Here is a 144,179-nt window from a genome sequence, read left to right as displayed (position 1 = left end):
CCGATGGTGCTCACCCAGCCCCACGTCGAGTGAGCAGCTCTCTAAGGCCATGGGAGCCCTGGGCATGTCCTCTTCAGGCCCTGTGGGAACCCTGGCTCCCACCTTGTAAGGGGTTGTCAGGAAAGGGTAAAGCTGGCTGTTAGTGCTGGCTTCCTCAAGGGGACAGAGCTGGGTCTGAAAGGTGTGTATTTTCTACCTTAAGAGTTTTGTTTCACGGGCACCCCCGCAACCCACAACTTAAAGATGCCACAAGGTGCCTTTGGGAGATGTTTTTCAGTCCTGTTCAGCAGGGAGCCCCTTTCCCCAACCAAGCATTTCACACAAAGCCAGTCCCAAGTCTGGAGACATTAGTATTTCCCCAAAGCTAGATTCCTGCTGAGGTGCACACATCTGCTCCCTAGTTCTATTTGGGTGAAATCAAAAGTTAAACAGAGGGCCCTGGGCTTACATGTGATGTTTAAAACAAAAGGATGTAACCAGAGGGCCTCTACTTTGAATCCCTGACATTCCATGATTTGCTACTACTTCTAACAGTGACTGGAGGAAGCTGGCAAGATCTGAATGCCATGGTGTCCTGGGGGAAATGGCACCCAGCAGTAGGACTTCAGCTTAGCAGAAGGTAGACGAGGCTCTGAATATACCCTACCCCATGCAGTAGGCAGCCCACCAAATCCAGGTAACCTTTGCATCGTGGCTTTGCCTCCCACCTCCTTTTTGAGATCGGGTGTTGCTCTGTCACCCAGGCTGGAGTGCAGTGGCGTGATCACGGCTCAGTGCCGCCCGAACTGCCTGAGCTGAAGTGATTCTCCTACCTCAGCCTCCCGGGTAGCTGGGACCATAGGCGCATTGCCACACCCAGCTAATTTTTAGAAAATTATTTGTAGCGACGTCTTACTTTGTTGCCCAAACTGGTCTCCAACTCCTGGGCTCAAGCAATCCTCCCACCCTGGCCTCCCAAAGTACTGAGATTACAAGCGTGAGCCACCACACCCGGCCAGTTGTGCCACTTTTATAGGCTCACAGGCAAGTTACTTCTCCAAGCCTCAGTTTCCTCCCTGGTAGATTGTTTGGATGCAGGGCTTATTCTATTGTAAGAAGTCAGTATTTTTTTAAGGCTTGAGCAGATGGGAGTGACATGTAGAGCTGGTTTTGGTGAGCTCTGTGCTGCATTTGGACCAGGGGCAGGTGCGGGAAGGGATATATAGAATCCAAGTAGAAAAGCTTTGCGAAGAAAGACGATGATTTGGAGAGGACAGACCTGGGACTCCTTGTGGAGAAACTGGTTCAGATCACAAGCTGAGCCTTGAGAGCAGCCTCGGGGCAGGAGTCAGAAACAGGAGAAAGCCGAGAGGCCAACTCCACATGGGGAGTATAGCAGAGAAGAGAATAGGACAGGACCTGCACGGAGAAGTTTTGGCAGAATGGAAAAGGGGAGCTGAGGGGGCCCCAAACTGGGAATCAGTCCAAAGACACCAGTCTGCCAGGCTGAGAGGGGAACTTGGAGCAACAGCTTGTTAAGCACTTGATTAATGAATAAGCTGCTGGCTGGTTCAGGTAAGGGTGCACCTGTGATTTACCTAATCCCTACAAAGCTCACACAGTGAGATCTCCACACATGCAAGTTGTTTTGTACTCAAAGTGCTTGACTGAGCCTGGACTGTGCTGAGCAGCCTTGTGGGAGGGACTCCTAGGAGAAAGCTTTTTAAAAACAAAAATAGACTCCTCTGGGGTGGTTGTTCTTGCCCATTAACCAAAGTGGCAATAAAAACAAAAATCTGAGTTGCTTTTAAACTTGGGAGCTCCAGAAGCTATTATGGAACAAAATGTGAGCAAAAGTTAGTAGTCTAGCAATATCATTCTAGAATTTAGATTCTCATTCATCCTTGTGGCCTTTCTTGTATATAGGTAGGTATTTATTTTTGTTCCTATAAACCAAAAAACTTTTAATTAAACCATAGCATGCATTGAGAAAACTGGCAAAATTCTAAATATTTGGTTTGATAAAAGTTCAAAAACTCAAAAGGCTTACATAACTAGCACTCCCATTATAGAACACGACCAGCTCCCGGTTACCCACCTTGACCACTTCTCCAGGACCAGCCCTCATCCTTTCCACAGCTTAGTTTGCCTGTATTTCCTCCCTTTGGGTAAAAAAAAATTTGTGGTAAAATACAACATAAAATTTACCGTCTTTAACCATTTTTAGGTATACAGTTCAGTGACATTAAACATACTCACATTGTTGTGCCACCGTCAACACCATCTGTCTCCAGAACTTTGTTTTGCAAAACTGAAACTCTGTACACCTTAAACAATTCCCCATTTCCCCTGTCCCAGCCTTTGGCAACCATTGTTCTACCTTCTGTCCCTATGGATAGTACTCCTCTAGGTACTTCATGCAAGTGGAATCATGAAGCATTCGTCCTTGTGTGTCTGGCTTATTTCACTGAGCTTGATGTTCACAAGGTTCATCCATGCTGCAGCGTATATCAGAATCTCCTTCCTTTTTAAGGTTGAATATATTTCATTGTGTGGATACAACACATTGTTTACTCATTCATCTGTTGATGGACACTCGAGTTGCCTCTATCCTTCAGCTATTGAACATAATGCTGTTTTGCACAGGGGTGTATAAAGATGTCTTTGAGGCCCTGCTGTAAATTCTTTTGGGAATATACCCAGAAGTGGAATTGCTGGATTATGATAATTTCATTTTTAATTTTTTGAAGAACTGCCATACTGGTTATTCACAGTTGGTCTTGTTTGTTTTTAACGTTATATTCAAGAAATCATTGAGCGTGTACTCTTGTGTCCGGATTTTGTGGTTCAACTTTGTGTTTGTGAAACTCAACTTTTGTTTTCAACAAACATCTAGCGTTCTAAGGAGTTACAATTACTTGATTTTTTTTTTTGCGTGTGTGTTTTATGTTCTCTCATGTCTTATTAAGCCATGCTTTTTTTTATAGGTAGATCCTTCCAGTTCTATCATTAGCTGTGCAGCATGTGGTAAGCTTATTGAGTAGAGTAGAACATTTCTTTAAAGTTCAACAGAAACCTTTGCTAAACGCATTTTCTAAAAGTTACATTAGATCCTGTGATTCTTGTCTCCTGTGAGGACATCAAGCCCCAGCTCTTTGTTTCTGGTGCTCTAATGAACTTCACACTCTGTGATGATTCCTGCAGAATCCTCCAGTTGGGCCTACGAGTATGGCCAGGATGCTTTCTAATTTTAGGGCTCCTTTTATAATTTCATGATAGAGTACTTCCATCAGCCCTTTAGTTATCCTGGCTGAGAAGCACGCCATCTGTTAAGATAACCCTACATTTCACACCTCCTCTAAACTGGCTTTTCCAATGAACTTCTCCATCCAAAACCACCCAGTTGAGAACAGTGCAGTTGGAATTACCTCTTTGCAGAACCTCTGAGGCTCCTGTGGGTTTCTCTGAATACTTTGTTTTTTAAAAGAGAAAAAACATTTTTGTAGATTGTTGAGACAAACATTTCTTGTAAATCAAAATATCTAGTTGGGTGATGTGTTAACATCACCTCCTTAACAAGGTCTTGTTGAAATGTTCCAGCTACGCTCCAGGGAGTCGGAGAAGTGTGCCCTAACTTGGTTGTGGGGAACAGCATTTCCTCTGAGGAAGGAGCTTCTAGGACTAGAAATGAGGGCCTGGGGATCTCCCTAAGCCATCAGCTTACGGTGAAGCAGAGCGGACAGATTGCTTTCCATGCTCTTTGGTGATTTCAGGATGGAGCATGGAATAGGAGCTACTTATGTTTAAATGGAGTCAGGGGTCCTGGGTTTGAGTCCCTCCTCTGACTCTTAACAGAACTGTAATCTTGAGCAGGTCATTTGATCTTGCAGACCCCTGGTTTCTCCATTGGTTAAAAAAAAAAAAAAAATCATTTACAGAGATCTTAAGTTGTCTTTTGTCTGTTGTCTTTTCTTATGCCTCTATTCCCAGAAAGCTGCCCAGCCTTTGAGCTCCTCACCTTGCTAGGAGGTTTGTGGTGTTAGGACTGAAGCTGATTTTCCCTCATGGATTTTATTTTGAAAGCTTAAAGTCAGGAGATCACGCTAGCTCATGCTTAAGGATGGGGTGTGTGTGAGGACAAGACCATTGAGGCTGGTGCTTTTGGTTTGGTTTTCAAGGATAGCTAGCTGCCCAGCAGAGAGAAGACAGGTTGCTTTCCGTGGCTAGGGGAGAGTTGGTGGGTTGGGAATTCAGGGGGGTCACTAGGGACTTGAGTCCTGGATTGTCAGTCGCAGCTCCCAGAGGTGGCCAAACCTCGGAATGGGGTGGTGCATCCTGTGGGCAGCACACAGATCTCTTTAAGGTACCAGGTGGGCCAAGACAATGGTCTAGTAAGGATGATCAGGGAGGAAAACCAGGGAAGCCAGCATGCGTGTTCTCCTTTGCTCACAATCGTGGACCTTTGCCTCTGGAACAACTTCAGGAGATGGGATGGGGCGGGGATAGTGGAGAAAGTGCTGAGGTTGAATTTCTGACCACTCTAGTGGCATCTGGGCTTAGAATTAATTTGATCAAAATGAAGAAAGGGACCAGGCACGGGGGGGCCAGTGGCCCACTGGCAATAATCCTAGCACTTTGGGAGGCCAAGGCGGGCAGATAGCTGAGGTCAGGAGTTCGAGACCAGCCTGGCCAACATGGTGAAACCCCGTCTATGTTAAAAATACAAAAATTAGCCAGGCATGGTGGTGGGTGCTGCCTGTAATCCCAGCTACTGAGGAGGCTCAGGGAGGAGAATCGCTTGAACCTGGGAGGTGGAGGTTGCAGTGAGCCGAGATCATGGCATTGCACTCCAGCCAGGGCAACAAGAGCAAAACTGTCTCAAAAGAAAAAAGAAATGAATCATTTCTTATGATTGAGTTTCTGGAGCAACATTTCTACTGGCCACATATAAAATGGAGACATCTTAGTTCCCAGCTGCATGACAGTTGTAGGAATGAAGAAAAGTGATGTGTGTGGAAAGATAGTAAATCATGAAGCACTCCACCAGTTCCCATGAAGAGCTGGCTCTCCTGGCTACAGAGAAGTACAGGTCCCAGGCTCTCTCTTATGGGTAGCTAGGAGTGGAAAGTTTCCACGGTGAGACTGGCTTCCCCAGGCCTCTGCATGGGGTTTTCCAGGGCCTGTTGCATCCATGGGCTTGCGAGAACAGGATGTTGACAGTTGGGGCTGCTTCCTCTGTGGGATGGAGTAGGGTGTTGCCTCTAAATGCTGATGCTGCAGGTTTTGCTTAGTTTAGTATGGAAGAGAGAGTTTCAAACACACCTTGGAAATTTTCGGATGGGATTCTGTGTCCACACTGTTACGCCTCAGCTATCTGCAGATAGTGCTGGAAAATGATTTCTTATTCCTGCAGTAGTAACTCAGAATTGGGACTACCTGAGTGGGGAGGACCTTAGCCTGAGTCTAGTCCTACGCTGGCCAGTAGAAATCTAATGTGGCCACACTGGGACCACGTGTTATTTCAATTGTTTTTAAGTGGCCACATTATAAAAAGTAAAGAAAGTGATGAAATCATATATTTTAATCTACTTGATGTATGAAAAATAGTATTGTAACAAATGATATAAAATATAAAATGAAATGTAATATATTCATGGGTTACTTTACCTTCTTTTTTGTTCTTTATTTAATGTTTGAAATCCAGTGTACTTTTATACATAAAGCACATCTTAATTTGGACTAGTCACATGCTTAATGACTGCATGTGGCTTCTGGATTTACACAGCATAGGTCTATACCAGGAGTCTCAACTAGGGACTGGGTGCTCCATTTGGGGGACATGTAGCAATGTCTGTAGGCATTTTTGATTCTCACAACTGTAGGAGAGTAGAGGCCACAGATGTTGCTAAACATCCTACAATACACAGGACAATCCCTGCAACAAAGAATCTTCTGTCCCACGATATCATCAGTAGTTCTGAGTTTGAGAAATTCTGATCTAGACCAAGCTCTACCCCTACCCCTTGCCCTTTTGTATTTCCCCATGGTGATGGGAATGAGGCACAAAAGCCCATGGGTAGCAGGTCCGGTGTTGGCACTCAGGTGTCCGGAGTTGGGGCCCCGGGGCAGCTCTGCTTGCCCACTCCTCCTCCAGGCTTGTGACTGTAGCAGGGGTTCTCAATCCTTCCTCTAGCACAGCTCAGCAGAGGAACATAAGTGACAGGACCCAAGCCACAAGCAAGAAACCACCCCCCCCCCCCCCGGCAAAGTTCCTTAGCACAGAAGTTCCTTTTGTGTTACATGAAAATTTAGGGAAAATTCACCCACTTGTCAAAACCTGAAGACTGACCCAAGAGACAAAAGGAAACGCTGAACCCAGCAAGAATTGCAGAGCTGACACTCAACCAGCTCTGAAGGAGGGCCTTTGAAGCATGGGGTTCAGAGCGGGGAGCATCTTCTGATGAGACTGGGTTTCTTACGCAACAAGAGGACCAGGAACAGTTTTCTTAATTTTAATGTTTTTTGAGAGGGAGTCTCTATCTCCCAGGCTGGAGTGCAGTGGCGCAATCTCGGCTCACTGCAGCCTCCACCTCCTGGTTTCAAGTGATTCTCCTGCCTCAGCCTGCCAAGTAGCTGGGATTACAGATGCCTGCCGCCACCATGCCCAGCTAACGTATGTATTTTAATAGAGACGGGGTTTCATCATGTTGGTTAGGCTGGTCTCAAACTCCTGACCTCAAATGATCTCCCCTCCTTGGCCTCCCAAAGTGCTGGGATTACAGGTGTGAGCCACTGTACTCGGCAGGAACAGTTTTCTGAATGTCCATTCGAATGTTTATCCTCATCAGTCAGTGAAAAGTATGTTGCAGTGACTAGAAGCCACAGTTTAGAATACAGCGACCCACTGTGTTTCCTTTCCTTGGTCTCCCTAGGAGCCCTTTTCCTCTACAGTAGGTATGTAGATATGGAACTTTAAATTTTTGAACAAACTCGCAGAATGAGTGATTGAATGAATGAATTTTACATAACAGATATAAACTAGTCTGTTTCTTCACTTAAGTGTTAAATCACGAAGTTCTTTTTTAAAGTTATATTTTACAAATTTTATTGATATATAACAGTTGTACATATTTTGGAGGTATATATGGTATTTTGATGCCTCTATACAATCCGCAATGGTTAAATCAGGGTACTTGGGATATCCATCATCTCAAACATTTCTTTCCTTTGTGTTGGGAACATTGCAATTCTTCTAGCTACCTTGCAATAAATTGTATAAATCACCTCGTTATTTCACAGTTGCTCTTCCCTGGCACTTGGCCTGCCTCCTTTCTGTTCTCACCTCCAGCCCCCTTCTGCATTCCTGCATTTCTTTGTGAATGGCTTGACTCCAGGATAGAAGTGCTGTACTCTGATAGCTCCCTGGAAGCTTCCACCCCAGCCATGGGGTCTGGTCCTAGGAGTCCCTGTGATAAATTCATTTAGTGTCTTGTGCCCCAGGGGAACTTTAGACCTCACTTCTGGAATCTGTGGGCTTTGGGATCTCCTGGAGCCTGTCCATTCACTACGGAGAGAGGGGTCCTTTGCACATTTCTGAAGGATCAGGAAGCCTTCAGCTCATCCCAAACAGACTCCATACCCGTGGCATAAAGCGGTTATGCTTGCTGGTTGGCAAAGCATAGGCCACCGCATATTCACTCTGTTTTATCTGGGACTGTTGCTCATTTTTGTCCACCTTATGCGTTTCAGTGCTCATTCACTCCATAGAGGTTGAGTAAGCAGAATTCAAACTAGCTGCATTCATTTTGTCATCAGCGAATGTTAAGGACAAAGTTGCAGCTGTTGGAGAATGAGGTTCAGGAGCAGCCCTGTGGCTCTAATGCGTGGTTCCTATCCTAGCCCTGTCTATGTCATCACGGGCCGACTGCTGGAATCCTGGCCTCTAAAGATGAACAGATGTCAAAGGCCAAGTGATGCCTGGGAACTCCCAGTCCTCTGGCCCATGGGTGCAGCCTGGCCTGCCTTCCTCCATGGTCCCTATTTTTTTCAGACTATCAGCAAGAGACTGAGTGTTCTCTAACCCCACTGGGTGTGCTGGGTGCTGTCTCACTGAGATCCAGAACCACAGTCGTGATTTTCAGAAGTGGAAATAAGGTGCCTTAAAGCTGAAAATGAGAGCCTTGTTCTGCAAGAAGAGGAAGACTACCTCCCATGTCACTTGGAGCTGGCTTAATCCACTTAATGGCTTTCAGCTTGGTGACATAGAGGGACTAGCCACAAAGTCATGGCTACAGCACCAGCCCCGGGTCCCAGGCAGCTGCCCAGTGTGCTCATGCAGTTAGAATGTTCACAGAGTAGGACACTGGGCCAAGCACATGGACTATTCTGTCCACCGACCAGCACAGATGAAACCCTTTGTAGACTCCGAGAGCTGTGCTTCTCAGGGAATTAAAGGATAGCTTTTGAAAACTTTCTTTCCTCTCTTATTTTATTTTATTGAAACACCATACAGTGTCCTTTTTAAATGAAGTGAAGCCCAGAATCTAGGGATCTGTTTTAAAGTGCAGTGGGGTTTTCCAGATCACTCATGAGGACTCTGCTTAATCTTGCCAGTCTCCTGGCTCTCATTAGCTAGAACACAGGCCTGCATGTGGAAGGGACCCCCCAGCATCTCTGCAGCAGCTGGGGAGGGCCATGAAGTGAGATGCAGCTGGCGCTTCCCTGCTGCTGCGCAGCTGTTTGCCCACCACCTCCCCTTGCAGGCAGCTCCCCGCAGCTGGACTGGGGATGCGCTACTACACAACGTGGCCTTGTGCTGCGGACGGATGCTAGGAGCCACCAAGCCTGAATGCAAGTGCTACGATTAACAAGTGTTCACTTTGCATTCAGGCCCCGGGTTTGTTTTGTTTTTGAGATGCAGTGCAGTGGTGTGATCACGGCTCCCTGCAGCCCCGGCCTCCTGGATTCAAGTGACCCTCCCACCTTAGCCTCCTGAGTAACTGAGACTGCAGCCACGTACCACCATACTCAGCTAATTAATTCTAATTTTAATTTTTAGCAGAGACGGGGTCTTGCCGTGTTGGCCAGGCTGGCAGGCCCCGGTTTTGCAGTTGTATTTGCTGATCTGGCACATTGCTTCTGCTGAATCTTAATGAAAACATTCTTGGACAGGGATGAGTCACAGATGCTTTCATGAAACCCATTTGAGAGCAGTGTTGGCCCATGTTCTCCATGGACGCAGCACTCTTCCCATGGGCACACGATGGTCATTTACTCCTGGAAAAGGACCTGAGGAAGTAAATGTCCCATCTCACTTTTTCTGCTCCATCTCTGGCTCTACTGCTTTTGTTTTTATCTTAAGAGACAATACCACATTCTGCTGGGGTTCCTCGGGGACTCATTTTCAGGGGGAGCATATGAGGACACTGGCACGAGGAAAACCTGCTCTAACTGCATTAGTTTTTCTAGACTTTTTTTCTGTTGTGGATTAAGAAGTTGGAAACGCAGAAACTCTTGTGAAGACAGGCCACGTGCTTTCACGGTACCCAAATGGATCTTAAACCCTCCAGCTCATCTGTGTTGGAGAACCGTGAAGCCAAACAGCACTATAAAAAGTATCCTCTGCAACAACTCCACTTGATGCTGCAGCTGCCAGCGACCCCTCTCTGGAAGGGTGGCTGCTGAGCGCTGGCACTTGCTGAGGTCACTGAGAGCCATTACTGTTCGCTTTTGCACGCCTCGCAGCACCTCCCAAAAAGAAAGTACTCGGATGCTACGTTTGGTCTCTCCTTCCCTGGCCGTTTCCAGGCCTCTGCTGTGCGTGTTCTCTTACTTCCCTTTAGAACTGAGCTGGCGCTGGTTTGGGCAGCACAGGAAGTGTGTGGCACCCAGACGCCTAAGCACCAGACAGAAGGAGGAGGCTGGATGGAGGAGGTGTCCCCTTTGCCATCCTACCCTGCTGTGTTTGTCTCCCTGGTCTCTCTTCTAGGCACTTAGCACATTCTGCAACAGATGTCCACACACAGGGCTAAGTTCAGGTCTTCAGGGCACTGCTTGGGTAGGGTAGGTGCAGTAAGGCTGAGGTCCCTGGACACAGAAAGCCTCCCCGAGGCACTCTCCCCAGCTCCTGGCGGAGCCCATTCTCTGCTCTGTCCAGGGCTTGTCGAGGGCGTCTCCCGACTACTTTGGGAAAGCAGTTTGTTTGCCTTTCTCTTTCAACACTCGCCCATTTATCAGAAACCCACAAGAGTTTAGACAGCCACGCAGCTCCTGCTTGGTCCGGACATGTGGGGAATGGAAGAATTATGACTTCAGTGCCCCCAAGAGGTGGTGCAAGTTGAAACCATAATCGGACACCAAAAAGGTCTAGATTGATTCATACGTGACTAATGCCTGAACATTTTTAGAGGGACCCAGGAATCCCATCCAAGCCTCTGCTGTGTGCAGAGGGAACAGTAAGGTGGCAGCAGGTTGTTCCTGGCGATCAGGGAGCTCACAGTCCAGGAAGGAGGCGAGCTGCCTGCCCATGCATCTGGCAGGAGGGGGTACCCTGCTGGGCGCTGGGCACCCAGACTGAAGCAGGCCCTTCCATGCACCCTGCTCCCAGGCCTTTCTTAGGGGCTGAACACAAGTGCACAAATCAGATACCAGTCTTGAACAGTAATGTGTGTGCTCACCTAACAGCTCCTGTGGGGCTGAGCCTGCATGGATTAACAGGGCGAAGATTTGTGGGGAAATCTTCCCTCACTCACCTGTCTCTTTCATTCTGTGCCTCCTGGAGACCATTCAGAATCTCTCACAGCCCAGCCTCCTGCTGTGTGGCTCTCATTCCCCCTCCCCTTTGTCAACCTCAAACCACATTTCCCCTGTGTCCCTCAGCCCCGTAGACGTTGTCTTCTTCCTTTTTTGAATAGGTCTCGGTTCCCTTGTACTTTCCCACCCCTCCCCCATCACCTCGTGGAAGCTTGGAGTGGAGCACAGCAAACCGAGGGGCCTCCTTTGGGACGCTGCGACAGTGCAGGGCTGTACTTGAGCCCGGTGCCTCTGGAAAACAGCCAAGGGCAATTGCCCACACTTGTATGTCAGATGTCTCCCACCCTTTTGTGTTCCAGGAAATGACTTACTGCAAAGAACCACTCTTCCCCACAAGACTTTGGGAAGACCTGCTGTCATGGACTGAGTTGTGTCCTCCTAAAATTCAGATGTTGGAGTCCAAACCCCCAGTAACTCAAGAATGTGACCGTATTTGGAGAGGTCTTTAAAGGGATGATGAAGGTAAAATGAAGTCACTAGGGTGGGCCCTAATCCAACCTGCCAGGTGTCCTCATAAGTAGAGGAGATGAGGACACATACACACGGAGGAAAGACCATGTGGGGACACAGGGAGAAGACAGCTGAGGAGAGAGGCCAGAGGAGAAGCCAGCCCTGTCCATGCATTGACCTGGGACTTCCAGCCTCCAGCATGGTGAGACGACACATCTCTGGTCAATCCCCCCACTTTGCAGTAGTTTGTTATGGCAGCCCTACTAGCAGACCAGTAGGTCCATTCATAAATGCGTACACTTGTTCTTGTGATTTCCATAACAGTCATGGGTGACCCCCTTGTTTCCTGTGATAAGGACATACAGAGACCCTCCAAATTACCATTCGTTGTTTCTTAAATGATTAGCTGAACTATTTGTCCCTCCAAACAAGCTAGAAACAGAGCTAGATATTCCTTGTCCAGCTGATTGACAGATGCCTCCTGATGACATAAACATGCCAACTGTAAAAATCACCCGCACCTGGAACTGGTTCACTCCTCCCTGTGAAAGTCTAGACAAAACCAGCTGCCAGGACACTCAGGTTTTGGGATCTGGGTGCTCTCCCGACTATAATAGCCTGAATAAAGTCAGTTTGCTTACCGGCTCAGGTCTTTGACAATTTGCCGCTGTGATGTGGATGGGACTGGAAACCCATTTGGAGCCCTGTCTTCTCCACCTAGGGAGAGAGACCCCTCGAGCTCGTCAAGCTCCTTCTGTGACTGATCAGAGATCCCACCGTGAGTCCAGTTCCTGGTCCCGTGCGCCGGATATCAGTCCCTGGCAGCGTGGTAAGGATTTGATTTTGATTATTTGCTTGAGTGCTCTTCTGGCTTTGTTTTGTAGTTGGCTTCTGTTTAACCTTGGTGCTATGCGAAATTCTCAATCCACTTCTCACCCCGCCCTTTAAAAATCCCTTCCGATGATATGTATTCCGCTGTGATGAGAAGTCAGTTCATTATCCCAAAAAAATGGCAAGATTTCCCTGAGGACAACTTGGAACTGCAAGTTGACCCCTCCGAGGCACCTGGAAGCTCCCTAACCGTGTCCATCTACAAGCCCCCCTCAACATCTCTTCAAAGGTCAGCTTATTTTGCTTGGTACAAGGAGGCTGAAACACGAGAAAATGTCTCTAATCTACTTCAAACTGAGCAGTCCCTTAAGCACGTCTCTCTCACTACCAATCTCTCCTCCCACTCCTCCACCCTTAACAAAACCTCTGAACCCTTTCTCCCCCTGCCCCACCCCTCTATGGGCCCTACTCTGATGCTTCCCCTGCTACCCAATATTCCTCTTTAGTCTGAGGGACTTCTTTTTTCCCTCCCCAATCTTCCTGCTCCCCAATCTTCCCTGCTCCCACTTCCCTACCTCATCCTGATGTATTGATGCTTCCCCATCATGATGGAAGGCCCATGACCCGAGGGCCCAATTGAATAAGGACTCACTCAGGTCCATATGCAGTTGTTAAGGGCTTTTCGGACAGAACAGGGAAGAGTTTACTAATCCATTTGGTCTTGTCCTTGGGGCGTATTCTCCCGGGTTCCCTGAACTGTATCAATTTTTACAACTGTTAATGGGTACCAGAGATGCCACTTTATGGTTTGAAAAGCCACATGGGCCACTCTTCTTGAGGACTTTCAAAGAAATGAGAACACCCTGATGCAGGCCAAAACTATAGGGGAGAAACTTTAGAATCCATTCCCACTGGGGCTCCTCAAAAACTGATTGGTCAAAGATAAAAGCAGACAACACAGATGAATTTGCCTCTCATTATAGACAGATTAGAAAATGTTAGGAAGGATGACATTTTGAGAGAGTCAGTTGAGAGAGTTGCTAAAGCTCTACAAAGTATATGATCTGATCTTATATTTGATGACTGAGCCACTTTTGCTTTTATTATTATGTTAATGGCTTCTGATCAGAAATCAAAGATATTACCTCAAAGCACAATGTAAGTAGGCAGAACGCTTCTCTCTCTGAAAGTGTTACACTAGCCCAACACCCTGAAGACTCCATGAGAGAAAAGGTCAAATCAACGCAGTGCAAACTGATGGCTGCACAACTTAACTGACCAGAAGGAAGCAAACCAGGCCAGTCTGCTTATTCCAAACCCCAACTCGTTAGGCACACATGCAGATATAAATCCAAAGAATGCTGGCTTTGGGATTGGCTGGCTTTAAAACACAAAAGAGAGCAAAGGTTTTAAAATCCATCTTTTAATGACTTTCTTGGAGGGGTGTTCCCCTTTGTGTCCACACTAAGTCATAAGAGGAGAGAATCTTCCCCATCAATGGGCACTCCACTCCCTTCCTAATAGACCCTGAGCAACACATCTCACCATGAACACCTCTTGCCACACTCCCTAAGAGCACACAAGCCATGCCTGTTGGCGGGACTTCATAAGCATCCATGTGTTGGCTTTATCAGAACCTTCTTCTGTCTTACTAGGACCCTCCCCACCCAGCACAGCTTCGTAGTTCCACCACCCAGTAAACCTTCTGGAAAGAGAGTTACTTTCCAACTGGACTGTCAGTAGTTTTGCTCCCTTGAGGGCCTTGGGTTCCCGGCCTTGCATCTTCGCCCTTTCATGGCTCTCATTGACCATCACACTTTGCTTGCTTCTGTCAAAATCGCTGATCCCCCTTTAAAACCTCAAGTACAAACTATGCTAACTAAAATACCCGACTGCTTTTGAGCTAGTCACTCCACTGACACAGGCCAAATATCTCAAAGTAGAAATAGAACCTTCCATGCCACTCTCAACATTACTATATAATATCCTCTCAAGAATTCTCCAAGATCTTCAACTTATAATTCAAGGTGTCCTTCACAAAGCTCTCCGAGTCTCCATGTCTAGTTCCTGTGATACTGCCATCCTCTCAGTAAAGACGCTCAATGGGATACCAACTAGTTCAAGGCTCACAAGCAGTTATTCAAATAGACAATGCCAGGCTTTCTCTAAGGACTCCAACACCATTCTGGCTTCTCTCCACCCAACACTATTCATCTCATAGTCATCAACCTATGTTCTGCATTTTTTTTTTTTTTTTTTTCTGAGATGGAGTCTCTCTCTGTTGCCCAGGCTGGAATGCAGTGGCGTGATCTTGGCTCACTGCAACCTCCACCTCCCAGGTTCAAGGAATTTTCCTATCTCAGTCTCCTGAGTAGCTGGGATTACAGGCACACACCACCATGGCAGGCTAGTTTTTTTTGTTTTTTGTTTTGGTTTTAATGTATTTTTAGTAGAGGTGGGGTTTCACCATGTTGGCTGGGCTGGTCTCAAACTCCTGACTTCAGGTGATCTACCTGCCTCAGCCTCCCAAAGTGCTAGGATTATAGGCAGAAGCCACCATGCCCGGCCATGTTCTGCTTTTATCAGTATGCTTGTCAACCCTGACTCAAATATCCTTTTGCCTTCACCTGGAAAGGTCAATAATACACATGGACTGCCATGCCTCCGAGGTTTACTGAGGCCCCCACCTGTCTCTCCAGGACCCCTTTCAGGCTATTCTGGGTACTGGCTGTTGAGGAGGAATGCCCTGGATTCAGTTTTCCAATTTTTGTCTATAAAGCCCTAATGTGAACAATTTCTTTTTCTTGCTGAGTATTTTCAATGACAACCAAATAATTGAGTTTCCCCTAGATCAATGATTCTTAACCGGGGTGTCTTTCCCCTCAGGGGACAATTGGCAATGTCCAAAGAAGACATTTTTGATTGTCACAAGTGGAGGGGAGGAGATGCTACCAGTGCCTTGTGGGTGGAGGCCAGTGATGCTGCTACACATCCTGCAGTGCATAGGATGGTCCCCACATCAAAGAATGATCCCACCAAAAATGTCAGCAATGTCAAGGCTTAGAAATGCTAATCAAGACAATGACCCTTTCCAATCTTATTTAATAAACTCAACCAGTTTGCTTTAGTGAAGGAGGATGGTTCTTACAGCAGTGTCCTTCCTTTAAATTGTATGAGCTGTAGTGTAGAAATAGAAATGGAAGTTATCTTTTTGTCTAGTTTTTAGACAAAAAATTGGTCCAGAACACACCATGAAGGATGATTCTGGGAAATCAGATATTGCTGATGAAAGAGAACTTGGCTGGGTGGGGACAAGCTCTGGGTTCTAGCTCTGGTTCTAATGCCAACTTGGTGTCTGGAACTGTCAACTCTCCTCTAGGGGTGGAACTAAAGTGCCTTCAGACCTCTGCTGCCTCTAACAGTTTCTTCTAGAACAAGTCCACGCATCAGTCAGTTGAGAGAGTTGCTAAAGCTTAACAGAATATAAAGGAATAAGGAAGAAGGAACCACTCCACCTCTGCCCCTCCACTTCCGTTGGCAGGGTACGTCCACTCATAGCATGTGCTCCCCGTGTGACCCACTTCCCCTTTTCCGCATGGGCTTGAGGGAGGAGGAGGCCTGGCATGCCAGAAGGCTGGCCAGGGGTGAGGTCCGTGCTTGGGGACTGGTGATGTGAGAATGGGCTGAGCAGTGAAGAACTCTGTGGCATCTGTTTTTAAAATGGAGTCCAGGGGTGAGCAGTGGCTTATGAATGTTCTCAAGAAAGAAATGGTGACTAGCCTTGGACATTTTGATGTTGCTATTGGAAAAGATCCATATTCTCTCGGGATGAATTATAGTTCACTTGTGATATTTCTTTTAAATATTTTTTAATCTTTCAAATTATTTTTATTATTTTTTTAGAGATGATGCCTTGCTCTCTTGCCCAGATTGGAGTGCAGCGGCACCATTAGGGCTCACTGCAGTCTCGAACTCCTGGGCTAAAGTGATCCTCCCACCACAATTTTCCAAATAGCTCGGACTATGAGTGTGACTTACGATATTTCTTATTACACAGGAAGCTGAATTTTTTTTTCTTGTACTTGCAAGAGGAAGTCCGACATTTTTAAAATTTATCTTTGTCTTCACAAACAAGTAGAGTAAGTGATTTAAAAAGGTATACACGTGAAATCTTTTTCATAGGTTATCCATACTACATGGTAAGCAAGTTAAAACATATAAAAGGCTGTACAGAGAAAAAAGGAGTCCTCCTCCCAGCTCGGGGGTAGGTGATCTTTGTTTTCTCGTCACTATGGTCTTGGAGGGCAGAAGTTGGAGAGTTGATGCCATAGTGAAGCATCACAAACTAAGAAGGCTCAGGTCTTCGGACAGCTTAGGAAGAGAAACAGGGTCTCCGTGCAGAGGCTGAATGAGACGGCTGCCAGGAAGATGATATTCTGTTCTGGATGTCCATTTCCAGGGCAATAAATGACTGCACACACCTGAGGCAGTTGTCCTTCTGCTCTGTCAATGAAAGAAAAGGAGACAAAAATCAAGGGACAGGAACAAGGCAAGAAATTGAGGCTTTTGGAGTCATAGGCTGGAATTGTGCTGAATTTTCTTCTGAAATAGTTCACTAAGGTGTATTAGCCAACCACTTATGTCTTTCCTTCTATGTCATTTTCTTTTCTTTTTTTTTTTTGAGATGGGGTTTTGCTGTTGTCCAGACTGGAGTGTAGTGGTGCGATCTTGGCTCACTGTGACCTCCGCCTCCTGAGTTCAAGTGATTGTCTTGCCTCAGCTCCTGGGTAGCTGTGATTACAGGCGCGCACCACCATGCCTGGCTATCTTTTGTATTTTTTGATAGAGACGGGGTTTCACCACGTTGGCCAGGCTGGTCTCGAACTCCTGACGTTAGGTGATCTGCCCATCTTAGCTTTTCAAAGTGCTGAGATTACAAGCATGAGCCACCATACCCAACCTATGTCATCATTTTCAGTGTAAGTAGTTGTCTAATACGAGGAAGTAACGTGTTCAAAAGAATAGAGTAGGGTTGCTTCATCTTCTGTGTTTTCTTAGAGCTCTATTTTCTGTGTTCAGAGCAAGTTCTGATTTGGACAAAAACTGTAGCCTCTCGGGGCTGTCAGTGCTGCCACTTACTTGGTCCTGGGCTTACTGTGCTGGTTTTGAGTCTGTCTCACTGACTCCCATGCTTCGTGGGTCCCTGGAATTCTGTGCTCGTGGGGATCCCCAACATGACCTGCGCATGGGACCGCAGGGGAAGGAGGACAGGCACAATGCGTAGATCTCTGTTCGCATGCATCTCCACTGTCCCATAGGACTTCACTCATAAAACACAAGTTCACAGATAAGATTAAGAATGTTAAGACGGTGTTGGCAGAGCACTAAGCCAAGTGTGGGTCCTTCTAAGCACAAGGCCCTGTGCAGCGTGACAGGTTGGTCACCATGAAGTGGACTCTGCCCATCTGGATATGAAACCAGGAGGGCTTGAGGGGTGTTTCAAACATGAGATGCGCTGCCTGAGGCCAAAACCAATGCTCTGATGATGGTAGAGCCAAGAGCTGGAAGGAATTTGTTCTGGTAAACAATGCTGAACAACTGGTTTTAATCTCCTTGGAACTTGCTGGACTTCTTGTTATCTGAGATTAGAATATCCTTGCTTTTAAAGGTGGTTTGAGCTGAGTGTCTGTTACTTGCAGGTGAGAGCTTTGTGATGTACACAGAGGACATCTTGTCCATAATGAGTGAATGCCATACTACGTTACCTTTATTTTCCTTACCAGGCTCCATCTCCGTAGGCTGCTTTTGAGAAAAGTGGATACATAACTCTAGGGGCCACCTAGCTAGTTCCAGTAAGACTTTGGAAGTCAAAAGCTAAAGACCAGGGGACCAAGCTGGAAATCAAGATCTGCAATCAGATTCCAGAGGGAATGCCATTCCACCCAATCACCTAGCCACAACGGTTCCCTTCCTTCAAGATGCTGCGTTATGTGCACTGCCTCTTTAGGCAAATGGATTACCTCGTAAGAGTGACCTGTGACCGGAAAAAGCGTTAGTTAGCCCAGTCACACCCAGGCTTAACTGAGCCATTTGATTCTCACTGCCTGTGTTAGTTCCTCTTGCTTTCAACTATAAAGGGTCCTCCTGTTGAGGTGGTGGAAAAAATGATCGTTAAAAACAATTAATAAACCTGGGGACCTCTGATACCATGAGCCCAGCCAGAGATCGGCGTTAAGCAAATCCTTGCAGACAGTTCTGCCAGCCTGCAGATGTCTGTTTGCCTCTCGTGGATTTGATAAGTGCTCATTTATGCCAAGGTGGCTGTAATCATAGTACAGAGGCCTCTGGGAGATATTGCTCATGCTGACCTTACAAACTGAAAACCAGTATCTGCTCCTTACCTGAGACCCTGGGGAGCAGTCAGCTCACTCCCTGCCAATGGCCTAAGATGCTTACTGATATTACGGTTGAGGAATATCTACGAGTAAGAAACTTAAGTAGCTAGAAAATGACAATTTGACAACATCATTATCAACATTCTTAAGTACTTATAAGTCTTTTTTTGTTTGTTTGTTTTGGAGACAGAGTCTACTCTGTCGCACAGACTGAAGGGCAGTGGCATGATCTCGGCTCACTACAACCTTTGCCTTCTGGGTTCAAGCGATTTTCCTGCTTCCGCCTCCCGAGTAGCTGGGATTATAGGCACACACTAAGGTGCCCGGCTAATTTTTGTATTTTCAGTGGAGAGTGGGTTTCACCATGTTGGCCAGGCTGGTCTGGAACTCCTGACCTCAGGTGATCTGCCTGCCTCCCAAAGTGTTGGGATTACAGGCATGAGCCACCGTGCCTGGCTATGCAATACTTAGAGTCACAGAAGTTTATGGTTAGATAATTCTTACAGAGGTGACCTGCTTCAGCCCTACCATCAAGGTCATTGAGACACTGGCACCTTGCCCAAGGTCATGCCAACCTGGGATTAGGTGTTTCCTGCCCGATGCCCTTTCCCCACTTCCCACACCTATTGTTCATACTAATTTATTGCAGGTCTTATTTCTACAGCCTCCTTTAATTGCTTTATGTTCACGTGACACTCTCTTCGGGATAAGATTGCAGGTATTTTTTTATATTACTTCCTCTTGTCCCTGATGCTGTAGGGTTTCAAGCTGAAACCAGTCAAAAAGGACTTCCTGCTGAGTGACTTTTGCCCAGGCAGCAGGGCTGAGGAGCTGGGGACAAAGGAAAGCCCTTGGCTGTATTCTTTCTGATATGTGTTACACATCAGGCTTGAGTTAATTTGGTCAGGTTCAATAATGTGCTGCAGTTACTCTGTAAACACTTACAATTGTGGAGTGTCAGGTCTGGAAGGAGACTTAGACAACCTGCTCCAAGGAACCCTAGGGGCTCCTGTGTGTGGGGGTCGAGGAGTGCCTTCTGTTCAGCCTCTAAGAGCAGGTGGGCTAGAGAGCTGAGCTAACTTAGGCCTAGGCCTTGGCCCCTTTTCTTGAAATATTTAATGGGGTGGGGGGGGGCTGTATCAGATTCCTTGTAAACAAAGGACTTGGATGATAGAGCATGGTTGACAGCTATGAATCTACTCCAGCTCTTTCATTTTCGCTATGAGAAAATAAGGCTTGGAATGAGGGAAGAGGGACTAGATGACTGCATGCAGAGCTGCACACATAGCTAGTGCCAGGGGCCAGGATGAAAACTCTGAGATGCCCCCTCGATACCTTGCAGAGATGGCCTGGTCCCTCTAAGAAGCTGTGTTTTTAGCTTGATTGAGAGATTGAACTACAGAAACCAACTCTATGGTGGCTGCTCATCTGGGAAAAGAAAGGGACAAAATCTACACTTACTGAGTGACTGTGTCACAGGCATGGAAAATACATTCACTCATTCAGACCAGGTGTGTGGAGCACCTCCTGCACAGGCAGATGCTGCCCTGCCTGTCATGGGCACTCTTTCCTCTAAGCCTCACAACAAGCCTGCAGGGGAAGCTATCACATGCTCCAGAGCTGAAGGCTCTCAGGGTTACGCAGCTGGCTCATCAGTGGCAGAACCACATGTGAACTGACACCCTTTCAACTCCAAATCTGCTGTGCCACATCACATCCTAATATGCTTTTAATTTTTTTTAATGTCTCCATAAATCAGCGGGCGTCAACTGCATAGGAGCTTTCCAAAGACTTGAAACTCAGTTTTAAAAAAATGTGAGTTTCCCTTTATCCGTTTGGAAAATGGCGTTGTGGGGGCAGGTACGGCCCTCAGTGCCTGTTCTCCTGGGGAGATGGTCTTCGGTGAGTGGAGCTCCCTTAGAGTCCTAATCTGTCTCCTGATTTGGGCTTTCATGATTGACACACATGCAGCTTTAGCCTTGTCTCCTGCTCACAGGGAAAATTCTGCTCGTCTTGCCGCTCAGCTGCAGGGTGGGTCTGGGAGCAGCTGTCTCTCGGGGAGATGGGTGAGGCCGTATGAATGCCAGCGATGGAGAGATAGCAAACTGTGGTGGAGGGAGAAACTGTTAACGTGCATGAGGGCGCCAGCCTTCAGTGGTGCAAGAAGTTTTCAACTGTCCTTGTCTTTCAAAAGACACTGTGTCTCAACAGTGTCAGCAACTTCTGAAGCCATTTCAGGCTGTGTTTGTTAATCACATTTTAGAATTCTTCCTGGGTGGGCTCTGCCCAGCCTCTGGTGGTTTAAAGATTAGAAATCAGACTGATGTGGGTGCTGGGAGGGGAAGGAATTATGGAAAGACAACATGAAGGGAAGTTCAGGATTTGTGGCAAGTCTTGCCAGGGTTTTGAGGCAAGCTGTGTAGGATCTGGTTCAGTCGTTCTGTCTCATACTGGGAACATGATGGCTACCATTCCTTGGAATATATGCACTTTCGGCATTAGTACCCAGGATTTTTTTCCCTTGCTCTTAGTGTGTTCTTAAAAGTTAGTGGTAGTGATGGTTTTATTTATTTTGAAAATTTAAGGTTTTTTTGTTTGTTTTTGTTTTTCTGTAGAGATGAGGTCTCCTTATGATGCCTAGGCTGGTCTTGAACTCCTGGGCTCAAGCAGTCTTCCCACTTCAGCCTCCCAAAGTGCTGGAACTACAGGTGTGAGCCACTGCACCCAGCTTTATTTTTATGTTACTAATTGAACAGTATATTCTCCCCCACTAAAAAGTGGTAATTTTCCAGACTACCTTTAAAGAAGAATGAAACACCTTCCTCTTCCAGGCAGCTACATCTAAATATTATATTCTTTTTTAAAGCCACTCCTTAGCAAAGACGTGGCAACTGCAGGCGAAGTATCTCTGGGCAGGAGGTCAATGCAAAAATGCAACTGGGGAGGGGGCGCTCAGGGGCCAGTTCCAGTGAGATTAGAACTGCTGTGTTCTCATCAGCAGAACTGGCCCCTGCCCACGCCCATCCCAATCCCTTCTCATGTGGGAGGAGGTCTGTGAGCCCTCTCCCTACCAGGTTGGTTCTATAGCAGTGTGGGCACATACCCTGGGGGCAGCAGCCGAGGGACTTATTCACTTCATGAGCGCCAATGTAGGAGCGAAGGGAATGCCTGATGAAAACAACATTCTACCAGTATGCACTGTTTTCTAACCTACAGAGTGCTTCAGTGTTCACTGTCCCATTTGAGAAAGATTCTAAGTAGAATTCTGAACAGGCTGGAGCAGATTGCCCAGCCCAAGGGACAGATGTTGGCTGGTACTGTTGGTATTCATGGAAGATTCCTTCTGACACTCCCTCCTTTTTTGTAATTGCCATGAACTTGAGCACTGGGCCAACATAAATCATCCAAGGATGAACACGCTGCACACGGACGGCTCCTCTTTGTTTGTTTTTGAAGGGATTCCATCTCTATTCTCTTGCCATGTGCTCCTTCACCCCACACCCCACCCCCGTCTTTGATTTCTTTCTTTGGAAAAGATATTTCAACTCACAGGACTGGGATGTTGAAACAGACACCCAAGAGCATCACAGATGGGCCAGGCCTGGACCTCTGGGGACAACATCCCTCACAACTTTTAGAAGAGATGAGAGATTTGGGACTGGTGGCAACTGGTAACGTTTTCAGTGTTCGGTAAACAGCCAGGGTCCGGAGCTCTGGGAACTGCCTGATTTAGCTCTTTGTTTAAGTTCTGGGTTAGAGGCTCCCAAGAAGCTGGTGCAGGAGAAAGAAATTAACAACCATGGCTCATTCACAGCCAGGCAGCCAAATGGACAGCTCTATAAGACTCAAGCCGACAGCGGACAGTGCAACGAACAGCCTTGGCCCAGTTTTCAGAGGAGAACGTTATTCACCCCAACTGCTCTGCATCTGCCTGGATGTCTGCCAAGATCTGTGAGCACTACAGCGTTGGTATGCTTTGGGTGAGGCCTGTGGCTATGGCAACGAGTTGGGAGCAACCCGGTCCCTGGGAATGAGAACAGTGACTAAAATCAGGCAGGCGAGGGGTAGGGAGGAGAGGTAAAGGTTGGACTTGCCTGAAGTTGGAGCCGTTTTATTGTTGTGGGTAAAGCCGCTACCATCAGGAGCTGTTTACAGAGTGGGTGCAACTCAAGCTGGGAGCGTGTTAGACTCAACGACTACAATCAACCTATTGACTTGTTCCCATGAGACAGAGTAAATTAACTGTTGCAGTACTGGTCATATACCACCAACCTCCTGTGAACCAGCCCTCATTGAAACATTTCTGCAAAAGGCCATGGTGTTCCCGTAAGAGGGTGCATGTTCTCTCCCTTGACTAACTCTTCAGTATGCCTCATTCTCACGCACTGGTGTGCAGGAAAGAGTCCAACATGCCCCACTGACAGACATGCTCTGTATGTGGAAAGTCTTCAGGTAGAGCACTGGGCTCAGGTTTGAAGATGTGAGTTCTAATCCCAGCAAGGCCATTACCTCCCAGTGACCTCATGTCTCGATTTCCTCAACCACAAAACAAAGGTATTGGTGAGGTGACCTCCAAGGCCTCTCTGGGTTCTCACCTTCTGTGTCTCCACAGACTGGAGAGTAGAAGATTATGAGGCTCTTTTATTAGTTGAGTCTTCATTTTGTTTCTATTTCTTTGAAGTCATCAGCTGGAATTGACAAGTTTTAACAATAGATAGGTTTCTTTTTGTCTCTTTAAAAAAATTTATTTAAAAAAATAAAGGCCAAGTGTAGTGGCTCATACCTGTAATCCCAGCACTTTGGGAGGCCAAGATGGAAGGATTGCTTTTGAGTTTGAGACCAGCCTGGGCAATGTGGTGAGAACCTGTCTGTACAAAAAATTTTAAATTAGCCAGGCATGGTGGTGTGTGCCTATAGTCCTAGCTACTGTGGAGGCAAAGGTAGGAGGATCACTTGAACCTGGGAGGTTGAGGCCACAGTGAGCTATGATTGTGCTACTGAACCCTAGCCTGGGCAACAGAGCAAGACCCTGTCTCTTAAAGACTATTATTTAAGAACACTTTCAGGTTCACAGCGAAATTTGGAGGAAACTTGGCATATGTCATATGCCCCCTGCTCCCATGCATGCACAGCCTCTCCCATTAGCAATGTCCCCACTCAAATGGTACCTTTGTTATAATCAACCCTGTGCTGACACATCATCATCACCCAAAGTCCATAGTTCACATTAAGTTTCACTCTTGGTGGTGTACATTCCATGGGCTTGAACAACTGTATAATGACATTATCCACCACTGCGGGATCATACGGAGTAGTCTCACTGCCCTAAAAATCCTCTGTGCTCCACCTATTTGTCCCTTCACTCTAACTCCTGGCAACAACTGACCTTTTTACTGCCTTGATAGCTTTGCCTTCTTTGGAATGTCGTGTAGTTGAAATCATACATCATGAAGCCTTTTCAGATTGGCTTTATATAGGTTTATTTCCTTCTTTCCTTTCTGTGTTCCTAACTCTTGGATGTATTTTTCCAGCATCATGACTTGATGGGAGTTTTGCTAAGATAATCATAAAAAGTCACAAATCTTTTGTCAGCCTTACTGGCTCACCTCCGAAATGGTCCCAACACTCTTTAAGGCCCACTTTTCCAGTCCACAGATTCCCCAGCAGAAGTCCAAGCTGCTGAGCCTCACATCTTTTCAACTAGTAATCTTTATCACTACTTCACTGTAGCATTTGAAAATTTTCATATGAAGCCATAGTTCTGTGTGTGGTTTTTTTTTATTTTGTTTTTTGTTTTTTTTTCTTTTTTTGAGACTAGTCTTGCCCTGTTGCCCAGGCTGGAGTGCAGTGGTGCAATCTTAGCTCACTGCAAGCTCAGCCTCACGGGTTCAAGTGATTCTCTTGCCTCAGCCTCCCAAGTAGCCGGGATTACAGGCGCGCCACCACCATGCCCAGCTAAATTTGTTGGCATTTTTAGTAGAGATGGGGTTTCACCATGTTGGCCAGGCTGGTCTCAAACTGCTGACCTCAGGTGATCTGCCTGCCTCGGCCTCCCAAAGTGCTGGGATTAAAGGTGTGAGCCACCGCACCTGACCTGAAGCCATAGTTCTTAACCTCAGTTGTGCAACAGAATTATCTGGGGAATTTAAAAATTAGAAAAAACCCATGCCTGAAGATTGTGATCTAATTGGTCTTGTGTAGGGCCTGGGCATTGGTATTTTTTTAAATGTTTCCCAAGTGATGCTAATGTGGCCATTCTGCAAGCCACAGTTGAAAGGCTTCTTCAAGCATCCTGTTGCTGAATGCATGTTGTCCTTACCACATGCCTGGAGGTTTTCTTGCATTCTGATGTGGCTGCCCTGTTGAGGCCTGCCCCTTCGATTGGAGATGATTCCCTGCAGTAGGCTGCCTGGAATGTGATCCCCAGTGATCCCTGCTTCCTGGTATTCAGGCCCTGGTGTGATCCCTTTCCCTTGAGGCCTGGGCTGAATTAGTGACTTGTTTCTAACCAACAGCATATGGCAAAAATAATGTGTATTGTTTTAAACCTCTATGTTTTAGGGTCATATATTACACAGCAAAGATAACGAATACACTTTCTGAAAGAAGAGGAGGCTCTTCAGACAGGAACCTGTTCCTGTGGGAGGCAGACCTTATGTTGATTTTGAAGAATGGAGGATCTAATAGTGTCCCCAGGGGAAGTGATAGGGTCCAGATTGCTGGGGCTGGAAAGGCAGGTGACCAATAAGCGGACTCTTGCTGGCTAGACTGGTGCTTCTGCTATGTGTACATACATAGGAGAGGCTGGGCGGTCCTGCTAAGATGTGGATTCTGGTTCAGCAGATCTGGGTTAGTGTCCAGGAATTGTGCAAGCTCCCAGGGGGTGCTGATGCTGCTGGTCTGGGGACCATATTTTGGGGAACAAGGAACTGTTCTAATTGAATTCATGTTTCTCTCTATGCTTACTTCCTTTTTAAATACAGCAGTCTGTATTCCACCAATGACTTCCCTCCCGCTGCTTCCAGAAGCCAAGGAAGTGGGCTTTGTCCTTGGGGATTTAGGAGGTGGAGCGGCGCTCCCTTGAGGCCACATGGTGGAGGCAGCGACGAGGCCTGGAGTCTAAAATTTAGATTGAATCACAGGAAGAAGCTATTTACACAAGTCAAACATGGTCCAATGTGTTGGTAATTTCATAAGGTTCCAATCCTTAAGGGATCAAAGCCTGGCCACCTGCTTCCACCGAGAGGTGTGCCTTTCAATGCCAGGCTTGGAGCGTCCCTCTTTATTTAAAAAGGATTCTGCAGCAGAGCTTCTCAAACTCTTCCACCCAAATCCCCTCACCACAGGGGGACAGGAGTCCTGGGCATGTAGCCTAAAGCAGCCAGGAGAAAAACCTTGACCTTAATATTTTTAATGATTTCACATGAATCAATGGAATGTGTTTATGATAAAATTATCTCCTCCTGAAATATATGTGTAAAACTGCTGCCCCAGTTAAATGCACTTAGTCTAACCAAGCCCTAGGATTGGCTTCTCCAGCGTGAGAAGCATTACCAGCACTCCAGCTCCCCAGGTCCCACTCTGGGATCCCACCTCCTCGCACTCTCTGGCCTCTCGCTCTTGACCCTGCTCCCACCACTCTGCCTTTCCTCAGAGTCCACCAGTCCTGTCTTGTCTTCACCTTTGTCTCTGCCAAGTGTGGGTCCAAGTCACATACTGGGGCTGTGATCACAGGAACCCCAAGCCCCAGACCTCCCAAAGCATCCTGTGGAGAGACCTTACCCTCCTGGACAGACCTTCATTCCCCCAGCTAGACCTTACCCTCTGGGTAGACCCATCTCCCCAACCAGAACTCGCCCTTCTGAGTAGACCCCATCCCCCCAGCTAGACTTCATCCTCCTGGACAGATCCCATCCCCCCAGCTAGACCTCACCCTCTTGGGTAGACACATCTCCCCAACCAGAACTCTCTTGGGTAGACCCCTTCTTCCCAGCTAGACCTGATCCTCTGGATAGACCCCATTCTCCCAGCTGGACTTCTCCCTCCTGGACTCACCCCATCCCCCGCAGCCAGACCTCACCCCTCTGGGTAGACCCCATCCCCCCCACCCTGGATGGACTCTACCCTCCTGGAGATACCTTCCCCTCCTGGATAGATTCCACGTGGCTACACACTCCTCCCCCCGTCAGCTTTCTCCCCCAGGGTTCTGGGCAGCAGAGTCTGATAGAGGATACCAAGTCATTCCCCAATGCTTCCCATTTCCAGCCTCCAGTGGGCTCTCCCTGGGGCTAACGGTTCCTTCGCTCGCTATTTCTCCAGTCTTTGCCTGATGACAAATACATTCTGAGAGTGTCCTAATAATACAGATTTTGGACCCCATCCCAGTTCTACTGAATCCAAGTCTCTGGGGGAGGAGTTGGGGCTCTGCATCTGGACACTTCCTGCAGGGCCCCTCCTGGGAGGCAAGCCCGGGGAGCACCTCTGAGGCTTGCCTCACTGCCCATCCTAGACCTTCAGCAGCCAGCAGAGGATGTCCCCGCCATCCCTCAGCCCAGACTCCCACTGTCACCCCAGCCGGGCTTGGCACTGCCTCCTTAGAAGATTAAGGCCATCTGCTCTGCTTCCCAAGTTTCCCACCCTCCACCCTAAAAGTTTCTCCCTGTTTCCTAGTCTTTCCTCATCTCTTAGAAAATAAACATCTTCCCAGGCTGCCTCCCCGGTGGGTCTGGCCGCCTCGCTGTCTTTCCAGCACCCTGCCCTTCCAGCCCTCTGTGTGTCCAGTGTTTTCCTCACCAAAGGGTTTTTCAAATTGGAGGTTTTGTCTTCTCCCTGAAAACCAAAACGTCTCCCTGAGAAGTAACTCCCTCCAGCTACTGATACGGAAGGGGGGCTGGAAAGGGAAGGGTGTGGTCCCTGGCTAGGGCTGCACCCCCGGGCCTGTGCCCACAGACCTAGGTGAGGACAGGCATTTCTGTTTTCGTGCCTAAATGTTGCATTTTCCAAGACTGCCTTGGCCTACCACACCCTCATCCTGTGCCTATAAAAAACCTAAGAGCCTAGCAGGCACGCACACAAGCCTCTGGATGTCAAGGGGAACACACCGGTGTAAGCGCACTGATAACCATCCACGGCAGGCTGGCAGGCCATCGATATGCAGAACCACTCGGTGCAGTTGGAGGACAGCCTGGCCACTGAGCGGTCTGACTTCAGGGGAAAACCACCTCCCTCTCCATCTCCCTTCTGGCTCCCCCATCTTCTGAGAGCTACTTCCACTCAAAACCTCGCACTCATTCTCTAAGCCCATGTGTGATCTGATTCTTTTGGTACACGGAGGCAAAAAACCTCAGGATACAGAAAGCCTCTGTCCTTGGAATAAGGCAGGAGGTCTAACTGAGCTAAGGATGGCTCAACTGAAAGCACCCTGTAACACAGGCCCATTGGGACCTCAGGAGCTGTAAACATTCACCCTTGGACATTGCTGTGGGGTTGGAGCCCCACCGCCTGCCCATCTGCATGCTCCCCCTACAGGTCTGAGCAGCAGGGCACAGAAGAAGCCAGCCACACCTCCATCGCAACCCCTGCCAGGGGGATAAAGGAACTTTTCCCTTTTTGCCACCAGCTCAAGCCCCGTCTTGTCACTCCACACTCTTCATCTCTGTGTATGGGTCTGGTCTTCCTCAATTCCTTCTCTGGCCTCACACAGTGCCCTGAATAATGCTTTGTAAGGCCTTTGCCAGGAGCCTAGGTGAAAGGCAAAAGAGGTGCCCCTGCAGCATCGCAAGGTAGAGATCGTGGTTACAAGATGAGGACTCCCAGTTTGTCCTTGGACTGGGCAGCCCCCTTGGATTTTGTTTTCCCTGACGTTGCTGTTCTGATCCAAGGCCTTGTGGCCTCGCTACAGACACCCAAGGCCAGGCCTGTCTTTGCATGAATAACTAAAGAAAGCCTAGAGGATGAGTAAAACGACCACACTATATGGCTTTGGAGGACTGGAAGTTACTGAGGACTATGAGGGGTTTTTTTGCATGGACTGCAGTAAAGGTCCTCAGAAAAGACCCTCAAGAGCTGTGGGGGGGTCTGGTCAAATGCCATTTCTAGACGGCCCCCAAACTGGTGCTGATTATTTATACTCCTACCCCACCCACCAGCCTGATAGGCGATTCCTGAAGTAGCAGTGGGGCTCTCAGTGGAGCTCACAAGGCCCAGAGCTCAGTCCTTCCCCCATTCTGCCTGATGGGGCTTGTGTAACCAAGGATGACAGATGGGACAATCCCTGTTGGTAAAGACTCTGAGTTGATTCTGACCAGGACCAGAGATAAAACCCAGCGCCTTTATCTTTCCCCTTTGAACCTTCTTCAGAAAGACCACCTTCTGCAGCAGTTCTTGAACTGTGATCTGTGAGGTGTGGTTGCGAGAATTTTTTTTTTTTTCCCTCCAGACAAAGTCTCACTGTCCCCCAGGCTGGAGTGCAATGGTGCGATCTCGGCCCACTGCAACCTCTGCCTCCCGGGTTCAAACGATTCTCCTGCCTCAGCCTCCTGAGTAGCTGGGATTACAAGCACGTGCCTCCATGTCCAGCTAATTTATTTTTAGTAGAGACGGGGTTTCACCATGTTGGTCAGGTTAGTCTCAAACCCTTGACCTCATGATACACCTGCCTTGGCCTCCCAAAGTGCTGGGATTACAGACGTAAGCCACCACGCCTGGCCCGGCAAGAATTGTTTTATAAAGAATTCTGGGTTGTGTTTTTTTTTTTTTTTTTTTTTTTTTTTTTTTTTTTTGAGACGGAGTCTTGCTCGGTAGCCCAGGCTGGAGTGCAGTGGCGCAATCTCGGCTCACTGCAAGCTCTGCCTCCCGGGTTCACGCCATTCTCCTGCCTCAGCCTCTCTGAGTAGCTGGGACTACAGGCGCCCGCCACCACGCCTGGCTAATTTTTTGTATTTTTAGTAGAGACGGGGTTTCACTGTGGTCTCGATCTCCTGACCTCGTGATCCGCCCGCCTCGGCCTCCCAAAGTGCTGGGATTACAAGCGTGAGCCACTGCGCCCCGCCAAGAATTCTGGGTTTATTAAACCCAAATTCTTCAACTAGAACAGGCACACAGGAAAAAGGTTGACTAAAAACCCTTTTCTCTTGCCTCATTTTGGTGATTTCCGACTAGGCTGTTGGGATAGGCAGACGTAAGTGTCACTTCCATGTTTCCATAGGTATCTCACAGAATCTCTGACCAATAGAGAGCTAACAAAGACAAGTTTAATAGAAGAAGAAAATACTTGGATTAGGAGGATGGCTGAAAAGTCCCATTGAACAAGGCCCTCAGATGGAGTTCCTGTGGAGTGGTCACCTTTTGGATGACTTTAACTGGGAACATCAGTACGGAACCATTGCTGGGTGTTCATTCCATCACCCCTTCCTATGTCCCTGCTTAAGACACCCTGCATCTGTCTATATGCATGGCTACCAGTTTAGACAGTGAGTTACATTTAGTGCATTCGTGCATTGTTCTTTATTGTATCCATGGTATCTGGCACAATTCTTGTTCTTATTAGAGCTTGGTAAATCTCATTGATTAATCCAGGGCAGATTCTCTCTATTTTTGTGAATCCTCTGCATAAACAATTTGATTAAAAATTTATGACAATTCATGAGGCATGGTGATGTATAGATTGATCAATTGATTTAGAGTTATAGGTAGACAAGATGCATTTACATATTTTTTTATTGTCCTTTCGGTGTGAAGTTTCTTTTTAGTGGCAAAAGTTCTGGCTACTTGTATATCTCTCATGGAACATCATTATTACTGGCAGTGCCATGGCTGTTCTTCACTTTTTTTGTGTTAAAGCAACACAGATCATACCTCTGTAGTTCCCTGAAACCATGTGTTTAATGGTAGTTACATCGTCACTCAAGAGGCTGCCTTGTCCAGCATATGTCTTGCATACTGGCTTCCACTGACCCTCTGAAAGCTGTTACTGTGCTTCCATTGGCAATGATCACAATTGCAAATCTTATCCAGAGCATGCAGGAAAATGTGAACAGTAATTCATCCTCTGGTCATGAAATGCACTGTTCTGAAATTTATGATGTAAAGGTAGAAGAACACATCTTCCAACCACATTTTCTCTTCACTCTTTAGACTGGCATCCTGTGTTTTCAGAGGGTTAACTCCATGCCTGCCTCACACAGAAAGTTAACTCTGTGTTAACTCCATGCCTGCCTTCTACACTCCATCACCAATGGAAAGGACAGGCCAGAGGCCCTGGGTGGAGCAACTAGAGGGATCTCATTCAGCAAGGAATGTTCATCCCTCCTCTGGCACAGCCTAAGCCCTGAGAGAGCACAGTGTCATCACATCCACTGGAATCAAGAGCATACCTGGTTGGAAACTTGGAGTAATGTCTCACAAGCCCTGGGTACTACCTGACACATGGCACAGAGCCTCCAGAGGGGGTGACAGTGCCATTGATGGGGCACAGAGTAAAGGATGCTTGCCATTCCCTCTACCTCACAGTTTTTGGGTGCTGCAGGCCACAGCTGCCACTAAGTAGGAACACAGAGGAGGGAGAGCTGCTGTGAGGGCCACTGATGCTGCTAAAGATGAGGGTCTGGGATAGATTGTCTTTAGCCCAGGACACTGTACTCATCCAGTGCCTGCTGTGAGTCACCCCAGATCAGTATGTCAGCACTCCAATATGGCCATACATACAAGCTGAGGCAGGAGCCCTGGTATAGCCGAGGTGGGTGACATGGGGGTCTGGGCTACCAGCTTATGTGGATTACTCATGCGTATCCTCCAGTCCTGCCTAGGTTTGATCTTAGATATACAATTTCCACCCTATGATGCATCTTGTCCCACTGCTGACACCTACAACCTCATGAGGTCCATGAGATAACATGGCTCCAGTAGCAGGTGTGCTTGCACTACAGTTCGGACCTGTTGCAGAGCTCTTTCCTAGTTTAGGCTCCACTCAAAGTTAGCACCCTTCTGTGTCATCCAGTATAGGGGCTGAAGCAGCATTCCTAGGTATGAAATGTGTTGCCTTCAGAAGCAAATGAGGCAAATCATGCACTGTGCTTCCTTCCTTGTGGTAGGGAATGCAAGATGCAGTGATTTTATTTGAATTTAGAGGAGATATTCCGGAATGGCCCTGAGCATTGGATCCCTAAGGACTTTATTGACATGTATATCTCTCAATCTTCACAGGGTTTATTTCCCATCCTCTCTAGTGCATGTATCTTACCAAGACCTCTAGTGAGATAGCCATCTATTGTTGGTTCTGCTCCATCACCAAGGTGTCATGATGCTCTGTGGGACATTCAGGTGGTCCACGTATCCTCAAGCTATTTTAGGACAGAAGGCAGTAGAGTTCATTTAGCCCGGAGGCAAAACTTCAGTTTAATATTGTTTTCTATCCTACCTAAATACCATTTCTGATCCTCTTTCTTGATTGGAATGAAAAAGAATGCATCTCCCATCTCAATGGTTGTACCAAAGGCCTCACTAATTGGTCCTGCTGTAGACTACAGTCATTCTCCAGGGTTTATCCAGTTTCTGCAGGGGCTAAGCTGGTGAATTAAACAGAGATATGGTTAATAGCACTGCCTTGTACCCTTGAGGTTTTTAATGGTGATACAAATTTCTGTCATCCACTTCAGAATGCAATATTATTTTTGATTGACAACCTCAGCTGTCAATGGTATTTTCAGAGTTTCCATTTGGTGCCCTCCACTATGACAGGTCTTAGCCCATCGGCCAGAGACCCAATGTTAAGGCTAATCCAACTATCAAGTAGATCAGTTCCATCTGTGCACTCAGGAAACAGGGCAATGCCCACAGCATGTTGGTGAACTCAGCAGGACCATTAGGAGCTGGACATTAGCTAGGACTCCACTTAGTGTCTGTCCCTCGGGGGCCCCACTCTAACAGGGGACTGTGATGACACTGTGGGTACCCAAGTGTCCATGTCAACTCAGACCTGTTTCCAGTAGTCCTTGGACTGTCTGAGTCTTCCCCTTTCCCCAGTGATTAGCCACCTGAGTAAACATCCATAGGTCCCTTTAGGTAAGGACTACTTTTGTGGGTTGAATTGTGCCCCCTCCAAAAAGAACTCCAAAAGATCTGTTGAAGTCCTCACCCCCCAAACCTCAGAACGTGGCCTTATTTGGAAAAAGAGTTTTAACCACATGGAGATGAGGTCATTAGGGTGGATCCCACTCCAGTATGACTGGAGTCCTTATGAAAGGGTGAAATGTGGATTGATTCTTGCTGTATGGAAGCCATGAGGATTCCTGAGACAATGCATGAGTACACTCTACATTGAAGATGTCCAATCTGAGCCACTCCCCTTTCCACACCCAGGACACACATTCAGAGAGCATTTTTCCCCCAGAGAGACTGATTCAGCCCCTGAAACATTCTCAATACAGTGGAGCAAGTGGTCTCTGAAATGAAATCTTATTCTCAAGCAGGACTTAGATACTGGCCTAGCCCTCTGTCTCCAGAAACTCTTTGATGGGAGCCCTGAGGCATTTCAAGGGCTTATTAACCGGCAGCTAGGTTTAATGAGTATATTCTGTAACTTCCAGGTATTCTGTTAGGACGCTTATCCAAACAGTGCATAACAAAACTTTGGTTCACTGGAAAGACATTCATTTCCTTGGGTTCTTTGCCAATTTTTGCTTTAGGGAAGTAGAGGGTGGAGGCTCTGGTCACCATGGTGAAGACAGACAGGAGGACAGTTGGATGTGCCTGTGTAGAATGGAGTGGGTGTGGTCGTGGGAGTGGGTTCTGAAGGGCGTGTTGTTCTGTGGGGTGAGAGTGAAGGCACGTGCTTCTCCAAGAGTCACAAACATAAAGAGAAAAGGATAGATTTCTGTCTGCTCCTTTCCCTTTTACTATCCCAGCTAATCAGACTTGTTCTGAGCAACTCTGGATGGAATGAAAATGAATTCTTCTCAAAGCAGTCTGTGTTCGGAGCTACTGAGACATGCTCACAAACGCATGCAACACATACGTCCTCATGCATGCACACACATGCACATACAAGCACACAAGTACACATTTATATCCCACCAGTATTTTTAGCAGTGTTCATACAAGCAGTGTTGCAAAGAGGCTGGAAGCATTTCCATGTTCAGCAAAGCTCCAGACTGTGCTGTGTATTAATAGCCTACTGGCCAACACATACACAGTGTTTCATGATGACAGCATCTTATTGTTTTATTTAAGTTGTTTCTTTTCTTTTTGGCTAAGGGAGGAAATGGGCCACCTTCTCTTCCCTTTTTCCTTTCTCCTAATAACTGTCCACATGCACATTTCTCTGTTTAACTCTTTGGTGTCAAGGAGAGGGAAATCTTGTAATTTTCTGGCACGCTGTGTATGTCTTCTGTCTCTAATGCCTGTTGACCTTGAAAAAGAATCCTACTTGCCTTTGACAGCCTCAGGAAAATTTCTTTTTCTAGCCCTTTTATTCAGAAGCCTTGATCCTTCCTTCTGAGGAAGAATTTGTGTCATGGAGATTATAGTCATTCTCCAGGATTTATCCAGTTTCTGCAGGGGCAGAGGCTTGTTGTAGTCTGTCTTGTGTAGACTTTAAAGCCCACGCTGGTTACATGGTTAAAAATTAGGATTTGTACATTTTCCTTATGTTTACTTTCCCCTTTGCTCCTTGTATGACATATTCACATCCTCGATTTTTATTGATTATTTCAGATAAGAGCCCTTCTGTATATGGTGTGTGTGTGTGTGTGTGTGTGTGTGTGTGTGTGTGTGTGTGCTGAGAAAGGGAAAGGAAGGAAAAAGGGAGAGGAAGGCAAATACAGGGGAACAAAGACAGAGTTTGCACAACCCCTGCTGGGCCAGCAACCTCTGCCAGTGAATGAAAAAAAAAACCTGAAAAGGACTTTCACTTTCTAAAGCAGTGGTTTCAATAAAGTACTATTTCACACCAGTCAGAATGGCTATTATTAAAAAGTCAAAAAATAACAGATGCTGGAGAGGTTGAGGAGAAAGGGAATACTTATAAACTTTGGTGAGAATGCAAATTAATTCAGCCCCTGTGGAAAGCAGTTTACAGATTTCTTAAAGATCCAAAATAGAATGAATATTAGACCAAGCAATCCCATTACTAGGTATATACCCAAAGGAATATAAATAGTTCTACCAAAAAGGCACCTGCACATGTATGTGCATCACAGCACTATTCACAATAGTACAGACATGTAATCAACCCAGGTGCCCGTTGACTGTGGGTTGGATTAAAAAAATGTGGTACATATTTTTATACCACATTTTTTTTTGCCATGGAATACTATGCAGTCATAAAAAATAAGGAAATCATGTCCTTTGCAGCAACATGGATGCAGCTGGCAGTCGTTATTCTAAGCAAACTAATGCAGAAACAGAAAACCAAATGCCACATGCTGTCACTTATAAGTGGGATCTAAACACTGGGTATATAATGACATAAACTTGGGAACAACAGACACCAGGGACTCCAAAAGGAAGGAGGGAGAGGGGGACAATGAAGAAAACCTAACTATCTGGTACTATGTTGGGCGACTGGATCATCATCAGAAGCACAAACCTTATCATAACGCAATATACTTATGTAACAAACCTGCATACAAATACCCCTGAATCTAAAATAAATAAAACAATGGTTTGGTGGAATAGGCTGCTGAGGCTTTTGGCCAGATTGTAGTGCTCTGGGGAGGGTAGAGCAGTCAGGATAAGAGGACCAAATATAGAGAACTTGGAACCACACGATGAGAAATTTGCATTTAATTGGCAGTGAAGAGCAATGGAAAATATGTGTGCCAGGGAGCGCCAGGTGCAGGCTGACTAGCGTGGAGGGAGCCTGGGGCTGGGGAGGCGCACTGGGCTGCTGTTGGAACCCTCCGGAGGGCGGAACTGCGGCGGGAGCTGTAGGAATGCTGTGGAGCTAACAGTCGGGAAGGACATTTCAGAGGTCTGTGACACGCCACTGACCTGATCAGGAGTGCAGGAAGCGGGAGGAGGCAGAGATGGCTCCCAGCCAGGATCCGGAGGCCCAGGAGGGGCGGGTCTTCCAGCCTGGAGGGTGAGGCCTGGAGTGGGCGGGGCTTCCAGCCAAGAGATGAGGCCTGGAATGGGCGGGGCTCTCAGCCTGGAAAGGAGGACTGGAGGGGGGGCGCTCCCAGCCAGGAGCCCAAAGCCCTGGAGGGGGAGGCCCAGGAAGGGGCGTGGCTTCCAGCCTGTAATGGGAGGCCTGGAGGAGGATGGAGCTTAAAAAGGAAGCAGAAAGGCCAGGAGGAAGAGCTTCACTGGAGGAGGGTAAGTTTTGTTTCAGACCCGTAGGGCTGAAACTGTTGAAGAGCACCTCGGTGAAAATGTCCAGTCACCATCACTGCAAATGCGGGTCCAGTCACCATTACTGCAAATGCGGGTCCGACCTTCAGGAGAGGGATTTGTACTGAAGATGTGGGTAGGAGCACCCTCTCTTAGACAAGAAAAATTGAGACTAAGAGGAGATGAGATCGCTGGGGGATCATAATTTAGTAAAAATTTCTATCTCTAAAATCCGTCCTGACATTTTCATTTATAGGATATACATATACATGTACCTGTTATAATCTGAATTGCGTTCCTCAAAATTCATATGTTGAAGGCCTAACCTCCTCATACCTCAGACTGTGACTGTATTTGGAGATGGGGCCTTTAAAAAGATAATTAAGGTAAAACGAAGGCATTAGAATGGGCTCTAATCCAATATGTCAGGAGCCCTTATAGGAAGAGGAGATGAGGACACAGACACCCACAGAGGGAAGACGGTGTGAGGACACAGGGAGAAGACAGCATCTGCAAGCCCAGGAGGGAGGCCTCAGGAGAAACCAATCCCGCCCACACCTGGATGTGGGGCTTCCAGCCCCCAGCACTGTGAGGGAATAAAGCTCCGTTGTGTAAGCTGCCGCTTCTGTGGCATTTTATTATGGCAGCCCCAGCAACTAATACAGTATCCCTACCGATACATACATCTTTACTCACATGTAGCCACACACATGTGCATATATGTAATCTTTTTGCCTATAAAAAAGTAAGCAATGCCTAAAAGTGCAGGTGGAGAGAAGACTAAAAAGCACAGGCTCGAGAGACTGCCAAGGTACAACGATCCAACAAAGACACATCATATCAACAGTGATGATTTCCTAAAAGTGACGGTAATTTGGATGGCTGGTTTATAGTTTTCATGCCCAAGGAGTTTTCCAAGGCCCAATGTATACCCTTTGCAGCAGCTCACTCTCCTGAAACGTGCCTTCATGAAATTAGATAAGTAGGGAGAAGATATGAAGTACATCTGCCTAACACCACGTTAGAAGAATCCCCGGGCATTTGCATCTTATGCAGTGATAAGAAAGCAGTAGTTGCTGGCAAACCTTGGCCAACTTCCAGTCTTGTCCTTATGACTGGGGACTGCTTTGTTGAGTGCCCGTCTCAGGCCTCACATCCACCTTGGCCCTGCCTTGGGAGCCTGTAGGTGTGGACAGAAAAGAGGGACGCTGCCTTCCTGGCTGGGCCTTTCTTGACGCACAGGCACATGGACCCAAGCTCTAAAGGATGAAGTCCCCATGGTCTCCTAAGTTTTCATTATCATCCCCTCCTAAAGCTCCACCTTGCAGGCAATGCACTGTAACAAAAGGACCAGCACAGTGCCCAGCACACAGAAAGCTAGCAATCAATGTCAGCCTTAACCATCATGTTGGTTGACTTGCCATCCCTCTTCCTCAGCTGCAAGCTATGTGAGAGAAAGATTCATGTAACCTTGGTATTACACAACTCCATCGTGGTGGGTTCAGTTGCATTTGTCAAATGATTCAGAGTAGGACAACGGGAATTTTCTTTACAATATCACAGCATCGTAAAGTCTTTGCTTTGCACAAAAGAGTGGGACTGTAGAAATGATTGTGCAAGTTGAAACTGTGTGAAGCAATTTTAGGGAGCAACAAGGAAAATTATGATTGTTTCATAATCTTCAAAAAATTTTTAAAGTGTTAAGAACTGTTTTACTACTGGTTATAAATGTATAAGAACATTCAAAAATAGCAAACTGAATACTTAATTTAGCCTGTCGTAATTTAAAAAATTAGTAACATTAAGAAATAGTGTTTTATTTCTTTGTAAAAGACTTATGGAGAGTAAATTGAACAGGGCTTTGCCACCTTCTCATTGTGAAACTTACAGTATGGACCAGGCATCTTTTCTACGCCTTGGAAAATTGTCACATTCCTTTCTATATTTGGATAGGCTTCCTACATTTTGTCCTGCACACTTTCAGTGCTGTGAAATATCTCCAAGATTTTCTTTAATGTGAAGTTTTTGCCAGCATCTTCGTCCTGAGTCCCTCTGGCTGCACATCCAGAATCTCTCAAAAGGCAACAGCATCAACTTTCCCACCATCAGCTCTTTCTTCTCTAAACTCATTGACATCTGAGTCAACTTTCACCTCCTGCATTCTCACTTTTTGTTTCTTTGCTATACTTTCATCTTCGTTGGCTACCTTCCTCTCTTAATTATTCATTTCTGTAAAATGTCACGTGGGTTTGTCACTGGGAGCCAAGGAAGCAGCATGACCACACACTTTGCTGTCTGTGTGGGAACTGATAACACGGAAGGACTGAAGGACGTGATAAGGTTAATCACTGATCATGATGCACATCTGTTATTACGTGGTGGTCTGTGGACTGCAGAGCAAGCAGCAGAGGTTGTCCCCCATGCAATCACTCACAGTTAATGGTGACTGAAATTGGAACGATGTTGTTAGGGGGGCTGGTGTTATTTATCCTGAGTTGCCATGGGGCAATGAAAATTCATGTGTTTGGGAACTATGCAAGGTGAGGACTGCCTGAATGTTCCATAATGTAATGAGTGCCTCACAAACAGGGCATATATTATCACTGAGTATTTTCATTATTCTCGACCTTCAATATATAGACATTCTTGTTGATGGTATCAGGTTGTTTCTGCGTGAATGAGCTTTACTCCTCTGAGAAACGGCATTCCCAACCCTCCTCTTTGAATCAATTGCACAAAAGTATCTGAAGGAAATTTGCTTACCTGCTGCTTTCTATGGAAGCTTTCCTGCAGCATTACCCAGTGTCTGTTTCTGGTTGATGATTAACCATGGGGAACAAGCATTTGAGATAAAGAAGTTGCAGAACTTTTAAGAGAATGTAATATGTTAATGTGCACTGGGACTCTCCCTGAGCTATAGCAAGTTTCCTGGATTCTGAAATGCTATAATTTTAAAAGTGTCATAAGGTTAAAACAGCTTTCTAAGAAGTGCCTTTGTTGAAAGAATACCCAGGAATGGTGCACTGGACAGCTTTTGTACATGTCTTGCATTTTCTCAGAACTCTCTCTCATGTTAGCCATGGCTTCAGTCACATCCTGAGTGGCTCACCTTGACTTGGGCTGCCTCCTACTGCAGTTCTCCTAAACTCTGGTGGGGGACACGGGCATGACCCACCCAATACTCATATGTGCTTTACCTGGAAATAAGGAGCAGAGGGGTTAGGGGAAGGAGCCAGTGGCTAAATATTCCTGGCTTTTTTCCCTCAGGCAGACAGTTCTAAGGTGCATGCTGTAGGTTGCTTGGACAACCCTGGCAAGATCTTCCCCTAGACATCCACCTTGGCGGCCGACTTATTAACTCATTGGTCTGTTGACTTTTGCTCCTTGCCTCACCCCTGCTCCCTGTGCCCTCTTTCTAATAAGCTACCTGCTGGTAAGGCTCTGCTTGGGGGAAACCCAGGCTGAAGCAGATGGGATGTTATAAACAGGGAGGCCTGAGTCCTGGCTCTTTGCCTGGGGTCCCCAAATAGGAGAGGGATTGGAGGAGGTATTGTGGGGGAGAGTGTTGCAAAAGCCCAAAGGAAAGGGGTGCTGTTACCACAACAGAGGAGACATGAACCTCCACAGACCAAAAACAGGAGAGAGAGAGGGAAAGAGAAAAAGAAGGGGGAGAAAGAGAGAAAGGGAGAGAGAGAAAGAGGAAGGGAGAGAGAGGTGGGGAAAGAGGAGAGGAGAAAGAGGGAGGGAGAGAAAGAAAGGAGATGGAGAGAGAAAAGGGTGGGGAGAGAGATAAAGAGATAAAGAGAGGGAAAGAGAGAGACAGAATCATCTACTACATGATTGCTTTTTTCTTTTCTTTCATTCATTCATTCTTTCTTTCTTTTTTTTTTTTTCTGAGATAGAGTTTTGCCCTTGTTGCCCAGGTTGGACTGCAGTGGCGTGATCTCAGCTCACTGCAACCTCAACCTCCCAGGTTCAAGCGATTCTCCTGCTTCAGCTTCCCGAGTAGCTGGGATCACAGGTGCCTGCCACCACGCCCAGCTAATTTTTGTATTTTTGGTAGATACGGGGTTTCACCATGTTGACCAGGCTGGTCTCGAACTCCTGACCTCAGGTGATCCGCCCGTCTCGGCCTCCCAAAGTGCTGGGATTACAGGCGTGAGCCACCGTGCCTGGCCATGATTTTTTTTTAACCTATAAAAGCCTTGAGTAGTGATGGAAGTGATTCCCAGGAATGTGGTTTACTAAAGGGTCAGGCTGGAAGTTCAACACAAATACGCCACAGTAGTGTTTGGTATTCTCTCGGTGTTCCCCCCACCAGAGCATACAAAACAGCCACATTCCCCAAACACTTAATTCTCAAAACATACTTGTAGAGGAGGGAAGCCTATTACTCCCATTAGAAAGATGGAAAACCAACGTGAAATGAATAACTGAGCTACCAGGGCCTCAAAAGAAAGTCGCTGCTGAGTTGGGGATTGTGTTTTCAGCTTCTTGCCCACTGTGGGTGAGCTCCACCTTTTACTGGAACCAACTCCAAGGAGGAAGGTTTGCTGGGTTTCCTGGAAGGCAGAGGTTTGCATCTGCATGCCCTGCGTGGAGGCATTGTATTTGGGGGCAGGCAGGAGAATGCTGTAGCTGGTGTGCCCACAGAAAGGGAGGGAGAGAAGCCACTGGGAGTGAGCTGGGCTTGGGATCGGGCTGTGTCATCGCCAACTGTCTGCCCAGGCATGAACTTGCCACTGCTGTGGAAGAGTCCGACTGCATCCAAGAATGCCAAAGGTTGTGGCTGAGCTCACTTCTCAACAGACTTGGATCATGTTCATATACTATTTTTAAAAGATCACCATTTGTAGTAGAATGTCAAAAACCCAAAGATGTTGCTCCCGATGTTGAGCTGTAACTATTTTCTGTGTTGGTGGAAAAATATGATAGAATTTGTTGCCACTCATGAATCTCAGTGATACACAGACAAAAGCATGCTTCAATTTTGTTTCTTTGTTTTTGAGTGATTCTGATTTATTTTCAGCTTTTGGGTGATGTCTGGGGCTGTTCATTGAGGATGGGTTAAATGGGGGGGGAGACCTAAATATATTTGGCATTTATTGGTGGCGTTTTATATTTGTGACTTTATTTACTCCTTATCACAACCCAGTGAGACACGTACTATTATCATCCTTTTGATAGATGAGCAGCCTGGAGCTTAGAGAGGTTAGGTAGCATGGACATCATCAGGCGAGTTAAAGGAGAAAGCCGCCACCCATTCCCAGCTGGGGCTGACCCCAGCGCCTGTGTTATTTCTGTTGCCCTGAGCCTCCCCAGGCTTCTTGACCCACATGCACTCCTAGCTTCCAGCAGTGCTAATTTACACCGTGTACCAGCTGGAGACATTCTGGAGCGTAGACTGACGCAATAATCCCCAATCATAGGTTTGCCATGTTTTTTTTTAAATGTGTTTTTTCCTACTTTTTATTATAGATGTCAGAATTTTCTCCTTCCCTGAGTTATCTTTGGACTTAGATGTATATAAATTGATCTGGTTGGAGGTGGGGGGAAAAGTAGAAGTGGAAGACCACAAAAGTAAAAATTAAATTTGAGTGTATTTCACCAATTCTAAGAGGAATGCTTTCTCATGCTCCAACCACTCTGAAATCTCCGGATCCCATACTCCCATCACAGCTGTGTGACGTGGTTGCCATGGCCTCTGCGTGAACATCAAAGCTCAGAGGATGGGTGTCAGAGGCTTAGATGAAAACCCTGAAGACAATTGTGTGGCACTTTTAAAAGCAATACGGCCTCACCAAAACCCTCCTGGAAGCTCTTGATGGCTCAAGGTTCAACAGTGTCTGGGAAGACATGGATATAAAAGATCCAGAATCAAAGAGTGATTCCAAAGAGTTAGAGGCTGACTGTGAAGTTTTAGGCATACTGTAACCCAGTGATTTACCTATCTTTGCTTTTCTGCACATGCAGAAGAGTGATATATGATTAATAAATTCTAAGTTCAATTAGGCCTAAAAGAGCTCTTGTAATATGCTTTAAAAAGTCTAAGTGATAAAACATTGTGACAGATAGAGTTCTGTCAGTGTTTATATTTTCTTAGTCCTTCATTAAATAACAGTGTGTCTTACACCAAGGCACTTTTGGATTCCATAAAATATGGTAGTAGTTATGTTTTATGTTTCAATAGTCATCAATCTGTTTTTAATGTATTCATGGAAAAATATGTGGGCCATCTTGCTATTTAACTATTTTTGCAATCTCATGGAAGCCTGCCAATGTTTTTTGCAATTTAGCTAAGAAGCTGTCTTGCTTTTTGAGAGGGGAAGTTCCAGTATTGTAAGTCTACATTTCTGAATATAGTTTTGTTTTTTTGTTAATCCTGGCATTTGTCTAGAGCAAAAGCAAAATAAATGAAAGGTGAGAAAAATTAAAAGGCTTGCATTATAACATGTGCTGTCTAGAGCATAAAAACTCATTTGTGCAAAGTTGGTATGGCTTTTATGAAAACATGGCAGTTCGAGCGCCTTGCCTGTTTGCTGCAGCGCTGACTGACTCATGATTAGGGATCCGTGTTGCCTTTATTGCTCTCGGTTTGCCCCATGGCTTGATTTATTAATATATTTAAATATACAATTTTAGCCTTATCATTGGTGTGCAGGTGTATTTATTTATACTATCTTTGCTTTTAGAAAAACACTATTATACCCTAAAAATATTTTAACCTTAAATTACTTCCCACAGGCTTCAAGTTTTATGCAGTTCATATCGGGGCATAAAGAGAAATCAATATACTGTGGCCTGAAGGGCACCAGCCTTTGGTGTTTGTCAAACGTTTACAGATAACTGATGTCCCACATAAAATAGATCCATTCTTTCCATCTTGCACCTTTTTTTGTGTGTGTGTGTGACCACTGCCGTGTAGCCATCTTGTCTGGACTGATAGTAGTTTCTAGGCTTGGAGGAAATTGCATTTTCAAGAAAGCAGGATGCAGACATCCCCTAACTTAGGAACACCTGCATTAAACATAGCCTCCCACCCAAAAAGAGCTCCCTGAGTTGGGATTTAGTGTCTTCTGGGCCTCTCCTTCCAGCCTCTCCCGCTCCCTATGTTGAAACCAAGAGCTTCGGGGCTCCCCTCCCTGCCCACCCTGGCAGGGAGCCCAGGGCCCTCATTGCTCTCCCTCTCTCCTATGCTGTCCGAGAACCTCTGCAGCTCCAGGCCCTGGACCAGCCACGGAGTTTACTTCTACTGTCGCAATACTTTGAAGGGAGAAGAGTTTCAGCCTTTTTGATCAGTGGGGCTTCTACTTAAAATCCTTCCATGGCACCCCATTATCTCAGGGTTATGTCCGGACTCCTAAAGTGGCTTCCAAAGTCCTTCATTATCTGATGGGCCTCTGTATACTTTCTCTCTGTTCTCTCTCCTCTCTCCATTCCTGGCCCTCCTCATCAATTCTCCGGCCATTTTGAACTTGACTCAGTCTCCCCAGTGTGCCAGGCTTTCCCTGGCTTCCCGGCTCTGCGGGAGGGTGAGAGTGGGCTCAACTGTCTTTTGAGGGAATCCTGGAAACACACCCACCTTAAGAGTCACTGTTTTGATGGAAATGACATTCCAAACCAACCTTTGGAACCAAGTCCTGTAAGCCAGAGCCTGCACAGGTTTTGTTAAAGGAATCAGTTTAGGCCTGGCACTGAACTTTCTTCTGTAAGACTCTGTTAGAACTTTGAAGTTTCCACGCAGGGGGCTGAGCCATTCTGTCCCTGCCTGGTTGGGCATGAGAAGTCACTAGGAATAGGTCTGGGTGAATGCTGATGAACTCCGATTTGGCTCTGGTAAATAGTGCAAGTTCCCATGAGACTGCAGGGCAAGAACAGGGCAGGCTGCACACCGCGGGGAGAGGCACACCTCGTTCCTGTCAAGAGACACCTGGGCCTGGTGTAAGCGCATTCTCCGTGGTTAACGGGTGTGAAATCGGCATTTATCATCAGTAACTTTTCATTGCGCAGCTTCTGTGAGTTCCCACCTTCCTTCTAAACCTCAGCAGGACACTTTCCCTTCCCTGTAGTTCAAATATGCGCGACAACCTCAGCTTGATCTCAAGCTTTCTATTGCCATGTAAACAATCAGGGGAGCCCTGGAATGGTGGGCTCCAGGGGTGGGTGGGTCAAGGCCACCCCCGGGGGTGCAGAGTTTGAAGGGGCTGAACCCCCGGCGGAGGTGGGGCGGGGCCTCAAAAGCATTTTCATGCAGGTGAGAAAAGGAAAATTTCCAGGGCATCTTGGCTGAAGCACAGAAGTGACTCCCAGAAGACCTGGCATGTGTGAGATGTAGGAGGGACGCTCTGTGCCTGCTTGTGTGTGTGCATGAGTGCGTGTGTGTGTGTAGGTGTGTATGTGTGTACATGTGGTGGGTATGATGAGCCTTGGGGCTCACTTTAGCATCTGCTGGTGAGTCTGCTGTGCCTGCTGACCATTTCCCAGGTCAGGCTTCCGCCCATGATAACTACTGTTTACCGAGCACTTACTGTAGGTCAGTGACTCACATATGTGATCTCATTTCACTCTTCCAACAACCCTGACGTAAGGACTATTATCCCTATTTAACACATGAGGAAGTGGAGATTTGAGAGCTTTGGCTACTTTTTCACATTCTGAAGCTAGGTGCCTCCACAGCACATGACATGTTCTGCTGTCGTTCATCTCCCTGGGACCATATGGAAATGGGGGCTGCTTCCCCTGGAGATCACAGAGGGCTTTTGCAGTAGAGAAAGGAGACTAAGAGCACCTTTCTAGACTTTTCCTTAGCATTCTTCAAGATGTACTATCAGAAGTTCAATTAAAACAGCCTAATGCTGAGATTCATGGACAGAAAACTGACTCAACTTCCTGCCTTCCTACTAGCTTATTTTCTTCTTAGCCATTCTAAATTCAAGCAGCCATGTTCCTCCTTGGCTTAGAAACTTTTAATGGTGCTGTTGCCCTCAGGTTAAGGTCTGGACTCCTTGCGGCTCTCCAAATCCTTCAGAATCCTTCATTGTCTGAGCAGGCACAGTCATGTTCTGTAGTTTAAAAGGTGGCAGTCGCTGGGCGCAGTGGCTCATGCCTGTAATCCCAGCACTTTGGGAGGCCGAAGCAGGCGGATCAGCTGAAGTTGGGAGTTTGAGACCAGCCTGACCAACATGGAGAAACCCCGTCTCTATTAAAAATACAAAATTAGCCAGGCGTGGTAGATGTTGGGGTGAGCCGAGGTCGCTCCACTGCACTCCAGTCTGGGCAACAAGAGCAAAACTCACTCTCAAAAAAAAAAAAAAAAAAAAAGTGGCAGTAATGACATGTTAATTAAACATCTTTCAGGAAAGACTCTATGAGACCGATGTTTGCATGCTAAAGACAGGTGTTGCTGCCGGAAAGTGATTCGTTTTGAGGACTCAGGACTTGGGAACATCACTCTCATCTCAACAGAACCCATTTTTCAGTTCCCTGCTGTTTCCTGCAGAAACTGGGGGAATGTGCTTCGCCTCCCTGGAGCTGGGATTGTCTAGCAGCTTGGATTGCTTAGTCCCCCTTTCCACACCTTCCTTTCACCCTGAGGGGGAGGCCTGATGGTGCATGGGCTTCTGCAGAAGGAATTTGCCCACTCTGCTTCCTAAAATGTGCAGCTGCATTTTGCTGCTGGGAAAATATTTATCGAAGATCTGGAGGAGTCTGACAACTTGTAAGGCACATACAGTTTTTATCTGCAGGATGAAGTTAGTTTCTGTTTGGGCCTGGTGTTTTTGAAAGAAGGAAATCACTTTCATAAGCATCAGATTAGATCCAGGAAGCGTCAGCAGGACAATGAGAAGCTGATAGAGGCAGTCTCAGGATTTTGTCATTGGTTACTACCGCCACCTCCTGGCTGAAATTGTGAACTACACAGCATGGGCTTCCTGGGCAAACTGCTTTAAGCAAAGGTAGCCCCCTTTTCCCCATTTTCTGCAAGTTCTGTGTGGCGCAAAAGGGAAATGGGAAGACTTATTGTTTAGATAGAATATTTATTGGCATATTTTATATTAACTGTGATGATAAAGCAGACACAAGAATAAGAAATAAAATCAGAGTGAATTTTTCTCCTCTGAGGCAATAGGGAAAATAATTCATTGGAACAACCCTATGACTCAGTGTTAGCTTTGCCCAAAATAAGCGTCAAAGCCCTTATCTGAGTTTCCAAGACCCCCTGCCCACTCCCTAAGGCTGACCTCTTAGCATATTGAGGGAAATCTACCAAACATTTTGGAAAATTAGTACAAAATTAAGGAATTAAAATGAAAATTGCACTATAAAAAATTATTGGGTCTGAGGCATGTCTTTAGATTGTACAATGAAAAGATGTAAGATTTGGTATCTCTCCTCTTCATTATTTTATATTGCTTTTATACATAAGCCCTTACCCTGTAGAAATATAAGTTCTAAGGAAAAGGATTATTTGTAACATACATGCAATACACATACATTGACAGAAATAGAAACAGGCTTTTTCTGTTATTTAAATTGTATTTTTGGAGTAGATTGGTTTTTTGTTTGTTTTTGAGACACAGTCTCGCCCTGTCGCCAGGCTGGAGTGCAGCGGTGCGGTCTTTGCTCATTGCAATCTCCTCCTCCCGGGTTAAAGTGATTCTCCTGCCTCAGCCTCCCGAATAGCTGGGACTACAGGCGTGTGCCACCATACCCAGCTAATTTTTGTATTTTTAGTAGAGATGGGGTTTCACCATGTTGGTCAGGATGGTCTCTATCTCCTGACCTCGTGATCAGCCTGCCTCGGCCTCCCAAAGTGCTGGGATTACAGGAGTGAGACACTGCGCCTGGCGGATTGTATTTTTAAAAATTTATTTAGAGATGGGGTCTTGCTCTGTCAAGCAGGTTGGATGGAGTGCAGTGGCGTGATCATAACTCACTGCAGCCTTGACTTCCTAAGTCAAGCAACCCTCCCCCCTCAGCTTCTCCAGAGGACAGCAGCTGGGGCCTTCAGACAATCACATTTCCTGAGTCGGACATCTGAGAGGCATACTTTCATGGCTACCCCAGACATGGAGAGCAAATACTACATTTCTCATCCCCCCTTGAAGCTTGGGTCTTGCTGAATATTGTTTTCATAAAGCAAGCTGCCATATTGATAGGGCCATGTAATGAGAAGCTGTGTGCAACCTCCAGCCAACAGCCAGGAAAGAACTGAGGCCCTCAGTCTTCTCAGGTGGCCTACTGGCCAGTATGTACAAGTTGTATATACAACTTCCAGAAGGGTCCTTAAGAGAAGAGGGCTATCACTTTCTTGCCTTCTCTTCTTTCTTGCTGGCTGGAATGTGATGATATCACTAGATCTGAAACAGCCATTTTGGACTAAAAGGCAGAAGCCACAGGTGGAGGATGATGGAGTTACAAAATGAAAGAAGTCCAAGTCCCAGTGAACATGGGCCACCATGAACTTCCCAGGTTCACTGGAGAGAGAAATAAACTTCTCACTTGTGTATGTCTCTGCTTGATTTTCTGTTACTTAGAACTTTATCCAAACTGAAAAAAATTTTACATTTTATATGTAAAGTCCGAAGTTTAACAGAGTTAGTATTTCCCAGAGGATAAATCATGGGAAAAATAAAAGTTTAATTACCTAGGACTATTACTGGGAGACATTGGCTGCATATAGTGAAGGTTCTAGCAAATCTCCCGTTTTTGTTGCTAAGAGGGTGTTCCCCTTAGTTAGCCAGGGCAACAGAAGAAAACCACTGATGTTTGTCACGGAGAAGTCTTTGAAAACAGCACATGAGACAGCAGCTAAGAGCGCCCCCCACCGCATTCCAGGCTAATAGCATTGGCTCCAGAGGCTAACAGGGTTTATTGAGTGAAGGGACCAAGGAGGAAACCAGCTTGATTTTAATTGTCTGTCAAGTCTGTTGGAAACTAACTTTCTCTAAATGAATGCGTTTTGAAGCTTTCAAAGCTCGAGAACATAATAAATATTACCCTTTGCTGGGTTTCCTCTTTGGCTATGGCACAGGGGGGTATTTTCTGGAAGGATATGGTCATCCTCTCTGATGACTTGGGGTCTTGACGCTATCCAATTTGCCAGTCTGTGTCTTTTAATTGGGCCATTTAGCCCATTTACATTTAAGGTTAATATTGTTATGTGTGAATTTGATCATGTCATTATGATGTTAGCTGGTTATTTTGCCCGTTAATTGATGCAGTTTCGTCATAGCATTGATGGTCTTTACAATTTGGCATGTTTTTGCAGTGGCTGGTACCAGTTGTTCCTTTCCATGTTTAGTGCTTCCTTCAGAAGCTCTCCTAAGGCAGGCCTGGTGGTGACAAAATCTCTCAGCATTTGCTTGTCTTTAAAGGATTTTATTTCTCCTTCACTTTTGAAGCCTCATTTGGTGGATATGAAATTCTGGGTTGAAAATTCTTTTTTTTAAGAATGTTGAATACTGGCCCCCACTCTCTTCTGGCTTGTAGGGTTTCTGCCGAGAGATCAGCTGTTAGTCTGATGGGCCTCCCTTTGTGGGTAACCTGACCTTTCTCTCTGGCTGCCCTTAACACTTTTTCCTTCATTTCAACCTTGGTGAATCTGACAATTATGTGTCTTGGGGTTGCTCTTCTCAAGGAGTATCTTTGTGGTGTTCTCTGCATTTCCTGAATTTGAATGTTGGCCTGTCTTGCTACACTGGGGAAGTTCTCCTGGATAATATCCTGAAGAGTGTTTTCCAACTTGGTTCCATTCTCCCTGTCACTTTCAGGTACACCAGTCAAACATAGATTTGGTCTTTTCACATCATTTCATATTTCTTGGAGGTTTTCTTTGTTTCTTTTTATTCTTTTTCTCTAAACTTGTCTTGTCACTTTATTTCATTAATTTGATGTTCAGTCACTGATATCCTTTCTTCCAATTGATTGAATCAGCTACTGAAGCTTGTGCATGAATCACAAAGTTCTCATGCCATGGTTTTCAGCTCCATCAGGACATTTAAGTTCTTCTCTACACTGTTTATTCTAGTTAGCCATTTGTCTAACCTTGTTTCAAGGTTTTTAGCTTCCTTGTGATGGGTTAGAACATGCTCCTTTAGCTCGGAGAAGTTTGTTATTACCGACCTTCTGAAGCCTACTTCTGTCAACTTGTCAAAGTCATTCTCCGTCCAGCTTTGTTCCATTGCTGGCAAGGAGCTGCGATCCTTTAGAGGGGAAGAGGTGCTTTGGTTTTTAGAATTTTCAGCTTTTCTTCTCTAGTTTCTCCCCATCTTTGTGGTTTTATCTACTTTTGTTCATTGATGTTAGTGACCTACAGATGGGGTTTTGGTGTGAATGTCCTTTTTGTTGATGTTGATACTATTCCTTTCTGTTTGTTAGTTTTCCTTCTAACAGTCAGGTCCCTCAGCTGCAGGTCTGTTGAAGTTTGCTGGAGGTCAACTCCAGACCCTGTTTGCCTGGGTATCACAAGTGGAGGCTGCAGAACAGCAAATATTGCAGAACAGCAAATATCGCTGCCTGATCCTTCCTCTGGAAGCTGTGTCCCAGAGGGGCAGCCACCTGTATGAGGTGTCTGTTGGCCCCTACTGGGAGGTGTCCCCCAGTTAGGCTACACGGGGGTCAGGGACCGACTTGAGGAGGCAGTCTGTCTGTTCTCAAAGCTCAAACACTGTATTGGGAGAACCACTGCTCTCTTCAGAGCTGTCAGACAGGGATGTTTAAGTCTGCAGAAGTTTCTGCTGCCTTTTGTTCAGCTATGCCCTACCCACAGAGGTGGAGTCTATAGAGACCGTAGGCTTTACTGAGCTACAGTGGGCTCTACCCACTTTGAGCTTCCCCACCACTTTGTTTACCTACTCAAGCCTCAGCAATGCCGGACACCCCCCTCCCCCACTCCCTGCCAGGCTGCAGCCTCGCAGGTCGATCTCAGACTGCTGTGCTAACAGTGAGCAAGTCTCCATGGGCGTGGGACCCACCGAGCCAGGCATGGGAGAGAATCTCCTGGTCTTCCAGTTGCTAAGACCATTGGAAAAGTGCAGTATTTGGGCAGAAGTGTCCCGTTTTTCCAGGTACAGTCTATCACGGCTTCCCTTGGCTAGGAAAGGGAAATCCCTTGACCCCTTGAGCTTCCTAGGTGAGGTGATCCCCCACCCTGCTTTGGCTCACCCTTTGTGGGCTGCACCTACTGTCCAACCAGTCCCAGTGAGATGAACCAGGTACCTCATTTGGAAATGCAGAAATCACCCATCTTCTGTGTTGATCACTCTGGGAGCTGCAGACCGGAGCTGTTCCTATTCGGCCATCTTGGGATGGACCCTTCAAACAGCTAGCATCTTGAGATGGACATAGTGGGAATATTTATACCATGGTAACTGGAAAACACTATAAATTTCTGGAAAACCTGTTGTTATACTACCAGCACACCACTGTGACAGATACAGCAAGGAGAACACAGGAATGGATAGAAGGGTTGGCATGCTTTCTCTGTTTACCATTTAGAACACTGGGGAAGAGGCTATGCAGGGACTTAGGGGTGATCCAACATGGTGGTGTGAGACGGTTGAATATGGAACGAGTCTACTTAACACTCTCAACCCTATGTTGATTCTTATATGGCATAAATGCTGAGTGCAAAGTCAGTGAGTCTGCCATAGGGCCAACTGTGGTAAGATGAGGGGCTCAGCCATAGAGTCTGGGCTGGGGTACTCAGCCTCAGTGGTCTATTGACCAGTGAGAGCTGAGAGAAGACAAAGTCAAGGAAGAGCCCATTGGGAAAGAATGGGCTCAGGTTTGTGAGCCACATACATAATCAGCAGACTGGCAGATTCAACAGACAAGATTAAGTCAGCTCTACTATACTGCCAGTCTACTATACTACTATACTGCCAAGACAAGCAAGCAAGGAGCTGAGGATGGTCCTGTGTCCCCAAGCCCTTTCATCCCACCATGATAAGGTCACGAGAGGCCTCCTCCCCCATATACCAGACACCACCTTGGAAGTAATGTGTGTGGCAAAAAGGCATGGAGATAGCATTCCCCCAAAAATGAGTACCAAAGAGACTATTTAAATTACTGCATCTAAGGTTGAAAACCAGTCTCTATATTAACTATCTTTCCTCTGCCCCTGATAGGTGGGAGCTCAGCAGGAAGACCAAGCCAGTAACAGACCAAAACTAAAGAGAATACATTTTCTTCTTCCTGACTGGTAGTATAAATATGCAACCTAGTGACACATGTATAGTAAACGAATAGTATAACTTGTGCTTACTTAAATGTATATTCATGAGGTTATTTTCTGAATACTCAATCATTCTTTGCAAACTGAAGTTTGGCTTCGCTTTTATTTTTCAGATGGAAAAGAGGCTGAGATTTTTGTATTTGAAGAATTTAAAGACAAAATGACTCAATTTTGGGTGTTCTTTCCGTAGGTGGGATTTCCTCTCAGGCTAATAAGTCCACAAGCTAAATTTTTATCATTTCTTCCTAGAATAACCAGAATCAGAGGAAGTGGGTCATTTAAGTCAAATTCAGGACAGGCCAATTGATGAGGAGAATACTGAGTTCATATAGTTTCTGTGAAAGATGTAACTGACAGTGGACTGGGATGTTCAAAGTTACAGGATGTTAGGGCCAAAGAGATAGTTTGAGACAATTTAGTCCAAAAAACAGACCCAGAGAGGTAAAAACACATACTCAGAGTTAGGCAGCTTATCGATGGCAGGATTGGAACTCCAACCTTGAACCCACCCACAATTTTGTAGAAAGACTCCAGGATTTGACACTGCACCTGCCCTCCTCCTTGGCAGGAGTTCATGTGAGAAACCAAGTCACAACTGGAAGGCTGCTTAGCGATCACAGAATTAAAACAAGAACTTTAATTCCACTTGGTGAACAGATGGGAATTCTCCTGTGGGCCCGTCTTTCAGATACACAAATTCTGGCTCCTCTGATTCTCGTTTTCTGAACTCTGTGAAGAAAGCCCACTGGGTCCTGTATATGGATCATAAAATGCTTAATTAAGGTATGCTATTTTTGGGTTAAATGCTGAGCCCAACACACATTCTTATTGGAATATAAGTACGTCCCAGGTGATGTGATAGTTCCCATTGCCGAGTATTTATTTGCTGTAGATGTGTGATGGGATGTGCTGTGCTGAGTGCTTTGCATACTCTGTCTCTTTATCCACAGTCTTGCAAGCCGTCTCTGAAGATCACCTTCTAACGTGGTCTTTTCCCCTTGTCTGTGACCCTTTGTCTGTGCAGAGCCATATAGCTGCTTAGACATCCCACCTCTTCTCTTTCTGCCCCCGGGATCCCCATCCGTGTGATTTTGGAGAGCTAAGAGGGCGCTGGGAGCACATGGGACTGAGCCTGGCTCAGCCAAGTTCCTATTTACCCTCTTAACGTGGATTTCGGCCTCTGTGTTGGCATGAGAGTCCAGCTGGTAGGCTGTTTTCTACCAGGAGAGGGCAGAATAGAGGCACTGACTAAAAATTGGAAACGTTTAAGGGAACTCTAATCTTCCAGGGATACAAACATAATACTGTGTGTAAGCGATCTGGATTTATTGTCTAAACCTGAAGACTTGTAGCCCTGCGGGGCCCTTCATAAAAGTAGATGGCAGGCAAATCACCTCGTGCTGCCCAGGAACTGTGAGGGAGGTAGATTAATCGTGTAGAAAAGCTACTGCAACAGATGCTCATGGGGCAGCTGAGCTGTCGAAGAGCTACTGGAAAACTGACTGAAAAGGGAGACTTACAGGGGAAAGTGACAAAGAAAAAAAGACAGAAAACCTGGCTTGGATCCCAAGACAGAGGAAGGCGCATTCAGACAGGCTGGCCTTTTGACCTTCCTTGCCTAGTCTGACCATTAGGAGCAGAAGATCTGATTAAAGGTACCTAAGAATTTACTAAAAGACTTCACACTTCCTTCACCAAAGCTTCTCTTTTCAGAATGTCTGTTTTCATTTCTTAATCAATGGTTGAAATAAAAAAATCCACAAAGACTTTTTAAAATGTGGTAAAATACACATAACATAAAATTTACCATCTTAACCATTTTAAGCGTACAATTATAAAGAACAAAGCAGGGCCGGGCGCGGTGTCTCACGCCTGTAATCCTAGCACCTTGGGAGGCCGAGGCAGGCGGATCACCTGAGGTCAGAAGATAGAGACCAGCCTGGCCAACATGGTGAAACCCCGTCTCCACTAAAATGCAAAAGTTAGCCGGGCATGATGGTGGGTACCTGTAATTCCAGCTACTCGGGAGGCTGAGACAGGAGAATCGCTTGAACACAGGAGATGATGGTTGCAGTGAGCCGAGGTTGCACCACTGCCCTCCAGCCTGGGCGGCTGAGTGAGACTCCTCTCAAAAACAAACAAACAAACAAAAAAGCATTTTGAGAAAATGTAAAGAATGCTTTTGAATAAGTTTTTATTATAGTGTCAATGTCTGTCGACATTTCAGGATCAAAGAAATTTGAATAGGCTTATACAATAGTGAATGCTTTGTAAAAAGTGTTAAATTATAGGGAAAGGCTTCAAGTATTAATCATTCATGGATCCATTTTCTTTTCCTTGCCCAGTAAGGAAAATAAGCTCAGAATGAACTGTTTTTTTTTTTTTTTCTTCAGTTAAAGCAATTTTAATTTAAATATTTTAATTTTCAGTACTTTACATTTTGGTAAAATATGTAGAACATGAATTTACCCTTTTTAAGCATTTCTTAGTGTTCTCTGGCATTAGGCACATTCACATTGTGTAACCATCACCACTATCTCCAGAACTTTTTCTTTCTTTTTTTTTTTTTAAATTTTCTTTTATTATTATACTTTAGGTTTTAGGGTACATGTGCACAATGTGCAGGTTTGTTACATATGTATCCATGTGCCATGTTGGTTTGCTGCACCCATTAACTCGTCAATTTAGCATTAGGTATATCTCCTAATGCTGTCCCTCCCCACTCCCCCCACCCCACAACAGTCCCCGGAGTGTGATGTTCCCCTTCCTGTGTCCATGAGTTCTCATTGTTTAATTCCCACCTATGAGTGAGAACATGCGGTGTTTGGTTTTTTGTCCTTGCGATAGTTTACTGAGAATGATGTTTTCCGGTTTCATTCATGTCCCTACAAAGGACATGAACTCATCATTTTTTACGGCTGCATAGTATTCCATGGTGTATATGTGCTACATTTTCTTAATCCAGTCTATCGTTGTTGGACATGTGGGTTGGTTCCAAGTCTTTGCTATTGTGAATAGTGCTGCAATAAACATACGTGTGCATGTGTCTTTATAGCAGCATGATTTATAGTCCTTTGGGTATATACCCAGTAACGGGATGGCTGGGTCAAATGGTATTTCTAGTTCTAGATCCCTGAGGAATCGCCACACTGACTTCCACAATGGTTGAACTCTCCAGCACTTTTTCATCTTCCCAAGCTGATCTTTCTATTTTTTTAAGATACAAGTTGCCTCAGTGAATTTAGAGTCCACATTTTCTTCTTGACTATATTTACAGTTGTTCTAATGTCGTATATAAATATGTGCTTGTTTCAGTGCATGCAGTTAAAAATGACTTCAGGGAAAGGAAGAGGGAATAATATCCACTGAGTCCTTACCAAGCTTGGCATCCTACATATTCCACACAACAATCTGGGAGGCAGAAATTATTAGCCCATTTTACAGATGAGGAAGCTGACACATAAAAAAATTAAGTAGCTTTGCCTAAGGTCACACAGCCAGGATGTGATGGAGCTGAGACTCAACCCCTGTCTGTTTTTCATGGCAACATGCTCTCAGGTTTACACCACTTTAAGAAAAGCGGGAAAAGAAAGAAAAAAAAAGCCATAAGGACGTGGGTTACATGCAATTTTAGGACTGTACGATTGCTATTACTAAAGATACCACGAAACAAAGTATGGGTTTTGCTTTCTTGGGAATTTTAGATGTCTCGGTGGTCAGTTCTCTTACTTAAGGTATCCTTTAACTGAAAGGACCTCTAAAGGTTTTCTGTAATTTGTGGTTGCGTGACGGCCACCCCATTGTTACTTGTCTTTATGAAACAGTGACAATAGGGACTAAGAAGAGAAAGGGGCAGGTATACAGATCGTGTGGAATGCTACGGCAGCAGGGAGGGGTCTGGGCTGGGCAGCTGCTCCTGCCATTCCTGCTCTTCTGAGAATATGATATCTGAGCACAGAGCACTGGAGGAGGGTGGGTGGGAAAGGAAACAGATGGCCTCCACATGCACAAAAGGACAGCTGGACTCTGTACGTCTCACCCTCCACAGAGATAAGCTGGAGGCTGCGGCCTCGTTTCTAACTCGATTCCGCTCTAGTCCCCAGGGCCACTCCTTGGGAAGACCTAGTTAGAGCCATATCATGATATGATATGAGCCAATTTTTGTCAATCTCTGTGCTGCACATGATATGGCCATTGTCTTGTCATCATTTCTGTTTAACAGACGAGGAAACAGATGTCTCATGGCCTGTAGGTGGCAGAGGAAGGACTTGAACTGAGGTCCATCTGTACTCAAGCCCCAGCTGGTCTCCACCACGACGGTCTGGTTGTCTAGTGTTGAAGTCACCTACATGGGTACTAAACCTGGCTTCACCAATGAATACCCTGTAATCTCTCGTTGAGTTTCAGCTTCCTAATATTACAAATAATAAAGATTATAGTACCGACTTTGTGGGATTGCCATGAAGATTTAGTAAAATTACCCACCTGAAAACCTTGGCCAGAATGTTACAGCTTGAGTTGAGTGCCCCTCCAAAAGATATGTTGATGTCTTAAGCCCTAGTGCCTTAGAATGGGACTGTATTTGGAAATAAGGTCTTTAAGAGGTCATCAAATTAAAATGAAGCCATTAGGGTGGGCCCAAATCCAGTATGACTGATGTCTTGCTAAAAGGGGAAATTTGGACACCGAGACCAACAGGCACGTAAGATAAAGCAAAGACACACAGGAAGAAGGCGATGAGAAGTGAAGGATTGGAGAAATACATCCATAAACCAAGGAGTGCCCGGGGCTCCCAGAAGCAGGAGAGAGGCAGGAGCAGGCCCTTCCCTCGCAGCTTCAGAGGGAGCATGGCTCACCAGCACCTTGATGGTGTATATGGTAACATGGTGTATATGTGCCACATTTTCTTAATCCAGTCTATCGTTATTGGACATTTGGGTTGGTTCCAAGTCTTTGCTATTGTGAATAGTGCTGCAATAAACATATGTGTGCATGTGTCTTTTTAGCAGCATGATTTATATTCCTTTGGGTATATACCCAGTAATGGGATGGCTGGGTCAAATGGTATTTCTAGTTCTAGATCCCTGAGGAATCGCCACACTGACTTCCACAATGGTTGAACTAGTTTACATCTCATCACCTCCACAGCAATGAGACAATAAATTTCTGTTGTTTAAAGCTACACCTTTTGTGGTACTTTGTTGCAGCAGCTCTGGGAAATTAATACAGCACACAATCCAATGTTCTTGTTCTTCCTTAGGCCATTCATTCAACAAATATTTTAAACCAAGTGCTGGGGATTTGTTCAGAGGTTCAGAGGTGAACAGATCCTGTTTCTGCTCTCAGGTGGCTCATGTCCTAGTTAGGGACACAAACACATCAACAAGCAGTGATAGCAGAGTGTGGTTGGTGTTTTGCCATGCGCAAGGCAAGGCTAGGGTGCTTCAGGGGCTTCAAAGAGGGGCCCTTAAATTAGCGTGGGCATCAGAGAAGCACAGCTGCTTTGAGGGAGTGATATCCCAAAGTGATGGAGTAGTCGTTTTATTTGGAAAAGAACACGCCTGTTATGGTGCAAGGGCGTTAAAATGACTTTTTGTTGTTATAATTGAACAAGGACAGTTCCAAGTATATATAAAAAATGACAGGAATAAGCAAGATTAGAAGGGAAGCCAACGTGTTTGTTTCACTTAGCAGTTCTGCCTCCAGAATCGCTTTTAGCTGAGATGTTTCCTGATTAAGGTTGGGGGATGGTTGGTAGTGACAAGTCGAGGTTGAGTAGGGTTGGGTCCTGATGAGATCAGAGAACACCTATTCGCGGGAAAGACTGATGTCTTCTTAAGGCAGAATACTTAGCCCTCTTTCGTCAACATGTGCCACATGGCAAGAAAAGATTACAAAGCCCTTGCTGCTGGGTAAAGTTGTGTAGCTTGTGGACTGCACAAGGACCCCTGACCAAGGGGAGAACGGGGGCTGAAATCCAGCATATGCTCCCTTGCCCAGGCTGCGTGTCTTGGGATACCTCTTTGTTTTGCACAAACATACCATCTGTTTGCTCCGTCATCTGCTACTGACTCAGGTTCCACCCAGAAAGGGCACCTTTTTCTAATTCATACAAGGTGCCATCTGTGCAAGAGGTAATCCCAAGCATGGTCTTTGGGTCTGGCTGCATGAGAAAGCATTTGTTTCTTTTGAAACAAAGGCCATTTCACCAGTTGGAAGTCTGCCAAGGAATCCTTGTTACACAATTAGAGCCTGGTTCTCCGGCAACCCTAATGTGTGCTCCCACGGCATTAGCTAAATTACCACCACCCAGTTAACTTGCTAGCCTGCACTCTTACTCTATGGCTTTCAGCTTATGCACCTGAAGTCAAGACCATATCTGGTTTTTATGGAGCCAGAAAGTTAGGGATGCAATAAAGCTCTAAGTAACTGGCTAATAAATGTTAGTTATATATTTTTTTTTTTTTTTTTTTTGAGACGGAGTCTCGCTCTGTCACCCAGGCTGGAGTGCAATGGCGCAATCTCGGCTGACTGCAAGCTCCGCCTCCCGAGTTCACGCCATTCTCCTGCCTCAGCCTCTCCGAGTAGCTGGGACTACAGGCGCCCGCCACCACGCCCGGCTAATTTTTTGTATTTTTAGTAGAGACGGGGTTTCACCGTGGTCTCGATCTCCTGACCTCGTGATCCGCCCGCCTCGGCCTCCCAAAGTGCTGGGATTACAAGCGTGAGCCACCGCGCCCGGCCTATATGTTTTGTCTGGGTTGCTAGGACAATCCTCCACAACTTCTATTTTGCCATATATTTAAACATTGAATACTTTGTAAATTACTTTGAGCTTCAAGCTTCTTCTCCTTTAGGCCCCCCTCCCCCGCAGTTTGCTTTGGGAGTGAGGTCAATGGATGTGCTGTGGGGGTTCGGGGGTGTGCTCCAGTCCAGAATATGAACAGACAACAGGTTCTAACGCTTATTGTCTGGAGGATCGCGAGCAATGCAGCCTGTCTGTCTGAGAGCAGAGGGGAAAACAGCAGTATAGGGATAGTGCGGGCGTTACAAGTAGATGCGCGTGACCTTCCAGACGTCAGTGGGGGAACAGAAGGAGCTGGGGTGGGGTGCTTGGTAAGGAAATGGGATCCCCATTCAGGGGTGGCTCCAAGGGAGGGAAAACCTGTTCACCAGGGAAACAGGAATTTCTTCTGTGTCAACAGTCTGTGGGTTCTTATGAAGACATTCCAGCAATAATAACATAACTAAAAATCACTGACTTATAACCCTACTTGCATGTTACAGAATCTTCAGTTTCTCCTCGCTCCCTACCCTGCTTATTTCTGGAAGCGTCATGTCAGCTCAGGAACAGTTCTTTCCTATTTCACCCTTTAGCTCCCTCTTCCTGGGGCTGCTGTCCAAGCCACTTAAGGTACATGAAGACAGAGTCTCTCTGCTCTGGTGTGCACCGGGGTGGCAAGGGGCCTGGGTCTACGCCTTGCTGGCCTTCCCTCCTCTGTGTTCTGGGTCCCCTCAGCTTCATGGAACAAGCTATGCTGTGCCCTACCCTCCTGCCCTTATGCCACCTTGCCACTGGGACCCCATGAAATGCTGCAGGTGCCCTGGCATTTCTCTGAATCTCTTATGACGTTAGCTCCTAGCTGTTGCTTCTCTCTGCAGGAGGCTCTGCCACAAAACCAAGGGGCTAGGGATGGAGCCGGGACCCCAGGCCATTCTTCCCACTCTGCCTCTGCCCCTGGGAGCTTGTCCACAACATGTAGGCACCAGGACCTCCAGTGTCTCAGCCAACCTTCAAGGGCCAGCATGCTCCCTCCTTCTACCGTGAAGCCAAGCCATGTGTCCTCCCCGCCTCAAAGCCACCCACAGTGCTTTGCTCTTGTCTTGTGTTGCTTACCATGGTTTCTCCATCACGAGAGGTTTTTGGTCATTTTCTTCTTCCCTTTTCCTAAAAGATAAGCTGAGTTTGAATTGGGATTATACTATATATTATTCATTTTTTTATATTTGATGTATTGTGCTTAATACAATGCTCAGCAAAACATAGGTGCTGAATAAGGATTTATGAAGGGAAAGAAGGAAACAGTGAAAAAGCCAGACTGTGCTTATGGCACATTCACCCAGCTGGGTTTGACAGTGAGTGGCCAAAAGTTTTTGTGGAAGAGTGTGAACAAATCATGAAACTCACTAGTATTCGTGATCCTTTTTTTCTTTTGTGCTGTCATCATTGAGTTAATCTAAACTACATCCTTTTTCCTTCTGTGCTGTCATCGAGTTAATCTAAACTGTCATTAGCCTACCTTTGTTTTTAGCTTGTCTGCTGCTTAACACATTCTGCAAGCCTGCAACTAAAACCATGAAGTGTTTCTTTATTATATGGTGTCTTTCCAAAAGGCCAAGCAACATCAGGTAGAAAGAGCCTGGATTTGGAGTGAGACAGATTTGAATACTGGCTCACTGATGGAGCTCACAAGCCTGGGGAACCTTAGGCCAGTTCCTCAACTTCTTTAAACCCAGACTTCCTCTTCTACCACGTGGACCATTGTGTTACGCACCCACAGGCTGTTCTGGAGGTTAAGTATTGAGATGCAGGCCGAGCACAATGCTGGCGCAGAGATCCTGCACAAATCATTATTAGCTTTTACACAAGTATTATTATCATGGTTGTTGTTGTGCCTTCTCAGATGTTATCTTTCTGCACTCACATATATTAGTCCTTGTAGTTTATCTTTATGTGGAAACCTTATTGCATCCCCTTGATTATGTCAATGATGTTCTCTGGCTCTTTCTTGAATTTTCTTCTACCACTTCTGAGTGAAGAAAAGGAAAGAAAGTTACAATGATATGATAAAGGCTTTGGTGGCAGGGCTATTTTCTGCCTTTCCACCCTTGGGTGGGTTTCAGGGAAATCCAGAAAAATACCAGCTGGCAGAAGGTATCATTGTTTTTGGCTAAAGGAACACGGATACATACCCTTTTCCACAGAAGTGAGGAGACCAAACCAGTGGAGGAAAGAAGGTGGTTTCGTGTCACATGTGAAAAGAAAGCTGGGCGCAAGGGGAGAATATTTCAGGCCAGAGCATTTGAACGCAGCTGAAGGCTTCTGTTCCAAACTAAGTAACTGAAGACATTTACAAACTAGATGAAAATAACTCTTTTATAAGCCCTATAGGACCCCTGGTTGCCTGACAAAATGACTGGTAAATTAGGTAGACTAACTTGTTTTGCTGATTGAGAAAAATACAGCCAATTCAAACCTGCAATTGAACTGTTGAGGTAATAAACTCCCCCATACCAACGAGTCTGTGTTATAATCAGGATGTGGCCCTTTCTGTTCTCGTGCTAAGGAGTCTGGGTTGTAATTAGGATGTGGCCCTTTCTGTTCTCCTTCTAGCTATTTTGGGTTATCTTTCCTGAAGGCAGACGTAATTGTCACATTTGCAGATGTCACATTTAGTTATGCAGGCATTGGGTGTGTGTCTTTGTGTGCAAGAAACAAGTTTAATTAAAAAATATACATATTTTCTTTTTTTTTTTTTTTTGAGACGGCGTCTTGCTCTGTCACCCAGGCTGGAGTGCAACGGCGTGATCTCCGCTCACTGCAACCTCTGCCTCCCGGGTTCAAGTGATTCTCTTGCCTCAGCCCCCTGAATAGCTGGGATTACAGGCACATGCCACCACGCCAGGCTGACTTTTGTATTTTTAGTAGAGACAGGGTTTTACCATGTTGGCCAGGCTGATCTCGAACTCCTGACCTCAGGTGATCTGCCCGCCTCGGCCTCCCAAAGTGCTGGGATTACAGGACTGAACCACTACACCTGGCCCACATTTTCTTTCATACGCCCTTTTGGCCTGGTTATATTGTTTCTGTTTGGGGGCCAGAAAGGTGTATCCAAATGTTTTCCTTAAATTCTTTTCAGAGTTCATGGCCCGGGGAACATGCCCCCATACCAGGTCTAATAAAACTAGCTACACTTAGAAGAAATCAAGATGCCAAAGGACCATCTCAGGACCCAGAAGGGAATGTGGGCTTATGGGTGAGGGCCGGGCTTCTAGGATTGTTTGCTCTGATCATATAGAAGGATGGGAGAGGTAAATTAGGAAAGGAGGCTTTAGCACCACAAGGGAACACCCACCTTAACATAATAATGACTCATTTTTATTGAGTGACATGCCAGGCCCTATTCTCAGCATTTTACGTGCATTCTCTCATTAATTCTCACAGTGTCTCTATAAGCTAGGTACTATTATTATAGTCAGCATCTACAGATGAGGAAACTGGGGCTTAGACAATAAAAGTCACTTGCCCAGTGAACAGCTAGGAGAGAATTAGAACTTAAAACTGGCCTAATTCGAGACATGATCTGGACATGTCCTTTGGCCTAGTTTGAAACATGCCCTTCCTGTCCCTTTACCCCTTGGCAACTTCCCCAGTTTCCACTTAGGGATATGTGTGGTTCCAGTGGGAATAACTCTGATCCAGTTCTAGGGGTGAGGCATGTGACATAGGCTAAGCCAATCAGGGCAGGGCCAAAGTGATTGGTCAGGATGTTACTGAGCAAGGAATGGGCTCACTGCCTAATGTGCTTAGTGGCCAATACCATTGCACTGGCTTTTAAGAAAAGAAAAGGTTTACTGCAAGTCTACCAGCAAGGAGACGGGAGGAAACACTCCAACCTGTCTCTGCAAGTTGGAGTTTAGGTCAGGTTTTATAAGCATGGGGTCATGAGGCATGATCTGATTGGATCTTGCAATGAGGTGATGCTGGGAGGCATGATCTGATTGGATCTCGCCATGGGGTGATGCTGGAACCTGATATGATTGGATCCTGGATCCTGACATGCTGTGTTCCCTTCTTAAGTTCCCACTCCTCAGTCTTGCACTGAGGTCCCCCTGTGGTCGCACACTTGGTTCATCTGGGCATGCTCAGGTTACATAACCTTCAACCTGGGGTCCATGGCAACCGAAAAACAACTCACAACTTTATTACATAAAAGTTGAACCAGATTGGTCTGATGTGGTTACAAGGAGTGGTCATGTGACCCAAGCCATTCTAATCAGAATGAGTGACAGGGTTTTGGGATAAAGGTCTCTTTTGCCTTCTGTACTATGGACAGTGTGGACGTGAGGTCTCCAGCTACTGAAATGATTTGCTATTGTGGGACAGACTGTCTGAGGGTAAAGGCAATATTCCAGGAGACCCAAGGTGTGAAGAACTGTGGAGAAGTGGAGGTGAAGAGCCGATGATGAATGAACCTCAGCAGCAAACACTGGCTGACACCTAAACCACCCTGAGACTCAGTACTCATGGGAGGCAACCTAGTCCCCTATGCATAAGCCAGATTCAATTGAGTTCTCTGTTCCTCATAGCCAAAACATTCTAAGAGATGCGATCACACTGTCCTGAGGGGCTTTTCAGCATTCCGCCTAGACTCTAGCCTGACAAAGCTTCCCTTGGGCACTGGAATGTCCCTCAAAAATATTTTTTAAAACACTCTATACATAATGATTGAAATTGCCCTCAAAATATAAAGAAGGGCTGGTGGGCACTCAAAAGTCTGAAGCTGACTGATTTTCACAATGGTTCCTTAATTGTGATGGCACTGGATCATCCTGAACCAAACTGTTTTTTTTTTTTCTTCAGAAGAGTTCATTGAGGACAAATTTTTGGAGTTGTTGATAGTGATTTTTGAAACAGTAGCAATTCTCTTTACAAGAGAAGTCAATTTAGTTTGATAGATTGTCTGGGCACTTTCACCCCACCCCAGTAACCACATAATGGCTAGCCCGAGAGGGCTGGGCTTGGGGTCACCCGCCTCCCCTGACACCCCTGCTTCCTGGGCTGGCCCTTTCAAAGTCATCTTAGTTACTTCATCCTGCGAGAGTGTTAAATAATGTCAGACTCTAGCGTTTCTCCTAGCAGGGCTGTTCGTATTCCAAGAGGAGACTCCTGAACATTGAAAAATGTTTTCAACTTGCTGGAATAAAACTAATGGTAAAATTTAAGGCCCATGAAAGGACGCTAAGAAAAGACATATTCTGGGAGAAAGAAACATTTTTTTTTTCTCTCTCAAATCATGTCCTTAGTGAAACTTCTGTGTACTTGTATATTCAGCTATGACTAGGATAGTCTCCATATATGGAAATTCCAGTTTAACACAAACCTATAGCATCTGAAACTTTCTCTCTCCCTCCCTCTCTCTCTCACGCACACACACCCACACAGTCAATTTAAAGAGAAGGGCAAAGGGATTGGGAAGGGACTGGCTGAGTTCCACCTGTGTCTTTGGAAGGCTGTGACAGCTGTCTTGTACTGTTAGAACATGTGCGTACACAGTCTAGCCAGGGCCTTTACTACTCGTGGTGATGGTTACTGAAAAGGGAGAGAGGTGAATATCTCAAGCTAGAGGGAATGGCAAGGGGCAGGAAGCGTTTGCTGTTCTTGTGCGTAACACTGTCACCCCCCTGTACATGCAGAGGTTTGCTCCTGAGCCTAGTATGGCCATGCACGTCTTTTCTCTCAAGCATTATGGACCTAGGCGAGGACGCTGCTGTAATTTCGCCTCCTCATAACCCAGAAAACCTCAGATGCTGGTTTTAAAATTCACCAGGCATTCATGACCTGCTATTCTAGGTGGTTTAATGATGTATAAATAGTGATTAATAGCAACTACCATTTTTTAAACGATGGGATTTTTTCTCTTTTAATCTCTGATATAGTGGCATTTTTATAAATGATAGCGTCAACTCACCCACCTTACTCCAGCCCCTTAGCAGGAGCAAGAGAGCCAGCAGGGACACTGGAAGGACAGGGGCATCAGATGGTGAAGGGACTATGCAGCCCACCATGCGATCGGTGCATCCCGAGAGAGAAGACAGGGCTGCATAAATGGCTCTGGAAGTAGGATGGGCAACATGCTCATCTCTGGAGAGCATCGTAGAAGACAACTTAAGAACACAGTGCCTGATACACGTTAAGTGTTCGGGAGTCATTCCTTGCATTAATTAATGAATGCGGTAATGAACGCCAGTATGTGCTGAGGTCAAGTATAATCATGCTTTGAGGGATGAAGGTGAAATGAATGTTTGGATAAGCAAGAGTATGATGTCCCTCTTCATGAGGTTGCATCAGCTTCTCGGCCCTCATGGTACAAGGGTGGGCCTGCCCAGGAGAAGCAATGGCACATTTTCCCAGCGCTCTAATTTTAACCAGGCTGTCACCCTCCTGAATTTCTTGGAACTGCTTATGCTGCACCAGCATCCGGCACTGTATCTGGAGGAAATGACTTTTTAACTACAGCATTGTAGTATGATTCTTTGAACAAAACCACAATGAACGATGGTGGCCAGCTTTCTTTATTCTTGGTAACTGCGAGGAAGCACTCCTAAAAAGCTGAAAAGCAGGTGAGTCTGGTGGGAGGCGACCAATTAGAGAAAAAGGACGGACCCTCAAGACTGCTTAAGGACTGCCAAGAGGCTCCTTAGAAACAGATACATTCGGGGACTTGATTACATCTGCGGAGTCTGGGGATATCTGGTCGTGGGGCTAAAATGAGCAGCTGCACTCTTTGGGGGTCTTCTTTGTAGAGCCTCTCTCTGTCATCGGCTGCTTCTCCTCCCGCAGTAGGTTCAGTCAGAGGAGCTTGGAGGTCCCACGAGATGAAGCTGGCTGTGATTTTTGCTAAGGCCACGGTCAGGAGCACGTGATAGTAGCATTGGCGCAGGCCACGATGGACCGTTTTTCAGTATACAGTTCCAGCAAAACCTGGTATTCTCCCTGCCAGGGGCACAGGTCAAGTATTAGATGTGTGACCCACAGTACAATTAACCATTTAACAAATATTTACAGAGAACCTTCTATGTGCTGGGTGCTGTTCTGGACGTTGCGGATAACGTAGAACAAGACAAGCCAACCCCTGCCCTGCGGAGCTTACAGCATCTGTGGGGGAGACAGACCACCCTTCTGATATGTGACTGTGTATGGTGTGTCAGGTGCTCATGTCATGGGGAAAACTCATGCAGGAAGGGAGTGGACGGAAGCACTGGGTTGGTCAAGGCGAGTGCTGGTCTGCAATTTTGAGCAGGGTGGTGAAGGGAGGCCCTGCTGAGATGACGACCTTCAGACAAAGACCTGAAGCAGATGCAAGAAGGTGCAGTGCTGCTATGGGCTGGGGCCCCCACCTTAGAGGGGCAGAAGGAGGCCAGTGGGGCTGAAGGGAGAGGGGTAGATGTGGGGGTGAGGTCAGGGCGACACAGGAGGCCAGACTCTTAGGGCCTCAAAGGCTGTGGTGGGGACATCAGCTTCCACTCTGAAAGGAACTGGGGTCAGGAGAGGGTGGCCTGCCCTGGCTGCTGTGTCAGTAAGATCCCTCTGCCTGCCTCGCTGAAAAGCCCAGGTGGGAGGCGATTGCAGGAATCCAGGTGAGAGATGAAGATGACTTGGAGTAGAGGTGGAGGTGGGGGAAGGCTTTGGGTGCCAGAGAGATTTTGAAAGAACAGCCGATAGGACCCGCTGAGGAAACACAAGTGGGTGGGAGAGAAAGAGATGGGTTAAAGGTGACTGCAAGATTCCTGGCCTGAGCAACTGGAGGGAGAAAGGTTTGTATGCTAAGAGATGACCCCGGGGAGCACAGTTCACCAGCACAAAACCAAAATGCCCCTTCACAGAAAGAATGGCTGCCTTTGGGGGTCCTTGCTGGCAGCAATGCTGTGAGGAGGTCTCCCTTCCTTTGCAGTCAGCTTGACAGAAGCCGCCTGGCAGCCAAGTCCTATGAGGACTGTAGAAGAGCCATTCCGGTTTTGTTTGCTGCCAGCGCCCCAGCCCTGCACCCCAGCAGCCACAGAGAGGTGATATGTTTGTAGACACGAATCTGGAGAGGAAAATGCTCTGGGGTGGTGGGAAGGTCACAAGCAGAGCAGAGGGATTGTGGCAGAGGCGGCCAGGAGACTGCTGACACATCTTTGAATTGCCTGTCACCCAAAGGAGGAAAGAGTTTAATCTGTATAAAGCAAGAGGGAAGGAGTAGGTGAGACCACCGGAGAGAAGCTGCATGACAGGTGGCTTTTGTTAGAAGGGAGCAACTTTCTAGCAATGAGCAGAGCTTCCAAAGAGAGTGGAGTCCCCAACACTGAAATTGCATTCAAGAGAACCAGGCTGTGCTCTGGATGCTGCCTTGGGTGTGATTCCATGATTCTAGACGCTCCCATGAGTCATACTCTTCAAATATTGAGCAGCTGTAATTTTAGAAACAGTGTTCGGAATATAACCAAAGCAGTCCAAATGTTAGAGAATTAATTATAAGTAAAGACCGGCTCAAATTTATATCTCATTGTGTTTCATCCTTCTCCTCCTCCTCATGTACTTTTCTTCAAAATCTCTATATGCATTTAGGTACACACCTACAAATGTATTGAACACCACATGAATTTTTCATTACTACATTATGAGTCTAAGAGGAGCTGTTGTATTTGAAGGAAGGGGTTCTAGATGATGAATTATAGATATCACAGACTCTGGTATAAGAGATAAGAGTATTTAGGCAAGCGTGCCAGGCTGGAGGCAGGTGGAGGTGTGTGCTGGGAGGCCAGGAGGCCAGGGTAGGGAAGGACTGAGTGCAGCGTTTCTGCTGTTGAGGAGGGCACAGAGTTTGTAAGATAGGAATTTGTAGGTGCGCCTTTGGCAATACATGGGTCAGGCTGTGCGTACGAGTTGTTGTCCACGTGCTTCGGGAGCCCAAAGGATCCCCTAAATTCTCATTCAGAAAACAGGAGGCATAGACAGAGGACAGCAGGTAGGACTTCAATCCGGGCCAAGGGGTTGGATGAGTTCCAAGGAAAACAGTACCAAGACCCTGGAGACTGAGCGCTGAGTGGGAGCGTTTTTGGCCACATGGGAACTGCCATTAGCCCAGAGCCCATCTCTGGAGGATTTAGCTAGAGGAGGGGATATGGGGTACGTCTTTTACAACCAAAAGTCTTTGAACTGTGTCTGTTCCACATTAAGAAAGCAAAGCCTCTGTGCATTGCGGGCTGGCCACGGCTGACCTGCAGCCGGTGTGGGGAGCCCATTTTGGGATTAAGGCCTCCAGCTCTCTCTGCTGTACATGCAATGCCCTCACACTGGGCAATATCTGCTTGAGTACCATCAGCGGTTGAAGAACTTAGGTTCTGCACTTCCTTCACTCACTGTAGGTGATTAAAATAAAGCTTTTTACGTATCTGGTCAACCTTTTTTCTTTTTCTTTTTTTTTTTTTTGAGATGGAGTCTTCCTCTGTTGCACAGGCTGGAGTGCAGTGGTGTGATCTCGGCTCACTGCAACTTCTGCCTCTTGGGTTCAAGCGATTCTCATGCCTCAGCCTCCCGAGTGGCTGGGATTACAGGCGTGCGCCATCATGACTGGTTAATTTTTGTATTTTTAGTAGAGATGGGGTTTCACCATGTTAGGCAGGCTGGTCTTGAACTCCCAACCTCAAGTGATCTGTCTGCCTCGGCCTCCGAAAGTGCTGGGGTTACAGGCATGAGGCACTGTGCCTGGTCTCTCAACTTTCTTTCAAAGGGTTTTTCTGACTTTAAGAAGCTATTTTCCCCTCTATCTTATAACAGTGGCTGGGTAACTGGTTTAAAAATAAGCCAACAATGCAAAAGTGAAAGTCAATTGTTAGTAAATTTTAAGTCAGCCTCTAGTGGGAGGAGGGGAAAGAAAAACAATTCAAATAGCAAAGATTTAAAGAAAAATGGAACTCTCTGGGAGAGTTTAGGCCCCTCATACTAGAAGTGAAGACAGGTGTAGTTTTTCTTCCTTGCAAAACTTTTATATTTTACTGAAAGGCCTGAGGAGGAAACTCTAGAGATTTCCAGAGGGAGAGGGCTGGAGACTTCCCAGCTGCAAGAGCAGTGCTAGTGGAAATCTGAGATGGTAGCAAGATGGCACTCTGACATAGAAACGCAGAGGCTGGGAAAGAAAGGAAACAAACCCAGAGGTGAAACTAAGTTACAGATTCTTTATGGAGAAAGAGACCTTTTTCTTCAGCCAAATACAGGTTTTGGAGAACTGAAAGGATGAGGTTATAAACAAAACTATTTAAAGTGGTTACATTTTTGTAACTGCACCCCCATGCCTATTGCAGCACTATTGACTACAGCGAAGACATGGAATCAACCTAAGTGTCCACGTATGGATGAATGGATAAAGAAGATGTGGTGTATATACACAATGGAATACTACATGGCCATAAAAAAGAATAAAATCTTGTCATTTGTGGCAACATGGATGGAATTGGGGGTCATTATCTTAAGTGAAATAAGCCAGGCACAAATACAAATATTGTTTATTCTCAATTATCTGTGGGAGCTAAAAAACATGATCACATGGAGGTAGAGAGTGGAAAGATAGATACCAGAGTGGAGAGGGAGGGGAGGAGAGGGAGAGGATAAAGAGAAGTGGGTTGAAGGGTACAAACACATAGTTAATAGAAGACATAAATTCAGTGTTTGATAGCAGAGTAGGGTGACTATAGTTAACAGAAATGTATTCAGTGATAGACATCCTAAATACGCTGACTTGATCACTATGTATTACATACTCATAACCAAATCTCACATGTACTGAACACATCAGCATGCATTGTAAAAAATCACATTTCTGTGATCCTTTTCATATTGCACCATAAGATTCTCTGAGGGGCCTGTAATCCCAGCACTTTGGGAGGCCGAGGTGGGTGGATCACGAGGTCAGGAGTTCGAGACCAACCTGGCCAATATGGTGAAACCCCGTTTCTACTAAAAATCCAAACATTAGCTGGGTGTGATGGCACGTGTCTGTAGTCCCAGCTACTCGGGAGGCTGAGGCAGAAGAATAGCTTGAACACGGGAGGCGGAGGTTGCAGTGAGCTGAGATCATGCCTCTGCACTCCAGCCTGGGAGACAGAACAAGACTGTCTCAAAAAAAAAAAAATTATCTGAGAGGTAGCATATTGAACATTTATTGCTTATAGCAGAGTGATGTAAATTGAGCCATTTAATAATGTCACATTATCTTGAACAGAAAGGAATTAGTGGAAAACTCTACTCTTAGCTGTGAGTTTTGGCAGCAAATGCTAAGGATGTGGGCATTTTATTGACTTAATGGCAGCTCAGGAGTAACAGTGAAGGGACAGTAACTGGAGGACCTTCACGCCTTCATGGCTTGTGCATCTTCCTTTCTCTGAACCGCCAGCCTCCCGAGCACGGTCCCAGCGCATGCATGGTGCCGCCCACACAGCCCAGCAGCACTGCCATATGGAACCCCACAAATGCCATAATCCTGCTGGACAAGACGCCGGCATCCCTCTCAGTGGGAGGTTTGTACTCCGAGGATTCCGTAAGGTTCACTGACATGTAAAATATTAAATGCCAAAATGACAAAGCCAGTGTGTCAAGAAATTTCAAGTGCCCACTGTGAAGTAGCAGTTTTATTAAGAAAGGGTTTTTGCAGGGATGGCCTATGGATAAGTTTTTTTTTTTTTTTTTTTTTTTTTGAGAGGGAGTCTCGCTCTGTCGCCCAGGCTGGAGTGCAGTGGCGCGATCTGGGCTTACTGCAGGCTCGGGCTCACTGCAAGTTCCACCTCCCAGGTTCACGCCATTCTCCTGCCTCAGTCTCCTGAATAGCTGGGACTACAGGCACCCACCACCACGCCCGGCTAATTTTTTGTATTTTTAGTAGAGATGGGGTTTCACCATGTTGGCCAGGATGGTCTGGATCTCCTGACCTCGTGATCTGCCCGCCTCGGCCTCCCAAAGTGCTGGGATTACAGGCATGAGCCACCGTGCCCGGCCAAGTTTTAAACTGTTTAATTCTTTCCTTCCCCTCCTCTTCTTTCTTGGTTTCTCCTCCTTTCCCTCCTCCTTCTTCTAGCCTTCTTCTTCTTCAAGAAACAAACTATTTAATACAGGAATTAAGTAATATCTTACCTGAGGAATAGTAAATTCAGGATTATTGACAGGCCCAGCATAGTAAATCTGCTCTGAAAAAATATATAAAGCATAGATGATGTTATTCAGTCATTTAAAAAAAAAGATTCATTCATGTGATCTGTGGTCACACAGATGTGTGACAATTGTTGGCACCAAAATAAGAGCAACTATTGCTAGAAATGTTTTCATTCCCTGATCTACACCTACCATTCATTCACTTATTCATTCATGCCACAAATATTGGACGGGCACCTTCCATGTGGCAGGCCCTGGGGATCCTGGGATGAAAAAAAGAAGTCTGTGTCCACACATTGCTTATATTCTGTTATGGTTTGGCTATGTCCCCACTCAAATCTCATCTTGAATTGTAGTTTCCATAATTCCTGCACGTCATGGGAGTGACCCAGTGGGAGGTAACTGAATCATGGGGGTGGATTTACCTGTGCTGTTCTCGTAATAGTGAATAAGTCTCATGACATCTGATGGTATTATAAAGGGCAGTTCCCCTGCACACGCCCTTTTGCCTGCCGCCATGTAAGATGTGCCTTTGCTCCTCCTTTGCCTTCTACCATGATTGTGAGGCCTCCCCAGCCCTCTGGAACTGTGAGTCTGTTAAACCTCTTTTTCTTTATAAATTACCCAGTCTTGGGTGTTTCTTCATAGTAGTATGAAAATGAACTAATGCATATTCTCCTGAGGACAATGATGATACAGAAATAACTAAACAAGATGATATCCAGATTGTAACAAGTGCTGGAAAGAGACACCAAGTAATATGAGAGAGGCAGGAGGGTGTGGTGGGGAAGGGGCCAGGCTGGATCCAGGTTGCACAGGGTTAAGTCCCAAGATTAGTTGACTGTGGACAGTTGTTATCTCTTTGGGCTCAGTTTCCTTGGTTTTTTTTTTTTTCAAGATGGGTAAGATAATGACAATAACAGTACCTACTTCCTAGGATGGTGGGGAATTAAAAGAAGTAATCAATAAAAAGCACTAATAACAATGGCTGGGAAGCACTCCATGAATACTTGCTAATGCCAGGAACTGGGAGGCACCATGTTCCACAGGGTGGCAGGTCATGGAGGCGTCTGTAAGGAGGTAATATTTGAGCCAAGTCCCGAAGGAGCAGAATGGGCCAAGCATTTAAAGAGCTGGGGGAAGATCATCTCAGAATAACAAAATAAGGACAGAGGCCTTGATGTGGAAAAGGGTTTAGGAAATTGGGAGGATAGAGGGAGATGAGTCTGCTGAAGCACAGTGAACAAGAGGAACTGTGTTGAGAAGAGCTTGGAAAGATTGAGGGGTGACAGATATTTCAGGACCTGCAGGAAATGGTAGGGAGTTCATATTTCATTCCAGAGGCAGTGGAAATGTGTTACAAGTCATGTCAAAATAGCTAATTTATGTTTTGCAGAGACATTCTGCTGTGTAGACAATGCAGAGGAGAGGCGAAGCCTGAAGGCTCTTCTGTGGCCAAGGTAAATGATAGATTGGTGAAGGGTGGTGGTGGTGGAGGTAGAGAATACGAACAAGATCACAGCTGTGTTGGGTGATAGCACCCACTGATGAATGGGTATAGAGAGTGCGGGCCAGGAAGGTTTTGGTTTCAGCATCTGGATAGATGGGGGTACCATTTATTGAGATTAGGGAAGCCTGGTGAGGAAGAGTGTGTGTGTGTGTGTGTGTGTGTGTGTGTGTGTGTGTGTGTGTGTGTGTATGTGTGATGATTGAAGAGCTCTATTTCTGGGAGATGGTTAATAAGAATCCTTGGAAGCAGTTGGCTATACAAGTCTGGAATTTTAGGGAAAAGGCAAGAATGGAGCTATGAATATCAGAGTTATTAACATGTGGTGATTAAACCACGGGACAGGATGAGATGCCTCCCTCACCCCAAGGAGATAGAATTAATCAACAGAGGAGAGGACAGGACCTCCTGAGGCCCTCCAACATTCAGAGGTTGGGTTGAGGAGAAGCCAACCAAGGAGACTAAGAAGAAATGGTCAGTGGAGTGGATGGTAGTCAGAGAGTGAGGGATCAAGGAAGCCAGGAGTTGAATGTTTTTCAAACAGGAGGGTATTGCCAGCCATGCTGAATGCTGCTGCTGAGAGTTTGAGTAAGATGAGAACAGAACTGTGCAGTGGATTTGGCAACATGAAGGTCATTTGGTGACCTTGACAAGAACACTGGAGAGATGAGTACAGATGCCTGAATGGAGTGGACTGAAGAGAGATAAGGAGGTGAGGAAGTAAGAGTTTTGTTATAAAAGGGAGCAAAAGAAAAAAAGATAACTGAAGGAGAGTGTGGTATTAAGAATGGCTTGTTTCTTTGTTCAAGATGGGAAATACTGTGCCATATTTGTTGTTCCAAGGGAATAATCTTGTAGAAAGAGAGACTGAAGAGGCAGAACAGGGAATAACTGAAGACACGAGGGTTTAAGAACGTGGAAAGGAAGGCTATTAACACTCCCTCCTGCATTTGAGAGAAGCATGAATATAACTCCCACAACTGCAGGAGAGAAAACAGGGAAGAATGAGTTCGGGTGTAGATATGTTTGTAGATGGGCCAGTAAACCAATAGTGGGGCTCCTGTCTGATTATTTTCATTTTTGCAGTGAAGGTCACAGACAGGTAGGGGGCACTAGATGGCGAGGGCCTGTGTTGTGTTGAGTAGCAAAAGGAGGAATACAATATTCATGGACAGTGGGGAAGAAATTTACTTGAGAAATATAGTAGGATTTCTAGGCAGTGTTGAGTGCTTTGTTTGAGGTTTGTGGCCATAAATTTAAAGATACTCCAGTCAGCCCAGATGTATATTTTCTTAGAGACATCCAGTAGCTCCGATGACTGAAGGTCAATGGTTGGATTGGAGTCTCACTGGACAAGAATGAAAAGAAGAGAAAGTCAAGGCTGTTGGGTTAGATGCAAGGAAAAGATTATAATAATAGACCATAGAATCTAAGGAGGGTAAGGAAGAAAGTGAAGGCAGGAGAGAGTTGTTGATAGTAACAGTGGGGAAGTGAGTAGAATGGAGTTTCTATTATTGCAGTCAAGGTGCTAGAATTGGTGAGCTGGCAGGATATAAGGAAGCCACATGGCAGAGGGCTTGACATTTAGATTTCAGAAATGGTGCATTTTAACAGGCTATAAGATATCCAGGGTTGACATGAGGGATGGTGGTTGAGGTGTAAAGATGGAAATGGTTGTTGGAAGTAAGGGGGTGAAAAAACTGAGACATCGTGGTGCTTGGTGGGCCATCCACATCAGTGTTGAAGTCAGCAAGAAAGATGATGCCTTGCCCAGCCCCTCAGTGATTACTGCCTCCCCTGTGATTCTCCAGCACTGCAAACTTTGTGTATTCTAAGCATCGTGGCTAAGAGCACATGTCCAGGGGTCAGACTATCTGGGCTTGAATCTGAGCTCTTTTTTCTATTAATTGGGCAAGTTACTTAACCTGTCTGAGCAGTACATAATAGGCACTGTAACTAATATGTGGTTACATACAGAGGGTTCAGAGGGACAGCCTGCCCGGGGTTCATTTGTCATGCTGGTGCTTTGCCCAGCCTGAGGACGCACCCCTTGCATTGCAATCTATGCTAATTGTGCCCCTAACAGATATGTACTGCAGTGGTTCAGCTACGGGAACATGATTTCTTTTTTGGTAGTTATCTTTTTCCCAGTAGATACTCTCTGACCCAAGCCAAGAAAATCAGAGCAGAGAGACAAAGAGACCCCTTCCCAATCTGTTCTGGCGAGAGAAGCAGAACTCATCAGTCTCTAGAGCTGCCCACTTTCTGCCTGGTGTTCCAGCTTTCTTGCCAATACTGTGACTCCTAAATGTCCTTTGAAGAAATTCCCTTTGCTTTTGTTGGCTGGATTGGGTGTCTTCTGCTTGCAACTCAGGATGTGGCTGCTACGGGCATGAACAAGCCAAGAGCACTCCTGCTGGCTGTCAGGGTTTGGACACTGCGTGGCTCAGGAGCAGAGTCCAAGAACAAGGACTGGTGCGCCATCCCTGTCTGATCTGGCTGGGTTCCCTTGGGCATGTTTTATACCTGCTTTATGCTTCTACAAATTGCTGTATGGTGGCACAGTGCAAATGACTTGACCTAGGAAGCAGACAGACGTGGGTTGGAGACCCAGCTCTCTGACTCACTAGCTAAGTAATGTTGGGCAATTTGCTCAGCTATCCTGCAACTCAGCTTTTGTGCTTGCAAAATAGAAATACTAATGCCTCCCCATACAGCATTGAGAGGACTGGAGAACTTGTATGTAAAGCCGCTGAGCAGAACGTGGTCCCCAGGAAGGGTAGAAATGGCAATTAGTTATTAACTATATTATTATTTACCCAGGTGTGAAAAAGAGTAACAGAATGGACATTCACTTGGTGGATGCTGAAATATGCAGTGAGACTAGGTTTTGGAGCTTCTTGCTTGAGCCAGTGTATGTAACTTTTAAGTTCTGTCTGTGCCTGTTTGTAAACTTTTGTTTTAAAAAATGGATGAGTATGACTCTTTGAAGAACAACGCTCTAATGATACCTAACATTTTGTTATGCTCATTTAATGCCCGCAGGTTTGCTCATTTGTGTTCTTCACCACTAAGAGGTCCTTCACTGGGCTGAGAGGTTTTCATTAAATTGGTCTCTTACAATTTACAGTTTCAACTGGAGCTTTTATGGGGGCTCATAAAGTTCTTGAGGTAACTGCAAGTAACTCATGAAATTGTCTTTTTTTTTAACCTGATAAAACAACACCTAAAATTAAATTTTCACTCCATCCTTTCTAAGATCCTCTCCAATTCTGAGATTCCTTTAATTAACATTCTCACACTCCAGGACTATAAAAAGAGCCCCAGTATATTTGCACCCATTTCTTCCGTTCCTTTCATATGCAATCTCTATCAGTTTTTAATGTGCAGTGGATTAAAGAAATTCACCTCCCTGGTTCTGAACACTTGAAGTCATTTCTGAATATCAGCTTTTTTTTTTTTGACCCAGATCTTTGGGTGATTGTCATTGAGTGTCTTTTTGAAGAGAAAATTGGTCTTTAAATTGTGGAAATAAAAGGTCCCAAGGGTTTTGGGTGACATCAACTTGATATGAGGGCCTGTGTCTTTCTTTTTTTTTTTGAAACAGTGTCTAGCTCTGTCACCCAGGTTGTGCAATCTTGGTTCATTGCAACCTCCATCTTCCAGGTTCAGATGATCCTCCTATCCTCCCACCTCAGCCTCCTGAGCAGCTGCGACGACAGGTGCATGCCACCACACGCCTAGTTTTTTGTAGAGATGGGGTTTTGCCATGTTGTCCAGGCTGGTCTCCAACTCCTGAGCTCAAGCAATTCACCCACCTTGGCCTCCCAAGGTGCTAGGATTACAAGCCCGAGCCACTGCACCCGGCTGGTCCTGTGTCTTTGTCTGCCTCTTTTTGTTCTCAATAACCAGTGCAGATGCAGCCTGCTGACTGCATGAACTCTTTTAGGCGACCCTCTCCCCATTTCCTAGCCCTTGCTAGGATCTTGCTGGAATTCCTGCTAATTTCCCAAATTTATTATAAAATGTCATTAATGCTTAAGCATTTTTAGGGCGCTCAACAGTATAAAAATACTCAAGTTATAATTATGATGACTAGGCCAATTGGCATATCCAGAACAAATATTTTTGTTTAAAAAATCATTCATTCATTTACCAAGCATTTTGAGTCCCTTTCCCACCTGCTGGGCCCAGCAGGGCAGGGTAGAGGGGAGGCAGTGTTCTTTTTTGCCCCAGTTATATTGAGAAATGATTGACAAATAAAAATTGTATATATTTAAGTTGTATAACGTGGTTAACATATCCTCACATAGTCACCTTTCGTGTGTGTGTGTTTGTGTGCATGTGTGTGTGGCTGCATGTGTGTGTTTGTGTGCATGCATGCATTTGTGTGTGAATGTATGTGCGTTTTTGTGTGTATGCATGCTTATGTGTGTGCGTGTGTGTTTGTGTGTAGTGAGAACAGTTGAGAGCTACTCTGCTAGCGATGCACAATACATTGTGATCAGCAGTAGTCCCTGTGCTGTACGTTAGGTCTCCAGAACTTACTCATCCTCTAACTGCAAGTTTGCACCCTTCGACCACCACCTCTTCTTTTCCCATGCTCCTTAGACCCTGCCAACCACTCATCTACTCTTACTATGAGTTTGACTTGTTTTGGATTCCACATGTAAGTGAGATCATGCAATATTTGTCTGCCTTATTTCATTGAGCATAATGTCCTCCAAGTTTGTCCACATTGTTGCAAATGGCAGAATTTCTTTTTTAAGGCTGAATCATATTCCATTGTGTGTATAGACCACATTTTCTTTATCTATTCATCTGTCGCTGTTGTTTTTACATCTTGGCTACTGTGACTAAGTCTGTGAGAAATTCCCACTGTCGGTGGGAATGTAAGTTAGTACAGACAATGTGGAAAACAGTGTGGAGATTCCTCAAAAAATTAAAAATAGAACTTCCATATGATTCAGCAATCCCACTTCTGGGTATATATATATATATATATCCAAAGGAGATGAAATCAGTATCTGGAAGGGATACCTGCAAGCAGGGAGGCAGTGTCAACCTGGGAGGATGCAGCCCTCACTCTCCCCTCCAGGTGAGGCCAAGAGCAAAGTGGGAGGAAGCTCAGAGTCTGTGATAGCATCTGGTGCGTGGAGGAACAAGGTGAGGGGCCAGAGGACGAAGAGGAAGGTGGGAAGGATGTTCCAGACCAACCAAGAGCATCATCTCCGGAGGAGGAGGGAGGGAGTGCATGGCTTTATTCTAGTGACCTCTGGATACAGTCTTTATTCCTCTCCTTGCCTCTGGGTATTTCCCAAGAGAACCAGATCTGAAAGATGGGGAAGGCCCAGGCACTGCTTCTCATCCCATCCCCTCTGATCTGAAGCTTTGCTTTCTTCAGTTTCTGACCCTTGAGGATGTAGTCCTTACTGTTCCCCTAAGACTTGGAGCTGGTAGGTTAGGGCTCTCATTTAAGGTAATAACAAACTTGCCTTGGGGTAGGGACTGATAAGAGTGTCCACTGCCTTCAGGGCGAATGTCACTGAAGCTAGGTCCCAGTGGGCCTTAAAGGCTGGAGGTTTCTTCAGGTTTCCATGGATTCCAGGCAGTGTGGGTAGGTAAGCTCCAGGCTAAGCCAGGCCTAATTGTAACTTTTTAGTATTATTTTTCAGTGTGTCCTAATTTGGCAGCTCCTCAAGCTCCCGGGCCATGCAACTCTTATCCTCTGAGCCTCTGAGTCCTTTGTGTCTCTCCTGGAGAGGTCCTCCTGGGACTCTCAGTGCTGCAGGCTTGGCTGCTCTGTTTCAGAGGGGGTTCTGCTGGTCCTCCCCATACAGTTGCACAGAATGTGCCTGGCTCAGGGTTAAATGGGATCAGAAATCCAGCTGTGCCCTATTGGGTCAGGGCCTGTAGCCCAGGACTGGGCTGAATCCCACCAGCATATGCTTTTAGTGGTCTGGGCCACATCCTTTCAGCCCCTGGTGGAATCCCGGCTGCTGGAGTGGGCATCAGCAGGGCCTCTGACGTTACTCCATGTCAAGGGGCTGCCCCTCTGCATGCTTTCCTGCTTCAGAGAAGCCCATGAAGGGCAACTGGGAAGTGCAGGGATGTGAACTCCTGAAGCCTCCTGACCCTGAGAAGGACAATTCTGAGGCACACGCTGCAGTTCCCCAGGGGTTGCTGAGGGATGGAGCCCTAGCTCCCTGTGCTGGTAATCAGCTCCCTGATGCATGTCTTACTGGCTTTCCCCATCACCCTTGCTTCCTGGCATCACGGCCCAGTGTACAACCCACCCCCAAGTCCTTGAACCTGGCTTTACTTGGGGGTACCCCAAACTAGAAACACTTCCTGGCAGAAGGTGCCCCTTTTTCTAATGTATACCAAGGCCACGGATGAGCTAGTGGTGGCCCTAGCCATCTGGCTGCTGATACGTTTGCACCTGTTTCTTGTGATGGAACCACCTAGTTCAGAAATGGTACCCGAATGCCCTGGAACCTGTTCCTTGACTTTTATTCCAAAGACCAGGAAGGAGAATTTTCATGCCCTGGATTATCTCTTTGAATTCTCTGAGTCTCACACTCTGGGAGAAGACAGGAGCTGAGTGACAGGGACAGGAGGTGAAGATCACAGCTGTACTCCAAGGGGAGGAACAGGGTATGCGAGGAAACCTGTGAGTTTTAGAAAAGAGGGACTGGAGGAAGCAGGAGGGGGGCACAGTGAACTCTGTCTTTGTTTTCTTCATTCAGTTGGATGGAGAGTTACTGTCCCTGAATAGTGCACAAGTGTCCAATAGTGCATAAGTGGAATAACCTATAATAAATCAAGTTAACTCTAATAAAGTGGATTTGAAAACTTTGGGACTCTTTGGCAAGTCAAATGGCCTTTTGTTGGATGATTATTTCTGTTGCTCCACAATTAGAACTTGCTCAACTTTATTTCTGAATGTTTCTTGGGGATGTCCAGCATTTGGTCTCACCCCATTGGCTGTGTGAAGGGTCAGCATGTTCTGGGAATAGTTGCTGTGGTGTTTTTGGAGTCACAACTGTACTTTAGAACTCATAACTGTATAATGTGAGTTTGGATGACTTTTTCTCTACATGAGTTATCTTAGTTTTGCTTCCAGCTAACTACTTTGATATCTTTCCCTGTCCATTTGACAAGGCATGTGAGATTTTATTTTATGGCCTTTCACTGCCTAGAGAAATTTAATGTTATTTACAACTTGAAAACATTCACTGTGTACTTGTAATGAATCATTTATAAAATTAGAATTTTTCCTGGGTTTCTTCACTCATGGTCCTCTCCTTAGGCCTCTGCAGTGATTCAGGGATGTACTCATCTCTACCATCCTTTTCTTTTTTTTTTTCTCTTTCTTTTTTTTGTTTTTAGAGAGAAATCTCACTCTGTTGCCCATGGCTGGAGTGCAATGGTGTGATCATAGCTCACCACAGCCTTAAATTCCTGGGCTCAAGTGATCCTCCTGCCTCAGCCTCCCAAGTAGCTGGGACTACACCACCATGCCCAGCTAATTTTTAAATTTTTTTTGGAGATGGGGGTCTTCCTATGTTGCCCAGGCTGGTCTCAAACTCCCAGCTTCAAGCAATCCTCCCTGCCTCAGCCTCTGTAGCTTCTGGGATTAGAGGCATAGCCACTGCACCTGGCTATCCCTGCCCCCTCCTGCCCATTTTTTTTTTTTTTAACTTTTTTTTTTCCAGAGATGGGGTTTCTCTATGTTGCCCAGGCTGGTCTGGAATTCTTGAGCTCAAGCATTCTGTGCCCCTCGGCCTCCCAAAGCGCTGGGATTACAGGTGTGAGCCACTGCACCCGGCCTCTCCCTGCCCTTTTTATTCCTAATAGAAGCTGGTTTTCTCTCCATGACAAACATGATGAAGGACTCCTTGCCATCTTACCATCTTTCTCTGCCAAGAATGGGCACAACACATGGGCTGTCATTGACTCCTAGCCAAATTATTTCTCCTCTGATTAGAGGGCATGCAGGTGGCGGTTTTATGGGGGAAAAGTGACAGTAATGGCTCAATAAGGCAAGCCCTTGGGAGCAATGATACAATCTCCTAACAGAAAGACTCATCTCTTGCCTCAGATTTGTGAGCAAGTGCATTTTCTGTGAAGTTCTCAGAGTTGTTGGACTTCTATGAAAGCATTTTGATTGGAAACCTATGGAGTTTGAGTTTTTCCCATATTATACACAGTTTTGGGCCTTTCCACATGGCACACAAGAGTTCAGCAAGGCATGCTGGGTTTCCAGTTGGGGGTTGTGCAGGCTAGTAATGGCTCCCCAAAAGAGGTCCAAGTTATAATCCCCGGAAACTGTGAATATGTTACCTTATATGGCAACAGGAACTCTGCAGTTGTGACTAAATTAAGGATTTTGAGATGGGGAGATTATCCTGTGTGGCCCAGGGGGGCCCAATGTAATCACAGAGGTCCTTGTAAGAGGGAGGTAGGAGATCAGAAGGAGAAGGCCAGGTGGAGATGGAAGCAGAGAGTAGAGTGATGCCACCACAGGCCGAGGAACGCAGCAGCTTCTAGAAACTGAAAAAGGCAAGAAAGCCAGCTCTCCCTGGGCCTCCAGAAGAAACACAATTCTATGATACTGTGGTGCTAGCTTTCTGATATCCAGACTATAACAGAATCAATTGATGGTGTTGTCAATGGCTACGTTTATGGTGATTTGTTACAGCAGCTATAGAAAGCTAATACAGCGGTCTTGGATTAAGAAAGGAGGGACCAGGTGATGAGCCTGAGCAGGGACAAGGGTAGTGGCTTGTTTGTATTTGTGCTCTCCACAAAGGGCCCTTCAGAACCATGACACGGATGTCACCTAGGATTTGAGCAGAACAGAAAGTACTTGAGTTTAGGGCTGGGCCAGAGAGTAGAATTTCTAACACGAACTCACAGATGAGCTCAGGATGGACTGTTAAAAATACTTTAGAGCAGTATAGATACTACTAGGTCAGATCTGTGCAATAGAACATTCCACAAAGATGGGAATGTTCTGTGTCTACACCATCAAATACAGTAGCCACCAGGCATGTGTGGCTATTAGGAGCTTGAAATATGGCTGGTAGGACTGGTGCACTGAATTTTTAATTTAACTTAAATGTAAATTCTTTAAATAGCCACATATGACTTATGGCTGTCATATTGGACAGTGCAATTCTAGATCCGCACTGGCCAAGAGAAATATAATGTGAACCATACATGCAACATAACATTTTCTAGTAACTACACAAAAAAAGGAAGAGGAAATAAGTGAAATTAATTTAGTAATATATTTTGTTTAACCCACTTATTGAAAATATTACCGTTTCAGCATGGAACAAATCTAAAGAGTCTTAATGAGATATTTACATTATTTTTTTCATACTTTGTACCAAGTCTTCAAAATCTGGTGTGTATTCTGTACATTTCACTTTGGACTGGCCATGCTCCTAGTACTTAATGGCTGCAGGGGCCAGTAGCTACTGTCTGGATGGTGCCGACTATTTAGTCATTGATGAGGAAGCAGGGCCTAGCAGGGAAAACGACTTTTTCAGCAGCATTCCCTCTGCAAGGCCTGTTTCTCTGCTGTCCAGGTTCCCCCTCTGAGAGACAGAAAACTTCCAGCAGCAAAGCAAAAAGAATTTAAGTTTTTTTGTTCCACTTACCAACCAATTCCTAAATTTTGTGGACAAATACTTTATACAACATTCAAAATACAACTTATAAATTGGTGGGCTGATTAGATTCCTAGAAATGGAAATGAAGTAGATGATTATGGAAGCAAAGAGAAGAAATTGACTTGATCCTCAGAAACCTGGGCAACCCTGGGAAAGAGTAATGCCACTGGAGAGCGAAACAGACATCACAGAGGGCTGCGTTCCTCACACTGGGGGGCTCCGGGCTCACCCACATCAGGCCTCTCGGGATGTTTAGTTTCTTAAAACGCAAATACCAGCAGCGGCTCTGGGATCCGATTGAGTGATATGGGGGAGCCGTGAGTTGGCCTTCTTAATTAGCTTTCTAAACTATTATTACATCAAAGTATGTCACTGAGCTGGATTTATGAAATTCCATAACAGTCAAGGAATAGTAAATAAGCTTGTCTTAGAAAATTAAGTGTTTCTGGTCCTAGGTCATCCTTATAGTATGCTGGGCTCAAGGAACATAAAGAATTCACTGATGTCAAAGCACAGTTGCAGCACAGTTGGCTTATTTACAAACAAGCTTGAATTTTAGGATGGAGAGAAACAACCCAGGGCTCTAGAATTCCTTAAAAAACAGTATGGGGCCAGGCGCGGTGGCTCACGCCTGTAATCCCAGCACTTTGGGAGGCCAGGGCGGGCTGATCACAAGGTCAGGAGATCCAGACCATCCTGGCTACCAAGGTGAAACCCTGTCTCTACTAAACATACAAAAATTAGCTGGGCATGATGGCGGGCGCCTGTAGTCGCAGCTCCTCTGGAGGCTGAGGCAGAATGGCATGAACCCAGGAGGCGGAGCTTGCAGTGAGCCAAGAATGCGCCACTGCACTCCAGCCTGGGCAAGAGTGAGACTCCGTCTCATTTAAAAAAAAAACAAACAAAAAACACCAATATGCTTCTGTGTCCAGAATCCATGCGTTCTTGGTCTCACTGACTTCAAGAATGAAGCCGCGGATCCTCACGGTGAGTGTTACAGCTATTAAGGTAGCGCGTCTGGAGTTTTGTTCCTTCTGATGTTCAGATGTGTTCGGAGTTTTTTCCTTCTGGTAGGATCGTGGTCTCACCGGCCCAGGAGTGAAGCTGCAGACCTTCGTGGTGAGCGTTAAAGGCAGCGCGTCTAGAGTTGTTCATTTCTCCCGGTGGCCTCCTGGTCTTGCTGGCTTCAAGAGTGAAGCTGCAGACCTTCGCCGTGAGTGTCACAGCTCATAAAAGCAGCGTGGACCCAAAAACTGAGCAGTAGCAAGACTTATTGCAAAGAGGGAAAGAACAAAGCTTCCACAGAGTGGAAGGGCATTGCAGCGGGTTGCCACTGCTGGCTCGGGCAGCCTGCGTTTATTCTCTTATCTGGCCCCACCCACGTCCTGCTGATTGGTAGAGCCCAGCGGTCTGTTTTGACAGGGCGCTGATTGGTCCGTTTACAATCCCTGAGCTAGACACAAAGGTTCTCCACGTTTCCACCAGACTCAGGAGCCCAGCTGGCTTCACCCAGTGGATCCTGCACCGGGGCTGCAGGTGGAGCTGCCTGCCAGTCCCGCGCCGTGCGCTCGCACTTCTCAGCCCTTGGGTGGTCAATGGGACTGGGCACCGTATAGCAGGGGGTGGAGCTCGTCGCGGAGGCTCCAGCCGCACAGGAGCCCATGGAGGGGGTGGGAGGCTTAGGCATGGTGGGCTGCAGGTCTCGAGCCCTGCCTGGCGGGAAGGCAGCTAAGGCCCGGCGAGAAATAGAGCACAGTGCTGGTGGGCTGGCACTGCTGGGGGACCCAGTACACCCTCCACAGCCGCTGGCCCGGGTGCTAAGCCCCTCATTGCCCAGGGCCGGCAGGGCCGGCCGGCTGCTCCAAGTGTGGGGTTCGCCAAGCCCACGCCCGCCCAGAACTCCAGCTGGCCCGCAAGCGCCACGTGCAACCCCATTTCCCGCTCGCGCCTCTCCCTCCACACGTCCCTGCAAGCTGAGGGAGCCGGCTCTGGTCTTGGTCAGCCCAGAAAGGGGCGCCCACAGTGCAGCGGTGGGCTGAAGGGCTCCTCAAGTGCCGCCAAAGTGGGAGCCCAGGCAGAGGAGGCGCCGAGAGCGAGCGAGGGCTGTGAGGACCGCCAGCACGCTGTCACCTCTCACTTCCTTTCACTCCATTTAGCAAGAAAAAGTGCTCTTTTGCTTAGTCATTGCTTGTACCCTCTGTAGGGTGGCTACTGCTTTCAGTTTTTTTTTTTTTTTTTTTTTTTTTGCAGTTCGAGGGTAGGAGTTCTGCTAATGCAATAAGTAAACCATTGTTTTTGGTGATTCTGCATGAATTTGCTGCAGCAGCAGCTGCCTGGTAATCACAAGCAGGAAATCCACCATTGAAGTCTGGAGACAAGGAATAATACATGAAAAGTAGAAAGGAATGAAGGGGAGATGATGGTGCTTCAGATTTACAATTCCATGAGAGATGCAAATGACACTGTCTCCCCACAGGGACAAGAGGGCCAGGGAAACTTCGCCTTGTTCAACCATCAGAAAATATGCAGGCTTGGACCAAATGCATCTTCCTGCTACCTGTAAGGAAAAGGTCTTAAACTTCTAAGCCTCAGTGACTCCACTGCCTCTTCATGTGCCTTGTAAAAATGCAGACTTCCAATCTGAGATGGATGATGACTTGAGGGGCTCAGAGCGCTTGCTTGAGAAATCTGTCATCAGCTGCACAAAGTTGCTGCCATGGATCACTTATTGAATGCTTGCTGTGTACAGGACACCATTCTATGGGCTATATGTGCATTATCTCGTTTTATCCTTATGACTATCCCATGAGGTCACTTGTATTTTCTTTATTGTACAGATGAGGAAACTGAGGCTCAGAGAGATTAAGTTACTTGTCTGAGGTCACATAAATGGTAAGTGGCAGTAAAGATTCAGCTCTGTGTAGGTCTGGCTTCAAATCTTGTGTGTAACCACCAGGCTAGTGGTTCTCAAAGTGTGGTCCCTGGGCCAGCATCATCAGCCTCACCGGGGGACTTGTAAGAAATGCAAATTCTCAGACTCCTTGCCTGATGTACGGAACTGGAAACCCTGGGGCTAGGTCCAGCAAGTGTGGTTGAACTTGGGCTCCAGGTGATGCTGATGCCTGCTCAAGGTTGGGAACCACTGGACTGGGCTAAGGTCTCTGATCTCCAGCGGCAGCACTGCAGTCTGATGAGTCAGGGGACAGGAAATGCTTCCCTAATGCTATTGGTTTTGGTGACATGCTGCCTGCAGCTACAAAATGACAGTGGGGATAATAATGGCAAGAGAAATAGTGCAATTTTCCAGGTCACAGAAAGCTAGCACTCCCTCCACGGGTCTGTAGATCCATCCACGAGAAGAGGAGCCAAGACACATGAGTTCCCATCTCAGCCACTTTGTCACTGGGGATACTGGCAGCAGTTGAAGGACAGGACCAGAAGCTAGGATTGGGGGAGGTTGGGAATGAAGTGCGGAGATGGAAAGCCTGCAGCTTTTGAAGGAGCAGGAAGTCTAAAATGGCCCAGAAATCAAAGGTGAGCAAACAAGTATAACATAGGTGATACCCTAGAAAACATGTACAGTAGACAATAGTCCCCCTTATCTGCAGTTTCACTTTCTGCAGTCTCAGTTACCTGTGGTCAATTGTGGCCTGAAAATGTTATGGTATTTTGAGAGAGAGAGAGAAAGAGGGAGAGAGACAGTGAGAGAGAAAGACAGAGAGAAAGAGAAAGAGGGACCATACTCACATATTTTTTATTACAGTAAATTGTTATAATTGTTCTATTTTATTAGTTGTTATTGTTAATTTCTAACTATGGCTAATTTATAAATTGAATTTTATCATAGGTATATGTATATATGGGGAAAATAATAAATATAAAATTTGTTACTATTCATGGCTTTAGGCATGCACTGGGGGTCTTGGAACATGTCCCTATCAGGTAAGAGGGGACTACCGTATTTTAAAATTTAGGCTTCTGTTAAGCTGCTTATTCCCCTTCTGTTATAGCCTAAATCGATGCCTGAATTCCGGGGGCTTGCATTTGTTAATGTATGTGTAGTGAACATGAAACAACTGAATCATGAAGCCCATGGTAGTGGGGCCATGGCTGGGGGCATGCTTTCGAGAGGTTGTCAGGTCATCAGCATAGATTAATTTCTTCAAGGTAGCACCTGCTGGGAAGGTGGTTTAGCCCTGTCTTCTACTCCAGCAACGCAGGCGGTAAGGCATTTTGCAGAAAGCATTTGTGGATTTTTTCCAAATCTAGGCAGTAAACAGATTGCATTCCCAGAACTCCCCCCAAATTCCCTTCATTTCCTAGATCTGTGGAAAGGAGCACATTGAAACAGAAATAGAGGAGGCCATAGAAATCTAACTGATGGAATCTGACTGCTGATCTAGATACTATTGTTAAGACAGAATTTTAAATTGATACAGACAGTGAGATTGAGAAGGCTCTGCAATGAATAATGCTGGGAGGATCACCAGGTCCTAGTGTTCAGCATGAACCAGGACCAGAAGAGAAACATCTAATTAAGGAAGATAATGAAAAGGAAGGGAGGATGGGTAACCAGAAGCACCCACCATGGTTACACCTTTGACTTATTTGTATGTGTAAAATCAGTGAGTATTATAACAGAATCTCTTGGATGCTGTCAGAAAAATATCTGCCTTATGGGCAATATTATGCCAGACTTTAAATACAGTTCTCAGGGGATCTACTCTGTTTTATATGGAAATTCATCTAATTATAATGTATTTCTCACTTTGGTCAAACAGTAGAAAAGTTCAGATTTATACAAAAGATAAACCAGGGACCAGTTATTTTCTCAACTAGAGGATTCTTCAGATTGCAAAAGGTGTCATCATAATATTTCTTTTAATTGCAAGCTTTAAATATTAATGCATTTAAAATCAAGTTTAAACCTCATTATTTTCTCTAGCTTGCATATTGCACACGGGGAGGTATGTTTATCCGTTGAATGTGTTTCATAATGGATTTTGCTCATACTGAGAAGTGGCTTGTGCAGGCATGGATGCGCCATGAATCAGCAGTTCTTGTGGGCACCATTATCTTCTGCACCTCTCTGGGATCCTGACATGAATAAGGCATCATTAAGTCCTCCAAGGTTTTCATTGGTTGGATTACATCAATCACAGCTTTCAAGGTTTCAAAGAAGATTCCTTGACCTACAGATACTCTAATTTATAATCATACACACCCAGTGTATATACACACACACACACACACACAATTTATTTATTGAACTCGCCTAAGCCTTTATTTTAATTTCAGTTGATTTTGGCAGTAGATTGTGTGCAATTGATATCTGCAAGTCAGTCTGTGAATCAATACACAAATTATTTTTGAAACAGTATTACTCACTTGGTGCTACGGAACCAAGGCCACTTTGCCTGGGTTGATCTACCCTGGTCAGAACTCATAGAGGTTTGGCCAGAACCAGGTTTGACAGTTGACATGTCTCTCATTATCAAGTGTGAAAATCATATGTTCCTTGGACACACTGGGGCGAACAACACACACTGGGGTCTGTTGGAGGGTGGGGGATGGGAGGAGGGAGGGCATCAGGAAAAATAGCTAATAGATGTTGGGCTTAATACCTAGGTGTTATCATGGGATAACACCCATGGCACACGTTCACCATGGCACACGTTTAACTATGTAACGAACCTGCACATCCTGCACATGTACCCCTAAACTGAAAATAGAAGTTGGAAATAATATAAAAGAATTTTTAAAAAGAAAGAAAATCATGTGTTCATTCTATTTACTTTATGGCTTTAATCTGAGTCTCTACCCAAATCTCCAGGTTCACTTCCAGTTGAGAACCTCACGTCTCCATGGCCCTACACAATATATTCTTGACAGTCCAAACATGAGCCACCTTTAGGTCATTTCTCTCCACTTTTTAATTGGGTGGAGCTTGTGGAGCAAGAATGAAGTGTTGCTTGTACTTCCCAGGGTGATACCTGAGTTTCAGGCTCCACAGTACATCTTACAACCAAATTTTGGCTGCTCTATTTAACTTATTTCACTTTCATCTTCCTGACATGGGATATTCTAGGAAACTGCTTGAACAAAATGAACCTCATTGAGAGTGGACATCAAGATGCGTTGAACGCTTGATAAATCAGAGACTGAAAGAGACTGCAGTGAACTTGACTCCATTCCAAGCTAGACAGGGCTGTGGGTGTCTCATGTGTGGTGCTGGTGAGTGCTGACAAACCCAGACTTTGGGAAAAGTCTTTATGTCAGACTATTGTGGGCTAGGGTGACAGATCACACTTTGATAGATGTCAGGTTCCCTTGAAGGGAGTAGACATTCCTAAGATTATGCATTCTGGGTGGAAGTCAAGCCAGTGGCAGAAAATAAAAATTTTAGAGGCTGACCTTAGATCAAAGGAAGAAGACAAAACAGAACAGAACAACATAGCCATGAAAGACTTGTTCAGTTACTGGTCAGGAAATTCTGCGATCTGAGCAGGTTGGCAGCGTGAGATGTTATGGACTGGCTGCTCCTCTGGTGCTACGGTGAACCAGTTTGAGTCCTCTGGCCTGTTTCTATGACAGACCCACCAGAGTTTATCAATCAGCCCTGCAGTTTTCACAAAATGCTCCAATCCTCTGCCTCAAGGTCCCTCAGGTAGGGGAGGAAGCCCAGGGACTCAGTGCTGTGATTCCTAACGCATCAGACACATTGCATATCTTATTTAGTCTCCACTCTTACCCAATAATGAATTATGGCCAATCTCATTTGATAGATGCAGTAATTGAGAAATAGAGAAATGAAATGGCCCTCCAGACTGTCCATGGCAGCTGTGGGGAGGGAAGGGGACCTCCAGGCCCGCTCTCTGGCTTTTTCCTAAGGTGCTCTTCCTCCTGCCAGCTGCCACTCTGACCAGTCTTACTGTTAAGTCCCTTTTGCCCCAAATCTAATTTGTTGGCACAGGCCTTATAAAGCAGAGTCAAAGCACAGGTGTGGCATTATCCTTGGTGTCCTGGATCTGAATTTATGCTGCAGCTCAGGTCAAGTGTCCACCTGGTGACAGCCCCAGCGTACCTGTGCTCAGTGACTCTGGCTAAGAGCCTGGATTCTGACTTACCTTCTAGCAGTGGTTCACAAAAGTTAACATGCCACAGAACCACTTAGAGCAGGATTGATCGGTCAAAAGAAGAATATTTCACCACATGTAAGAATTAAATGAAATTTAAATTTCAGTGTCCATAAATAAATTAAACAAAGCCAAATCAATTATAAAATACATGCAGCAGATATAGACATACCTCACTTCATGTAATCTGGGCACACAGCCATGTCCACTCATTTTCATATTATCTCTGCAAGGGCAGAGTTGAGCAATTGCCACAGAGACCATATGGTCTGCAAAACCTAAAATGTTTACTACCCTTCCCTTTCCAGAAAAAAGTTTGCCAACACATGGCCCAAAGGGCTTGTTAAAATACAGATCACTAAGCCCCAGCCCCAGAGCTTCTGATTCAATAAGTCTGGGTAGGGACCAAAAATTTGCCGTTTCTAATAATTTCTTAGATGATGCTGATGTTGCTGGTCTGAGGACCACACTTTGAGAACCACTGCCTTATAATAATGGCTGGTTATGCCTAAAGATGATCCTTTGATTTCTATAATTTTGTTATGCCCTTTAAATCTTTTTCCTGTCTTAGTGGAGGGCTGAAATGAATTTACTTCTTCTCTAGCAAAGCTTTCTTTATGTTTACGGAAGATGTACAGCAGAGGGGTTTGGAGCTGGACAGAAACCCAGTTCCACCACTTGCTGGCTTTGTGACCTTGGGTAAGTTAGACTCCATTTCCTCATCTGTTGAGATGAGGGTGTATATAGGAAGAAACAGTTTTTTTCCTCCCATATTCTCAACACAGAGCACTTCTGGTCACCACCTGGCTTGGCTCTCACTCCTGGAGATTCTGATATCATTGGTCTGGGGTACGGCCTGGATGTTGGGAGCTTCAAAATTATAAAGGGAGATAATAATGCAGCACTGTCCAATAAAAATATTAAAGAGAGTCACACATATAATTTTATGTTTTCTAGGAGCCACGTTTTAAAAGGTGAAATTAATTTTAATATAATACTAATATCTTATCATTGATAAATAATTAAAATAATATATTAATGATAAATTCTACTTAACTCAGCATATTCCAAATATTAACATTTCAACATATAACCAGTGGAACAATGATAGAGATATTTTACATTCTTTTTCTCAGATTAAAGCTTTGAAACAGTCTGTACTTTACACTTACAGTACATCTCTATTCAGACTGGCTACATTTCAGGGCTCAGTCGCGACCTGTGGCTTGTGGTCATTGCTTCAGAAAGCACAGGAGTAGTTAATGTGCGACCAAGTTGGAGAGCCACTGTGGTGAGGGCGCGCTTGGTGTTTGCAGACCAGACCAAAGCTCCCGGACCACACAGGGGTTCTATTGGCATTATTGTTCTTGAGGATTGAGGGAGGTGGCTGCAGCTTCCCTCCTTTGGGCTAGGAATTAGGTGTGGTCATTAAGGACATTCAGTGAAGCTCAATTTAGTCTTAAAAGTGGATGTGTAGCTTATGGAACCTGTTTGAAAGCATGGCGATCAACTAAAGCAAATAAATCTAAATGAGTCGATGCTATCAGAGGAGACAGAAGGACCAAGGCAGCTTTAACAGAGCAGAAAGTAAAACAGTGGCCAATGTTGTCTCCTTCTTAGTGAGCCCACAGCCTGAGTAAATGGGGCTGTGGGTATCCCAGGCAAGAGGATGGCTCTTAGATCATCCCTTGATACTCTACGCAACTCTTTGATTCAGAACTTTCTATTCAAGTCCAAATATCACTGGATATTACATAGGCTGTAATTCTCTTTGAAAACGCTTAGATTTATTCCCAGGGGAAGAGAATTTATTCTCTCTATTCTTTCCTATAATGATAAACTAACACTTAAAAGAGTAACCTTGCAAATTTATCATAAAAGCAAGCGAGATTTCCAAAAAAGACAAAAATAAAGATCTGCAGAGATAAGCACTCTTAGCACCGAAGTGTGTACTCTTTCAGAATTTTTTTGGTGTACACACTTACACACATTTTATACAATAGGATTCAACAGTGACTATACTTCTATAGCATGCTTCTTTGTCACATAATATTCTTACAAGTATATTTTCATGTAATTTAGTAATCTACGGCATCATTTTAAAATCACAGCATATTGTACCTTTGTTTGGCTGAATAATGACCTACTTAGTCAATGCCCTATCATTGGCCATATACGCTATTTCCCCCACATTGTCAATCATAGCGTAAGTAATCATACTGAAAGAGCATCAGCTGGTCTTTGAATCCAATGTGATGCTTGTCTTAAAGCTAGCTGAGGACAAGGCAGAGGGAAAGGAGGCAACATTTCAGTCTCACTAAGCCTGACCCATTTTGTAGTTTTATCTGGCTTGGAGAAAAGCCAGTGAGATGCAGCTTGCAGAGGAATGCACAGTAATGCCATGGCAATGACACCAAACAGCTCAACTGCCAGTGATGCCACAATGTGCTGCCCACAGTGGACATTAAGTTTTCTCACTGCTCTGCTAAGAAGGACCTGCAAGCCCCAGAGCAAGCCTTTTTATGCGTAACATGTCAACGGCAGCTTGCACTTGGATTTGGATTGACTTTAATTCTCCCTGGTGCTATTTTTTCCCCTTCTGGTCTTACTATTAACCATTTCTTTGGAATAGAGTCATTCCTGCAGTAGGTTTGTGGGTGGGTTAAAAAAATTTAATAATCCAAAAAGCCTCTGAATTTAAGATTTTAGTTTCTCTGGCTTATGTAGTTTACATAATTATTTGTTCATGTAGCATTTGTATATCACTTTTCTGATAATTTTACACCATATGATATTTTACACTATATGAAGTTTTCTGGCAATTTGCCCAATGCCAGCTTCTCAGCTTGCCTATGCAGTCATCACTCCCATTGCAATAAAGCAGATAAATAGCTGCAGAGCTGTCCAACATTCAAATAAGGCAAACGTCAGCCTTTTGAGCTGCTAAACTGAATTGAATACCTCAAACTGATTTAGGGAACCATCTGTCTTCTGTTTTATCAATCCTATTAAAACCATACACAGGCAAAAATAGCAAGGTTTTCTTATACTTGGAGGACCAGGAAAATGTACTCTCTGCTAAGGTTTGATGCATGTTGTGTCTTTATGCCATGCATAAGCAGCCTTAAGTAGTCTTTTTTAAGGTGAACTGGGATACCTGTGTTCAATCCATCATATGTTAACATGCAAATGCAATAAAACAAGTATCTGTTGTGTCTTTACTTTGTGCCAGGTCTCTTTGCCATGTCAGCAGAGACAGATAGGAGCAAGAAATATGCCTTCCTTCAAGGAGTTTGAAGTTTAATTGGGAGGGGCACACACACTAACCTTAAAATTCAATTCCATCTGAGATAAGAACTACAGCAGAAGGAGGAACACAATGCTCCCACAGCACCCAGAGGGAGCACTTCATCTGTTGGGGCTGGAGGAAGCTTCAGAGAGAGAGAGACAGACAGACAGACAGACAGACAGAGAGACAGAGAGAGAAAGGGATACTTGAGGTAGGTCTGCATGAAAAGCAAATGGCAAGTGGGCCACACATGCTAAGGGGACCATCCAAACAATGTTGCAGGTGTTAAAATGCAGGCTCTGAAGAGAAAGTGGCAAAAGATTCCTTAAGGCTGATGCCTAAGGTATGTCTGGGGGGTGGAGCAAGATGTGGCTGAAGAAGGGAGGAAAGGAGGGAGGGATGGGGGGAGAGAAGGGAAGGAGGGAGGAAGGGAAAGAGGGAAGGAGGGAGAAAGGACTGACTGTGGGTGAGGAGTTCGGGGTTGGCCCAGCTGAGGGCAGGTGGAAAAGGTTAAATAGGGACGGACTAATGATGAGTTCATCATTCTGAGGAAATGCACGAACGTCTTTGATTAATCAGAAATGTCTCCAGTAAGTTGAGAGAGGAAAACTGACTTATCATTTTAAGGTGGGTTAGCTAAGAAAGAAAAAAGTCCCAATTTGAAACAAAGTCAGATCACTGGGCAGAAAGATTTCTGAGATGATAATTTTAAATAAACCCCTGGCCAAAAGCAAGACACACTCATTTGTTGTATTGTTTGTTCTTTTATTCATTCATTCATTAAAGCTAAGATTGGAGTCAGCCTGCCTGGGTTCAAGCCATGGATCCTTCAAGCCCTGTGACTTGGTGCAAGTTCCTAAACCCCTCTGTGCTTCAGTTACACATTTATGAAGTTGGAATATTAATGTAGTATTAACTTGTAAGGTTGGTGTGGGAAGCAAATGACTTATTGGGTCTAAAGCTCTTATAACAGGGCCTGGTACAAATGCTCAATCGTGTCAGGCATTTTGCTCTGTGTGTGTCTGTATTCAGAGCTCTCTGTGTGTCAGCCATATTTGAAATACTGGGAATAAAAAGACAAAGGTGATATGACCCTACCCTCACGCAGCCATAGTCCAATGCGGAAGATAACGGCAGTAAACCAGGACAGTCCAACATGGTAAACACTAGGATACACTGATGTGCCACACACTCAGGAGAGATGGCGAGGGTGGTGAGGGAGCCAGGCTGATTCTGTCCTCTCCAGATCCCAGCAAAGTTCCCCCGGCTTCCATCTGGCCAATCCTCCCTTAAGTTCCTTGTTTTCTTTTGTCTGCATCCCTCACTGTAGGAAGGAGTTTCCAATTTCTTCTAGATCTTTCATTTAAAAGGAGTAATTGCATCATATCACAAGGAATTTACTGTTTAAAATTCTAGCTCTCTTGAATGGGAAAATAGATAAAGGAGTATTTCTGAGATGTGGGGTGAGGGGTGTATTGGGGGTATTCTCTGCCTTGGCCAGTGGGAATAGGAAGGAGACCCTGGGAGGGGAGAGCAGCTGGGAGAGAACCACTCCTGGGGAAGGACAGTCAGAGAATAGAGCCAGGTTTTAACTACACCGCGGAAGCATCTCAGGGCCTTGGTGAAGCCGTGGGTAAAGATAAGAAGGAAAGGAGAGGTGGGGACAGGTGGGGGAAGGTGACCTGCCCTTTCTTCAAGGCTGTATGGCAGGGGGTAGAGGGTTGGTGCACTGCAGAAAAGGTAGCTAATATAATGGGGTTTCTGCCTCTCTACTTCGAGTGTAACTACCTGATGCCCCTGTTATTCAATGACCCACGTGGGAAAGGTGGTGATATATCATAAGCTTCATTTTTTTTTTCTTTTTTGAAGTCCATTACTATATTAAGGACATCCGGCCACTAAGGAAGTTGTGGAGGGAAAACCTGGAAGCACTCTGAACCTCAACGGATTTTTGGAAGCTCTTGGCTCTTTCTGCTGCCAGCCCTTTTTATAAGATGCTGCTACTCACAGTAACAATGCTCTGTTTTAAAGCATCTCATACGTCTCATTTCATTTTGATATTCACAACAGCCCTGTAAGGTAGGCCTATGGAACGGGCCTTATTGTTATTTTTATGTAACACATGCTGATAAGTGAGGATAAGCTCGTCCAAAGGTGAGGGGCAGAGACAGAGCTCTGGTCTGGGTGTCCTGGCCTCAGACGCAAGTTCACGTTTATCTCTCTGCAGGCCCCTGCAAGCAGTGAGCAAGACAGATGGCTTACCTCCTTTCCTTCTTCCACAGAAAGAAAACTTGGGCAGAGCCGCCTCACAGATGGGATAGGAGAAATTCAAAACAGATGAGCCTTGAGACATGAGAGCTAGGTCAAGAAACAGCTCTTTGATGTCCTCTCCTGGAGGAAAGAGAAGAACAGCTTTACTCTTACTGCGTGTTTCACTGTGTATCAAAGGCATTCACAGTATACAGCAGCATGAGCTAAAGAACCTTTTGTTTCCATTAATCTGCTCTGTGTGGGGAACAGTTTTCTTCTTTCCTTGGTAAAACAGCATTTAGGCAATGCTACAGGGGATTATGATGGGACCCTGGGTACAAAAGGTGGCTGTTTCTCAAAATACCTGCTTGGAGCAAGGTAGTTAATCAGCTGAGCTCCCCACCCTGACGCTGTGGCCTTTTAATGTGATGTCTGCAGGTCTGGCTTCTGGAATTTCTCAGCTGCATAGTATCATTTGTTCCCCACGATGGCGGTGGGGTGTGGTCACGCCTACATACACCTGCTGCTGTCGCCAGGGAGGTATTGCAGCACAGGTGCACAGGAAGCTTCAGCGGGTTCCATGATGGTGGCTTCCAATTCTCTCTTTTTCTCCATTCCTCCCTTTTATGTTCCACCCACTCTTCTATTTCTCTTTTCTCTCTTTTTCTCTCCCCATAACATTTCTCGAGCTGCTGCTAGAGTCCAGATACTTTGCAAGATTCTAGAAATACAAAGATGCGTGAGAGTTCTTGATTTCTGTGAATGTTCCCTCCATTTCTCTGGAATGATTCCACATGCTAAGTTTATTAAGCCTCTCTACTTTGATTTTGATATCACTGTTTTGGAAAAGGAGATCATCTAGTAGCTGTAGAAAATATATTGGCCAACTATAATTGCATGATCATATGAAAATTAAACAATCAGAAAGTGCTCTAGCTTACTGATTGGGGTAGGGGAGAAAATATTACATCTCCTCCTTGCCTATGTGAAGGTTTAAGAATTTGTATTAACTATTTGGGATACGAAATAACACAAAAGACAAACAGTACTGCTGGTAGTAGGTTTATTTGTTGCTGAGATAACTAAAAATGTTAGGAGATCCTGAATAGACATTAATACTTAATCTGAAAATATTTTCCTTTTTTTTTTGCTGGGTATACTGATTCCAGGTGCTTATGTCATCAAATGAGTGCCTAGAGTCTTTTTAATACAAAAGTACAGCTTTAAGTGAGAGCTCTACCCTACCTGGATATGACCCAGAGAGAGATTTGAAAATGAACATATAAATAGAGTTAATTCCAGAGAGTGGTGAGGGAACAGTAGTTTAGCCAGTCATTACAGTTAACATAAGTCATTGGGTGTGTGTAGTTGGAAGAGGCTGTGCAATGTTTTATTTCATGCTAATCATTTTTTTTTTACTTACTCAGAATAATTCCAAATCTAACGTTGATATTTGATTTTAATTGTTTGGAACACTTTTCAACAGAAAAGCCAAAATCTTGTAATGGATCTGTGAAGAAGAAAGCAATAGATTAGTTGTGAGTACATCGTATATTTTGCAAACATATTCAAAATTTGCAACAATTTTGTTTTCACATGAATTGCTACATTTATTCAAAAGCATATTGCCCAACACTTCTTAAAATAAGCCCATGATATTTTCATCAGCTCCCCCCAGTGTCTTCAAAGCCAATGTCATGTTCACTCTGACAACAGGGGGCCTCCATCCATGGAATGAACAGTGTCTTGCTAGTTGGGTTATAGCTTTACTTGTTAACGTTTTTATCATAGAAAATGTTTATCATCGCCTGAATTATTTTAGTTCCTGAACGTTTGGACTTAAAATTGCTCATGGATTGCATAGAGGATTTAAGAAAGTATCTATTATTATTATCAAAACAGAGGGAGATACAAAAGTTAGGAGAGCTTGAGTAGACATTAATACTTAGGTTCAAAATATTTTCTCCAAAGATTTTCAAAGTTAAGACCTGCCTTTGTAATTCCATTTTATCCCATCCCATCCCATCCCATCTCATCCCATTTGATGTAATGCTTCCCCCTCCAAATATTCCACTATGTACAAGGTATTGTGTTAGATATGATGGGGCTATAAAGATAATATTTTCTGCATGGCTGAGCCTTGTACTTTAGGAGTGTTTTCCATTTAATTCTCTAGGCTCCCCAGCACCTAGCAGAGAGCCTCACAGCCTCACAGTCTGACCCACAGTAAGCACTCCATAAATGTACACGTTGAGTGAATGGATGGGCCATATATTGGGGCTGTTTCTCAGCTCCAAATCCAGCCCTCTTTCCTCTGCTTTTAACTGGGCTGTTGGTAATCATGTTTCTCCTTCACTGTCTGCCAGTCAAGGTAGCAGAGAGATGGAGGCTGGAGTTGAAGAAGGGACTTGCTCCTTCGTGAGTACTTGTTGGGAGTCTCACTGGTGATGGCCCATCACGTTGGCAGTGGCAGTTGGTTCCAGTTTCCAGCTCTCTTTTGCACCTTCCCAGCTTCAGCTGAGACTCAGCTCTGTGGGGCCCTAAGCTACTGCAATAACAGCACATCAGAAGGAATGCATAGTAATGTCACACAATATTCTTACAAGTATATTTTCATACTACTGGGTCTCAGCTCCACAGGTCCTTCTGTCAAGCATCCAGTTTCTAATCCCCACAACCTCTGCCTTTTGCTCTCCCAGCCCTCAGGGGTCCTTTCTTTGCTCTTTTGGTTCTCCAGCAACTGGTTCTCTAACCAATTTCCTATATCAAATTCTCTCCGTTAAAATAACTGATATGGTCTTCGTTTTCCTGACAGCATCCAGACCTGCAGAATAAACAATAATCTGAAGAGATAGGTATGATTTACCTCATTTTACTGTTATGAAAATATAGACTCGGAGATGTTGTATTAACTTATCTAGATCCCCACACTAGAAAGTGTCAGAGTCAAGATTCAAAGCCAGAGTTAAAAACAAACAAACAAACAAATTGCTCCCTGGTATTGTGCAGTGAAACTCACAAAGTAGAACCTCAACTACATATGTTACTTATTTGATTTGTAAGATTGCCCAGAATATTTTGTGTGCAGGCATATGGCATCTGGTAGTTCTGTTTCATAACTGATTTCCATTTCAGCTTAGCTATGAGCTCACATTTGCCAATGATAGTGTCCCAGACAGTTTTATCATCCACATTGCTAACCTGGAAGATGCATCATTGTCTATGATATCTGCAATGGAAATGATCACTAGGCAATTTCAGCCTTGCAAATCTAACGTAAGTACACTTTTGTTTGATCAAAACCCCTTTGGTCCAGTCACTAATTTTCCTAAGGGTGGGAAAGAGCCCTTTTGTCTTATGCTCATTAGACTCCTTCCTAAGTATCTCTGCTGTCCCAGGGTTTCTTTCAGCCTGGAAAATAGGAGCAGGGGGTTGGAGACGATAGTTCCTGCTACTTCCTTGGCACTCAGTATTGAAAAAGATAGAAGCCAATGAACAGATGCTTAGGAAGGTGCATCCTCAAAATTGTGGATAAATTTAAGTTGCTATCCAGGCAAAATAAAAGAGGCTAAGTATGTATTGTGTTGTTGATTAGCAGCTATAGAATTACACTGTACGTTTATCAATATTTTAAAGGTATAGATAGAAAGAATCAACTAAGGGTGGGAGAAGGAAATAGAGCATTTTCTTGGTACTAGAAACACATTGTTTTTAGGAAAATAATCTCAATAAAGAACAAAGTCACAAAGAAAGCTGTAGGCTGCATCTCTCCAAGGATATGTATATAAAAGCAGAAAGACAGATTGCTTAAAAAGCGCTTAAGGGTTTGGTGAGCTTTCCTAGCAGTTATTTCAAATTTATATGCAAGAGTGATATCTTTGAGTGTAAACATGCAGTTTGTGGTCCTCTTGGGGAAAGTGACATTGGTTCTTCCTCCTCCCCCAACCCCACCCTCTCAAACTCAAATCCTTCTCTGTATTTATTTGCATTTCCACTCAGGCACTTTGCATGTTTTATATTACATTATATTTGTTTGTATACCTCTGTCATTCCTCCACTAGATACTGCAAAGCTAACTCCCCAGTGCCAGGGCTATACATAATGTCTTAATATTATACTAAATCTCCAGTGATTGTTGGCTGGATGAATAGTAGTGGTTATTTGTAGTAAATTTGCTGAGAACCTTAAAGCAGGATTCCTCAATGTCATCACTATTGACATTTTGTTTTGGATATCCTTTGTGGTGGGTGCTGTTCTGCGCATCGTAGGATGTCTAGCAGCATCCCTGGTCTCTACCTACCAGATGCCAGTAGCACCCCCATACCTTCTAGTTGTGAAACCAAAAATATCTCTAGACATTACCAAAGTATCCATGAGGGACAAACTCACCCCTGGTGGCGATCACTGCTTTAAATAATCACTTTATCAATTTCCAGGCTTTACCTACCCTGCAAATGCCTCAGAATCACCTACCAAAATAAAAGACGGTAGGTGCATTTTAAAGTAGTTCTCCTTCTACAGTATGAACAGTGATGGGCAGGCTGAGAGTGAAGAGACTTTCCCTTGGACCCTTGCCTGAGTAACTTTGAATACATGTAAGACGGATCATCTGAGTTTGGACTTTCTGAAACAATAACGTCGCAAAGTTAATCAGAGTTGGCGTTCTGGGAATTCGAGGGCAGAGATAAGTGTTTCCTCCGGATACTTCACTGTATTTCAGCAAATGAGCTGAGGAAAGAAGTCAAAGCTTCATCATGAAATAGAAGACTGTTCATTTTCAATATTTCTTCCTTGGCCTCTATGTGGCACTCCCTTGCTGTCTGTTCTGTTGACTTCTGTGGCTTCAGCCCAAGGGAGGACGGCGTTATAGTGGGTGAATCCAGCACACCCCAAACTGTCCCTGATCCCCTCTCCCCCGGGCATGCGGGCCCTCGAAGGCAGGCTTCTCCAAACCAGCAGCATGTGAACCCTGCCAGAGGTGAGGAAGAGCTCTAGGAGAGCAGCCAGCAGCATCTGTTTTGCATACTAAGGGCAGCAACAATCAAATCTCTTCTAGAAAGGTTTTCTTGGACATTCATGGAGTAAAATAGAGTTGCATAAACAAGCCAGGTTTAGAGTGAGCAGCCTTTGAACAAATCTCAGCTCCAAAGCTATTTTTGTGCCTTCCACCCTCCATTAATGGCCTAGGCTGGGCTAGACCTGAGCAGCTGTCAGAATGGCTTCTATTAACAGCTAGCAGTGGGCTTTCAACTGGAATCAGTAGGAAGAAGACAAAATCCAACGACACAGACTCTGGAAGTGAAATTCCTCAGCAGAGGATGGTGGGGGCCCGGGTGCACTCCACTGGACCAATCTTTGATTTGACTTCAGGCAGCCGGAAAGCTTGGATGTATGTCCCTAAGTCCTGGAGGCCATGGATTTAGCTCCGCCCCCTGTGGCCTCTACATTGCTGGCTGGTTAGTTTGAGGCATAGAGGAGGGCCCGACTCTTATGCAGCTAGTCCCAGTTTCCATATTCTAGCTCTACTTGAGTTTTTTCTTTAGCTTTATATTTTGAAATAATTATATTTTCACAGGAAGTTGCCAAAAGACACAGAGAGGTCTCAAATGTCTTTCCCCATCTTCCCCCATGGTAAGACCTTACATGGAGGACAATACCAAAACTGGGACATTGACATTGGTACAATCCACAAAGTTTATTCAGATGTCACCAGTTTAACAATCATTCTTGTGTGTGTGTGTGTACAAGTGCATGTGCCTGTTTTTTACAGTTCTATTGCTTGAGTTTAAAATGGATAGAAACTGGTCTTCCTCCTCTCAGGGGAGGGTAGAATTCTTACAGCAGAGTCACTGTGAAAAGGAGCTGACCTCCCTCCAATCTCACTTCCACCAGCCTTCCACATACTCATGGCCAAGTGCAACCCCAAGATTGCAATGTCCTTCCTGCTTTGTAAAGGTAGTCTTTCTCCCCCTCCCTTTCTCCTATGCTCTCCTCTTCTCTCTTCCTGTCTCTCATTCTCTTCCTCTCTCCCTCCCTCTCTCTCTCTCTTTCTCTTTTTCTTCTCATACCTGTACTTAGATCTGGCTACCATCCTGAGATTAAGAACACTGACTTTTCTTCAAACACATCTTAACATTCATGGCTCATTCCCTGTGGCCCACATTAGTCTAAGAGCTGGTATTGCTTCCTGCATGTGCTGTTGGCAGAACACAGGCTGGCCCCAGGAGGATGTTAGGTATTACAAGCATGCTTCCAATAGAGGCACGACCTGGGGAGGAGAAAGGGCATAGAGGGCCCAGGAGACCTTACCAGCCACACGCAGCTTAGCTGCACTGGCAAGACTGCCTCTAGCAAACAGTTTATGGAGGGAAGGAAAAATTGGGTTAACAGAATGTGAATAAAGCTGGTCTGCTTCTGACTGCTCAATAAAATAGTACTGGATGGTTGTTTAATAATGGGGGGTGTGTTAGGGTTCTCTAGAGAAACAGAACCACTTGGCACTGGAGACGGAGCGTCTGAGTGTGTTTCAACTGCTAGTCCCGGGCCAAATGGTAGCAGATACTCCTCTACATCTTTCAGAATTCTTTCCCAAATGTAACAAAATAACAAACAGACCTTGCTTTTGATTTCTTCTTTTAGGTTGGCTGATGGCCAATTCTGCCGGCTTGTGTTCTGTTTATCATACAGATCTAGTTGGGCATGGATCTAGAAGTCTGCCTTCTTTCATGGCTGTACTTTTACTAGAGTGTCTTAATTTTCTTGGCGAATTCAGAGGATGACATTCAAGGGTCACCGTAGATCTTTACAGGAGGATGATGCATAAGGCTTCAGTAAAATCGCATTGCTGGAAATCCATTACCAGCACAATGCAAAATTAACTTTCTTCTTTTCTGTCCTTAATGCCACTGTGTTCCCTCCTCCTCCTCCCCTCATACTCCCTCCCCGCCTTTGTGGAAAAAGAAATAACTTACAGTGTGGTAAATGTATTCTAGCTGTGTTTTTCTATTATGTCCTCATCTCTTCTTTTTTCTACGTGTCAAATCTTATTACTGTAGCACAGCAAGGCTCCCCCAGTGGGTCATTATTTCAAATGACAGTAGTTCCACTCCCATTTCACTCTCGTTGGTCAGCATTTCCTCAGGAATTGACTCACACATTGAAGTCATACGTATGAACTGGCTTCCTGTTTCTTCATCTCAGATATGTAAATGGTGTGTTCAAAATACTTAAACACGTTTCTTGCTATCAAATGCAACAAAAATAAAATGAACACCATCATAATGGAATAGCGACTATTTGTGATACGAGACGGTAAAAACGGAAACATCCTGCCAGCTGCCTGGCAACCTTGGTGAATGTGTTTTTGAGTGAGAAGGTATGTTTGGGCTGCCAAACTCAAAATTCTGGATCCCTAGCTTGTCTGCTTTTAATTGCAAAAAAAATTGAATTCACAATAAGCCTTTTTATTGACAGAAAAGGAGTAGGAATCTTGCATGGCCCCTCTGGTCTCGAAGTTCCACTTTCCCAGAATAACCTAAGTTTGGCTTCCATCAGCATAGGAGGAGATGGCTTTTCTATCATGATATAAACATGAGAGACCATAAGAGATGAGTGGCAATGAAGACAGTCTTCTGCCAAAAATATCTTGCCAAATGTCTCGAGGAAAATAATGACCTAATTGAGGCAGTTTTGTCTGATCGTTGCATCTTAGGAGTAGATCAACAATGCACTGGCCAGGCGCGGTTGCTCACGCCTGTAATCCCAGCACTTTGGGAGGACGAGGCAGATGGATCACCTGAGGTGAGGAGTTCAAGACCGGCCTGGCCAACATGGAGAAACCCCATCTCTATTAAAAATACAAAAATTAGTCGGGTGTGGTGGCATGTGCCTGTAGTCCCAGCTATTCAGAAGGCTGAGGCAGGAGAATCGCTTGAACCCGGGAGGTGGAGGTTGCAGTGTGCCGAGATCGCGCCACTGCACTCCAACCTGAGCGACAGAGTGAGACTCCGTCTCAAAAAACAAACAAACAAAAAACAAAACAAAACAAAACCAAACGCACTAAGTGCAAAATTTTATTGTGTGTTACCAAGAGGGTGCCATGGCACCACATAGCATAGGATCCTAACATGAAGGTGAGAGGACACTGGAACCTGTCTTACAGGTGAGAGACAGTACATCTTAGTGGCTGGAAGATGCAATAGGAAGAGCAACTTGGCTCATCATTCCTCACCCTGTGACAGGAAGGGGATTAGGTCTTGGGGATAGAAAGACAAATCAGAAATGCTTCTGGTATCATCGTATGTATAATACTTCCATCATCTGATTATGATAACACACTACTGAATAATAAACTCAACAAAAGATGCAGGTATACTTTATATATACTCTAAATCTCTCATTAATAGTCAACACATTATAGTCTCATTATCATCAACATTTTATAGTCTTCTGTAGGCAAGGCATGTTTCCCACGGATTCACTTTATACTACCTTGCCTGGCCCCTCTTCATTTTAAACACCATCTTAATAACAGTGTCACTCTTCTTTCTTACAATATGTTTATTAACTGTCTAATATGCGCTGGACACTGTCCTAGCCGTGGTGGAACCGAGGTGGAAAAGGAGCATTGACTAGAGATGTGGTCCACTGTGCCTGTGCCCAGCTTTTTTTTTTCTTTTTCAGACAGCATCTGACTGTCACCCAGGCTGGAGTGCAATGGCACAATCTTGGCTCACTGCAACCTCCACCTCCCAGGCTCAAGGGATTCTCATGCCTCAGCCTCTCCAGTAGCTGGCAATACAGGTGTGTGCCACCACCATGGGCTAATTTTTGTATTTTAAGTAGACATGGGGTGTCACCATGTTGGCCAGGCTGGTCTTGAACTCCTGACCTCAAGTGATCCACCTGTTTCGTACTCCCAAAGTGCTGGGATTACAGGCGTGAGCCACCGCACCCGGCCTTCAGCCAAGCTTTAAGTTAAGTAGATATTTCTGAGATGAAACCTAGATGTCAGGGCCTCCCAGCCCTTGAGACTAAACAGGATTGGTGGAACATAACCTCATGGTTGGGATGTCTTTGCTGATGGTTCTTAATGTGGCTGCACGTCGAAATCAATAGGAGAGTGCTGTGAAAATACCCATGCCTGAGTTCCACCCCAGACAGTCTGATTTAATAAGTCTGGGTGCTGCCTGGTTTTCAAATGCTCCCCAGGTGATTCTATTGCCCTGCCTAGTTTGAAACCCACTGTTAAAAGCCACACCAAGTTTTTTTGGCTAATTTCCTGGTATATGATCTTAAACGTGAGATCCTACGTCTACCGTGTATCACTCAGGCTCAAAGTTTAACCCCTTCATAGACGTCCTAAGAAATCTCCTTACAAACCATTTCACAAGGTGTATAGAATTTATGAAGCGTAAAGAGGCAGCCGCCTCCACTTAGCCGTTTATGACCCGGTGAGATGCTCCTGGCCTCTCCCTCTTTTTTCATGTCTCTGGCTCCTGTCTCTACAGGACACCATGTTTCCCCCTGGCTCAGTCCTGAGGAGTTGGAACCTTGGCAGTTACCCAAGCGACTCTCAAGAATTCTTTCAAGAAAGGCACGGCCCTGCTTAGGTAGGATTCCTGCAACAGCCCCTAAAAGCATTTTTTTTTTTTTCTGTTTCATTTCCTGAGCATCGACTCTCTGCCAAACACGATCTTAGGCATGAAAAGATTTGAGATGAGAGTTCAGGGACAAAGAGAACAAAGCTGAAGAGATGAGCAAGGAGAGCTAGCGGAGGATGGGGAGCATGAGACAGGGCACGCCTGCAAAAATCTCCCAATGTGGAGAAGAACGTGGAAGAACAGCAGAGCTTGGCAGATGTGAGTGGGCGGCGTGGGGCTGGGAGAGCCAAGACCAGGGAGCCCGGTGTGCGCAGGAGTCCTGGGCTGCCTGCAGGCTCGCGGGAGCTCTGTGCTCGGGCGGAGAGCGATGATTTGAAGGTGGGAATGCAAGCATGCACTCAAATTAAAAAAAAAAAAGAGAGACGTGATTATAAATAAAAGACATTTGGCGTCAATGAAGGAACTACTTAAGAGACAAGCAGCATCTTTTGTAGCCGAATAAGCTTTACCTCTCTTTGCGGTCTGTGTTTGTAAGGCAGTCAAGGTTCACACTCTTGGCAATTTTTGGTGTGGTTCTTCCGTGGCTGTGACTTGGGCGGATTGTGTTGCGTTGTGTGTGTTTCGTGCCTCTCCATAAGCCGCCATGACTTTTGGAGATGGAAAGTCAACTCATCCGTTTTCTGTTTCCTAAACACTGATTTTCTTCTGGAAAGCCTGCCTGTGTTCCTGAACACGGGCACCAATACAGGCTATAAAGAACAACTTATTTTTTAGGGGATAGAAGTAGAAGGTTCTAAGGAATAAACTGTATGAAAAATATCTCCATAAAAATTTGAGAATGAGCTAAAAACGTCCCTTCCTTATTTCTGAATTCCCCCCTCTAGCAACACCTTGCTTCGCTCTTTGCACTGCACCGTGGGAGCTGGTTAAGTGTTCGAGGAGTGACTGAAGGAAGGCGGATAAACCATCAGGCAGGGAAAGTAAGGGGCCCTATTGAGAGGTGACAGCATGCTAGAAGCCCTCGCTCACTCTCGGCGCCTCCTCGGCCTTGGCGCCCACTCTGGCGGCGCTTGAGGAGCCCTTCAGCCCGCCGCTGCACCGTGGGAGCCCCTTTCTGGGCTAGCCAAAGCCGGAGCCAGCTCCCTCAGCTTGCGGGGAGGTGTGGAGGGAGAGGCGCGGGCAGGAACGGGGCTGCGCGCGGCGCTTGCGGGCCAGCGCGAGTTCCGGGTGGGCGTGGGGTCGGCGGACCCGCACTGGGATAAGCCGGCAAGCCCCAGGCAATGAGGGGCCTAGCACCTGGGCCAGCAGCTGCTGTGCTCGATTTCTCGCCAGGCCTTGGCTGCCTCCCCTCGGGGCAGGGCTCGGGACCTGCAGCCAACCATGCCTGAAGCCTCCTCCCGCTCCCCCCTCCCCCGCCGTGAACTCCTGCGCGGGCCAAGCCTCCCCAACGAGCGCCGCCCCCTGCTCTACAGCGCCGGGTCCCCTAGACCGCCCAAGGGCTGAGGAGTAGCGGGCGCTCGGCATGGAACTGGCAGGCAGCTCCACCTGCAGCCCCCGTGCGGGATCCGCTGGGTGAAGCCAGCCAGGCCCCTGAGTCTGTGGGGACATGGAGAGTTTTATATGTCTAGCTAAGGGATTGTAAATACATCAATCAGCACTCTGTATCTAGCTCAAGGATTGTAAACACCGCAATCAGCACCCTGTGTCTAGCTCAGGGTTTTTGAATGCACCAGTGGGCACTCTGTATCTAGTTAATCTGGTGGGGCTTGGAGAACCTTTATGTCTAGCTAAGGGATTGTAAATACACCAATCAGCACTCTGTATCTAGCTCAAGGTTTGTAAACACACCAATTAGCACTCTGTGTCTAGCTCAGGGTTTGTAAATACACCAATCGACACTCTGTATCTAGCTAATCTAGTGGGGAGGTGGAGAAATTTTGTGTCTAGCTCAGGGATTGTAAACGCACCAATCAGCACCCTGTCAACGCGGACCAAACAGCTCTCTGTAAGACAGACCAATTGGCTCTCTGTAAAATGGACCAATCAGCAGGATGTGGGAGGGGCCAGATAAGAGAATAAAAGCAGGCTGCCGGGGTTACCAGTGGTAATCTTCCTCTCTCCGTGGTGTGAGACGGTTGATTCTGTGCTTTTTGTGGTAGCTTTTGCAGGTGCTCAGTTTTTGGATCCACAGTCTTTGTGAATTGTAACACTCACTTTGAAAGTTTGCAGTTTTTTCCTTGACACCAGTGAGACCACGTAACCCCCTAGGCGGGGAGAGGAAAGAAAAATTCTGGTACGTGCTGCCTCTATAGAGCTGTTAATGCTCCCTGCAAAGGTTTGCAGTTTCATTCCTGAAGCTAGCGAGACCAGGAAACCACCAGCAGGAAAAAACTCCAAACACACTCAAACCTCAAAGAAACATACTGGATACGCTGCCCTTAAGAACTTCATCGTGAGGGTCCGTGGTTTTGTTCTTAAAGTCAGCGAGACCAAGAACCACCAATTCTGGACACACTTACTACTGAGTGGTTGAGCTGGTTTTTGGATCTCCTCAAATCGTGCTAACACCATTGGCTTTTTAATAAATCTTAACTTCAATTTGCCCTCCTAATACGAAACTATAAAGATGATTTTCATTTTCATAATGTTCAGTGCTCAGTACTCAGAGTTAAGGGGGTAAATATCCCTCCAATTAGATTGTTTGGGACATGTGCTTGAAGTCAAGGGCAGCGAGCAGAACACAGCAGGAATTTGATTTTTGTTTTTGGTAGGAGCAGAGAAAATGGAGAGATGCTAGTTTGACAGGAGAGACAAAAGCCCTGCTATTTTATTAGTCCAATTGTTAAAGCTTTTTGAGGCCCTACTGTTTGATAGGCAATGTGGTAGATGTGGGATACAAAGATGATTTAGTCTTAGGGCTAACCTCCAACTTTCAGGAGAAAGGGGGGACAAACAGACGACAGGCACGCAGTGTAGCCACAAGGTGTGGTGAGAGAACGGGGAGGCACCAGTGTGGGTGACAGGGACTGCCACACGGTGGACAGGTGCCAGCGCTTTGCCTTGGAAGCTGTGGAGGCGCTTTTGTGACCATCTTAAGTTTATTCCTATGTATTTCCAAATATTTGCAGTAATTACAGATGAGTGTAATAACAGTGGTCACTTCTATAGCTCTTTCCACAGCAGGTTCTGTTCTAAGCCCTACATGTGTATTAGCTGAAATCATCACAAAAGCCTTAAGAGGATGCTATCATCTGTGTTTCAGAATTGAGGAAACTGAGGCAGAGAGGGTTTATGGAAAGTGTGCAGGTTGAAAACCTTGTACTGGGCTGGAGTAGGAGCCTATATATGTAGACTCTTTTCTACCAACTCAGGCACAGAGAACAATATATACAAAAAAATCTCAAGTCCCCAAGACTGTGTATTCTGGGAACTTCACGTTTGTCAACAAAAGCTCTTCATAAAATCAAGTCAGTTGTGCTTTTGTGACCTTCATCTTGAATCACATAAATGTAAACAGTCTAGCTTCTTTCTTTGAAAGGCTGGAGGTCGGAGGTGGCTGGTGTGTGCTCAGACACAGACAGACCTTAAAGGTCTTAGAATCGCCCCTGGAAGGACAGTGGAAAAAGGACAGTGGAAAAACGAGATACTTTTCTTTTCCTCTGTTGCTTAAAGTGGTATCAGAAAGGTAGATTTCTCTCTTCTTCCTATGTGTTTTCAAAGAAGGAGCCTTCCTTGGCAAAATACAAATTTCTGTGGCTGGTGGGGTCAGAAAGAGTTTCCATTGTCATCACAGGCCTTCATCTTGCAGGTAAGCGCAGACATGGCCGCCTTCTTACTGACTTTGCTGAACATCGCTCATGTTGTGGAATAGAATTTCTACACCATCTGTGCTCATAGTGTGATATCAAAACCTGTATGTCTTTTGCAGCCCTTAAATACACACGAGAACACACACACACACACACACACACACACACACACCACAAAACAAAACCCCAGCCCTCCCTCGCTTTGGCTTTCTAGATTGACCATTTTAGGGCAGCCTGTCTTGGTATGTTCCTAGGGACAGAAGCTTCCATGTAACTCAGGCAGTAAATCAGGGCATCAGCTAGCACTCACCTTGCCCCCACCAGGCTTCCATTTTCTCACTTGTAAAAGGAGGAACTGAGCACTACTTTAAGCTTCATGCTTCCTTCCTGTACCAGGCTTCTCAGATGCCCCAGAGGCCAGGGCAGTGGAGCCCAGACTCTGGGGGCTCAGGGCCTGCACTGTGGGTCATAAAGGCAGAGGGAGAGGCACAGCCTCAGGCTCAAGAGCTTCAGGCCATTTTTTAAAAATAAAATCTTTTTATCTTGAAATAATGATAGACATAGGAAGCTACACAAAGAGTAGTACAGAGGTGTCCTGTGTTCTTTCACCCGCTTCCCTTCATGGTAACATCTTACATAACCGAGTATCAAAACCTAGTCATTGACACTGGTGTACTCTACAGACTGTACTCAGGTTTTAGCAGTTTTCACACGCACGCACGTGTTCGCTCTTGTAGTTCTATGCAGTTTTACTGCATGTAAGCACCACCATACAGATGCTGGCTGGGCGTGGTGGCTCATGTGTGTAATTCCAACACTTTGGGAGGCCTAGGCAGGAGGATCGCTGGAGCCCAGGAGTTCAAGACCAGCCTGAGCAACATAGAGAGACCCTGTTTCTACAAAAATAGAGGCCAGCACCCTTCCTTGCCAGTGCAAACGTTTCTTGCAATGTTCAGGGCCCTGTAGCCAATCTTGATCATACACAGAGGCCTACAGAACAAGCATGATTTTTTTTTTTAATTAACTTTTAATGGACACACAATAATTATCCATATTTATGGGTTTGCTTCCTAAATGCTTTCTAGTATGAGAGCAACTTAGCTTATTTTTCTCCCTGGCCTTCCTACGTGTGCTAATGAATTGTCCTTGGCTGCCTCCAATCCCCCAGCAGACCAATAGGAGGAAAAAATCACTTTGCACTTTTCCTAGGAAGCAATCCTGTTGGCAGAGCTGACTCATAAACACCCTCCTTTTCTGTGTTAGCATGTTGCCGAGAGGCCAGCGTGACACTGCTTCTGAATGTGGCCACCTGGATTTAAGGTGGAAGAGTGCCTCAACTGAGAGGCCCTTGAAGGAAGAGAAAGTGTGTAAGGAAGTCCATAGAGAATAAGAGATCCAGTATCTCCAGGGTGTGGAATCCCAGGCTTCCTTCCTAAAGATACCGTGAAGCTTTCCCAAGAAAGCAGAGTGGATACCCAGTGGGAGTTCCCACCTGGATGTCTTGAACTGGAACCAGGGAAGTCAAATTCTTCATTCCCAAAGCCAATTCGCCTTTTCTTTCTACATCTCTTATGTCAATGAGATGAAGCCAGGGTGGGTCTGCTGGATGCCCCAACTCTGCAATAGAGCTCTCCTGGACAGGAAGGAGGGAGGTGTTTCTATGGGAAACTCTGAACTTGCTTGTACTTTCTCTTCATGTCACATAGACCATCCGGGAGTAGGATCCTGGGGCCATGAATAATAAAAGATTACAAGCTCTTACAGGTGGATGCTGCAGGGGAAAAGCAGAGCTGCCGCTGGCTTGGTCCCTCTGCCAGCAAAATAAATTCCTAACCAAGGAAAGGACTCATTTCTCTGCCTCCAGAATCAACACACCCTATCATTCCCTTCCTGATTAGGGGAATAAAAAATACTTTTGCTAAAGATATAAAAAGAATTATACTGAAAGATAGCAAGCTGCCATGAAAAATAAGACAGGAAACTGGATTTCAGATGAATAAAGGAGAAGAGTTCACCCGCTGAACAATCACAGCCGTCCTTCCCCCGCAGACCTGCACACAAGTTAAACACCACATGTGAGCTTCTTCTGCTTCACAGCAAAGTTTAAAGAAGGCCTGGCTCAACGCTATGCCCTTCTCTGTAACACCATTGCTGTAACCGTTTGGATATTGTTCAGCCTTTTTTTGCCATCTGTTCATGTGTCTTCAGAACATAACATTTAAAAACTGTTAGTGTGCATGGAAACATTACTAGACAAAACTGATACAACTAGAGCAATTAGTCTAAATACTTTTGCCCAGGCTTAAGCTGCTGAAAACTGCAGAAAGAAAAAAAGTACTGGTCTGGTAAACATTTTCTGACACAGGAGACATAAATAACGGATATTCACAACAGTTTGTAATTGCAAAAAAGTGGAAACAACCTAAATTTTTATCAAAAGGAGGAGGGACACAATTGTAGTCGATACATATAATGATGTACTCTACCTCCGTGAAAATGAATTAACTAACGTGATGCATGCTAGCTATCTCTTGAAATAATGTAATAAATTAGTCCCCAAATAAATTGCTAATTCAACTTTCATTAGTTCCAGTAATTTGTAGATTAGGTTTTTCTGTGTAGACAAAGTCATATTGTATGCACACAATCACATTTTTGTTTCCTCCTTTCAAATCCTTAAACATTTTCTTTTTCTTGTCTTAGTACACTGGTGAGGCCCTTCAGTACAATGTTGAATACAAGTGGCAGTGATGGGCGTATTTGTCTCACTCTTGATTTTAAAGGGAATGTTTCCAATGTTTCACCATTAAATGTATTGTTCACTGTAGATCTGTATTTTAGGTGTATTTCTTTAAAGAACAGACAGCTAACTTTTAAAATGCAATTTGTCATTTTTTTGTTTTGTAAGATCAGGTTAATATAGTCCATTTATATCTATTAGGGCTTCTGATTTACTTATTTTTATTTTTTGAGATGGAGTCTTATTCTGTCAGCTGGAGTGCAGTGGCACTATCTCGGTTACCGCAACCTCTGCCTCCCGGGTTCAAGCGATTCTCCTGCCTCAACCTCCCGAGTAGCTGGGATTACAGGCACCCGCCACTACGCCCAGCTAATTGTTGTATTTTTTGTAGAGACGGGGTTTCGCCATGTTGGCCAGGCTGATCTTGAACAACTGACCTCAGGTGATCTACCTGCCTCAGCCTCCCAAAGTGCTGGGATTACAGGCGTGAGCCACTGTGCCCAGCCAAGCTTCTGATATTTTAATAATTATTTTATCCTATTTTGGGTTTTCTTTCTTTATGCCTTTCCTCCCTTCTTTCCAGCATTCTTTTGGATTAATTGGAATATTTTAATTTTTGAATTTTTCTCTGTTTTTATTGTTTTGTTTATAGTTTGGAAATCATATACTATACTTCTAGTCTTGTAGTACTTACCTTTGAAATTTTAACACGAATATGTTACTTAAATCTTAAACTTCTCTTTTTCCTATTTTTAAAACCTTGTTATATAAGTATGTACATATTTGTTTTTATTGTGGCAAAAAACACATGGCATTGAATTTCCCATCTTAACCATTTTCAAGAGTGCAGTTTGGAAGTCTTCAGTATATTCACATTGTTAGGCCACAGATTTCTAGAACTTTTTCGTCTTGCATAAATAAACATTGTCTTTACTCTCCTCCCTGAAAAAGACCAGGTCAAGGACATGAGAATGCTTTATGTTCACTCACCAGCCCCTCCTCCGTGTGCTATTGTTATCTGCCGTTTTGCACTAGGCAGCCTCCAATATGGCCCCAGGGATCCCCTCCTAGTGTTCACGTCCTGTGCAATTCCCTCCTCTGGAGTACCCCAGTGACTTGCTTCTAAGCGGTAGTGAGAGGTGACGGCATGGTGGCAGCCCTCACAGCCCGAGCTCGCTCTCGCGCCTTCTCGGCCTTGGCGCCCACTCTGGCCGCGCTTGAGGAGCCCTTCAGCCCGCCGCTGCACTGGGAGCCCCTTTCTGGGCTGGCCAAGGCCGGAGCCAGCTCCCTCAGCTTGCCGAGAGGTGTGGAAGGAGAGGCACAGGCGGGAACCAGGGCTGCGCGTGGCGCTTGCGGGCCAGCGCGAGTTCTGGGTGGGCGTGGCCTCAGCGGCCCCGCACTCGGGGCTGCAGGTCCACCGGCAAGCCTCGGGCAGTGAGGGGCTTAGCACCTGGGTCAGCAGCTGCTGTGCTCAATTTCTTGCCCGGCCTTAGCTTCCTCCCCGCGGGGCAGGGCTAGGGACCTGCAGCCCACCATGCCTGAGCCTCCCCCGGCTCCGTGGGCTCCTGTGCCGCCCGAGCCTCCCCGACGAGCACCACCCCCTGCTCCATGGCGCCCAGTCCCATGACCAGCTAAGGGCTGAGTGCGGGCACACGGCACGGGGCTGGCACGTAGCTCCACCTGCTGCCCCGGTGCAGGATTCACTGGGTGAAGCCAGCTGGGGTCCTGAGTCTGGTGGGGACTTGGAGAATTTTTATGTCTAGCTAAGGGACTGTAAATACACCAATCAGCACTCTGTATCTAGCTCAAGGTTTGTAAACACACCAATCAGCACCCTATGTCTAGCTCAGTGTTTGTGAATGCACCAATCCACGCTGTATCTAGCTACTCTGATGGGAACTTGGAGAACCTTTGTGTCCACACTCTGTATCTAGCTAATCTAGTGGGGAGGTGGATAACTTTTGTGTCTGGCTCAGGGATTGTAAACACACCAATCAGTGCCCTGTCAAAACGGACCACTCAGCCGTCTCTGTAAATGGACTAATCAGCAGTATGTGGGTGGGGCCAGGTAAGAGAATAAAAGCAGGCTGCCTGGGCCAGTAGTTACAACTTGCTCTGGTCCCCTTTCACACAGTGGAAGTTTTGTTCTTTGTGATACATCTTGTTGCTATGCACTTTTTGGGTTCACACTTCCTTTATAAGCTGTAACACTCATTGTGAAGGTCTGCAGTTTCAATCCTGAAGCCTGCGAGACCACGAACCCACTGGGATGAATGAACAAGTCCAGACACGCCACCTTGAGAGTTGTAACACTCACTGTGAAGGTCCGCAGCTTCACTCCTAAGCCAGTGAGACCATGAATCCCAGCAGAAGGAAGAAATTCCTAACACATCTGAACATCAGAAGGAACAAGCTCTGGACATGCTTATTAAGAACTGTAACACTCACTGTGAAGGTTTGTGGCTTTATTCTCGAAGTCAGGGAGACCAAGAACCCACCAATTCTAGACACAGTAGAACATGGCAAAAGCATTGGGATGTTGCTTCTGAGATTAGACTGCAATTATCATGAGGCTATGACAGCTATTTGTCATGCCCTTTCACTCTGAAAAGCACATTGCCATGTTGTGGGTAGCCCCCTATGGAAAGGCACTGTTATCTCTGGCTAATAGCCATTTTAGACTTGAATTCCACCAATAGCCTTGTGAGTGGGCTTGGAAGTGTGTCTGGAATTGGTGGGTTCTTGGTCTCACTGACTTAAAAGAAATGAAGCCTTGGACCTTTGGGGCGAGTGTTACAGCTCTTAAGGTAGCACGTCTGGAATTGTTTGTTCCTCCCTGGTGGGCTTGTGGTTTCACTGAGTGTTACAGTACATAAAAGCAGCATGGACCCAAAGAACAAGCAGTAGCAAGATTTGTTGCAAAGAGTGAAAGAACAAAGCTTCCACAATGTGGTAAGGGTACCCGAGCGAATTGCCACTGCTGGTTCGGGCAGCCTGCTTTTATTCTCTTATCTGGCCCCACCCACATCCTGCTGATTGGTAGAGCTGAGTGGTCGGTTTTGACTGGGTGCTGATTGGTTTGTTTACAATGCCTAAGCTAGACATAAAGGTTCTCCACCTCCCCATCAAATGAGTTAGATACAGAGTATGGACACAGGTTCTCCAAGGCCCCAACAGAGCAGCCAGATACAGAGTGTCGATTGGTGCATTCACAGACCCTGAGCTAGACACAGGGTGCTGATTGGTGTATTTACAATCCCGGAGCTAGACATAAAGGTTCTTCACGTCTCCACCAGACTCAGGAGCCCCGCTGGCTTTACCCAGTGGATCCTGCACCGGGACTGCAGGTGGAGCTGCCTGCCCGCGCCGTGCGCCCGCACTCCTCAGCCCTTGGGTGGTCGATGGGACTGGGCGCCCTGGAGCAGGGGGTGGTGCTTGTTGCGGAGGCTGGGGCCGCACAAGAGCCCACGGAGGCCAGGGAAGGTTCAGGCATGGCGGGCTGCAGTTCCGAGGCCTGCGCCGCGGGAAGGCAGCTAAGGCCCGGTGAGAAATCGAGCGCAGCGCTGGTGGGCTGGCACTGCTGGGTGACCCAGTACACCCCCCTCAGCCGCTGGCCCGGGTGCTAAGCCCCTCATTGCCCGGGCCTGTAGGGCCGGCCGGCTGCTCCGAGTGAGGGGCCCGCCAAGCCCACGCCCACCCGGAACTCCAGCTGGCCCGCAAGCGCCGCACGCAGCCCCGGTTCCTGTTGGCGCCTCTCCCTCCACACCTCCCTGCAAGCTGAGGGAGCCGGCTCGGGCCTTGGCCAGCTCAGAAAGGGGCTCCCATAGTGCAGCGGTGGGCTGAAGGGCTCCTCAAGTGCCGCCAAAGTGGGAGCCCACGCAGAGGAGGTGCTGAGAGCGAGTGAGGGCTGTGAGGACCGCCAGCATGCTGTCACCTCTCAGAAGGGGATCTTTGGGAGTCTGTTAATTGCCAGGAAGCAGCTGAGCCGAGCCTAGAATTGACTGCAGTCCACCTTCATCACCCTTTGCCAGAGACCCCCAACTAAGCCACACCCAAATTCCTGCCCCAGAGGAAAGAAACTGCGAGGTGAGGTTATAATGCTTATTGTTTTAAACTGCCAAATGTTAGGGTATTTGTTATGCAGAAATAGACATCTAATACGTTCTTGTTCCAAATTCGTCGTTATCATTACGTTCATTGATAAAATTGCCACTTCTTTGCTTGTCATTCCATTTTATATCTCAAAACTGACTTCTGGGATCATTTCCTTCTCAAGTACCCTTTGAAGTTCTTTCAGTCTGGTGGCAAACACTCTAGATTTTTTTTTTCTCCAAAAAATCTTTAACTTTTATTAGTGACTTTTAACTATATATAGAATTCTAGCTATACTGTATATAGAATTCTAGGTTCTAGGTTGATTGTTATTTTCTCTTTTCCATGAGAGTATTGCTGAAGCCTGCTGTCAGTCTATAACTACTTTTAGGTAATTTCTCTTGCAACTTTTACCATTTTTTTTTCCTTTGGTGATTTGTGGTTTTATCCTGGTTGGTCTAATTGTGAAATTCCTTTTACGAATCTCTGTGGGAAACTGTGGGAAGCACGTTGCCATGTGGGTAGCCTGGTGGAGAGACCCCCAATGTAAGGCACTGATATCTCTGGCTAATAAACATTGAAGAGTTATTGCATTTATTGAAGCTGAAATGCATGTCTTTTGCAGTTCTGGAAAATTTTCAGCATTTTTCTTCAGAAATTGCCTTTTCCCCTATTTGTTCTATTTTCTTCTGTAGCTATAGCTCCATATTTTTCGTTTATTTCTCTGTGGTAGGTTTTGAGTCATAGCTCTAGACTTTTCATCCAGTCCATCAGTTCTCCCTTCAGCTATTTTAAAAGCAATGTTTTAACATAACCATTATGTTTTCATTTCAACAATTAAATGTTGCATTTTAAATGGTCTTATTTTTTTTCAAACCTCCCTGATTATTTTGATATTATTTTTTTCTCATGTTTTGAGTTTTTTTAAGTTAAAGAAGCTGTACATTTTATTTTTTATATACTATAGCTTTTATTTCTAAAATCTAATATCTTTGGGAGTCGAATTCTACAGTTTGGGTAGAATTCTGCTGACTCTTCCTCATGGTGGTTTATTTCCTTGTCTTTTAAAATTTTGGACTGTGAGCTTATGGCTAAAACTTTAGAGACCCAGTGAAATGTGAATTGAGGGTATATGACCCCATAGAGGTAATTAATATTTCCTTCTGCCTATATGCCTCAGATGTTCCCAATCAAGAACCACTCTACATTTAATTTCTAGGCTTAAGATTTTTTTGAACTATGAAGGTGGTATATACATTTGGGGCCCAAACCTAGATGATAGTATGCTTAGAGGACATATTTGTGTGGAAGACTTAGTTTCCCAAGAGATTAGGCAGAGTTAGATAAGTTTTTTTTGTCTTCTGTTTTGCATAATAGTGTTTTTCTTCCTCACCTGCTTTTTTCTTTTCCTTTTATTTTTATTATTTTTTAATTTATTACTTTTTTTTTTTTTTTTTTTTTTTTTTACTGTGACTGTAACTCTTAGAAGGTTGTAGCTTCATGGAGGGATCAACTTTCCATCTCACATGGGGAAGGGCTTCGTTACCAAACTCATGCACAGCCATTAAAGCCTAAGTTCTGGCTAATGGAGATCGACACATTTTCTGTGGGTAGACACACAACTTCACTGTTGGTTTTCCACTCTGTGTGTGTGTGTGTTTTTTTTTTTTTTTGGCTTTGGCTTTGTTTTGGATTCTGGAGACCTCACCATTTTGTTGTTGTTGTTGTTGCTATTTTTTTTTTATTGCAAGCTCAGCTATATATTTAAAAGGTTTGTGTCATATTTTATCCACTATTTTCAGATATTTTATAGCGAGGCAGTTTTTTTAATGACAGAAAGGTTTTTATGTAGATAAGAAGACTGCCCATACAGTTTCCTTAGATGTGTGGGTAATTGTTTTGTGAACTGTCTTGGCTTCTCTTTTGCCAGTGTCCTGTTCATGGATGCTTTAGTGTGATGCTAGAGATCGGAGTGCACAAGGACACTGCAGGGTGCTATGGTATGAATGTTGGTGTCCTCCCAGGTTTATATGTTAAAACCTAATTCCCAATGCAATCATATTAAAAGATTGAGGCTTTGGGACATGATCAGGTCATGAGGGCAGCACCCTCATGAATGGGACAAGTGATTTAGTGTGATGCTAGACAGGTGCTACCCTCATGACCTGATCATGTCCCAAAGCCTCCACCTTTTAATATGATTGCATTGGGAATTAGGTTTTAACATATAAACCTGGGAGGACACCAACATTCATACCATAGCACCCTGCAGTGTCCTTGTGCACTCGGATCTCTAGCGTCACACCCTCATGAATGGGACAAGTGCCTTCATAAAAGAGGCCTGAGGGAGCTTGTTTGCCCTTTCCGCCATGTAAGGACAGTCGGGAGGACCATCTGTAAAGCAGGGAGTGAGCCCTCCCTTGACACTGAACCTCCTGTCACCTTGATCTCCGACTCCCTGGCCTCTAGAACTGTGAGCAATGAATTTCTGTTGTTTATGAGTACTTTGTTGTGGCAGCCTGAATGAACTAAGACACCAGTATTTATTTTCCTCAAAGATTTCTTCGTGTATACACCTATAACTCTTTGCTCGAGGGCTTTGTGTGACTGTGGGAGTTAGCTTGTCCAATACACAGTTAAGCCGGAGTGCTGAGAGTTAATGCCTCCAGGAACAGCTCTCAACAAATAACAGGTGGGAGTTGATAGATCAATACCCCAGTTTCTCCCCCTTGACATATGACATCCCTAGGGCATGTTTCACAAGGGCTCCCCAGGGTCCCCAGAAGGACTGAACCCCAGTTACCCACAGCGGTGGCCTGCGCTGGCTTTTGTTGCCTGTGTCGCTTCTTCACTCTCCTGGTGCCTACCGGGATCATTTCTCAAACAAACTTGCACTCAATTCTTAGTGCCAGGGTCCATTTCTGAGGAAACTCTAAACTTAAGCAATATTTAAACAAATACCTGTAATTTACATTGAGTATGGACTATGTATACTGTACTAATTCAGATGTGGTTTCATCACCAGAGCAATTTACACCAGGTTTCTTGCTTTCGGCTTTGTTTTGGAAATGCATGTTTTAGTGGTGTTTGTGGGTATCAAGAGGAATTTTTAATAAATTTGGGTCTGCTAGTTATCAAATCTAGCAATTCCAGGTGTTCAAATGGTGATGAGACTGGCATGGACTATGTATACTTGAATACTTGATTGTTGGGCTGATGAGAATATTCCAAACTGAACAAGTGGATACATAACTATTATATAGTTAGCATTCTTCAGGACTTGTGGTGACACCATGTTGATACAGAGGGTGGTGATGGTAAAATCGAACTGAAGGATGTTTCCTGGAAATGCTTTGAGTCAGGAAGGGGAAGGAAGGTGGTAGGGTCAGGTGGCATAAAAGGCATGACCTGGCTAAACCCGTTCTCCATAGCACAGGCTGCAAATGGGGGGCCCCTGTACTGTTCCTAGCTTCCAGATGGGTTTTGTTGGTCTGCACAATGTTTAAACACACTTAGAATAGTTGCCATATTTATAAGTTAGGAGGCTGCACCTCTAGGTGAAGAACTTTAGCTTCTTTTGAAAAATGAGGAAGTCAGACATCCCAGGTCCTGCATTCCCACATGGCAATCAGATGGAGGGAAACAGCAGTTTCCCTCTTGAGATGAGGCAAGCACCATGGTCCCTTCTGCTTTCTATTGTATATTTCTTGTTTTTTTTTTTTTCGAGACAGAGTCTTGCTCTGTCTCCCAGGCTGGAGTGCAGTGGCACGATCTCCCCTCACTGCAAGCTCCGCCTCCCGGGTTCACGCCATTCTCCTGCCTCAGCCTCCCGAGTAGCTGGGACTACAGGTGCCCCCCACTACACCTGGCTAATTTTTTGTATTTTTAGTAGAGACGGGGTTTCACCGTGTTAGCCAGGATGGTCTCGATGTCCTGACCTCGTGATCCGCCTGCCTTGGCCTCCCAAAGTGCTGGGATTACAGGCGTGAGCCACCACGCCTGGCCTCTATTGTGTATTTCTATTTTATATTGCAACTGCTTTCTATTGTATATTGCAGCTTACTCTATTTGTTCAACATCTGCCCTTTCCGTGAAGATATTTCCGTGTTTGACCCTCACTTTCCATCTTCTGGCGTGGTTGAGACGTAGGGGATGACTGTGGTTTAGTAGGAAGGGAACTGTGGCCTTCTCTCTCTGTTGCCTGCTCTCCTACCACTGCTTCCCCCAAATGCTGAAGATCCACTCCCCCAGGAAAGAAGCTCTGCTGAGATCCTGAGATTAGGTAGTATTTACATAAGAGTCTCCTGTTCATTGTTTTTGTTATTGGCTCTAAAACCTCAGGCGCATTTTTGTTAGGATACTTGATACTTGCTAGCAAGCCTGCACTCTGTGCAGCCACTGCTTCAAATAAACAAAGGGCCACTGGCAATTTTCCCCTCAGGTATTTTTTGGAAATGTACCCACTTATTTACACATGAATTGCCCTTTAATTTAGTCAAAACTGAAGCCAAGTGTGAGGCAGAAAAGCTATTGCTCATCCTGGAAGAATGATGTTCCTGTCTTCTCTCCAAAAAACACAGTGTAGGTCAGTCTAGAATTTATTCTCTGGAGACTTGAGGATCCTCATAATTCCCTTTAGGAATATCCTCCATCCAGTGATCCAGACCCGTGGCAAATGATCCCAGTGGAGAGAAGTGGAAGGATTTTGGTGTTCATCTGATGGATGAAGTTGGTTGTATGCAGCGAGCTTTTCAACATTTGGAGAAAAGACCAGAAGAAGTAGGCCCTGGCATCAAGCTTTGGGGTGTTGGGGCCCAAGTGACCTGCTATATTTTCTTTTTTTTTTTTTTTGTGACGGAGTCTCACTCTGTCTCTCAGGCTGGAGTGCAGTGGTGCAATATCCATTCCCTGCAACCTCCGCCTCCCGGGTTCAAGCGATTCCCCTGCCTCAGCCTCCCGAGTAGCTGTGATTACAGGCGTCCACCACCATACCTGGCTAATTTTTTGTGTTTTTAGTAGAAATAGGGTATCACTATGTTGGCCAGACTGATCTCGAACTCCTGACCTCAGGTGATCTGCCTGTCTCGGCCTCCCAAAGTGCTGGGATTACAGGCATGAGCCACTGCGCCTGGTCGGCCTGCTATATTTTCATCAGGCATTCCCTGTCATGGTTATGTGTTTACTAAAGGCTGTTGGACTCCTTAATGAGGCTCCTATCACAGAGGAAGGCAGCCCTTACCCTAAATAAGCTCTTGCTCTCACTGCCCTGTGAAAATGCCATTTCTGTGTAAAGTTTACAATAATAGTACAATTATGGAATTGCTTATCTTCTCAAATTATAAAGGAGCCCCCAGTGGTCTCTTACATATTCAAAGGCCCTTATTTGTAGGCTCTTGGGCAAAACAGGATGTGGGGAAATTGCCCTAAGAGGAGGGCTGCCTAGCGAGAGGATCCTTTGTGCTTTGGGGATGTGGGTGTGCAGGTGAGGGTCTGGTCTTGGTTTATTATGTAGCATCTTTCACCTGACATTGGGTGAATTTGCTTCATGTGATGGTTTTTATGCTTGAATAAGAAGCAGAGCTTGCCTGGGAGGGTGCTGTCAGGCTCTGCTGCTGGCTGGCTGGCTTTGTGACCATGGTTAGGACACATTGGTTTTCTGGCTCAGATGTTCATTTTCTAAACAAGGAGGCACTTGGCTTGAAGCCCTGAGGCTCTATCTTGCCTGAACATTTTCCAGTCCTATAAGGGAACCCCGTCTGCCTGTGGGCAGGGACTGGCAGAATGCTGACCCCTCTCTTTGTGCCTGCAGAGCACCAGGCTTGTAGGGAAATAGGTCGTCATGTGACAGCTTCCTGCAACCCAATGCTTCACCAGCAGCCGCAAGGCAGAGACTGTCAAAAACCAATCACTCAGCCTCACAGGACATCAAGCTGACATTCAGGAACCACTCCAGGGTCTCACCCCACACTGGGGCGTGCTTCCCTCTTATCCCTAGCCACTAAGAACTGACCGAAAAGACCAAAGTCCTCTACGACTGCACTGATGGAATGCTAGAGGGTAGGTTAAGGGAAGGTGCTCAAGTGTCCTCTTCTCTGCTGGTTGGAGTGAATGGCATTAACAATACCAGGCAGTTCCTAGAAATAGGAAGACTACTGTTTTGAGCTCCTGAAGACCTCATCTCTCGTGATTCTGTCTTTCAGAATTAGCAGGCATGTCTAGGTGATAACAAAGATGGGAAGGAAATTGGGTCATGTCCCAAGCACTAGATGAGCACGGAGCCTCATTCTTAGTTATTTGGAGATTCCAAGCATTTCCATCCATATGGATAGATCAGAGACAACTATGCAGTTTTTTCTATCTTTGTAAGCAAGTAGGAGTAAGGACAAAGAGTTGTGAATGAGCCAGATAGTCTTGGGAAAAATGGAACAGAAGGACCGATCAGCTCAAGTGGTCCCATATAAAAATTAGGCAGAATATCAGGCAACAGTCAAATCAGCTCTAGTGATGGCACAGAATATACAAATGGAAAGACAGGCCAATGCCATGTTCTAGGATGATGAACTAGCTAAGTTGTTGTAAGGATTAACCTTGACCATGCAGACAAAGTTCATCATGTCCTGTAAATCACCCCTCTAATGATATGTGGAGAAGGCAAGGGCAGGCGTAAGTTTCCAATGATGCCTGCAGGCCAGGTCAATATACAGTAAGGGTGGGACAATGAGTTACAAGACACTGACTTAGCACAACTTAAAGAGCATGTGACTTGAGAAAAAAAGCAGCAGGGTAGAGGGAACTTTGTGAAGGAAGAGGCATAAATTGTCTTAAGCATGTAATAGGTAAAAGTTAAGTAAAGACAGCTCAACTTGTGGACTGGCCACCAAGCCCAGAATCAGTTGGTTGGTAAATCAAAACCTGCATCCTCAGATGATCTGAAGAGATAGCCTTTATCTTTGGTCTGGAATGTATTCGACACCCAGAAAAATACTGAGATAAATATTACTGTAATCTTGGGAAAGTTTAAGAGTATAGGTAAAAATAAATGTCAGTACAAAGATAATAAAGAGATAAATGTAAACTCATGGTATCAGTATTTTGAAATGAGGTTAAGAAAAAGAATAATGAGTTGAATAATCTTGTGATAATTTGTGTGTGCTTTGTCTGCTTTTGAAATTTATAAAGCAAATTAAAAACATCTGCTATATTTGATTAGATGTTTAAGACAAATTTGTGGCCAGTGTACTATGTCTGCAAAAATTAATTTGTTAAATTTACAAAGTTTTGACTTATTAGTTGTGTAAGTAGTGTTGAATTGTTTAAAGGGATATTTTAAAAATACAATATAGGAATACTAAATTGAGCACTAAAGCACACAGAGACGCCCTTTGAATAAGAAAGATCTCAGCTATGGGGAAGGATTCTAATGGTTAGGAAGCCAAAGGAATCCTGATAATTCTATTCTAGGTCTATCACTGAGGCTGGTGTAGCTTCCACTGGCCAGAAGGGAAGGTGTCAGGTTTCAAATAAGAGAGCCCTTGGAGGGCATTCTGGCTGATCAGGCAGCCTTCGATCTTTGATCTTTGATTTGAACCTTAGACTGTAAACTGTGCTTGGAAACGCAAGTGGAGATTTCTGGGCTGGGAATTTTCTTTTTCTTTCTGGCCACTGTGTTGGTTACCACTCACTTCTGCTGAGGGCAGGGAGCACTGGAGGAGGGACACACAGTGATGCCTTCCTGGGTCCCATGCAGGGGCTGGTGGATGCTGACGTGCACACTACCTACTGCACACGAATCCCACAGACGGAGGTGCAAATACTGGTTTCCTGATAGATCCCAGCACGATTCTTCTGTTGCCCACTTTGTGTCTCTAGAACCCTAGTCAAAGCTAATGGATCGGGGCCTCAGATATTGCCTTACATGGCATCCCAGGAAAGGAATGAACACCAACCTAGATGGTACACAGCTTGCGGATGGGTCACCCTTTTATTTCAGTGAAAACCCCGCCTTGTTGTTCAGGTTTTGGAGGAAGCATCTGCCTCTCTATACTCCATCCTCAGCCCTGCTCCGGTTCTGTGCCTTCCGACTGCTCTAATTAGGATCGACAACCTCTGTCCACCTGGAGCTCCTGCCTCATGGGGCACCTGGTGCTGTCAGGTTCTGCCAGGAGCGCTAGCTGCACTACTGGAGCTGGGAATGGGTTCTTCCACCTTCGCTTTCCTTGGGCTCTGGAGAAAACAGAAACTGCTCTGGTCTTCACACTCCCCCTCCTGCAGGCCTGGGTCTGAAACCATGCCCAGGACCTCACAATTGCTGCTGCTTTAGGAATGTGTTGCCTATGCTGTAGTTTCTACAAAAATAGCTGCTGGGCTGGAGGACAGCCCTTCCCATTTCTACCTCTCCAAAGATTCTCCTCCCAAAACATGAGCAGAGCTGCCCATTAAGATTTTGCCTAAGGATGGAAATAGCTGTGAACCGCGTTTGGGAAAGCGTTTCCTGCCTGCAGAAGAGGCCTTTTTAGAACTACAGACTCTTGGCTTTTTTCCCTCTCTAGGTTCCTATTCACTAAGTTACTTAGCATCTCATTTAAAAAGTACTTTGGAGAATTAACTGCGGCTTGGAGGTTGTGCTGTAAAATGTTCCTACCAATGGAAACCCAGAGGATCTTGGTGGCGTGGTCACGGGAACACACCTACATGGTTTGCTTCCCTTCTGGCAGCATTCACTTTCATCTAGCATTAAAACAATCTGCACCACAGTGTGGCTATTCTTGTGTTTCTTTATCAACTTCCTATCTTTAAATTTGGGCCAAAAGGCCTTGCCCTGCTCAAGGCACCTAGCTGTTCAATCCTGTGCGCCCGGAGTCATCCCTCTGAAATTGCATCTTTGTCTCTCTAGCTATTTGTCTACTTTTCCTAAATTATAGTTTTATATCCTTGTTAATCTGGGAAAATAAATGAAGGGAGAAATTGCTGTCTGTGTGCAATATTTGAAGGTATTGCTAAGTGACTAGATGACCTATGACGTTTTTCTTTTCTTTTTTTGATGTTGTTTCATGCATGTTTGTTTTATGCTCCATTTCCTTCAGAATTATTACTTTCTGAGGAAAGTAGCATGTTCCCCATCCATTTTCTCCTGGGGCAGCTTTTAAAATGTTTTCTATGAACATTTTTTCAATATATCCTGTTGGTTCTGCTACATGGCGAGGTTGTTTGCAGCTTACCCTCTCTTCTGTATGGAGATGTTTTACATTCTTGAAGTCTGATTAATTGTCCCATTTGGCCACTTTCGTGGATGTTTCAGGCATATGTGACTTGATTCAGGCTTTGTAATTAAGAGGCTTTTTGGGGGTCAGCTAAAGCACCTGCCCTGTAGCAAACAGCAGCAGCATGGGAAGCCTATTTAGGCAGAGGTGGACTTAAAGGCCGACTGTCTTTAAGGGGAGAAGAGCAGGTGCTGATTGCAAGTGTGAAGCCTGGTGACCAGATGCCATGGTAAACTGACCCTGGATGCTTCCAGGGGGCTGCCAGGTCCCACAGGGACCACCCACAGCCCTCCACACACTGCTGAATAGGGCTCCCTCCCCTCCCCGCTCACCAACTACCTCAGGGTGGAACGGTTGGGGATGGGAAGTAGGGCTTCCTCAGGAAATTAGCATACCTCTTGTGCAGGAGGGCTCTGAGTATAAAATATGCTGTTCTTAATGATAAGAGAATGGCCCTACATGTACTTCTTTTCATTGGGAAGATGGCATTTCTAGACATCACTTTGCAACAAACAAGAACTTGGTGCACATGGCTGAAAAACAGAGATGTGATAGGGCTCCTTCTCTTCTGAGGCAGCCGTATGTTCCTGAGGGATACTTGGGAAGAGCCAAATTGGCCCAGTTCTGGATGTGCGTAGAGAGGATGGGGCTGGGGTGGGGTGGGGTGGGGCAGGAGGAAAACCATTCTTTCATCAGGAGATGAATCTCTCCCCTCCTTTCCTCTCCCTCTCCTTTTTCCACTTCCCTTTCCTCCCCCTTCTCTTCTTTCTCCCCTTTCATCTTCTTTTCCTCCTTCTCTTCTCCCCTCTCTTCTTTCTTCTCCCCTCCTCCTTCTCCTTTCTCCTATTCCTCCTCTTCCACCTCCTCCTCCTTCTCTCTTCTTCCCCACCTCTTCCTCATCCTCCTCCTCCCCTTCCCTCCTTCTTGTTCTCTTCCCTCCTCCTACTCCTTTTTCCCTTCCTCTTCTTTCTCCCCATCTTCCTTTTCCTTTTCTTCCTCCTCCTTCCCCGTCTTTCTCTTGTCCTTCTCTCTTTCCCTCTCCCTTACCTCCTCCCTCTCTTCCTGATCTCCTCTTCCTCCCCATCCTCCTCCTTTTGCTGGTCCACAGACTGCTTGGGGTTTTCACTTTTTTACCTGAAGACTTATCTTTTGTGCTGTGCCTTCTGCCTGGTCTCATCCTGTATTTCTGGGATCTGATGGCATGGCTTACTCCCTACTAGAGTTCTATGACATAGCTCTATGTCACTGAGCATGCAGTAAGGACACATAGATTTGTATCATGGCTCAGGTATATTACTTTATTAAAATGCTTAATGTGTGTACGCTTCAGTTTCTATATCCAGAAAATGGAGATAAACGTCCTATGTACCTCTGTTTGTAAGGATTAAATGAGGCTTTGTCAATGGAAGGACTTCAAAACTTTTAAAATGTCATGCAGAAGGGAGAGGTTATTATGACAATGATGATTCTATGAAAGGGATCTTACAAATTCCTTGCAATCATGATGGGTTTACCATTCAGTTCACTTGCCCATGCAGCCTCTCTGTGGCTAGAATCATCTGGAAGGCCTGGAACTTGAGACTCTGATCCGGTGAAGAGCTTAAGAGATTCCTTCCTACTCTTGGCCAGGGGTTGGCAAGCCTTTTCTATAAAGTTCTAGATGATTAATATGTAAGGCTCTGTGGAGCCTTGCCATGTGGTCACTGTCACGCTACCTTGCCATTGTAACACAAGAGTAGCATTAACAACATCTAAAGGAATGGGTGCAGCTGTGTCAAATAAAACTTTATTTATGGACACAGAAATTTGAATTTCAGGTAATTTCCATGTGTCATGAATATTCTTCTTTTGAATTCTTTAACATTAAAAATGTAAAGATTATCCCTAGCTCACAGGCCATACACAAACAGGCACCTAGTGGGGTTTGGCCTGTGGGCTCTAGTTCGCAAGTGTCTGCCTTACACAACTTCTAGGAGCCACTCCTCTGTCCAGGTAGACTGTGAGTATCAGGGAAACCAAAGGGGGACATAAGTCATTTGAGCATGTGTCACAGGTCCTCCTCTGCCTGGTTGATGTCAAAGCATGTGAAATTACAACACTGGGCTCTTGCCAAAAAATACAATCCAGAGCTCTGCTATCTGACCCTTATGAACATCCAGTAACAAAAACAATGGCAATGATAATATTTATGGAGGATTCCCCACAGGACGTGCAGCGTATCCATTCCTGTACACAGTCTAACCTTCTTCCTCAAAGAAGCCTGACCTGTGATTGCTGTATTCGTGGAGGATTCTGCCTTGGCCCTTTGCAGAATGTATCTTGATTCTGGGTTCTTGACCTGCACCAAGGGGCATCATGAGAAACAGCGGGTTTGAGTCACCATGGCATCTCAGTAGAGACGCCGTCCAGGATGCCATCTACTCTGGGGAGAAATTCCCCTCATCACTCATCCCTGTATCAGGAAAAGCTGAGCATCTTAAAAACTAATTTTATTTCAGAAACAATGTCATTTCCTTGTTTGATTTGGCTTCAAGGAAGCTCAGAGTCTATTATACTTCAATCAGTTGTAAAATACCGTAGAAAGTCATCAGCAGCAAAGATGTATTGAGTGCATAGTATGTGCTAATAAGCACCTTTCATGTAGTCCTTCTCACATAATCTCCACACAGCCCTTTGGGTAGGTAATATATTCTCCCTATGATATTAGGCTAAATAATGGTCCCCAAAGATGTCTACCTCTGAACCCCTGGAACGTGTGAATCTTATCTTACATGGCAAAAGAGATTTTGCAGATGTCATTAAGGATCTTGAGTTGGGGATATGATCCTTATCACAAGGGTTGTTACAGGAAGGAGGCAGAGGGAGCTTTGAAAGAGAATAGGAAGGCCATGTGATGATGGAAGGAAGCAAGATGCTACACTGTCAGCTTTGAAGATGAAGGAAGAAGCCTCAGGCTAAGGAATGCAGCTATACAAGCTGGAAAAGAAAAGAAAGGGATTCTCCCCCAGAGCTTCTAAGGGAGCAAGGCCCAGGCCCTGCCCACCCAGTGAAATTGATTTTGGGCTCTGACCACAGAACTATGAGCGAATACATGTGTTGTGTTCAGCCACCAAGTAGAAATTTGTTACAGCAGCAACAGGAAACTAATACACCCTCCTTACAAACAACAACATGAGATCTAGAGTGTTGCCCCAAGATTTGAATGAGCTTTGCTGACTCCAGATTCTAAGCTCTTACCTCTCATGCTGCCCTGTCACATGTGTACTAACCTCTCCTGCCTTTCTGGTTTTCCCTTAGCCAGCTCAGGCAGGTTTAACAAATTATACAGACTGGGGGGCTTAAACAGCCAGCATTGATTTCTCAGAGTCCTGGAGGGTGGAAATCTGAAATCAGGGAGCCAGCAGGGGCAGGTTCTTGGTGAGGGCTCGCTTCCTGCTTTACAGACAGCCACCTTCTCATTGTGTCCTCATGTGGTGAAAAGGGAGATCTCTGGCCTCTTCTTTTAAGGGTATTAATCCCATTTATGAAGTCTCCATCCTCATGACCTAATCACCTCCTAAAGGCCCCACCTGCTAATACTGTCACACTGGAATGAGGGTTTAACATGAATCTTCAGGGGACACAAACATTCAGTCCATAGCACTTTCCCTTATGCTTCCCCTCACCCTGCTTCTTCCACTGCTGCCTATTTGCTCTTCCAATCATAAGTATTTCTGTCATCTCCTCACATCTTCGTGTATATGCTGGAGGCAGCATATAAATAAATATATTGTTGGGTGTTTGTGTTGTGTGCATGGGGTGGAGTCCCTGGGCTTTTGTAACCCTGGGAGTTGTGATTTAGCAAACGCAAGGCCCTGACTGTGTTTGGTCCTCCTTTTGCTTTAGTAAAGACAGTGGCTGTCTTTTTTCCTGTGTCACTGAGAGGTGGCCAGGCCAGGACTTCCGCTTTTTCAGAAAACTATGCTTACTTCCTAGTCAGTAATCAGAGCCCAGTAACTGCTTGTGAAGTTTCCCTTCTCCTCAAGGTTATCAAGACTGCGGAAATGATGTCAAGTCGGGCCTTAGTGGTTTCTTTCCTGAATTATTGCTCCACGTGGAGAAAACCCTATTTTCAGCCTCAAATGGCTTCCAGTTCAAAATCTACACTCCTGCTTACTGCCCAAGGATCTTTCCAAAATGCAACCTCCTCCTGGCCAAAGGGAGGCAGCCCACCGTTGTCTGGGGTCCTGCTCATATCTCCCACTTCCTCTTTCAGCCCTTTGTGTTTTCAGCCTTCCTGCCGTTCCCTGAACCCTGTGCCTGGTCCCATTTCCCTGCCTTCACGCATGTCATTCTCTCTGCCGAACTTCTCCTCTCATCCCTCCTTTAGTCCACTTTGCCTGCTGATGAAACTCTAGACCACAGGGAGTTTTAGAGCAGGGATTCTGGAGTCAGGCAGGCTGGGGATCAATTTGCTTTAATTCCATCAATAGTACCTCAATTCCTTACCTTCTCTGTGACCCTGGGGATATAATTCTGCCACTATTAGCTGTGTGGCCTTGGAAAAGTTAACTATTAATAACATTTTTATCCCTCAGTTTACACATCTGCAACATAAGAATGATGCGTGTAAAGTACTTAGCCTGGTGGCCTCCACCAACATGAGGTGTTATCATTACTATTTTCATCAGTCTTTAAGCCTCAACTTAGGCTTGGTGACTCCTTTCCCAACAGATCCAGATGCCAACCTCACCATCTTCTGACTACTATGTCTCTGGTGCGCAATGCCTGCCTTCACTACAGCCTTTCACACAAAGCATTTACCCTGTTGCTTAATTGTCTGATCTTCCCACTCCCTTGGATGAGAACTGCATCTCTTCCATCTCTTACTCTGAGTGGCTTGGCTAAGACGTTCACTGACTCCATGGGGCAACTTCACCTACAGAGGAAAGAGCCATCCTCCAGTGGGCAGGTGATATGTCCTTGTTCTTTCCCTGACATGCCCAGTCCTCTTGCAAGTGACTTGAAAGGATGCACCGGCCTGGCTGCAGGCAGAGGGTGAGTCTGGGAGACAGATCAGCTGTGGCAACCTTTTTTGCAAGGATGAATTGGAAAAACCAACCCTGACCAGTCCATTTATCTCACATCTTGCTTCTCATCCTGCACCAAAAATGAATGGGATACTAGTGGTCCTGAGGCCATGGGAAAACCTAGAGTGACAAGATCAGCACTTCCAGCATCCAGTCATTCATTCTCTTTTACTTATTTTTAATTTTTGTGTGTGTGTGCACTTCAATGTCCCTTATTTTTAAAAGAGTAAGGTCAAATTGGACAAATGGCCCTGGTGACTAGAGTGACCATCTGGACCTCTCTGGGCAGCTCTTTGGGTGGCAGTTGTAGGATCAGGTACTTGCTCAAGCACTGCATCCTCATCACTCCCCAGCTTAGAGTGAGGCCAACTCAGATGCTTCATCAACTTCTCTTTCCCATCTCCTGCAGTTCAAACGGCATTTTGCCCCCATCTCCCTCCAAAGTGGCAGATACCACAATGCCATGCGTTTGCACAAGCCAGTCCCTCTAACAGCAGATGTGATCCTGAGGCTGGGCTCCTGAGTTGCTCCCCACTTGGGAGCCCTGTATGGGATGAATTGCATCCCCTCAAATTTATGTGTTGACGTCCCAACCCCCAGTACAGCACAGTACAGCCCCCTTATCCAAGACTTCACATTCCAAGGTTTCGGTTACTCTCAGCCAATTGCAGTCCAAAAATTTTAAATAGAAAATTCCAGAAATCGTAAGTTTGACATTGAGCATCCCTAAGTAGCATGATGAAATCTCACGCTGTCCAGCTCCATCCCGCCAGGAACATGAATTATCTAGAATATCCATGTTGTCTCTACTACCTGCCTGTCCGTCACTTAGTAGCTGTCTCATTTATTGGGTCCAAAAACCATAGTATATGTAGGGTTCAAAACGATCTATGATTTCAGGCATCCACTGGGAGTCTTGGAACGAATTCCTAGCAGACTGGGGGGACTACGGTACCTTAGAATGTGACTGTATGTGGAGATAGGGTCTTTTTTATTTTTATTTTTATTTTTTTTGAGACAGAGTTTTGCTCCTCTTGCCCAGGCTGGAGTACAATGGCACGATCTTGGCTCACTGCAACCTCCACCTCCTGGGTTCAGGCGATTCTTCTGCCTCAGCCTCCCAAGTAGCTGGGATTACAGGCACGTGCCACCATGCCCAGCTAATTTTATAGTTTTAGTAGAAACAGGGTTTCACCATGTTGGTCAGGCTGGTCTCGAATGCCTGACCTCAAGTGGTTCACCCTCCTCAGCCTCCCAAAGTGCTGGGATTACAGGTGTGAGCCACCATGCCCTGCTGGAGATATAGGGTCTTTAAAGAGCTGATTAAGCTAAAGTGAGGCCATGAAGGTGGGCCCTAATATGATATGATTGTGTCCTTACAAGAAGAAGAGATGAGGACACAGATGTACACAGAGGGAAGAGCACATGAGGAGACAGGGAGAGGATGCCACCTAGAAGCAAAGGAGAGACGTCTCAGGAGAAACCAGCCCAGCTTCCAGAGCTGTGAGGAAATAAATCTCTGTTATTTAAGTCCCCAGCCTGTGGTACTTTGTTATGGCAGTCCTAGCTGACTAAGACACAGCCCGATTGGTTGGTTCTGACACTTCTTACCACAGTTCACTGCATTCTCTTCACTGAATTGCAATTTATCTATTGGCATATTGGGTTGGCCCGCTGGAGTGACAGGCCTAGCGTAAGCACTTTTATTATCTCTAGCACTGAGAAACCCTGGCATTGATAGCTGCATGCGAAGTTCTTGCTGAATTCATGAGAGCTGCTGCTGCAGTGAAAGCTCTGAAAGTGTCCAGAGAGGGACAGGAATCTTCTCTTTGGGCAGAAGTGATCTTTTCACTTCACTTGCAAAGTACATCAGATGGAAAGGTAGCCCAGTTGTGCAGTGTTGGGGAAGGGCCTACTGGAAGCTTCTTTTCCTAATTTTCAACTGGTGAGGTTTGATGATTTGGTAGACTCACTGATCATTTTGTTCTTTTTTGGGTTCTGCGGTGTTAATAAATGGCTATATTTAGATTCAATTTCTTTCTTGTACTTTTTATCGCTCTGCCATTCTCTCTTCCACTCCCGGCCCTACACCTGCTTCTCCCAAAGGCCCTCCCAGACCTGCTGCAGGTGGAGAAAGTGTTCAGCTGCTGGTCCCCTCTCCCCTCACCCACCCCAACTCCAACTCCAACTCCAACTGAGCACTAGCAGCTCACATCTGTGGGCTTTACTTTCCCCAGAAACACACATGGGTGTACTGCAAGGGCTTACCGCAACTCTGGTAGAGCACTTCCAAGCCGTTGTCACTGCAGACCATGTGTGTGGGCCAAGCTTTCCCACTGCCGCCTCCACTGTAGCTGGGAAAAATTAGAGTCCAGAGGAAGAGAGTGGCTGTGAAACCCTTCATGGTGAGGGCCTGTATGGGACACACAGAAAAATAACCGGCCAATAAAAAGCCCGTAAAGTTTCTTCCTCTCCCCTCACCAAGGCAGTGGGATGTTAAGTTTCACTTCTCAGATTTTAGGCTCGCTGGGAACCACAGCAGAAGTAAAAGGCTGTGAGCAGAGACATTTGAATACTGTTCCCCCGGGACCTTGAATCTACAGGTGCGGCTGGTCTGGTCTGGGTACGATGCGTGTTGACTTTCTGCTTTCACAGGGAGAGGGTTAGTAGTGATGCGTGAACTTACCTCCCGGGGCCCCTCAGAACAGCCTCCACCCCCAGGTGAGGTTGTAAACTTGGGAAAGACAAAGCACAGGCCATCATCTGTTTCTCATCTCCAGCCCCCGTGTCTCTGCAGGCTCTTGATGCAGGCTGTGTACAGACCAGGGACCTGGCTGCAGCTAGCAGGCAGCAGTTGATAGCAGGAGGGCTACAGAATGACATTTGGAATCTGGAGTGAGGCTTTGGCCCTATTGTCACTTTCCTCTCCTCTGGCTTTGGCTCTGTTCTTAGGTTTGGGATTTTAGCAGTGAATTGTCCAGCTGCAGAACAGACCTTGTTTTGGGAGCTGCAGATGTGGTCTCTGGAGATGAGGCAGAGGCAATAGTCCTGAGAAGTGAGCCGTGTTCTATTTCTGGGTTTGGCTTGGTAGAAAAAGCAGGAAGGGTGGGGAGGTGGGGCCACCCTTAAGGACGCTGGTTTGATGGTTTTGGTGTTAGTGGGATCATTGACATCACATCTCACTTTTTCTTCAAAGCCAAGATTCTGTCCTCCTTCCTCCATGTATCTCTATTCTGCTGCAGGACAGAAAGGTTTCTCAGTCTTGATTCCCCAACCCTGCCCCAGCTCCACCTTAGTGTAAGAGGACCAGAGTCAATGCCAAGGTCAGCAGATATCAGGAGCAACAGAAAACACTATTTTCCCTGGAGGAACAGCATTTTTCTGAATGCACTAGGTAAATTTACTATTGCTGCTGATGGCTAATCAAAAATTAGAGTTAGCTCAAAACTTTTTTTGAAATAGGTGGAACTTAATTACCAATAAATTGATTGGTAAATAATTTGGATTTCTTGATAGACATCAGATAGTAGTCATTTGGAGAAGGAACAGTTCTGGATTGATTATTTTTAGGTACCTCTGCAAATAAGTTCAGTGATGATGGCTTTCAGCGGCAGTTCTCAAAGCACGGCCTGGGAAGATGACAGCCTCAGCTTCCACTGGGGGCTTGTTAGAGATGCAAATTCTGGGCTACTCACAAGACCTATTAAATCAGAAACTCTAGGGGCAGGACTCACCATTCTGGATTTTCACAAGCGCTCCAGGTGTGCCTGATACAGTCTGAAGTTTGAGAACTGCTGGCTTTTACAGAACACAAAGCGAAGGTTGAGCCCCAAGGGAGTGGTGGGAAGTTGCTCTAAGAAGAGAGAAGGTAGCCCCTCTGGCCTGTGTGAGTGGAAGGCAGCTGCGCTGTGAGCAAGATCTCAGGTGATGAGAGTCTGAAGCTCATGGTGAGAGCGGGGCCCCTGGTGGAAGGGTGGTAGCCCCTAGAAGGTCCAGGATGGAACACAGAAGCTTTCCCTTGGGATATGTGAGTGCTCCAGCAAGTTGTAAAGAGAGCTCTGAACATGTGAGTGAGGAGAGCAATTGAGGGTGAGACCTTCCTTCCCTGCAAAGTGTGTCATGATTGACACTGGAGGAGGAGTCCAGGAGTGCAGGGCAGGGAGCAGAAAACCTGGCAGAGAGCTGTGGGCAGCTGTGGCAGGGAAATGGTCTTAGTCTGTTCTGGCTGCCATAACAGAAATACCTTAGACTGGGTGGCTTAAATGACAAGCATTTATTTCTCACCGTTCTGGAGGGTGGAGGTCCAAAGTCGGAGATTAAGGTGCTAGAAGATTCGGTGTCTGGCGAGGGGCCTCTGGTTCACAGATGGTGCCTTCTGGCTGTGCCCTCAACGTGGTGGAAGGGGCGAGGGGTTTCTGTTAGGCCTCTTTTATAAAGGCACTAATCCCGTTTATGAGAGCTCCATTCTTAATGATCTCATCACCTCCCAAAGGCCCTACCTCCTAATACCATCACCTTGAGTCTTAGGATTTCAATATATGAGTTTGGGCGGGGACAGAAACATTGGCTTTATTGCAGAAACAGTGTCATCTGAAGACAGGGCTACAGATTTTTGAGAATCAAAAGACCTGGAAATGAAGGGAATCGTAATTCAGGGATCTCACTAGCATTTAGAAATATTCCATATGGACCAATCAGGAACCTTGTGATCATGGTAACCCTAGGACAGTGGTCTTCAGGCTAGAGTGGTCTTCAGGGCATCAGCATCAGCTGGGGGGCTTGTTAACATGCAGATTGCTGGGCCCCACCCCAGAGTTTCTGCTCCTTTGTGTCTGGTGAGGCCTGAGAACCTGTGTTTCTAACATGTTCCCGGATGATGGCGGTGTTGTTGATCTGGGGCCACATTCTGAGGACCTCTGGTTTAGCTTACAGAATTTGATCGTTTGCAGAATGTACGATTTAAAAAAATCTTAATGTTTTGTTTTATGACAGATGGCATTTTATATAACACACATATAACATACCCATATAGGATTAAGAGTAAGCCACATTCTCCAAGGAATTCTACTTACTAGTTCTGCCTACTGAAAATGGGATTTGATTGAAATCATTAGTTATGGCCCATCTAGTTCAGAAATCAACCCATAATGATGTCTTGAAGAGTTCTTTAACTAGAACCTTTATAAAGACAGCCAAAGTGTTCTTTGAGAATGTCCTGTTCCTTAATTATAGAATAAAATTAGCATCGGTTTATGATAGTTATTTAAAATATGGTTATGTCTATGTAATGGTAACCAAACACACACATACTGTCAGGCTTTGATGCTGACTTCTAATCTCTTAGCAAGCTGTAGCTGAAGAAGCTGGGCTCTGGTCTCATTCAGATTTCTCTTCAACTTTTTGGACAGTCCTCCTTTTCTTCCATGTCTCACACTGCTCTCTTTCATATATATATGTGTGTGTGTGTGTGTGTGTGTATATATATATATATATATATATATATTATTTTATTTTATTTTTTTGAGATGAAGTCTCACTCTGTCACCCAGGCTGGAGTGCAGTGGCATGATTTCAGCTCACTGCAACCTCCGCCTCCCGGGTTCAAGTGATTCTCCTGCCTCAGCCTCCCAAGTAGCTGAGATTATAGACGTGTACCACCATGTCCAGGTAATTTTTGTACTTTTAGTTGAGACAGGGTTTTGCCATGTTGGCCAGGCTAGTCTTGAACTCCTGACCTCAGATGATTCACCCGCCTCAGCCTCCCAAAGTGCTGGGATTACAGATATGAGCCACTGCACCCACCCTTGCTTTCCTTTTGTAGAGGTCTTCTTGGGGATGGTGGCTTTCTTTTCTTGCAGAGTAAAAATAGTCTTATCAAGATGACCATCCCTAAAGCCGTTCTTAAGGAGAAAGTGTTTGTTTGAGGAGAGACTTAAAGAATCACATGTGAGACTCTGGGGGCAGGAGTCCAGCTATGTATGTAGGCAAGTAAGGGTGAAGCTGTGCCACAAGAGAAAATACAATACTCCAGGGAGTGAGGGGAGAAAAAAGAAAGGCCTGGAGGGAAGAGAGGAGAGGGGAGGAGGAGAAGAGGGGAGAGGAGAGGTAAGCACGTGAATGGCTGGTGTGGAGTGGAGGGAGGCAGCCTGCCACCAGGTGGGACAAGCAAAGGTCCCTTAGGAACAGATTCTGCATTGCTTCCTGTGCAGTGTGCAATGTGACAGCCCTCTACACTCTGTGACCCACAAAAGGTCAGGGAAGGGGGTTTGGGCCAATGTAACCTACATTACATGTGCCAGTAGATGGCAGACAGTCCTAACTATTCTTTGACGCTACACAATGATGATGTAGCACTCTGTCTCCAGTGGCAAACGTACTTTCCTCATCATTTGTATCTGACTGTGGCTGCTCTCCTCTAATTTCCCTCAGATCTTTATTATATTAGGCAAAAATTTCCCTTTGCATAGCACTGCCACTTTGGTTTTTTCTCTGTGGCCTGTCTCTGAGTTTCTGCCACACTGCAGTGGAAAGAGACAGGTTTGATCACATCCTGCCTTTGTCTTCTAGATCAGGGGTCCCTAACCCCTGGGCCATAGACCAGTACTGGTCCATGACCTCTTACAAACCGGGCAGCACAGCAGGAGGTGAGTGAAGCTTCGTCTCTATTTATAGCTGCTCCCCATTGCTCGCATTACTGCCTCAGCTCTGCCTCCTGTCAGATCAGCAGCGGCATTAGATTCTCATAAGAAAGCAAACCCTATTGTGAACTGTGCATGCGAGAGATCTAGGTTGCACACTCCTTATGAGAATCTAATGCCTGATGATCTGTCACTGTCCCCCATCACCCCCAGATGGGACCATCTAGTTGCAGGAAAACAAGCTCAGGCCTCCCATTCATTCTGTATTATGGTGAGTTGTGTAATTATTTCATTATATATTATAATGTAATAATAGAAATAAAGTGCACAATAAATGTAATGCACTTGAATCATCCTGAAACTACCCACTACCCACCCTCCTATCCATGAAAAAATTGTCTTCCACAAAACTGGTCTCTGGTGCCAGAAAGTTCAGGGACTGCTGTTCTAGATTGAGTGCAACCTGAAAACTGCTCCCCTCCTGTGTAGAAGTTAGGAAACCATGCTACTTCCTGTGTAACACTATTTCACAGCCCCCTTGACTGACTGCTGAGGTTTTACTTTTTAGTTAGTTTCAAACCCTATGTTATATGGGTTATACAAATATTTTGTGGAATTGATGCCAGCCTACTAAGCTTTTCAGTAGAGTCTTTCTCATGATCTCTCAGACTTCTGGAAGACTCACTGCACAGAAAGTGTGAGATGCCCCCAAAGTCGCTTGGGCTCTTGATGTCACATACTCTGTGTATGTATGTGATAGAAATGTATAGAAACCAACTGGCTGCTTTCTACACAACTAGGGAAAATTCATCTGTCTGTCTGCTTGCTTCAGGCTCTCCCACTCATTTATCCGAAAAATATTTATTAAGCACCTCTGAAATGCTTACATTTCCCAGCACCAGGAATACAGCAAAACAAAGTTCTTGTTCTCATGGAGATTACCTTCTAGTGGGAAGAGACAGACAATATTTTTAGTACAGTTGTTTAATAAAAGAGAAGAGACTTTGCTTTTTGAAAAGCTTCTTGGATTTCACAAGGAAAATTGGAGTAAGTGTTCTGAAATATTTTCAGCTGGCTGTTTATTGTGTATACACAATAAACTTTTTTTCTTTAATTTGCTCCAGACTGGTAGCTCATTAGGGTTACCAATAACTGTTTGCTCCAATGGACAAACTGTAGTAGGCCTATCTTGGACACTACCCTTTCCTCATTTCTTTTTTACCCCATTTGTTATTATTATTAATATTTTGTTACTCTGAGGACATACTATGCAAAGTACTTGCTTTTCAAATAAGTCTACGTATACCATGGCAAACTACAAACAGAAATGGTTTTTGTTGATGTGAGGAACACGTATGCTGGGCCAGGAAAGAGGTGAGCACTTACAGATCCGTCTGATCAATTTTCCACTGATGAAAAGAGCAACACGTTGCAGCATCTGATTAAAGTCAAAGAAATTGCTCTGAGCTGCGGAGAGGGGAGCTCTAGCATGAAAGGACTGACGACCATTGTATAAAAATCCTCTGCAGCATGGGACAAATTAGCAACTTGTAGCTACGACTCTGCTCCTCAAATTGAGAACGCTCTCAAGATCTCATCTTGATAAGATTGAAGTGATTTCAGTAAGCCAAAGGAAAAACATTGGGGAGGGAACCAGAAATGGGATGAAGAATGCAAAGAGTTCTTTTACGTGCTATGAAGAAGGGGTCCTCATTCGCTGTTGTGGATAGGATACCAGGCTCTGGCTTCAGTGAGTCCCTCCAGTTCTGGCTAATTCCAGAACTTCCGGCTGCCATTATGGGATTTGCACTTGCCACATTTAATTCAAAGTATTGGAGAGCCCGTTTTGCTGGACTAGCAGGTGGTATTTGGAATAAAATAATTTACTTATTCTCTGGATCAGACTCATGGGGATGTTGTTGAGTTCTCTCTCCTGGCAGCAGCCGGCAGAGTCACCCAGAATTCTTCTGAAGAGGTCTGATGAGGTCTTTCTATTTCAGAATTCTTCTGAAGATGTTTTCTAATTCCCTGTAGTAGTAAACATCCCAGCAGTAATTTTGGCATACAAATAATGGCCTTTGAAGTAGCCTGTGTTTTTCCTCTTTTGGAATGAATGAGAATATCCGAAATGCACTTCTGTTATGTCTCAAGCATTCTTCTAAGTGCTTTCCATGTATTCTTTGATCCATTTCATCCTCACAGCAACCTTACAAGGTAAACACAGCTCTGTCATCCACTCTTTGCCCCACCTCCCTGCCCAACCCCTGGCTCTGCAACTCTGAAATAAATTCCAAAGTCTTCTAAGTCTGCAGAGGAGGAAATGTTTTTTTAAAGGTAGTTCTTTTGGTGGAAAAATTTCATCTAAACTGATAATACTGTTTATAGTTTTAATTTATCTCACCTGGGTGTATTTCACTATGTTTTGCTACGTACTATTAATATGACTGATTTGTGGTTAATGGGTACTGTACCAGACTCTGTTAGGGGTGTTATAAAATGTAAACTCTTATTACGTTTCTAAAATCAAGAAATTCTGAATTATAAAACACATCTGTACCAAAGGATTTCAGGGAAGGGATTCTGAGCCTGTCGTATGATGATTCTCGTTCTCCTGATGAGGAAATTGAGGCATAGTGAGTGATGCATCCAAGATCATACACACAGTAGGGCCATTGGAGGTCAGGCAGTGAAACTCCCTTCTTAAGTTCTTGGCCTCTGAGAAAATGGCCTCTTTCCTACTACTATGCCCAGTGGTTTGCTTATCTTCCACTGTAGTGATATCCCACAAGTGATCCCCAAGTGCTTGGAAACTGATGGGACTTGGACCATGTAGCTTCAAGAAGCAGGTCTGACCCAAGCTTCTGTCTCTCTCAAATGGAGGGAGAGGGGAAAGGCTGAGGGGAGGGGGCTCAGAGGGAATGGCCTTTGTGGTCTTGTAGGCCTGGGCTGACTCTTGTCTCTAGTCTGTGGTATCGGTAGGTCACATAAGTTACATTCCCTTCATGTAGGTTAATTTACCTCCAAAAAAGTCAATCATAATCAATAAATGGTAACTGCTTTATTACTATTTTTATTTTTAGAGGAAACTAGATATCTGGAGGTGCCTTAAAGCTGAAAGCTTCTTTGTAATCTAGTGTGCAGACTTGGCTGGGGCCAGGTCCTCCATAGTGAGGGACTACATGGATGAACCTATTTGATACATAATAGCTTCTCATTAGAAATGTAAAATAGCCATGGAAAACAGGACTCAATTCAGAAGAGAGAGGCTTGGTAGATGGCTCCTGGAGGAGTCTGATGAGTGGTGCCTTTCTTGTCTCCACTGCACACAGATGAAAACAAAGGGTCAGATGATTTCATGGCACACTGCTTCCTAGACACAAATTGAGCTCTCGCTTTTACTTTGAAGTTTGGATATGTGGGCTCCAATTGTAAGGTTATTGATGAACAAAGCAGGCATTCAGAGGGTGGAAGGGGAAGCACTTTGTACTTTTCAGACAAAATGGTGCTTCATTGGCTGTGGCCTTCTGCTCACCTGGAATTTGTGTTATAAAGTCCCTGGTCCTGAGCTGTCACTTCTTGCCCAAAACGCTGATCTTTTCTTTTGTTACTGTTTTTGTTGTTGTTGTTTGTTTGCTTGTTTAAGAGATGGAGTCTTGCTCTGTTGCCCAGGCTAAAGTGCAGTGGTGTGATCATAGCTCATTGCAGCCTTGAACTCCTGGGCTCAACTGATCTTCCCGCCTCAGCCTCCCGAGTATGGCACTAAAGGCATGCACCACCATACCTGGCTAATGTTTTATTTTCTAGAGACAAGGTCTTGCTGTCTTGCCCAGGTTGGTCTCAAACTCCTGGCTTTAAGCAATCCTCCCCCTGTCGTGGCTCAACCTCCCAAGTAGCTGGGACTACAGGTGTGAGTCACTGCACTCAATCTTTGTTACCGTTTGGAAGTGTAAGATTGGAAACTCCCCATCAAAGTCACTGAAAAATAGTATTTCAACTTGATACGGTTTGACTGTGTCCCCACCCAAATCTCATCTTAAATTTTCACGTGTTGCGGGAGGTAATTGAATCATGGGGGCAGGTCTTTCCCATGTTGTTCTCGTGATGGTGAATAAGTTTCAGTAGATATGGTTTTATAAGGGGAGTTTCCATGCACGAGCTCTCTCTTTGCCTGCTGTCATCCATGTAAGACATGATTTGCTCCTCCTTGCCTTCTGCCATGATTGTGATGCTTCCCCAGCCATGTGTAACTGTAAATCCATTAAACCTTTTTCCTGTATAAATTACCCAGTCTCAGGTATATCTTTATTGCAGTATGAAAACAGACTAATACATCACTTCATTCCACGTGTGTGTTACCGCTCTAGATGGGACTCCTCATGGTCTCCTGGGATCCACCATGGCCCCCTCCCAAATCCATTATCCAGTCTACACCCAGAGCTATCCTGTCTGAAGGCGCATCTGCTAAGGGATGCCCTGCCAAAGCCTCTCGATGCCCCCCTGCATGTGCCTTTGAGGCCTCGCATGCTTTGGTCTCTTCCCATCCTGGGTGCTCCAGCCTTGCTGCCTGTTCTCCCCTGCCCTGGCATCTCTAGTGCCTATCCTGGAATGCCCTTCCTTACCCCTTTACCATATTGCCTGCACTTCTTGAGAGTTCAACTCAGTGCTTGCTTCCTGAAGAAAGATGCTGTGTCAGGGCTGGGCAGCTCCCACTAAACTCAGCTCCTATAGCCCTGTGACCCTGCCTCTGCCTAGCATGGCTCAGAGTCAGTCATTTGATGAAGGTTAGACTCCTGCATAATATGCCAGGGAAGTTTTCTTCCTCCCCACCTTCTTCCCATCCTTCCTTCCTTCTCTTCCTTTCTGTCTTCCTTCCTCACTGTTGCGTGCCCCATGGCTAGCACATAATAGGTATTCGGCAAGATACTTAGGCTAAATGGACGAAATATAGAGGATGAGGACAGCCCCACAAACTTGTCTTTCTAGCCGGGCCACTGGACCTCTGGATTTGGCAGGCAGGGCAAAGAGAGCTGGGGCGAGAGGCTTCCCTCCCAGGCGGTCTGGCCCTCAGGAAGTTAACAGAGTATGGGTGTCATCTTCCCCTGAAAGTAGATCACAGTTCCTTTTTCCTGTTTTTTTTGCTTGTCATTCTTAAAGTAGTATATTCTAATTGAAGGATTTGGGGGATATACAGGCCAACCCTCTGGGGCAGGGAAACTGGAGAGACAGGAAAAATAATCACCCATAATCTCAATACCTAGAAATCACTTTTATTTACATCTTGTGAAATATCCTTCCAGTACACACACACACACACACACACACACACACACACACAGACACACAATCATACTGTACCAACTGTATATTGCTGTAACATATTATAGTGCTTCCATTGGTCACTTAGAATTCTTCCATTACTTGACTTTTAATAACTACATAGTATTCTACTGTATGGGTTGACCACAATTTATTTAAACACTTTACATGTAGACACTTGATAACAAAATAATTAATAGGAGATGATGCTACAGAGTTGCTTTATGGCTATATTTTTGTGCAGCCATGATTATTTTTTCCATCTGGTAAATACCTGAAAGCGAAATGCTCCGTGAAAGAGTTACCAGATTATTCAGGAGTTTGATACATGCTATTATGTTGTTTTCCAGATACATTGAAAAATTTAACCATCCCATCAGCCGCTAGGCATTCTCATTTTACAGTATTTTTTGTTAAACATTGTCAGATAAATGTTAAGCATTGGTTCTCCTTATATTCAGTTGGGTTTTTTTTTTTCAGCACTGATAGAGTTGAATTTTTTTTTACATTATTATTACTGGACATTTGTGTTTCTTCCTTAGTAAATTTCTATGCAAGGCTGTTGCCTATTTTCTATTATAAAATCAAATTTAAAGGAAAGAAACAAAAGGTAAGAGATTGCTGAATTTAAACCTTCGTGAAAATTTGTTTTAACCAGCATTTATTGTTACCTCCGTTTTGCCCAGTGCTTTTTATTCTTGGACAAACATTGTTATGATCTGGTGCAGGTAAAGAAAACCCTGCAGTGAGATTTGTTTGAGACTTAAGTTTATTCTGTGGATAATGCTGGCTATTAATAAAATATACAGTGCTTATAATACATAAATAAAAAGAAAAATAATTCTTGACCTAAGGTATTGCATTTGCTTGGGTGATTTGTCTATATTTGTAGATGATTAACTTGGAAGTCATGTGGGAAAAGGTGAATTCAGGTACATTGTTTTAGTTGCGACTCTTCAAGGCAAACACACGATTGGAGACTGCTGCTGCAGTTTTAGCTGCAACTTGGAGTACATGGTCTTCTGGAGAAGCTTCTGAATGTTTGGTAAAGGCAATTGAAGTTGTGTGACCAATTCCTTAGATGTTTTTTAATTTTTTATTTTTAAACACAGGTGTCACTCTGTTGCCCAGGCTGGAGTGCAGTGGTGTGATTATGGCTCACTGTAGTCTTGAACTCCTGAGCCCAAGTGACCCTCCCACTTCTGCCTCCCAAAGTGTTGCGGTCACAGGCATGAAACATCATGCTTAGCCATCAATTTCTTATATTTTGAACAAATATAAAATAGTATTGCTCAACAATTGCTCTCTCCCAAGCACTCACCAGCAGAGGACACTATATAAGGGAGGTTGCATGAGGTGGGTGGAGTCGGACAGGCAGACCTGTGTCTACATTCTGGTCTCACTAATGACTACTATATGACTTTGGCAAGTCACAGACTCTCACCGGCAAAATGAAGCTTATGAAATCCATGTTTCAGATTTGGAAACAAAACAAGATAAAGATTGAACATGTATCAGTGTTTATATATATATATATATATATATATACACACACACACACACACACACACACATACATAGTGAGAGAGACTTAAGTTTACTCTGAGGATGATGCCAACTATTAATAAAGTATACAGTGCTTACAACATGTAAATAAAAATAAAAATAATTCCTGACCTAAGAATAAACACACACGACTTAAACACACACACACCTGGTAGCCCTCATTAGGAAATAATTCTCAGTCTAAATTAGAATTAGGGGTTGGGACATATATGTGAATGAATACAATACTTTAAAAAATGCTAGTGAAGAAAATACCAACAAAATAGTATTTTCTAACAGTGTTGAATATGATTCAGAAGATTGGAGCTTCTTGGTGAACAAGTAGAAAACTACTCTTTAAAGTTAAATGAGAATAATTTACTTCCCACTCATTGGTAGACTAAAACCTACTAATTTTTGGAGAGAATGGCTGGATCAGAACTATATCCATAATTTTTCCAGGCTGCTTGGTTGCTGTGTTTTGCCAAGGAAAAAGATTACACATCATAATACAGACACTTATATAGCAACATTTATATTTTTACCCTAGTGCTTCTGTCTGCTTTTTTATTTCTGTCTCATAACAGCCATTTAAATAGGCAGTCAGATATTACATGTCTGGCTTCTCTGTTAAGGAAAAGGTCTTTGTCATACACCCTTGAATCCTTTCTGTCTTGAATGGTGTCTGGACTGCAGTTCATGGTCTTGAGAGTTTGTTAACTGAACAATAATAAAAAGAAACAACTGACTTATGTTTTGGAGAGCTTCCAAGGTGCTAGGCACTGTGTTTTACAGGAATTTGAGGCAGGTATTGTATAATACCGTTATACAAATGAGGAAACTGAAGTTTAGGGCAATTAAGTAATTTGTCTAAGGTCTCAAAATGACAGAGCTAAGATTCAAATCCAGAGCTAATATCCAAATCCGTTTTCTTAACTATAACACTCTATTGCTCCAAGTGAATAAATTAGCAGGCAAACAAGCTCTGTGGTAAAGGAATAAATGCAGGATAAGAAAGATTAGGTTTTTTGTCCATGTTCACAAAGCTTACCGTTAGTGGGTTGTAACTAAATGTCTTTGTTTGCATTACTCCATCCGCCACAGCTTCCTTGGCTGTACCCTATTCCAGCTGGAGAAGATAACAGATTAATCTGTCATGCCTAGAAGTGTTGTTTGTCCTATCTACTCTTTGCTTTTTTTCATTCCCACCTCCTTCTGGATTAATATAGTATTCCTTCGGTATTCCATTTTATCTCCTCCAGCAGTTTAGCTATACCTTCTTGTTTTATGTTGTTAGTGGTTGCTCTAGTGTGTTGTCCAGTAGGCTAGCCCTTTGCTACGTTAGCATGGGAAATACGGCTGAAATGAACTGAGATGTGTGGATGGTTTAACATACAGACTAGCTTTTGAAGGGTTAATGTAAAACGTGTAAAATAAATAGCTCACTAGTAATTTTTTATGTTGATTACATATTGAAGTTACACTATTTTGAAGATCTTAGGTTAAATATAATACTACAATTAATTTCCTCTATTTCTTTTATGCTTTTAATGTGGCTTTTAGAAAATTTAAAGATATATGTGGCTTGTATTTGTGGTTTATATTTCTATTGGACAGTAGAGCTCTCAAGATATTATATTAATAATAGAATATAAGATATATATTATAATAACAATACAATTAGTAATTGTATAATTATCAATAATATAATACATTATATTATGTAATAATTATATAATTAATGCAATAATTATATAATAATTATATAATTAATGCAATAGTTATATTACATTATAATATAATGGGTTAATAAGATATATTAGAATAATTAGAATATAATACAATAATATAAGACACTTGCAATAATACATTTCCACTTAACCACTCCAATTTCTTATTCTATTGCATGTATTTAACTTCTATATATGTTGTAAATCTCCCAATACATTGTCACTATTTTTTTTCTTAACTAGTTTTTAAGAACTGTGAAGTTTCAGAGACTTGATCCCACTTGCAAGCTAATAGGTACCCTGTTGCTGTTTGATGGATGTTGACAAGAGACATGAGACTCCTGGGTCAGAGACAAAGGAGTTTATTACTCAAAGAACAGTGAGCAGCATGAGCATCAGTATATTTGCATTGATTCCTCTTTCCCCTAAGTTCCACATGGGTGATTTGATGGGCCCAGATAGATACTACATAGCAGAGGGTTTGTGATGAAGCTAAGGAACTCAGGGTCTAGT

At 45.2% G+C, this 144,179-nt stretch overlaps 1 protein-coding gene across 1 annotated transcript; it reads right to left on the bottom strand.

The window, feature by feature from the left end:
* Nucleotides 1–64,373: 64,373 nt before the first annotated feature.
* Nucleotides 64,374–130,904, bottom strand: LY86 (lymphocyte antigen 86). Its single transcript, XM_032140411.2, has 5 exons — nucleotides 130,706–130,904; nucleotides 95,289–95,375; nucleotides 93,878–94,006; nucleotides 69,983–70,035; nucleotides 64,374–64,810 (listed from the first exon to the last, which is right to left on the bottom strand). The coding sequence occupies exons 1-5, from the start codon at nucleotides 130,839–130,841 to the stop codon at nucleotides 64,727–64,729; spliced, it is 489 nt and encodes a 162-aa protein (XP_031996302.1). The 5' UTR covers nucleotides 130,842–130,904; the 3' UTR covers nucleotides 64,374–64,726.
* Nucleotides 130,905–144,179: the final 13,275 nt, after the last annotated feature.

Source organism: Hylobates moloch, unplaced genomic scaffold (assembly GCF_009828535.3).
Source record: "Hylobates moloch isolate HMO894 unplaced genomic scaffold, HMol_V3 SCAFFOLD_20, whole genome shotgun sequence".
Lineage (NCBI taxonomy): Eukaryota > Metazoa > Chordata > Mammalia > Primates > Hylobatidae > Hylobates > Hylobates moloch.
The sequence above is the reverse complement of the archived record's forward strand: the minus strand, read 5'-3'. Positions and strand labels throughout refer to the sequence as shown.

What these genes read in the sequence shown, in the direction of transcription:
- LY86 (XM_032140411.2), bottom strand. Translation starts at nt 130,841, where the DNA reads ATGAAGGGTTTCACAGCCACTCTCTTCCTCTGGACTCTAATTTTTCCC. An exon ending in CTGTGGAAGAAGGAAAGGAG is followed by an intron (nt 70,036 to 93,877) that starts GTAAGCCATCTG and finishes ATATTTTTTCAG; the next exon opens with AGCAGATTTACTATGCTGGG. An exon ending in CTGAATTTACTATTCCTCAG is followed by an intron (nt 64,811 to 69,982) that starts GTAAGATATTAC and finishes TGCCCCTGGCAG; the next exon opens with GGAGAATACCAGGTTTTGCT.